The 118,759-nt window shown below is 54.7% G+C and overlaps 2 protein-coding genes across 8 annotated transcripts; one reads left to right on the forward strand and one right to left on the reverse strand.

Moving 5' to 3' along the window:
- Positions 1–30,983: 30,983 nt before the first annotated feature.
- Positions 30,984–101,584, forward strand: IL16 (interleukin 16). Of its 3 annotated transcripts, XM_042987907.1 has the most exons (18): positions 30,984–31,310; positions 59,086–59,191; positions 62,700–62,842; positions 64,259–64,369; positions 66,893–67,007; positions 73,571–73,644; positions 74,375–74,591; positions 74,984–75,101; positions 77,595–77,727; positions 82,628–82,715; positions 84,531–85,009; positions 88,420–88,564; positions 90,840–91,935; positions 93,299–93,467; positions 96,200–96,301; positions 98,483–98,741; positions 98,976–99,098; positions 101,115–101,584. In XM_042987907.1, the coding sequence occupies exons 1-18, from the start codon at positions 30,999–31,001 to the stop codon at positions 101,306–101,308; spliced, it is 3,984 nt and encodes a 1,327-aa protein (XP_042843841.1). In that variant the 5' UTR covers positions 30,984–30,998; the 3' UTR covers positions 101,309–101,584. The 3 variants fall into 3 exon arrangements, with proteins under 3 accessions (XP_042843841.1, XP_042843843.1, XP_042843844.1); XM_042987909.1 differs by lacking the exons at positions 30,984–31,310; positions 59,086–59,191; positions 62,700–62,842; ... (6 more) ...; positions 82,628–82,715; positions 84,531–85,009 and having other exon boundaries at positions 88,542–88,626; XM_042987910.1 differs by lacking the exons at positions 30,984–31,310; positions 59,086–59,191; positions 62,700–62,842; ... (7 more) ...; positions 84,531–85,009; positions 88,420–88,564 and adding an exon at positions 88,859–90,478.
- Positions 101,546–112,788, reverse strand: STARD5 (StAR related lipid transfer domain containing 5). 5 transcript variants are annotated; one of them, XM_042987913.1, is made up of 7 exons: positions 112,595–112,775; positions 111,888–111,937; positions 111,404–111,536; positions 108,965–109,052; positions 107,782–107,899; positions 106,803–106,896; positions 104,982–105,123 (listed from the first exon to the last, which is right to left on the reverse strand). In XM_042987913.1, exons 1-7 carry the CDS (start codon positions 112,691–112,693, stop codon positions 105,082–105,084), a joined length of 624 nt encoding a protein of 207 aa, XP_042843847.1. In that variant the 5' UTR covers positions 112,694–112,775; the 3' UTR covers positions 104,982–105,081. The 5 variants fall into 5 exon arrangements, with proteins under 5 accessions (XP_007078323.2, XP_042843846.1, XP_015391241.2 ...); XM_007078261.2 differs by lacking the exon at positions 108,965–109,052 and having other exon boundaries at positions 101,546–105,123; positions 112,595–112,788; XM_042987912.1 differs by lacking the exon at positions 106,803–106,896 and having other exon boundaries at positions 101,546–105,123.
- Positions 112,789–118,759: the final 5,971 nt, after the last annotated feature.

A 118,759-nucleotide genomic window follows, 5' to 3' on the forward strand; every position in this document is an offset into this window, starting at 1 on the left:
GCTGGTACGTGCTGTGCCCGCCTTGGTGCAGGGGTCTGGTGGGGAAGACCCTGTCACCTTCCACGGACGTGCTGGTGCCAGATATATTGTGACTTTCTTCCCTGTGACCTACGCTTGCTTCTGGGTTGCTCCTGGGGGCTCACACATGGCCAACTTAGTGATGGCCACAGACAGATAATGATAAAATGATTATAATGTGTATCATGCGTGCGCGCACACACACACACACACACACACACACACACACACGGCAAAGCTTTTACATTAAAACAATAGATGTCTTCCAGAATAAAGGGAAGCTTGTATACCTCTGGGCCCGCAGAAAATATTTCAGGATAAATTAAAGACGTAAGAGGTGGGGAGATACTTCGGGATGTGCTTTCAAAAGCACAGAGCGTGTGAAGGCTTGACGAAGCAGGGTCCTGCCTGTCTCCGCGACGTCCCGGGATGTGTCCCTGCGTGGGGAGACCGTGAACAAAGCAGACCGACCGGGGCATCGTTGGGCTTCCCTCTCTGATGTTAGCGCACGGCAGAGTGGTCACCAAGGGTGGTAGAAAGGGATCCTGGGGACAGAGGACTGGTCGGGACGGGTGGTCTTCAGAACCCCGGCCATCGCCGTGATCGTTCGTCTTTGGACGCGTCATTTTCCCTCCCGCCTCGGAGTCCCACGCGTGGATGAGAGGGGCGCTTTAGGACAGAGGTTTGCAGACGTGCTCGGCTGACCTCGGGGTGGGGGGCTGCTGAGGAGTGGTAAGGGGGGGGCTGGGGCCAGAGATGCAGCCTAGCCATCCGGTCCTCAGCCAGACCAACTTCAGGTCCACTGTCGTCGTTTTATCTACTAACGTTCCGTGTAGATGTCTGAGAAACGGGGATCTGGTCCTCCTAGAAGTTAGCAAGCCACACAGCTTAGCTCGTCCCTCGTCCCTCCGGCGTGTTCTCTCGGGCTTAGAGTGGGTTCCCATCTGGGGGCCCAGGAGCAAGTCCTCTGCCCATTCGTTCGTGATTGAGAACCGGACAGGCACTTTTTTGGTCTTTACCGAAGAACGATGGGTGTGTCGCCCCCAACGTGTCCTACCTCTGGGACCCCAGCAGGCCCCCCGCCTGCCTCTCTGAGGCCTTCATTTCCACACCTGTAGAATGGGGAGTCGGCCATCACGTCAGGTGGTTAACAGTGAAGCGGGCTGTGTGGTTTCCGGAGCTGCGGCAGACGACCTGACAGGATTTCGGGACTTGCTCTTGATATTCGGGAGCCCCAAAGCTCCAGGCTGGAGAATCACTGGGTGTTTTGTCCTTCTCTGAACGGTACAGGAGGCTCATTTGGTCCCTAAAATAGATGTCCAAAAACTATAAATGCCCTAAAGTGGTATATTAGCCTGTCTCGAGAATTTTCTGAGTACAAAAGTAAATTTCAAAGCCAGTGAACATTTCGAAATGAACGGGCTGCTTGACAGGGACGTTTCATCCTTGGGCGCAGTTACCGTCCCCGGGGATGAAGGCGTTCAGGTGAATAATTACACATTAGACTGAAAAAAGAGTTTGCTGGCTTTCACCGAGCCAGTCCAGGCTCCCTTGGGGTCACTGTCGTGCAGGCGGTCCCATGTCCCTCTACGCAGTGTGGCCGCACCGTCTGTGAGGAGGTGGGGGAGGGAATGCCGACCTCCTGGGGGGACACAGCAGGCCACGTGCTCTTGGGGGCACTGCTGGAGGGCCAAGAAGCAGAGCCCGGGAGGTCTGTGGTGTCGGGGTGAGGCTGGTAGGCAAGGCTCGGTGCCTTATTTGTGTTTAATTTTGTTTTCATGTTTATTTATTTTTGAGAGAGAGAGAGAGAGACACAGAGAGAGATCATGAGCAGGGGAGGGGCAGAGAGAGAGACACAGAATCCGAAGCAGGCTCCAGGCTCCCAGCGCAGAGCCCGACGCGGGGCTCGAACCCACAAACCTCGAGATCGTGACCCGAATGAAGTCGGACGCTCGACCGACTGAGCCACCCGGGATTTGACACAGTCAGTGGGGGACTTGGAGGGAAGAGGGAAGAAGTGGTCCCAGTTCGCTGGGGACCCGGCTCCAGGGAGCAGTGGGAGCGGACGGTGTCGCGGGGAGCTGAGGAGCTGGTCGTGATGGGGCCATGGCCCCGGAAGGTGCCCGTGCGGAAGCGGGTGGCATGTGGGTTGGAAGAGAGGAGCGGGCAGGCCGCGTGGCCCGGTGTCCGAGTCGGAGGGTGAGAACCCGAGGGAGTGTTCAGGGCAGGTCCCACAGGGAGGGCACAGGCCAGTCTGCGGAAGCAGGAGGCAGGCTTTCTGGACCGGACCGACACCCTCGGGCAGGAGGCCCAGGGCTCCCAGGGGGCAGGGCAGGCCCTGAGTGCGCCCACCGCAGTGAGCGTCGCCGTGGGTTCACCAGCCACTCTCGCTTGGCCGTCTGGGCAGGATTGGCTCAGGACCGGGTAGGGCCCCCTTTATAGTCTGTGTCTACACCTCTGAGGGGCTGGGGCCACAGGACCAGCCAAGGAAGGGGATCCAATCCTCTGAAGCGGGCACACCCCAGGGGGCCTGCAGAGGTGGGAGTGTCACACATTTCCCCGTCCTCTGCTGGCCGGAGCAGAGGCAGAGGCTGAGAGAGGACAGAGGGTCAGAATGCGGGCGGTTGAGGTCACCTCTCCCCCCGGGTGGTTTGACAAGTGAGAGACGGGACCCCCGTTCTTTGTTGCAGACCTTGTCAGGCGCATTGAGGGTGGTACGGCCGTAGACCAGATGTCGTGTGACAAACAGAGACTCCCTCAGTCCCCCCATAGCGGGGAACAGGGCCAAGGAGGCGACTTTGTTCACGGGAGGTGACTACATGGAAAGAACCGAAGACACGGAGAAGGCCCTGCCCCAGATGTGAGACACCCCCCACCCCACCCCTGACATCCCCTCTCCTCTCTCACCATCTGTGGTTCTAACTGAAACTGTGCCTTGTGGCCCCCCTCGTTCTCCTGGCTCGGGTACCTTCTGGCATACGTTGCTGTGTGAGGAAGCCTGGAGGCTTGGGGGCTTCCCGGTGGGGCTGGTGGTGGACGGACCCCCCCCCCCCAGGGACCAGGGTCAGGGCCCCCCCCGTGGGGGTCTTAGCTTCTCCCCTGCCGCACACTTTGGAAATGTTAACCTCAGAGGCCACGGCCCCCGGCTGCTCCCTATGCAGCCTCTCGAGCTTTCCACGGAGCCCCCGGGGACACAGAATAAGATGAAAACTGGTCATCGGGGCAGAAAGCCGGCCCCAAGGTCGTCTTAGAGCCATGAGGACTGGCTGAGGAAGTCACCCAACAAATAGGGCTTCCTGTAAGGATATCGCCCCCTGGTTTTGCTAAGAAATAAAATTGTTCTTTTTAGGGGGGGGAAAGAAAGCAAACTAGGAAATACAGACTGAAAGAAATAAAAAGCGCTCATAATCCCGCTGGCCAGAGATAACTTCTGTTCACATCTTGACATGTAGCTGATAGGCTATTTACAGAAAAAAAAAAGTGACGTATAAACATCCAGCCTTTTCCTGTTTTTCTGTAACTGAATTTACTCGTAACCCCTCACTTCTGCAGGTGATGGAATATTAACTTCGCCAATGCAAAGTGAGCTTAGTCATTCCTGAATCACCCCTGATGCCATTCAGTCCCCTCTGGGACCTACTCCGTGACTTCCGATGTCCCCCACGGGGTTGCTGAGTGACACGAGGTGGGGGTGGGGGCGCCTCTCCACGGATGGAGCCTGCCAGCCTCTCCTTGTGCGGGGCACCGGGTATGTGCTTCTCAAGGCCACGCAGCTCACTCTCTTCCCTCCGCATCCACCTGTCCAGAGCTCCCCAGCTGAGCTGGCACGCTCAGGCCACCCTGGGTACCTTGTCAAGCACCGGGAACTTGCAGCCACCCTCCCTCCATGGGAGGACGTGTCCACTGGGCAGGCATCTCGGGCAGAACGTGTGTCCTCTCTTGTCCCCTGTGCGTCCTGCCCTGGCGTCTTCCTGTCAGCCAGCAAGGAACAGAACGGGGGCTCCTTGCCAGGCCCCCAACACACGGCCCTCGAGCCCCAGACCTCCCCCCACTTGGGCAGAGACTTTCATCTCCCTTCGGATAGGACGACAACCGTTCTTTTATCATCGCACGCTCTTCCCGGACCTGTGAGTTGACGGGATAAATGTTGTGCTTTGATAAATGTTGGGCTTTGCTGCCTGTGGTCGAAGGCAAGCTTTTGGCCTCGAGGAAACACACAAAATAAGAACACACTCAAACGTGTTGGTCTCCTGTTGCCGCTGTAAGAAATCACCACGGAGGTAGTGGCTTAAAACAACACAAGCGTGATCTTGTCCTTCTTGGGGTCAGGTGTTCGAAAGCATCTCACCGGAGCTGAGGCCAAAGTGCGGGCGGGGCTGCGTTTCCATCTGGAGACGGGAGGGGAGGCCCCATCGCCTTCCTTCTCCAGCTTCCGGAGGCCACCCGTGTCCGTGGCTCGTGGCCCCTTCCTCTGTCATCACAGCCGGGGATGCAAGTTCGTGGGCTCGGACCCCCTCTTCCGCCTCCCCTGTGATTTCCTGGCGCCCACCTGGATAATCTGGGACGATCCCTTGATCTTAACGTCCGCTGATTAGCAAGGTCTGTTCTGTCTGCAGCCTTAACTCCCCCCTCATGTCCTAATACGACATACCTGCCCAGAGATTCCCGATACGGGCCTCAGACCTTTTCGTAGCGGCCCAGATCCCGCCTACCACACCAAATAAAAATCCCTTTGTCAAAGGCTGAATTCCTATGATCAAAAGCCATGACTTCCGAAATGATCGTCCTTGCTGTCGACTTAACCAAATCTACTTAGGAGTTCTAAAGCCAGTGACTTAACTGAAAAAAAAAAAAATTCTTTTCGATTAAAATTTTTTTTTTCTATCATCCTCTAGATGGTATGAATGCAAAGCTATTTCCACTGCCTACATTGTGGGGAAATCACCACGGACATTGGCAAGTTCATAGAGGAAAACACCCTCAATTCGACTCCCCGAATTTAATCTTCCTTCAAGTATATAGATCCTACCGATCACTCTGCAATTTGTAACCAATTTGTTCCCTCGGTAACGTGGTGCAGACGTCTTTCCATGACAGCGCGCCGTACTTATCACACCGTTTTGATTTACGCAAAGCGTTCCGTGTTTACGTGGCCCCGTCTCTCATCGTTGTCACAGCGGGTCCCGCTAGGATGAAGGCCAGTGTTCTGGCCCCTATGCTGCTGGCGGCCAAGCTGAGGGTCCTGCGGTTTCGCGGCCCCGGGCGGTCACTCGGTTATTCAGAGCAAGATAGGCCTGGTGGTGGCCGAGTGCCAGTTCTGGATCCCAACCCCCAGCCCAGGATGGGGATGACTCTCAGGGAGCTGTTCCCGCTCTAGGTGCTGATAGCAAAGGTTTTTCTGTCAACTTTGCAGCACGGGCCTGAGAAACGGTTTTTTTCGGGTGTGTGCGGGGCGTGCGTGTCTGCAGAGGGACCGCAGTGACCCGGAGGTGGTTCGAGCAGAGTGATGCTCACTCAGCAGGCTTTGATTCTTCAAGATCCTGAGTGGTGGTGGCACTGACTCCGGTCTAGTGGGGGCTCCTGGCAGGGGTGGGTCACCCCGGGACCTGACCACGGTCTGTGCCACTTGCTTCTTGGTGAGGTTTTCTCTCTATCGGATGGAACAGGGTTGCCTTTCGGTCCTGTCATCCATTGCGGCGTCTCCAAAACGGTCACATTCTCCCCCAGTTTCCAGCTCTGACTCTTTGCCTACTTATTGTATATTCTTTTGGTCTTTTCGGTGGGGGAATCCAAGGATTTATATAACCCAGCAATCAAGTTGGTCACTTAAAATAATAGTACATCTTGTCCAAGTCTAAAAATAAAATCTCCTGGTATGAGAAGACAAGCGGGGGGAATTGGGTACAGTCGGCGGAACAGATTTTACAGCCCGCTCAGCCGGGGCTCGCGCCCACTTTTCTTTTATCCCTGCTTGTCCCGGCATGGGCGGGAGTCAGAGCGCCTTCTGTTTGTCCTGATTAAAGTCAGCCTCCACCTTCCCCGGAGCCCAACTGCCCTTCTGGGGACACAGGCTGCATTCACCAGCAGCCGCTCTGCCCCAGCCCTTTGCAGATTTTATGAAAGGCGTTTTCACTTGGATTAAACAGGCGCTGTGTTTGTGTGTGGTGTGTGTGAAGGAGAAAATGAATCACTTCAACTTTGGGCAGAGATTTTAGGTGTTGTGTTTGTCCCTCGCAATTACATAAACACACCAGAACTCATTAAAAACAACAACAACAAAAAAGTCCGGGGGGAGGGGAGCTTGTAGTGGGGAGCAGTCTAGCCCTTGGGATGATCTAAACAGTTTAGCACATTTTCCATACGTTCGACCTCAGAGAGGGTTGTGTTCAGTCCTCTCCCAGCAGAGTCTGAGTCCAAAGGAAAGTTTGAGGTTTTACATTTCTGTTTGTGGTACAGGAAAAGGCTTATGATCTGAGGGCTCGATCCAGTGAAATAACATCGCCTTCATGCACAGTTGCTTCGCAAGAAGGGCAGGGGTGGGAAGCAACCGTTCTGAGACGCTCAAGATTTGCTGGCAGCTGGAAAGGGCTTCTCTCCCTCCCTCCCTGCCGGGGGGGAGAAACAGCTCTAACGAGGACTTACTTCGTACTTCCAACTCCTGTTCAAATACTCCCCGCCCAGAAGCTGCCGGTGATCCCCGGGGCTTGTCGAGTGAGCTGAGCGGCTGGGGCTCTCGGGCTCCCGGGGACTTTTCCCGGCTCAGCCTCCTCCTTGAAGCCCCGCGGCATGAGTTTGCAGAAGAGAATCTTCCCCCGCAGGGAGACCGGTAAGTGCCGCTTCTTCTCAGGGGGTCGCGGGGAGCTGGATACGGAGGGGTTGACTCTCCTGACATCCTCAGGGAGGGGTCCGCTGAGCATGATTTTGGTTACGCCGTATTGTGTGTGTGTGTGTGTGTGTGTGTGTGCGCGCGCGCGCGTGCACGTGTGTGGAGCAGGACACATCCCCGTCTGTCCGCGTTGTCTTTGCAGAGCCGGCTGGATGCTCAGTAGTCTGCTGGCCAGAGAGGAGAGGGGCGAGGGTATCGCAGCGCCCCCGCCCCCCCAGGAGAGAAGAGGGAGCCCTGACTGGTGCCCTCACTTCCTCTGTGAGCGTTGCTGGCAACCCTCAGGGAGCAGGGGCATCCGAGCAGTCCGGGTCCCCACCCGCTGAGCTCTGGTCCTAGCAGGAAACAGAACAGAAGGGGGAGCTCCTGGGTGTCTCCGGAGAACCGGAGCAGGGGCCCCTCTGAGTCTTGCAGGGCTGGGCGCGGGGACGGGAGAGGTGAGGCTGGGAGGGGCCTGAGCGCCCTGGCCGGACTCCCTGCCTTGCTGCAGGTATAGATCCGATAGATGGTTTCTTTGACCACCTCCGTTGGCTCTGGAAACGTGAATAAACAGGCACCAGGGGAAAGGATTTGAACCCCTCTGCTCAACTTTTAAAGTCAACACTGGCAAAACTTCAGTTCTGTTGTAACTTTGGCATCGGAGAGTAAACACATGGTTTTCTTTAAAAAGGGGAATGAGGCAAGTCAAAGGCACACTCTGACTGTTCCGGCTCCAGGAAGATATGGAAGATACGGCTGGAGCCCTGGGCTCCCTTGGTGAGGTTTCACTCAAGCGTCGCTGGGGTCTGAAGAAAGGCAGTGGCACGTAGGGACCAAGAGCCGGGCTGTGGGGTCCAGCCACCTGGGGTGAGGTCTTGGCGCTGAGGTGAACAGGCTAGTTGACTTGGGGCAGGGTGTGTAACCTCTCCAAGGCTCGGTTTCCTCCCCTGCGAAACGAGGGCTATGGGTTCCTACCTCACAGGACTACAGAAGCAATAAAGGAGATAACGCCTGCAAAATGGCCCGAGCATCATATGCGTGATGCCCGGAACACGGGAGCGTCTGCATGCAGGCTCCTGCCCTGTGGTGACACGGGAGCCCTCACAGAGCACCCAGGGCTTGGGGATAAAGGGAGCGCTCGAGGGCCAGGTCGCCATGCCTTCCCTCTCTTACAGCAAGTGGGCCGAGCCCTCAGAATGTCTCCCTTTGGCTGTGGACCATAAGGATGCACTTACTGGGGAGTCTTCAAGAGCTGGGCTTGACTTGGTATTCAGTAGGTGCTCACAATTTGGTGAAACCATTTTACTTCTGGGGACGTCTTGCCACTTCCTGCATCGCCTTGTTTGGTGGGGTGTCCCGGTAAGAAAACAGAGATTTGTGTAGGAAGGTCATTGGGGAGTGTGCTTGGGGACACCACCTGTGAGGGGTAAGGGAGGCAGAACTGGCCAGAAGGAAAGCTGGGGGGGAAGGCATGGTGATCCACCGGATCCCACGGGTTCTGTACTCCCACGATGACCCATCATTGCCTCCGGGCCGCTCTACGGCCGGGGTACGACCTTGGACGAGGCGGCTGTCTTTAGCAAAGGGTAGTTCTTGGAGAGAGACTCAGCTATGACCATCACGGGGGTGGCCCTTCTTCAGCTGTAGGAAGGAGTGCCTCGGTGCTGGGTCTGGGTGCTTCTCTGGGGCACAGCCTACAACATCACTTCATAGTGATGATTAGGGGCTCCTGGGTGGCTCGGTCGGTTGAGCGTCCAGCTTCAGCTCAGGTCATGGATTCGCAGTTCATGAGTTTGAGCCCCGCCTCGGGCTCTGTGCTGACAGCTCGGAGCCTGGAGCCTGCTTCCGATTCTGTGTCTCCCTCACTCTCTGCCCCTCCCCTGCTCACTCTCTGTCTCTCTTTCTCTCTCTGAAAAAGAAACGTTAAAAAAACAACAAAAAAAAATAGTGATGATTAAGTCCCCTTTTCTCTTGAGTTCCGCTGTGATAACTGGGGATTAAATGCATCAGGCTCTGTCCGGTTAAACCCTTACACTGTAGCGTGACCTGGGAAAGCCCCTTCCCACGGTGGGGTCGCTTGTCCCCGTCTAGACGGTGGAGGGACTGACGGAGCAGCGTCGGCCTCGAGGAAGACTCCCAGCTGTGCCGTTTCACACGTGCACGTCCTGAGCGTGTGACCTCGTGGCCGCTTGGATCCCCAACGGTAGGTCACGTGACGTCCTCCCCAGGCGCCTCGACGACTCCTGCTGGAAATGGAGCCACAATTCCCCGGGGGCCCTCGGGACTCCCCGTGGCCAGCTGTCAGCAGGAGGGCTGGGCCTTCGAGACGCAGAGGGCAGCTCCGCGTAGGGCTGGAGCGTGGGGAGCGGGGGTCTGCGCTCCTTCTCCCCCGCAAGCTGGTGTTTCTCCCGAGGAAACAGTAGACCCACGTGAAGGGGCACCATCCTCCTTTGGTGGTTAAGAGCTGCATGGGGCTGCCCAGGACAACGCGGATGTACTGGGTCTGTTTTATCGCCCGCCTCGCCCCACCACCCGTTTTCTACTTATTTTTCAATCCGCAAAGAATGAAGTCACTTTCTCGAACACTTGGAACTCATTTTCAGCCATTTATTTAGAGCATTCTAGGCACCGGGCTGGGCTCCGGGGACGGAGTGGGACATGCAAGATGGACGGCACAGGTGTGTAAATCTGACACGGGGTGCCGGGCGTCTTGGGTGCTCTGACGGGGAACTGACCTAGTGGGTGGGTCGGGGGGCTCCCCTGAGGCGGGGCTGTTCGAGCCGAGCTCTGAATGGGGGGCGGTTACGTGGGGGCAGGGGGAAGCAAGCTGTAGGTAAAGGGAACAGAACCTCGGAGGGCAGAGATGAGGGAGGAGAACTGTCTCAAATCTCACCAGCTAATGAGCCACTGTAAGCATTAAAAAAAATTTTTTTAGGGGCGCCTGGGTGGCTCAGTCGGTTAAGCGTCCGACTTTGGCTCAGGTCACGATCTCACGGTCCGTGAGTTCGAGCCCCGCGTCGGGCTCTGTGCTGACGGCTCAGAGCCTGGAGCCTGCTTCCGATTCTGTGTCTCCCTCTCTCTCTGACCCTCCCCCGTTCATGCTCTGTCTCTCTCTGTCTCAAAAATAAATGAACATTAAAAAAAAATTTTTTTTTTAAATTTTTCTTTTTTAAATTTTAGAGAGAGGGAGAGAGCGTGCGTGAGTTGGGGAGGGGCAGAAGGAGAGAGAACGAGAATGTCTAGCAGGCTCTACGCTCAGCACGGGGGCGGGGGGCTGACACGGGACTCCACCCATGACCCCGGAGTCATGACCTGAGCTGAAACCAAGAGTCAGACGCTCAGCCGACTGAGCCACCAGGCGCCCCCGTGAGCGTCTTCAGTGTACCTCTGCCCGTCTGTGCTCTTTGCACGGTTTAAGAAAACTGCTCAAGGGGACTTGTTAGCTCAGGAAATAACAAGCTTTTGCTGGAGGGCGAGGCCTCGAGACCCTCCTCTGTGAGCATCAGACAGTCACCACGTTCCCCACACCTGGTGGCCGGCCAGGTGTGCAGCCGGGAACATCTGTGTGACACCAGCCTCTCTCCCGCCCACCCCCCGAGCAGCCCTCAGCACCTGGCACCCACTCCTTTGACCTTGCACAGCCCGGGAGGCAAACACGGTTGTCTTTACTTTGCAGGAGAACAGAAGTGAGGCCCCGGGGGTGGGGGGCTTGTCCCCGCAGTGAGCGGCAAGGCAGAGTTGAACCCGGGCAGGTCTGTTTCATCCAAGAGCCCGAGGTTTTCGACGCTGCACCGTGGCTGAGCAAGACCAAGGGTGACCCTCACACGTGCGCATGATTCCACTTGACCGTGGGGCTCCACCTGAGGGCCTCAGAAACCCACATCAGATGGCTGTGCCACGACGGATTTAACCATCCCCCAAATTACTGATTCTCTAGCCTGCTTTCCACTGTATTTCTTCCAAAGCAGGATGATGAGACCTGTTCAAACGTACAGAAAAGTGGAAAGAATTGTGCTCAATGAGCATACCCCGCTTTTAAATTCCACAAGTGACATTTTACTCTATTTGCCTTAACGCATGTCTGTCCATCCCTCCATCTGTCTGTCCGTCCACACGCCCATCTTACTTTTTGGATGCATTTCCAAATAAGTTTCTTTTATGTTTATTTATTTTTGAGAGAGAGAGAGAGAGAGAGAGAGAGACAGAGCACAAGCGGGGGAGGGGCAGAGAGAGAAGGAGACAGAATCCGAAGCAGGTTCCAGGCTCCGAGCTGTCAGCACAGAGCCCCGCGCGGAGCTTGAACTCACGAACCTTAAGATCGTGACCTGAGCTGAAACCGAGAGTCAGCTGCTTAACCGACTGAGCCACCCAGGTGCCCCTTGAGCAACTTTTTTTTTTTAGTGTTTATTTATTTTTGAGAGACAGAGGGAGACAGAGCACAAGCAGGGGAAGGGCAGAGAGAGGGAGACACAGACTCCGCAGCGGGCTCCAGGCTCCGAGCCGTCGGCACAGAGCCTGACGCGGGGCTTGAACCCATGATCCGTGAGATCGGGACCTGAGCCCAAGTCGGATGCTTAACCCACTGAGCCACCCGGGCGCGCCACTGTTTCCAAATAAGTTTTAGGCGTCACGACCCTTCACTTCTAAACACTTCAGCACGTACGTAAATTAATCTGAACGCAGTATTTGTTTATTCTCCTCTGAGGTAAAACGTACGTACGCTGAAATGTGGGTACAGGAAGTGCACCCTTGAATTAATTTTGAGAAATGGACACACCTGTGCGAGGCCGACTCTCAGCACAACGAGACACATCCACCCCAGAAAGCAGGAAGCTCCTCTCCCCTCCCTCCCCCCCCCGCCACCAAGCCCCTTCTCGGTTGGGTTCCGCTTTTACCAATAATCTATCGTGTGTTGCTAAATTTAACGGTGCCTGCTTCGTCCTGCCCCGGCCCTCGGGTCCTTCCCCTTGTGGATGGCGCTGGGGCACTGAGGTGGCCTGGGGTGGGGGAAGGCGGTGATGCTCTTTGCTGAACCAGCACCCCCCGTCAGGCGGTGAGCACGTTTCTTCTTTAAGTCTTTTTTAAGAAAATATTTATCGTCACCTTAGCTAATGTATGGCGTGTGCCGTGTGCTCTTGGCTTCGGGACTGGGTTCCCGTGACTCATCGCTTACACACGACCCCCAGTGCTCATCCCAACAGGCGCCCTCCTCGGTGCCCATCACCCGTTTCCCCCTCCCCCCCCCCCCACCGACCCCCAGTTTGTTCTCTGTATTCAAGAGTCTCTTATGGTTTGCCTCCCTCTCTGTTCGAAACTATTTTTTCCCCTTCCCTCCCCCCATGAAATGAAAACCCTTTCACTAAGGGGAAGGCTGTAGCTCAGAAGGGGAGTGGCTTACCCAAGTCGCACAGCCGGTTAGCATCAGCCCAGCCTGGTAAGAACCAGCCCCGGACTCCTGGGCCAGTGCTCGTTCAGTGCCCACTCCGGCCTCCCGAGCCTGGAGCGTGCACGCGCGTAGTTGGGCGTGCATCTGGTTCCGTGCTTCTGTCTCTGTCCGAGTTCTATCTGAGCGTCTGCGTCTGCCCACAAAGACCCCTCTCTCCCTCTCTCCTCCCTGCCCTTTTCTTCCTCTGTCTCTCCCTCTCCTCCCCCTTTCTTCTCACAGCTGTTGGGCAGTTGCTTGGGGGACTGTAAGGGCTACAGAGAGGCGTAAGACTCAGTCCACAGCACGGAGAAGCTCACGCTTACTGGATGGGACGTGCAGGAGTGAGTCGGCATGGAGAGCTTTGGGAGAACGGGAGGACAGCTCCCGTTCCGGTGAGCTGGGAGGGGTGTCCGGGAGGGCTTCCTGGAGGAGGTGACTCTGAGCCAAACCTTGAAAACCCTACAAGAGCTGGCCAGGAGGCCGGCGCCTGCGAGTTGGAAAGGGCAGCGTGTGCGTGCGCAGAGGTGCGGAGGTGGGAGAAAGCAGCGGCCTCTGGAGGAACATCAGGCACGGGGGAGAGAGCCAGTGACCTTGGGCAGGGATTTGAAATTTTTGCGTATTGAGTCAGTCGTGTCATGACGATAACAAATTAAGAGAAGAAAGTGGGGATTTCTTCATCTTCACAGACGTTGCTTTCTGGTGCCAGGCAGGACGGGGCGCTCGTCAGATAGCTGTGCGGGCAGAAAGACGAAAGCGGGGAGCGGCCCCCCTTGCTCCACTGGGGGAGGGGACAGCCATCCCGCCTGGGGGACCTCTGGCATCCTGTCAGAGAGGGACAAGACAGGGACTCCGCTGCTCCCACACCCTTGTAAGAGGTGACACCCCGAAGCGGACACAGAACACGCTGGTCCTGCCCAAGCCCTGCTGAGTGGACACGGTTGACCCCGGGGGCCCCGTGTGTCCTTCAGTAATACCTGGCCTTCTTTTGCGGCCAGGTGGAGAGGAGACACGCGGTGCCAACAGTCCTAATCTGGGCCTTGGAAGCGCAGCTCGCCAGCCTGACCACTCCCTCCTGCTCTGGCGTTAACCCTTTCTAAGCCCGTCCCGTCCCGTCCCGTGCCGTCCCGGGCTGACCCGGGGGCAGGGATTTCCAGGTCGCTCAGACACACGCGGCCTGGACTTCGTTGTCAGATACCCTTGGGTTCAGATCCTGGCTCTGAGCCTTGGGAAAGTGGTTTTACCACCGCGCGTCCTCACTGTCCCTGCCCCGGGCGGGAAAACAGGGGCCACCAGCGGCCCCCGCCCTCCGGGCCGACCGCGGAGCCGGATTCCGTGCTGACAGCGCTTGGCACGGCGTGTGCGCGCAGCGAGGGTGCCGCGCACAGGGTCTCGTCGTGCTGGTCAAGGCCGCGTCTCCGCGCGCTCTTTTCTCACGGGCCGTGGCCGTGGCTGGAAGCACGTGCCCCCCGCGGGTCCAACCCAAAGGGTTATCAGAGCTCCGGGAAATGAACTCTCTTCCCTTGGAGGGCCCCACGGGGTCCCGGTCTGTGCCCTTCAAGGAGCTGGGACCGAGAGTGTCACTAGGTTTCTGAAGTTCCCTTTAAATCTGTACCTAATCAGATTCATCTGATTAAGAAAACGTCTGTGCGAGCTCTGCGTAGGCTCTAAAGCACAAACAAATGTGGGAGCTCATTACATGGCATTAGTCACTTATTTATTCGTTCGGTTGTGGGTTGATTCATTCGGTAAATGTTTATTGAGACCTTCTGGGCCAGGCATGTCCCAGAGCCGGAGACCCTGCTGTGAACAAGAGTGACGATTTCTGTTCGGGGCACTTATGCTCTGGAGGGGACACGCTGTGTGCAGTTTTTCTGTTAACTTGAAGCTGCCTTAGGGGCGCCTGGGTGGCTCAGTCGGTTGAGCGTCCGACTTGGGCTCAGGTCATGATCTCTTTGCTCAGAACTTTGTAAGAACTGGCACATCTCCGGCAGCACAGTCGGAGGGGTCCGAGGGCCAAAGCCATCCCGCGGCCGAGTGGGCCAGTCCCCAGGGAGGGGACTCCTCACCCGTCCAGGACCATGTGCCTGGCCAGGGGCAGGAAGCCTGCTTCAGGGCCCACGGTCTCCGCTCCTGGACCCTGGGGTTGAATTTTGGGGTTTGCAAATAACTACCAAAACGTGGAGGCTGGGAGGGAGAGGTCCCATCCGGGGAAGTCAAGAGGACCACTCGTGTGGGGCCTGGGGATCCCCGGTCGGTCCTCAGGTAGCGACCCCAAGCAGGAAGCAGGAGAAGGAGTTCCTAACTGAGAAGCCCCAAGGCTGGCGACGTGGGTCTGGGGGTTTTCGACACGTGGGTGGCCGGCACGCTGGCGGGACTGGCCCTGATCACACAGCGTGTCCGCGGTGCGCGGAGCGAAGGTACCTCCTGGGGGGCTGGGCGGGTAACAGGAAATCCGGTGCTCGCCAGGGTCTACCAGCTGCCTGCAGGTGCCGGCCGGTCTTTCCGTGGCTGGAAACGGGGACGGGTGCGTGTGTGCGCGCGAAAGCGTGTACGCGTGTCAGCGTGTGCGTGTGCAGGTGTCCGGGGGCGATCCCACGGAGGTGAACTTTGGGTCTGGTGCTCAGGGGAGACTGAAACACACATGAGTGATGGGAGGCACACGCGCGGGGTGTCTGAGGGGGGCTTCCTCTCCCGTCGCCCCACCGCTCAGGGACTCTGCGCCCTGAGCCCTCAGTCCCGTGGGGCAGATGGGCGAATGAAAGCCGAGCCGCGACCAAGATCCCGTCGTGAGGCCTCGGAGGCTCCCCGGCCTGCTCCCCTCTCCCTTCCCACGGGCACGCGGTGAGCCGGCCCACGGGGTGTCAGGCCACGGAGGGAAGCCCATCCTTTGCCTGGAGGGGGCCTGGGGGGCACAGGCGACATGCTGTTTCCACCTTGAGGTGCAAAGCACCCTGGGTCAGTAAGGGTCTGGGCGCGATGTCCCCTGTGCTTCGGAACGAATTCGCTTTCTGATAGTCAAGGAAGGTGGGCCATCTGATAGGAGGGGAAGGCAGGAGCTGGATTCAGGCCTGGTGTAGGAAGAAAGCTGTGGGGTCTGCGAAGGGTGAAGCGACCTCCAGAGGCCGGGGGGACTCCATCGGTCCCAGCCTTGCTGCCGGATTGAGACAGTCCCAGAATCTGGACCCTGGAGGCTGGACCCGAGCCCCGGCTGCGCTGTCCCCCCTCCCACCCACCCCTAAGGAAAGGCGAGAGTCTGTGCCTGCTGATCGAGGCCTACATTTTCTGCTCTTGAGAATTTCCTCCGCGGCCCTCCAGACTCAGCCCTGCGACGCAGGACGGTCCCCCACACCCACTGACAAAGACAGCTTTGTCTCCAGTGCGTCTCCTTGTGACCGTGGGCCTGGCTGCCGGGCAGTGGCTGGACCTCTGCAGCCCCACATGGAATTGCAGGGGCCTCCTACGGGTGCCCACAGCCTCGTTAGAGCCCCCAGGAAGCCCCGAAGGGCTTGTTGGTGGGCGCTTGGAGCGCATTCTGTTTTTCAGAAGACAGGGCCCCACAGAAGCCCCAGCCCGGCACATGCCAAGCGTTCACGAGGCTGTGCTTAGGGGACACGTGTGGGAAGCTCTTCAGGGGGCAGATGGGCTGAATGCCACCCTTAGATTAAGCTCTCCAAGGGGACATGCGGGGGCCGGGGGGGAAGCACCCCGGTCACAAGGCAATCATCCTGACAGGGGAAACAGAGGCACCTTGTCCCTGTTTGCTGGGGCCCTTGACGCGCTCCTATAAGTCATGTCCTTGGCTTATACTCCAACTCGAACCACCTGGGGGGCTTGCCGAAACAGAGGGCCAGGCCCCGCCTGCCCAGGTCCTGAGTCAGGAGCCTCAGAAACTGCATTTCTACGGGCACCTGGGTGGCTCAGTTGGTTAAATGTCCAATTTCGGCTCAGGTCGTGATCTCCTGCTTCACGGGTTCGAGCCCCGCGTCGGGCTCTGTGCTGATGCCTCGGAGCCTGGAGCCCGCTTCGGATTCTGTGTCTCCCTCTCTCTCTCTCTGCCCCTACCCCACTCACATTCTGTCTGTCTGTCCGTCTGTCTGTCTCTCTCAAAGGTAAATAAACAGTTAAAAGAAAGGAAACTGCATTTCTAGCAGATGGTGCTAACATCGTTGGCTTGGGGGCCAGACTCTGAGAACCGCTGGGCTGCCTCAGCTCCTGAGGGCCAGTTTTTACTCTAGGGACAGAGAGGCAGTGTGGTGCCGTAGAAAGAGCGTGGGCTTTGGTGCTGGGCGGATCGGGATTAGACTCCAGGCTGGGTGACCGCAGGGAAATTGCCGGACTCTGGCGAGCCAGGGATGGGCTATGACCCAAGGTCACCAGGTCTGCGCATGGCAGGTGCTCAACGAATTTTTGTGCAGTGATTTTTAAGACGGGTATGATAACATCGGCTGGACTGGTGGCAGGTCGTGGGAGCCGACGTTTGCGTAAAGCTAGCAGCGTGTCAGGCCCGAGGAGGCCTGCTGGGGGTCGGGGGTTCTGGGCGGGGCCGCCCCCTCCCGGTGTTCCCCGCAGCCCAGCAGATGGTGGCCTTTGTTCCGGGGCTCAGCTTCCCAGTGTTGGCAGCCTCCCTTTCGGACCAAGGCTTTTCACGGGGAGAAATCAGATGGCTCAGGTCGGGAGTCTCTAAGCAAACCCGCGCCAGGCTGGACGCGTTCGCCCTGAGTCACCTGTCCAGAGCAGGTGGCGAGGGCAGCGTCTGACTCAGAGCATCCCAGCCGGCGGCGGGGCCCGGGATGAGACCCGCAGAGCGGCCTCTGGGTGAGGACGGAGGTCTGTTTCCCATCCTCCGCCGGCTCTGACCCAGGCTGGGGCCCCAGGCTGTCCCGGGGAAATGGTGCCTTCACCTCTGCCGGGGAGCCGGAGAGAAAACTGAGGGAGGTGGCTGCCCTGGGCACCGCGTGCAGGGAGGTAGGTGGGCCCAGGTGAGTGACGGTCCCTCCGCCGGCCGCTCTGACCGGGAGGCTGGCCCCTCTGACGGGCGTGGGGGAGGGTCTTGGTTGCTGGAACTTGACGTCATCTTTGGAAGCTGTGCTGGGGTGGAGACAGGAGCAGAAGCCAGAAGAATCTTAGGGTGGGAGTCGTGAGCCACCACGGGGCGCAGTGAGTGAGGAGGAAGCCGCGTCGGAGCTTGTGGGGAGGGGACGGGCGGGTGACCTCCTGCGTCTGCTGTGCATGTCCCGCGTCCCTGGGGCTTCTGGTTCTGGGACATCCGACCGGCGGCCGAGACCCCACCCTCGGTGCGGGACACGGGGACACCAGGGGAGGCCTCCCGGCTGCCGGCCAGCTTCCTCCTCCCCAGGTGCATGGGAGCCGACAGGTGTCTCTGACCTTGACCGGGGTGGGGAGGGCAGCGTCTCTGCGTGTCAGACACGCCGGTGTTGTGGGCGGGCTCCCACCACTAATTCCCCACCTTGCTTGGGTCCCCGGGTGGGCGACCCTTCGGCTGAGGAACGTGCTTGTCTCTGCCGGAGAATGCAGTCCCCGCAGATGCTCTGGCGCTCTGTGGACACAGGGAGGCGTCCCCCCTCCTTCTCGTTCCCGGCGGAGCCCCTCAAAGGCGGCACCTTTGTCCCTGGAGCCCAGCTCCGGGCCAGCCCGGGGAGCCGCTGTCCGTGGGCTCCTGCCCTTCCTCTTGGCGCCCGGGAAGGAGAGGAGAGGTCCACTCTTCTCCTCCGTTCGCCCTCTCGTCCTGCTTGTCCTGTGGTTCGGTGGCCGTCAGCATTTACGACCGCCGTGGAGGACCCCTCCTACCCTCCGCACCTGACAAGGACAGGAGCTGGCGGGGGTGGGGGAGCAGGTGCCCCCGGCTGTCTGTTGGCTTATTCAGCCCCAGTGGCGCTCATCGGTGATACTCAGTCTGCCGGGCGCTTCCTGCCCCAGGCGCCGCCTTAAAGCCTTTGCACGTGGCATCTTGTATGAGCCTCTCGGCAACCCCCTCCCCCCCCTTCGGTCGTGTGTCCCCACAACAGAGAGGTGAGGCCACTTGCCCAGGATCTCCCGTCTAGAAAGGGGCAGTCCGGATCCTCACCGCAGCCCGACTCCCACATCTACACTCGTCATTGCTACACGGCTCGGCAAACGTCTGCATTTCCTAATCGCCAAGATTTATCTTTCCTGGGTAGACGGTTGGGTTATAATTGCCGAGAGCAGGTGTTTGCTGGCTCTTTCCATGCATGGGAACCTTTCCGGAATGGAAATCTTTCCTGAGAACTCATTACAAACCGTCAAAAGCAGAATTGCTCAGGCGGGGGGCGGGGGGCAGGGGTGTGGGACCCGTCCTTTGCCAGCCTCCCCCATCCCTTTCTGGGGGGCCAGCAGTGGCCCCAGCGTTTGGGGGTGAGGCGGGGAGGGTGCGCTCAGAAAGGAAGTCCACTCACCAGCCGGATGGGGTCCTTGCTCCCAACTGACTCTTCAGTTTCATCAGCCAGAATTGGCAATTCGGTCCCTTCACTCCCAGCTCATGCCCCCAGGCTCCAGGGCCACCAAGAGATCTGCTCTGATGGGAAGACAGGAGGGTCTTTTAAATCTTTCTGCCTCTGTACATGTTGTTCTCTGGACGTGAAGTGCTTTCTCTGGAACCTCCTGCCTTCCTTTCTCCGGGTGGAAAACCCTCATCCGGCTTTCCAGCCTCAGCTCACGGGCTGATTCCTCGGTGAGGCCATTTATCAAGTCACTTCAGACTGTGGCCCTTGATTGAAACCCGTATGATTAAATTCCCCACGCTGGGAATATTCTCCGTTCACACGTCCGTCTTCTCTAACGGGCCGTAAAAGATCGTGTCTTCCCCCTCGACACCCATCAGTGTCTGGCACACGGTGAATCTCCGGGAACTACCTGTGGCCCGAATAAGTGAATACCAACATCACCGCAGCCTTAACTGTAACAACAGTAGCTGGCATTGGCACTGTCCCCGTGGGCCGGTGACAGATTTTCACACGGAAGACGTTTTTTTTTTTTTGGATCCCGAGACCCAGATCGGTGCGGAGAGGACCACGCTCGCGTACACGGGCACAGAAATATCCAGTGAGGGTATGATAGTTCTGAGAGCTTCGAGTGTGGTCAAGAAGGCAGCCAGCAATAGGAATTTATTTCAAGTTCTTCTGTCGGCTTCCAGCTGGAAGAAGGACAACTGTACATCGGTCCCGTACGCTAGGCAAGGTTGCCCACGTGTGGTGGCAACGCTGAGGGGCCCTGCAGCCAAGACTGCGGAGCAGAGAAGGGGCCAAGCAGGACTCGTGGGCTGCCGGGAGCCGCTCTGCCGGCCACCCGTGGAGATGCTGGAGGACAGGGTGCACACGGGTGTGGAGCTCGGGGCTGGGCGCCCCAGGGGCTGGGCCCACCCCGGGCGGGGATCTGCGCAGGAGCTGTCCTCGCTGCGGGGGGACAGCCAGCGCCGGGGCGCGCTCCCTGTGGCCCACCGCAGCAGGCGAGGCGAGGCTAGAACCCCTTCCTCTTTCTTCCCCGTGGAAGACACAGGGGATTTGAGGGTCCGTCCCAGCCCCTGAATCGGAGGAAGGACAGGCAGGTGTGATGACATGGGAGCCTCAGGGGCCCAGAAGAACGGAACTAAGCGAGAAATCAAAGCAAGCACCCCCCGTAGGAAGCGGCTGGGGGAAATCGGGAACACTTCAGACGCCCCATCGTCTTCTGTGTTGTCTCTGTTTGTGCTTTATCGCACCGTAGTAAGGGTGGTGTTTCACGAAACTCTTGCCTTAGATACATGTATTTATGTACATAATATATTTACGTTTATCCACCTTTGCATACAGACACATCTTACGTGTGTTTACGTGGTACGTATCATGAGGTAAAATGTAAACTCTTACGGTGAGAGAAGATTTACAGAGCTTCGAGAAACAGTGGGTGGGATTTGGAAGGGAGATGTTTAGGGAGAGCGTCCTAAGCCGCAAATGTTCCCGATGTTGCCTTCCAACCCGGTGGCCTTGTCCCCCTCGCCCGAGGCGGGGACCCCGGACTAAGTCGGCTACGGGTTCACGTCTTTCTGTTCTTGCCTTTTCTTACATGGGTCAGGAGATCTGGAGCAGCAGAGAGGCTGGGGGGGTGGGCAGGCCCCCGGCCCCCGTGCCTTCGCTCGCTCTCTGAGTGTGCGCGGTAGCCAGTTCCAGCCCCTGGAGCAGGGGGCCCCCCTCCCCAGGCGCGTCCTGGGCTACGCGCCTCGCACCGCCTGTGCAAAGAGGAAACGCAGATAATACGACTGTGTGTGCCCGTGTGCGTGTGCGTGTGTGTGCCCGCTCACGTGTGTGTTGAGAGAAAGAGAAATAATGAAAGGCTCCGTGACCACGTAGAGCTGTGGGCGGTTTTGCATCTCTCTGCGTCTCCTGCCTGGAGATGGCTGGTGTCAATCTCACGCCGTTGCAGTCGGTTCCCCTGGAAGGGGCCTCGGTTGTTCACTCACGGGCGTGTTTTGAGCATCCTTCTTGATCCAGATCTTCTGGCAAGTAGCTCGGACTCTGGGTTCGTTCATTTAAAATGTTTGCGTTGTTCCTGTCTTTTATCTTTCTCCCTTCTTAGATCGAAACTAAGTAAGGTGCACCCATTTATTACTGATTTACCGTATTGCCGCTTTGTGTTTTAGTTTTTTACAAAATTGGGTTTTGATAAAAATGTTATGGTCAGTAAAATGCACGGTGACCGGTTTTCCACCATCCCCCAGCCTGTTCTTCAGAGACCATCCCTGATGACAGTTTGGTGAGGACTCTGAATTTTTCTATTGCCGAGCACACGCATGTACACACACACACACACACACACACACACACACGCTGTGTAGCACAGAAAGATCTACCTCATTCTTCTCCACACCTGCAGAGTACTCTGTGTCTCTTCACACTCACCCACAATAGAACACAAATAGGCACGGACAACCCACCAGACTTGTGCCAGGGCTGGGGTTGCTAAGTGTTTCCCATTAGAGGTTGTCCAGGAGAAGTTACTGCACAGAGTCTATGAGGCTCTATGTGGATATATACATCTCCGAAGTTCCAAAGAGAGACTGCGGATTCTTTGGAAATGTGTGCACCACGTTGAAAACACTGACTCACATCACACATGGGCTCACAAAATAAACCTCAGTAAATTCCAACGAATAAAAAATGTCCAGGACACATCCTGTGGCCAGGATGCAATTAAACTGGAATTTTCTAATCAAAAAATTATAAGAGAAACAAGGCTAAATCTTGGGAATTCGACCATAAGAAATTAACAATGACCACAGCGACCTTCAGAAGAAACTGGAAATCACACCTGCAATTACAGACCATTTAAAAAAATAACAATTAGAGCGCCATATTTCAAAATTCGTGGGGTTGTGGCTTCAGAGGTATTCAGAGGAGAATTTCTAGCTTTAAATAATGATGATGATGCCACTAACGGCAACGACAAATAGTCAATAAATTGTATTAAGGGATTTACATCCAGTATTTTATTATTTTGTTTTATTTACTTTATTTTATTTTATTATTTTGTTTTATTTATTTGATTTGATTTGATTTATTTGATTTGATTTATTTGATTTGATTTTATTATTTTGTCTTATTTATTTGATTTTATTTATTTTATTTGATTTTATTATTTTGTTTTATTTATTTTATTTGATTTTATTTATTTCATTTGATTTTATTTAATTTGATTTTATTTATTTTATCTAATGTATTTTATTTTGTTTTATTTTATTATTTTGTTTTATTTATTTTATTCCATTTTATTTATTTTATTTTTATTTTATTTTGTTTATTTATTTCCTTTTATTTATTTTATTTTATATTATTTTATTTATTTTATTTTTACATGTGAGATCTTGCCAGTTATGAGATAAATATGTAAGATTCATAACTTACATATAAGTAACCATTTTACAAATGGTTCCGTTCAAAAAAAGAAACAAAAGGGCTGGGGAACAAACGTAATCAGAGACATTTAGAACCTATATAAAGAAGAATATAACATTTGTTTGAAGGTTTGAAAAGAAAATCTGAGCAAATATTTAAAAAAAAAAAGACAAAATAATTAAGAACGGTTCTTGGTCCTCCCTAAATTTGTCTGTAAATCCAAGGCAATCTTCATAAAAACTTCAAGCAGACATTTTAGAACCTGAGGGAATCATTGTGAGGTTCCCCAGAACTGCTTGTTGACAAAAATCAGCCATAAATTTCAATTTTGTTCCTCCAAATAGGAACCTTTATTTTTCTGGTTTTAAGTCTGATACATGATGGCTGTAAAAGGAAATAGGCCCTAGGAAATTAGTTAAGTACAAAGGAAAGGCTGTCTGTATATCCCATCCCCCAGCACTTTATGCACCTTCCAAAACAAAAAAGTTATTAACAGTTCAGTGTTCACTAATCCAAGTCCATTTCTATAAATAAACCTAGTCTCGAGGACTATTTTATGGTGTTTCTTTACATCGGAACATATGGCGGACCTCTTTCCACGTCCACATATGGAGATTTGTCGTAGCCATCTTACTGGGTGGGGATGTTCTGGAAAGTGTCTAACACGGTCTCTCACTCATGGACTTTTAGGTTGTTTCCACTGTTTTACTGTTTTTGATTGATTTGGTTTTTTTTTTTTTTTTGTCCATACTCTATGTCAGGCATTAAGCTAGGTAGTACCTCTTGGAGGTATTTTCTTTGGGGCTCTGGGCGGTTAGCATGGTCGTCTCCGCTCAGTGGGCCGTCGGCTAAGCTGCAAAGACGTTGAACACCGGGCTTGAGGCTGCACAGGTGAGCGGCACACTGGGTGTGCAAACTAAGGTGGCCTGCGGGTCCCAGCCCTCAGCTGGTACATTTGTGCTCCTGCCTGTCCCTCTGGCCAATGACAAACACCATCATGTGTGGCTTTGTGCCGCTGGCTACCCGCTTCAGGTGCAACAGCATTTCCTGGGCGTGTCCCTGTTTGAAGCCCTGTTCCAGGCACCTGGATTTGATGGGGAGTAGACCTTAGCCAATCCCATCCAAAGAGTGACCGGTGGATGTGCCTTTCTTGAATGTATCTAGATCCTTCTTGAGATAAATTATATCTTTACCACGTTACAGGGAGTGAACACTGAGAGGGAAAGTCCTGTCTTGCTTTGTCCTTTGTCTTAGAGGCCTGGGTCTTGGGGAGGGCATCTTGATGACCCCACTTGTGCCCACACATGGATGAATGAGATGGCCTTCCAGGCTGCTGGAAGGTGAAGGGCTTCTCTCGGGTCTTACACATGTTCTAGGCTCTTCCAGCAAAGCAGGTTCCAGAATATCTGTGTGGGGGTGGGGGGAGAACCTGCTGTGAACTCCATGTCACTATGATGTTAGTCAGCTACATGGGGTCCTTTATTCTGTGGTCCTAGGTGAGATGTTTTCCATGGTATTAGTCAAGGTTCTCCAGAGCAACAGAACCAATGGGTGGGTGGGTGGATGGATGGATGGATGAATGGATAGATAATGGAAGGAAGGATAGATGGATGGGTGGATGGATGGATGGATGCATGGATAGGTGGATGGATGGATGGACAGACAGAGGGATGGATGGACAGATGGATGGATGGATGATGGAAGGATGGATGGATGAATGGATAGATGATGGAAGGATGGATGGATGAATGGATAGATGATGGAAGGATAGATGGGAGGAATGATGGATGGATGGATGGATGGATAGGTGGATAGATGGATGCATGGATAGGTGGATGGATGGATGAACAGATGGATGGATGGATGGACGGATGGATGGATGGATGGATGATGGAAGGATGGCTGGAAGGAAGGATGGATGGATGCATGCATGCATGGATAGGTGGATGGATGGATGGACAGATGGATGGATGGATGGACGGATAGATGGACGGACAGATGGATGGATGGATAGGTAAAGGGATGGATGGATGGAAGGATGGATGGATGGATGGATGGATGGATGGTTGGATGGATGGAAGAAGGATGGATGGATGGATGGATGGATGGAAGGAAGGATGGATGGAAGGAAGGATGGATGGGTGGATGGAAGGATGGATGGAAGGAAGGAAGGATGGATAGATGGATGGATGGATAGAAAGACAGATGGAAGGAAGGAAGGAAGGGTGGATGGATGGATGGATGGATGGATGGATGGATAGGTGGATGGATGGACGGCTGGAAGGACTGATGGATGGATGGATGGATGGATGGTTGAATGGATGGATGGATGGGTGGAGAGATAGATAGATAGATAGATAGATAGATAGATAGATAGTTGATACAGAGAGATAGATGAGAAAGATAGATTAAGAAAAAGATGTATTCTGAGGGGTTGGCCCACATGATTATGGAGACTGAGAAGTCCCACGATCTGCCACCTACAAGCTGGAGGCCCAGGAGAGCCGGGGGTGTAGTCCAGTCCAAGCCCACAGCCCCTGAGAACCGGGCAGCCAGTGGTGTAAGCCCTGGTCTGAGTCCAAAGGCTCAAGAACCAGAAGTATGGATGTCCCATGTCCGAGGAGAAGAGGGACGTCCGAGGTCCTGTAGAGCAACATTGCCTTCCTCTGCCTTTTGTTCCCTTCAGGCCCCTGAGGAGCTGGATGACGCCCACCTGTTTTACTCTGTCTCTGATTCAAATGCTCATCTCTTCTGGAAACACCCTCACAGACACACCCACAAATAATGTTTTACCAGCTGCAGGGGCGTCCCTAACCCCGCTTGGGCTGACACATAAAGTTCACCAGCATACATTTGGCCTTGGACTGGCGTAGGGAAGCTTCGTTGGAAGGGACCTTCGAGATGCTCACCTACCACTCATTCATTCACCGAACGTGCCGATGCCTCCACCCGGCCAAGCCCCAGCAGGTGACAGTGGCGGGGGTGAACGAGCACAGGTGTAGAACCTGCTCACTGCCACCGGCTGGGAAGCGGGCCCAGAGGTGCCTTGCTGTCTGTCCAGTCCCGTGCCCTCCCCGCGCCCCCCACACCCACAACGGGTCCCAGCCACAGGCCGGAAAGAGAAGGACCATAAATGTCTCCTCCCCGCCCCCCCCCCCCCATCTTATCTCTGAGTCATTCTTCAATTCAAGACAGAAAATACCCCCCGGGCCAGAGTGACCACACTTTAAAAATTGCCTTTGATAGAAGACACTGTCGGGGAATTCAGAAATTCGAAACACATTTAGTCAACTAGTTCCCCTTTCTCCATATGGTGATTTACCCTCACAAAGTCCACCAGTGAATTCAGTGTATTTTATCCAGATGGAGACACTGTGGCCTTTCGTCCAGTAAGTTAGCTGTGCCCAACATAGTGACAGACGCGTCATGCTTTTTCAACAAGTGTTTGCTGAATGGAACAAACGGGAAGGAAGGAAGGAAGGGAGGGAGGGAGGGAGGGAAGGAGGGCTGACCCTGCTCCCCAGCACCGTCTAGAAGTTTTTCAAACTCCTTTAAAGGAGGAACTAGCCATTTCTTTGCACGTTGGCTCTAACCTTTTGGCTTTGCTCTTTTCAAGAAACACATGTTTTAAATATTTATTTTTGAGAGAGAGAGAGAGAGAGACATAGAATCTGAAGCAGGATCCAGGCTCCAAGCTGTCAGCACAGAGCCCGGTGCGGGGCTCGAACTCACAGACCGTGAGATCATGACCTGAGCCGAAGTCGGACGCTCGACAGACTGAGCCATCCAGGCGCCCCTGGCTTTGCACTTTCTGTAGGGATGACGGTGCAGCCGCTGTTGGCCGAAGGGCCGCTGAGAACGTGATGCTGTGTCAGTCCTTACCCTGCCTGGGGGCACCCTGCCTGTGGAGGGGGGGGTTCTGTGGAAGATGTAAGGGAGGAGTGAGTGCCATCACGGTTGAGAGGGAAAGGCCTTCAGGGAGCGGGAGAGCCCTTTCCTGGGGCAAAGCCAGATCCTCTGGGTTCTTCTGCCGGAAGTGAAAGCAGCTGGTCCCATTAGCATAGCCATGCTGGAAACCTCTGCGCTTCCCCAGGAAGCCTCTGGAAGAGACTCCTAACGTCGTCTTACGGAGGACTCACTAGGGGCAGAGAAAACCCCACAAGAGCCCGGCAAGTGCTCCCGGAGCCTGGGGCCAAATCAGAGAGAGCACGTCCGTCCATCCTGGAAGAACTCTGGACGGGCTGCTTGCACCGGGGAAGGCACGGGCTTGTCCCCGAGCTCTGCCGACATTTGGTCCCATTGGGAGCAGTAGCTGGTCCCCGTGTCCTGAGCACAGTTACCGAGGCTAAGAGGAACCATGTGACCACAGCACTGTGTTTCCAATTATTCTCTCTCCCTTCTTTCTCCCTCGGTCCCTCGCTGCCAGGCCTAGGGGGAAGGCAGTCTCCCACAGAAGCCCAATTCTGGCCGCTTCACTACAACCCTTTGCAATGATTCCCTCCGTGTTTTACATTTTCCATAAAAAAAAAGCTCGTTTTGAAAACCGTCTGTGCTCCGGACCAAAGGGCTCCCCCCGCTTGCCCCCAGCACATCGCCAGCCTCCCATCCCACGGCCACGGCCACCTCCCACGAGAGCGAAGGCTGCAGAGGGTCACGGTTCCCTCTGGAAAAGTTTATTTTTAAAAACTGACGGTGCTCATGTGTCACTCCTGCAAATGGTCCGCCGGGCCCAGCACAGTGTCCACCGAGGAGTCTGAGCCGTCTGCTCTCCTCAATCCCACAGGCAGCCAGCTTTTCCACCCGGTGAGTGAAACACACAGCCTTTCACCTGGTCCCGAAGTCCCTAGATGTCTGTCCTTGAAAGTGCCCAGCGGGTGAGCTTATGGCGGGTTGGGGGAGAATGTGGACGGGAAGAGAATTGGGTTTGCAACCTAAGAATCCATGAGGGTGGTGACAAAGCTCGGTGGGAAAAAAGTGCACAGGCTTTTATGCCAGAGCCCGGCGCCGGAGGGGAGAGTTTCGGTTTGACTGCGGATGACTGGCTCCTCTCCTAGGCTTGGGGTGGGATAAAAGACGTTTGGAGAAGCCTCTCGGTCCCTGGATGTCACTGCTTTCCTTTTAGTCTCAGAGAGAAGAACAACCATTCCAGGAGGAGTTTTTTCTTTTAGGCAAAAAGAGAAGTCTATTCGTTTGTGTAAGTAAACAGATAGGATAGCATCAGGCACGGCTGGATCCAGGTGCCCATAGTATATCATTTGAATTCTTCCCTCTTGCTCACTCTTGCTCTTTCTCTCTGTCCTCCTTCCTTCCTCTCTTCTTGTCCCCCAACCTCTGTGAGTTCTGGACTTTCTGTGTTGGCTCAACTCTCGGCCGCTCTACTCACGCAGTGGCCCTCAGTAACTCCGTGTTTATACCCTCCCTGTTTAGTACCAGTGCAAGTCCAGAAGGCCCTTTAACACAAAGCTTTGATTATCTTCCGGCCTTTCAAAAGCCTGATGGACCAGGGCTGCCTATGAGAAACACACATAGACACACACACACACACACAAAACCTCCTCCTCCACGAGGCCCAGGTGGATTGTGGGGAGTCCTAATCAAGCCAAACAAAATGCAAAGGAGTTTGGTCCTAAGGATATAAATACTTACCGCAAGGTTTGCATTGCGAGTTGCTAGTTCTGGGAAGTCGCACTGACAGAATGGAAGGAGCTCCTGTTTCGGGGGCCGGTGGCCGGAAGGAGAGCATCTTCCATTGGGACTCGAAAGGTGCCGTCTGGAAGTAAAGGTGGGTAAAGAGAAGGGGGAAAAAACCCCACTAAGCAGCTTGAATTCTCTGCATCCTTCAGCCAACAGATCTGAGCGCTGAACTTCTGGTTCCAGTAATTCCCTCGCGAAACGAAGCAGGTTCCAGGCCAGCAGACTGTGCCCTCTGGACCCGGGTTCGTGGCTTTGGGCCACATCGGTTGCAGAACGGATACAGCGAGAGTTCCAGCGGTTTCAGGGGAAGGAAGCAGACTGTGGGCTGGGGGCTCGCAGGGAGGTGAGTGTTAGGACAGAAAGTGCATAGAGGGAAACGTCTGTTCAGGAAGATAAGAAGCGATAATATTCCACCGCCACCGTGGTGCCGAGGATAACCGGGGACCCTCACAAATCTGTTAGGTTGGTAGGTCTCGCGTTAAGGGTGCTCACCTGAGCAAAAGGCAGAGGAAGAAAAAGAGAGGCTGTGGGTCGGCAGGCGGTTTTTCAAAGGCAGAAACGACCTGGCTGTGTTCGCACGCTGCTGCTGGAGACCCGGCACGGAGGAGACATCGGGTGACCTGCCCGTGACAGTCCCACTGCCTGGTTTCAGTCCTGCTCCCACCGAGTCCTAGCTGCGTGATCTTGAGAGAGCGACTTAACCTCTCTGTGCGTCAGTTACCCGTGTTATAAAACGAGGCTGTCGATGGAGCCTACGGTAGGTTTTGTGAGGACCAGCAAGTAAAGCGGTCGGGACCGTGCCTGGTAGGTCACCGGCGCTGAACACGTGTTAGCTGTTGTGATTTTCTTGTTTCTGTCCCTCCACCCGCTGCGGGAGGGGGGCCCAGAGAACGGACGGCGGGCCAGCCTCCCGAGGCGGGCGGAGGTCCCGCTGCCGAGGGCGTGTAGGCGGTGGATGGACGGGGGCAGAGGCATTTGTAGGCGGTAGAAAGTCGTGGGCATCGCTCACTGGCAGCTTCTACGTTTCCGTGAAATGGCGACCTTATCTGTTCGTGACAGGGAGTGAGGGACTCTAGTCATTGTTGACGAGGTACCATCAGGCTGACTCTGGAAACGGCCGGAGCCGGGGGTCTGGGGGTTGGCCGCATGTGTCTCACAGCCCCGGGCTGCTCAGGAGAGGGGGTGTCCCCTGCAGGGCTCGAGATGCTGCGGCCAGGGTGGGGGTCAGCAACGGTCTGGCTCTGAGGTGTCTCTATCGCTTAAAATAGAAGGCTCCGTGGGTCGCCTTTGGGGGGGGGGGCTCAGTCAGTTGAGCCTCCGACTTCGGCTCAGGTCACGATCTCGCGGTTCGTGGGTTCGAGCCCCGCGTCGGGCTCTGTGCCGACAGCTGGCAGCCTGGAGCCTGCTTCCGATTCTGGGTCTCCCTCTCTCTCTGACCCTCCCCTGCTCACACTCTCTCTCTCTCCCAAAAATAAATAAAGATTAAAAAAAAAAAGAAATATCTATTGGAGGGGCGCCTGGGGGCTCAGTCGGTTAAGCGTCTGACTTTGGCTCGGGTCATGATCTCCTGGTTCATGGGTTCGAGCCCCGCGTCGGGCTCTGTGCTGACAGCCGGGAGCCTGGAGCCTGCTTCGGATTCTGTGTCTCCCTCTCTCTCTGCCCCTCCCCCGCTCATGCTCTGTCTTTCAATAATAAATAAATGTTGAACAAAAAAGAAAGAAAGAAGGACGCAGAGCGCAGGGCTTTGAGATCCTGGCACGAGGGTGCGAGACGGAATGCGCCCGTGTTGGGTTGACCTATACTCCAGCCTCCAGAGCAATCTTCCCCGGATGCATTCTTCCGTCCGCTTTAATTTGCTTCTGTGGGTTGCTGGAGATGGCTGGTGAATAACTCGGTACAATTAAAAGGCTAATACAGAAAACAGTCCATTTGTGCCAGCCGGGTGTCGGACAACAGCCTTCTTTGAAGAGCGACCCCTCTGCGGGGGCTCTGAAAGGCTTGTATTCAGCGAAAGGTTGCGCGGTCTCCGCTTTTCCTTACTGGATGCTGGCTGTGCGCGAACAGCGGGGGCACAGCATGCTGCCCTGGCGACAGCTCCGCTCTGTGGCTTGGACCCGAGTCGGGACCTGTTCGGATGGATGGACCCCTTTGGCCACCTGCCTCCCGGAAACTGAAGCCCGCGGGAGGCGCCTCCTTGGCCAAGCTGAGCCGGGACGGGCCGAGACAGACGTGTTGACCGATGGCGCAAAAGAAGCCGGTGCCTGGCGCGTCAGGCTGTGAGGTGGGGGGCAGAGGGGGGGCCGCTGACGGAGCTGGAGCCCTGGCGGGGGAAGGGCACGTTGGTTTGCCAGGTGCCCGCTGCCTGCGAGGCCCCGACCCTTCCCTCGCGCCACCTTCTTTGACGCTCACGTCGACCGTGGCGGGTCGGCCCCGGACGGCGCTCCCAACGGGGTCCCGGGCTCTGCGTCCGGGAAGGGGGCGCCCAAGGCAGCAGCGCTCAGCAGACTGGGCTCCTGGATCTGGGCTTTCTCCGGAGGTGCTGCGGGACTCACCGGGGGTAGAGAGAGGGGACGGGCAGCGGCACCCCCACCCCGTCCCGCGGCCCGCTCTGTAGACCCGAGCCCCTGCCGAGTCGTCGGAAGTGCAGATGTCACAACGCACGGGCCTCCGTCATCTCCAAAACCGTCCCGTGGCCCCGCTTCTTCCGCCAGTGGCTTGGGGGCTGCGTTTCCCCTCTGGTGCCTCAGTTTCCCCACCTGCAGAGTGAGGGTGTGGTTGCGAGAAGCCCTGGTCTCCACGGTCCTGGGAATGGAGGGCGTGGTAAGCACGCGGGGTCACGGGGCCCCCACCCGGCCGGCCACGTGGACAGGCCAGAGCCACGGTCTGCCCTGCTTCACGGGCACGGCGCCCACGGCTCCGTACCAGGGCCCTCGTCTGGCTCCGCTTGTCACGGGCAAGTCACACGGCCTCTTTCCGCTTCCTCTTTCCTCCAGGGCGCGACAAAGCGGTGGCCAAGCCCAGCCCGGCCAGCGCCCGCCAGCCGAGGGCCGCGGGCCAGGAGAAAACGAAGGGCAGCGCCGCGGCCTCTCTGAGGATGGACCCGCACGGCCGGGCTGGCAGGAGCAGGAAGTCCACAAAACTGCGGTCTGTCTCCCGCTCCCTGATGCTCTGTCACGCTAAGACCAGCGACGACGGCTCGAGCCCCGACGAGAAGTACCCCGATCCCTTTGAGATGCCCCTGGGCCAGGGCAGGGAGCGGATCTTCCACTCGTCGGTGCAGCTGGCAGACACATCGGAGGCCGGGCCCGGCAGCCTTCCTGATCTAACGCCGGCCTCGGAGGCGGCTCAGCTCCACGCCGCTGGGAGCGATCGAGGCAAGAGCTGTAGGAGGATGTTGTTCCTGAAGGTAGGCCCGGGACCCGCGGGGCCGGAAGGCTCTGTGGTTGGCTTTGGGTGCTCCGAATTAAAGCCTGTGAGCCAGGGCTCACTGGAACGAGAACGATGAGCGTGGCAGCGAATCGGGCTCAGTTAACCTTCTCGCTTGAGCGATGGGGGGAGACACTGTGTCAGGGGGCGGTAACGGAGCCCGGGTCCCTGCTGGAAATCGCAAAGCGCGTGGTCAGTGCACTTGGAAAGGTTCCTCCCTGTCTCCGGCGTGTGCTGGGGGGCTCCCGTCTCCCCCAGTAGAGAACCTGACGGGGACTGACTCCCAGGGCCAGGGCAGAGGAGACCTGGGTCACACAGGGCAGGGAGGAGAGGGTCAGTGCGCTCGCCCCCTGGGTGCGGAGCGTGAGCATTTTCCCACGCGGGCGGCCGAGGGGGAAGCGAGGTGGTGTTCGCAGACCCGCCAAACTTCAGAAGGTCTTCTCTTCTGTTAGACCCTATTTCAAGTCGTGTTATCCCAGCGAGATGGAAACTGCGGGGGACGGAGGCTGCTCGAGGTATTTTACTCTGTCCAGGACTGTGCCTTCAGCCTTCCATCGAAGGTGGCCTTTCCCAAGGGTCCAGGCGGCCCTGAACCTTGGAGCTCGTGCGGCTCACCCAGCCCGGAAGGGTTTCTCCCACGCCTACTGCTGAGTCCCCCCGGGCACGGTCATACGATTGTCCACGGAAACCAGGGAAGGCCTCCCACTCCCCGTGGAGGGGGTCCGGGACCTTTGCACAACTTGCTTCCTTGAGGAGGAAAGTAATAGCTTAACGTGTATACGATAAACAGGATCATGGGACATTATATGGCAGGCTAGCAGGTCTGGCCCCGTGGTGGGGATGTCCAGACGTAAGCTGCTTCCCCAAAGGCCTCACCCGGCCCGGCATGCTCCGTCCTGCTCCGTCACCCACGATGTGACTTCTGTAGGTGTGACCTGAGTAGGGCCGAAGGAGGGACCAGCGTCCCACTGGGGTTGGGGGAGCCTGGCCAGGCTCCTGGTTTGCCACGAATGATGCCAAGTATTTATTTACTTAGTTTTGAGACAGAGACAGAGAGACAGAGAGAGTGGGGGAGGTGCAGAGAGAGAGAGAGAGAGAGAGGAGGAGAGAGAATGCCAAGCAGGCCCCTCGCTGTCAGCTCAGAGCCCGACGTGGGGCTCGAACTCATGAAACTGTGAGATCACGACCTGAGCCGAAAGCAAGAGTCAGACGCTTCACTGACTGAGCCCCCCGGGCGCCCCTAAGAGTCAAGTTTATTAACGATGATACCACGGTAGCCAGGTGAGAGCCCAGATAAGTGAAATTCAGACATCATTTTGAGATTCCAACAGGCTCCTAGAATGAATTACTGCTTGTGCTTCTCCTTAATCGCACAAGTATTTCCTGTGCACCTGTTGCACGCCCGGCCCTGTGGGATCCAGTCGCCGCCCTCAAGGATCGTGTTTAAAGCGGATTAAAAAGGGCTGTAAGGAGGCTCCCAAGGAGGGAGGCGTCCCCGGAGCTGGGATCGCACATTCGGTGTTTGCAGAGCACCCATCTAGGCCAGGCCGTTGCCGGCGGGGGGGCAGGGGAGACAAGCAGGCTCAGTCCCTGGCCGCACACAACTGTATTCTGGCCCCGGGGGGTGGGGAGGGGACAGATGTTAACACCTTTGTGATAGGACGTGACACAGTGAAGGGCTCTGAAGAAATCTTACGCGGGAGCAGGAGACGGTGACGAGGGGAGCTCACTGTCCTTTTCCAGAAGGTGCCCACGAAGGCTTCTGTGAGGAAGTGACATGTGGGCAGGGACCTGGGAGAGGTGGATGAGTGAGTCATATGAACATTTCAGGCAGGGAAGAGCATTTCAGGCAGAGGAACAGCATGCGCAAAGTCACGAAGGAAAGAGTGATTTGCAGCGGTGAGAAGAGTGTCCCTTGGAGGGGGGGCGGGTTGTGGTCGGACGGGGTGGGGGGAGTGAGCCAGAGTTGTAGCTTCTGCGGTGCTCATGGAGGCAGGGACAGCACACATGTGTCCTGCTTAAGGGTGTGGGTGCAGACATGGAGGGGGGGTCACGGGATGTGCGGCTCTGTCTGTAGACGGGCGCCCTGGAGGAGGTGTCTGTGGAAGGCAGGATATCCAAGTAAGGAAGTCGAGATCGCAGGGCGTGGTGTGAGTGAGCAGAGGGGCGTCAGCGGAGGCTGGGAGGTGGGGAAGGGGTGCACCTGTTGCAGGCGGGGATGGGGTGATGTGCACAGTTGAGTCACGTTGGAGACAAGGGTGAACTGGGAAGGCAGAGAGGGCTACGGGCAAGCTTGGAACCCGAGCTTTCTCGGTTTCCTTTCGCAGGAGCACAGGTGATCTCAAACCATCCACCAGGACATTCTAAGCAAGCGAGGGTTTCATATGAAAAGTGCCAGGGCATAAAGGTCAAAGGTGGCAGCTGTCCCAGGGTCCTTCCTGGGGGAAACTCAATACCGAATAACACCCCCGCTCCCCACCTTCTCCCAGGGACACTCTCGTCCCCGCCCCAGCTCCTGCCCTGCCCTGCACCCAGGCGGGGCTCCGTTGGCCCCGACGGACGTCTCAGCTTCCAGCAATGCCATGGTTACACTGATTTCAAAACAACATCTGGAAAGAGTTCCGGTGACATCAGCCTCTGCTCTAGAAACGCCTAATATAAAAATTAAAGAAGAGGAAGTTCGATACACAGCCAAATGAGAAACAAGCCATACTGGCTGCGTTGCGTTTGGCACGAGGAGGACTGAGGAAGTCACTGCCCAGGGTTGTGCCAGAGCCGCGCGGGGTCGCACAGAGAACCTGTGGGTGCCGTACAGGCGCCTGCGGGCCCCCTTCTCCGGGGGGCGCGTCCGGGGCCCCTGGGGATGAATTCACGTGGAAGGATGTTGAAAGCCGGCCTGTCTAACCTAACCACACTCGGGGGGTCAGATAGACCCTGAAAGAGGAGGAAATGCACGCACTCCTTGGCCCCTCCAGACCCACTGTTTTTTGAAGGGAAAGGGGGTTTTAAAGGCCCTTTAGGGAGGGTGTGAGGCCAGAGGCAAGGAAGCTCAGGCAGGTGGGGCTGAGGCCCCGCCCACTCTGGTGGGAGCCCCGTCGCCAGTCTGCATTCCCACCAACAGTGCGAGGGGGTCCCCCTTTCTCCGCATCCTCGTCGATATTTGTTTCTTCGTGTGCCTTTCTGACAGGTATGAGGTGATAGCTCATTGTGGTTTTGACTTGCGTTTCTCAGTCTTCCGATTTTTCTGCTGACTTTATAGTTTCACACGTGTCAGAAACCATAAAGCAAGTCAAGCACGAAAAAAACCAAAGGGCCCAGGTGTCCCAGGGGGTGGGGGCGAGGGGGTCCTTTTGAAGAAATCGTTGTCTGCCGCGAGGTCACAAAGATTTTTCCCCGCGTCTCTCCTGGAAGCTGTGTTGTTTTGCCTTTCGCATTTGGATCCTTAATTCATACGAAGTTGATTTTGTACACGTTGTGAAATATATGTTTCCACCGTATCTCTCTGCTGTCTACGTGTCTGTTACATCTCACGTACCTAGCTGTGTCTTTCTGTTCTCCCATTATGATCCATCAGTCTCTTTTTTCTTTGCACTGATATCACAGAGGGTTCGGTTTTGTTCTAGAGAGAAAAGAGAGAGCATGAGCGGGGGGGGGGAGAGGGGCAGAGGGAGAGGGAGAGAGAATCTCAAGCAGATTCCGTGCTCTGCGCGGAGCCTGATGCGGGGCTCGATCCCATGATCCTGGGATCACGACCTGAGCTGAAATCAAGGGTCAGATGCTCAACTGACTGAGCCCCCCGGGCGCCCCACAGAGTTTTAATTACGATAGTTTCATAATATAATATATTTTTGATCTCTGGTGAGTCTTCCGGCTTTGTTCTTCGAACTAGACTTGGTTATGCTGTTGGGATTTTTATTGCGATTGCCTCGACTCCGTAGAGGTGTATTTGAAAAGGACTGGTACCTTTCCAATATTGAATCCTCTGGTCCACTTGCCCGATAGAGCTCTCCAAAGTTTGACTCCAGTGTCTGGGTTTGTTTTTCTGCAGAGACGACCGTGTCTCCTTCCAGTCTCAAGAGGAAAGTTTCATTATTTTGCCAATAAGTCTGAAGTTTGCTGTCGTTTTGTTCTGTTCAGGTACTCTTTATTGAATTGAGGAAGTTTCTTTCTATTTGCATTTGGAAGAGAGGTTTTATTTTTCCCCACATCAATTGTCAAGTTTTTTCAAAATGACTTTTTTTCTGCATTTACTGAGACCATCATATGGGTTTTTCCTGCTTTCTTCTTTTTTTTTTTATTTTTATAAATTTTTTTTTATTTTAATGTTTTTAATGTTTATTTCTGAGACAGAGAGAGACAGAGCATGAGTGGGGAGGGGCAGAGAGAGAGGGACACAGAATCTGAAGCAGGCTCCAGGCTCTGAGCTATCAGCACAGAGCCCAACGCGGGGCTCGAACTCACAGACTGCGAGATCACGACCTGAGCCGAAGCCGGACGCTCAACCGACTGAGCCACCCAGGCGCCCCTCCTGCTTTCTTCTTAATAATGTGGGTGCATTGCACTGATAGACTTTTTAAAATGTTAAGACAACGTGGCCCTGGAATAAACCCAGTTTAGTGAAGGTCTATTATCCTTTCGATATAACTATGGATTTGGTATGTTAATATTTGGCTTACAACTTTTGCCATTTGTGTTTGTGGGAAAGCTTAGCCTCAACTTTTTTTCTTGTGATGCCCTTGTCTGGTTTTCATATTATGGGTGTGCTGGCCTCACGAAATGATTTGGGAAACATTTCCCCTTTTCCATCTTTTGGAATGGTTGGACTAATCCTAGAGCTATGCTTTTTTGAATGGTTGGGAGAATTCACCTGTAAACCATTTGGACCTGGATATCTCTTCGTGGGGAGGTCTTGAATTATCATTGGATCTATTTAATAGATACAGGAATATTCGAGATTTTTATTTCTTCCTGTATCAGCTCCGGTAACATACATTTTTGTTCTGGAAATTTTTTTTCATCTGCGTTTGCTGAATTTATGAGCACAAAGTTGTTCCTAAAAGCTGATCTAATCTACATTTTGATTGGAGTTTTTATTGAGATAATTATAGATTCACACGATGTCGTAAAGAACAATACAGAGAGATCCTGGGTAAACTCTCCCGGTTTCTCCCGAAGATAGTGTTTTGCCAAACTGCAGTCCAATGTCACAGCCCGCACATGACAGTGACAAGTCAGGTTACTGTGACTTCCCCAGTTTTATTTACACTCGTTTGTGCATGTACATGTCATTTTTGGACATGGCAGGAACTATAGCCATTGCTGTTGTCCTTTTCAGATACTGATAATTTGTTTTCCCTCTTTCTTTTTAATTGATCTGCCATTTCCAGAAAGGGATCAATTCTACGGTGTCTCAAAGGATCAGCTTTTGATTTCGTTGGATTTCTCTGTTCCGTGTTTTCTGTTTAATTAACCTCTGTCCTTATCCTTATTATTCCTTTCTTCTCCATTCTTCACGCCTACTGTCTTGTTCTTTTCTTCTAACTTTTTGAGATGGGAGCTTGGATCACTGATCTACGGCTTTTATTTTTTTCTAATTTGTGGCTATGAACTTCCCTCTAAATTTAGTAGCTGCCTCCAAAATTTCATATTCCGTATCTTCGTTATTTTAAATAGTGTACATGTTCTCTCGTGATTTCTTGTGTGGCCTGTGGTTTATTTGGAAACGTGTTGTTTAACTTTCAGGCAGGTGGGGAATTTCTACTTTCTCTGTCTCTGTATTGGTTCCTAGATGGGTTATTCTACAGTCGGAGAAGAGAATGTATCGTGAATAACTTTAACAGTGGAAATTTGTTGAAATAGAATATATATGTTGTTGCTGGATGCAGTGTTCTATGCATGTCTGTCCTGTTAGATCAAGTTCAATAATCACATTTTCCAGATCTTTTCCTCTTTTCTGGTCCCATTCCTCTGTTAGTTACTGAGAGAAGTGTGTTAAAGTCTCCAAATATGATTGCGGATCTGTTTCTGCTTTTAGTTCTGTCCATTTTTGCTTTCTACATTTTGAAGGCATATATTATTTGCATAGACATTTAGAATTAAAATAAATATTTTCGTGGTGGATTATCACCTTTGTAATTGGGAAATCTCTATCTTTTTGTGTAGTTTTGGCTTAAAATTTTCGCTTAAAAATTATTTGCTATTAGTAAAGCCTAATCTACTGTCTTTTGGTTACTTTTCCCCTCTTCTTTTGATCACCAACCTGCGTTCACATATTTAAGGAGTGTCTCATGTAACTAGCATAGAATTAGGTTGATTTTCTTCCAGCTTACAATCTTTATCTTATAATTATGGGTATTATTAAAACTCGGTTTTCTCTCTTTTCTTGCCCTCTTTTAGGTTAATATATATTTTTTACTATTCCATTTCTCTTTTAGTTGGCTTGTTAGTTATACATTTTTTTTATTGTTCTTTTAATCATTAAAATATACAACCTAACTCTGAAAGTGTTAGAGTCTCATATGAATTAGTACTCTTAGCGGCTCTCAGACAATACTAAGACCTTAACACACAACTCCTTATGCACCTGCCCACTTCTTTGATATTACCGTTGTGCATTTTAATTCTATTTATGTGCAGATCCCAAGAATAGATCATAATTATTGTTCTGTAAAGTCAATATTCATTGACGTTAATTCCCACGTTTACCCTCTCCATTATTCTTGATTCCTTCCTGCACTCCTTTTTTGTAAGTTTATTTATTTTCGAGAGTGAGTGCCTGCGTGTGCACAAGCAGGGGAGGGGCAGAGAGCGAGGGAGGGAGACACGGAATGTGAAACAGGTTCCACACTGTCAGCGCTGAGTCCAATGCGGGACTCGATCCCACCAACCAAACGGCGAGATCAGGACCTGAGCCAAATCAAGGATGCTTAACCGACGACTGAGCCTCTGAGGCGCGCCCCTTCCTGCGTTTCTGTGTCTCTCCCGGCGATCGCTGTCCTTCAAGCCCGCCTCTGGTCCAGGCGGGACGGGCCAGGAGCACAGAGGGAGCTCCACGTGCCCAATGTCTAGATATTTCAGAGTCATGAGTCAAGGTCACATACAGCTCAGAGGTTCTGTCCTCCTACCTGGACAAATGTCCCTCTGTAAGGACTTGGATAGTCAAGTTCAGAAAAGTTCTTGGAGATCTGCACGGGGACACGGTGCCGTGGACAGAGCCATCTGCTGGCTGTTGGCCACTGGCCACAAGTCCCTCTGTCCTGCTCTTGAACACAGGGGACCTGCTCTTGCATGCAGCCTGTGGACACCCCCGGCTCTCTAGTCATTGCCCCCCCCCCAAACAGCCACCCCACCAGCCCTCCAGCCCAGGGCCACGCACACCACTGATGGGATAGACAGAGGGGCCACCTGAGGCTGGGGCCCGAGCGCCCCTGGATGCCCTCTGATTTGTTTCTTACTTTCTCTCCAGCTAAATATTAGCAGGTTGCCACCTAGGCCTCAAGCACTATATTTACTCACTCGGAAGCTGGCACTCCTTTTATGGCACTGTGGTGGGGGGGGGAAGGGATCGGGGACTGGCCCCTAGTAATGGCTCTAGAGATACCCGTGGAGACAACGGTTGCATAAATGAGTATCACGAGGCCACCCTTACGGCAGAGAGCCTATCGACATAGCCTGACCTTGCAGAGGGTTTTTGAGCCAACACGTGCGTTTACACGGGGCGCTGCCTTGGACGTTCCCTCCCGCAGGGGTCTGGGGTATGGCCCTGGGTCTGCGAGGACGTTGGCAGATGAGACCAGACGCGTGGGAGGTCCTCCCCGGGGGGCTGCCCTCCTCAAAGAGTGCAGGATGCTTTGATCCGCATGGGAAAGGCCTCTGGAGTGTGGAAAGTCCTGCTTTTCTTTACAAATTCAAAATATTGGTTAGGCTAAGTCAGCACTCCTGCAGGGTGACTCAGGATAGATGAGGTCAGATCAACCATCTGAATCGCAGGCTTGTGCTGTGCGTGGAGGGAGGGTGGCCGGGGCCTCGGCGAGCAGACGAGCCCCTTCGCTCTGCTGCGGCTTTGAGGCCCAGGCCTCCTCGACGAGCGGGAAACCCAATCCCTTGGCCGCTTGCCTCTTCCTGCCGCACAGAAGAGGAGATTGGGGAGGCCGCCGGGAGGGAGGCTGGGGGACTCCCACGGAGCCCTGGGGTGTAGGGGGCACGGTGGGAGGGAGGCAGGGGGTCCCCGTGGAGGGACTGGGAGGGCAGGCCCGCGGGCGCAATCACATGCCCTTGCTCCGGCCTCCGGACTCCACGTGGGCTCTGGTCCCCGTTTCCATGCTCAGAAGACATTTGCCTGGAAGCTGGTCTTTGGAATCTCGGTTCTGCGAGGACCCCATTTGGTTCGTGAGAAGGGGTTTGGTGGAAAGAAGCCAGAGAATAGGGGAGATCGGGAGGAAGAGGTGAACCACCTGCCTTCGCGGTTCGTACTTGTCAGTACGGCCCTTCGCGTGTCCGTTACAACGCACGGAGGCTTCTCCGTGCTGTTCCCACTCAGCCCTGTCCGGAATACCTTCCTGACGGGTCCAAGAGCCCACATCTCCGTCAGCTTTGGGGGTCATCTGCAGGGTGCTTTTCCTGACCCTGCCCCCCACCCGGAGCCTCAGCCATCCCGGCTCGAAACAGTCTTCTGGGTTTAGGGGCTTTCATCTGGGCTGTGCCTCCCGATTGCTCTGCATTAATTTCTCCCAGCTACGCAAATGTCTAAGTTCCCGCCGCAGAATGAATCGTAAGCACCAGCTACAGGCGGGAAGGATTCACTGTGTCAATTTGCCCTTCCCCCACCGGCTTGGGACAGGGTCTGAAAAAATGACGACGGCTGCGCGAGGATCCACCACAGGGACTTACCGTAATTGTTTTGTTCCCCGATCTTGAAAACATATTTTAGTAAATATTGGGAATATAAAAAGAAATTTATAAAATGTATATGCACTCTAAAAAAAGAGAAACATGCCCTAAATATGTGCATATCAATCATCAAGTTTAAGAAACAAATCTGGCGGGGCACCTGGGTGGCTCAGTCGATTCAGTGTCCGACTTGGGCTCAGGTCCTGATCTCATGGTTTGCGGGTTCGAGCCCTCCGTCGGGCTCTGTGCTGACAGCTGGGAGCCTGGAGCCTGTTTCAGATTCTGTGTCTTCTTCTCTCTCTGCCCCTCCCCTGCTCTCACTCTGTCTCTGTCTCTCTCAAAAGTAAATAAATGTTTATTTATCTTCCACTAAAGAGGAAAATTCTAGGGGTGCCTGGGTGACTCAGTCGGTTCAGCGTCCGACTTGGGCTCAGATCATGATCTCACGGAGCGTGAGTTCAAACCCCGCATCGGGCTCTGTGCTGACAGCTCGGAGCCTGGAGCCTGCTTCGGATTCTGTGTCTCCCTCTCTCTGCCCCTCCCCTGCTCACGTTCTGTCTCTCCGTCTCAAAAGTAAATAAACGTTAAAAAAAAAATTTAAAAAGTGACTGTTAATTGTAACTCGGATATTTTCATTATCATGTTCAGAGTCTCTTGGTCCGACTTAAATCGCGTGTTTCAGCAGGCAATACCTACTTACACGTAGCATGTGGCTCCGGGCTATTTTTCTGGGCTTCTGTTGGAAACAACACTTCAGTTTCCAGAGTCCTTGCAGCGCTATTCTGGTCCCGCTCGATTTTTCTGGCCCTGCTGGTACATATTCCTTCCAGTTCTGCCTCCTGGGGTGGAAAGAGCTTCTCTGGCCTGCCTGGGATCACGGGTGACCATCTGCCACTCAGGGTGGGATGCGCAGAAGCGGCTGGGCCTCCGTCTTTTTGGCCAGTAGGTGGAGGGCAGGAAAATGAAGCGCTCAGCTGATGCCGTCCCTGCAGGTGCACGGACTTCCTGCTCGTGCCCTAGTTCTGGAGTGGGGGCTGGGTCAGCCTGGGGCTGCAGATCGGACCACCTGCTGGTGCCCTGGTGGTGGGGAAGGGGCTGGGGCTTCTGCTGGGTCGTGCCGATCTCCCGCCTTTCCCCGCCTTCTGGCCAGGCAAGAGAGAACGTCGTTTTCTGTTCACTCCTTGTGTTTGCCTGTCTGCAGTTCTGGGTTAGAGGGCTCTCCCGGGTATATAGTGGGTAAAAAGAAAGCCCGGGAACTCACCATATTGCTATTCTGCAAGTCCTGAGTCTCCTACCCACCTAGCCGTCTCTTTTCTGGCTTTCAGAATCCTTTCGTTGCTATCTTGAATAATTTCCGGGGTATTTAGCTGTATTTAGCAGGGAGGAAGAAAGTGAGTCAACGCCATGTCGTCAAGGAACTTTGGAGGCCTCAGCTCTACCTGTTTTCGACGAGAATACGCATGCAATCGCACGGTGATCGCTCTTTTGGTAGGCTTGCTTCTGCTACTCAAATTATGTCCCAGAAATACATTCATGTCATTTCTTTGGCTTTTTAATGTTTATCTATTTTTGAGAGAGAGAGACAGAGAGAGAGAGAGAGAGAGAGAGAGAGAGACTGTAAGTGAGGGAAGGGCAGAGAGAGAGGGAGACACAGAATCCAAGCAAGCTCCAGGCTCTGAGCGGTCAGCACAGCGCCCAACGCGGGGCTCGAACCCACGCACCGCGAGATCATGACCTGAGCCGAAGTCGGACGCTTAACCGACTGGGCCACCCAGGTGCCCTTCTTTTTCTTTAAAGTTTATTTATTTTGAGAGAGAAAGAGAGAGAGGGACAGAGAATCCCAAGCAGGCTCCACACTGTCAGCACGGAGCCCGACGCAGGGCTCGAACCCACGCACCGCGAGATCACGACCTGAGCCGAAGTTGGACACTTAACCGACTGGGCCACCCAGGCGCCTCTCATTTCATTTTGTTGGAATTCAATGATTTTTTTTCCTGCTGTTTTACGGTATTTTATTGTGTGACTACACTATCCATTTTACTACTGACAGACATTTGGGTTACTTGCCTCTACTCCTCTTTAACTTAGAGACTGTACTGCTGTGGACATTTTTGTACTTGTCTCCGTGTGCGTCTGCAGGTTTCGATAGGTATAAAGCTAGATGTGAAATCAGTGAGTCTCAGGTATGACATCATCATTATCTTCATTTGTACGAGATACTGTTGAATTATTTTCTAAAGTGCTTGAGGGGCTCCTGGGTGGCTCAGTCAGTTAAGCGCCTGACCTCGGCTCAGGTCACGATCTCATGGTTCGTGGGTTCAAGTCCCGCGTCCGGCTCTGTGCTGACCGCTCGGAGTCTGGAGCCTGCTTCGGATTCTGTGTGTGTCTCTCTCTCTGCCCCTCCCTGACTTGTGCTCTCTCTCTCTCTCTCTCTCTCTCTCTCAAAAATAAATAAACATTAAGAAAAAAATTTAAAAGTGCTATGCCAACCTACCCTTCCTTCAGCAGGTGTAAATTTCTCGGTTGGTCTGTATCCTCACCAGTTCTTGGTATCATCAAGCTTTTAAACTTTTTTTCCAGTCTGGGGCCTATTAAATTGTTTTTCACAGTAACTTATTTTTGTATTTTCCTAATTGCTAGTAGGTTGCACATATTTCCATATTTATGGAATGTTTGCATTTCCTCTTATGTGATACGCCCAGCCAAACTTTTTCTGTTTTTCTTCTGGGTTGTTGGTCTCTTTCTTTTTCCAGCTCTTAACTTGTCGTTTTACTCTTTTTAATTAACGAGTAGGAGTTCTTTATTTTAGTGGGAGTTTACCAATCAAGTCCTTTACAGTTTGTGCTGTTTTGCATCTGGTTTGAAACTTTTATCCTTTCCTAAACATGCTCTGTTATCATGGCTATCCTCTTCCGTTGTCTTCTGAACATCTTATAGCTTTGACTTTTGTATGTATGTATTTAATCCACCCGGAATTGATATTTGTGAATGTACGGTCCATTACATCGTCTCCACACGGTTGACCTATCGTCCCAACACCTCAATTAGTGTTTGGCCCCGCCCCCCCCATGTACAGTGTTAGCTCTCTCACAAATTGGGTTTCTTCGTATGAACATGAAGCTATTCCAGGCTGTCTGTTCTGTTCTGTTGTCAGTTTGTTATCCTAATGTCAAACTCTACTATCTTAATCATTACATTTAAAAATAATTATTATTCTCTCGTATGGAAGTTTCCCTGTGCTTAGTTAAGTATGTGTCTATTTAATGCCATTTGATTCTTGATAAAAATTTAAGGATCAGTTTGTGATGTTCTAAAAAACACTTGCAATTTTGGTTAGTACCGCCTTAAATTTATAAATGACTTTGGGGAGAACAGACATCCATATGATTTTTTTTGTGTCTCCCATTTTTGTGTATATGATTTCTCTCTCGATTATTCTGGACTTATTTAATGCCCTTCAGTAAGTTTTGTAATTTTCTTCAGAAGGAGCTTACATATCTTTCATGAGCTTTGTGAAGGTAACCTTTTAAAATAATTCCTTCTTCTAACTGCTATTTTGGGGTATTGGTAATGCAATTTTTAAATAGTTTTTAAAATTAAATTCTTTGTTTCAAGATTATCGTAGATTCACATGAAGTTGTAAGAAAATAATACAAAGAGATGCGTACACCTTAGTTTTTCCCAATGGTAACATCTTGGCTAACTCTAGTATGATATCACAATCAGGTTATTGGTATTGATGCAGTCAACGTACGGAATGCAGTAACGCCTTGGTTTGCGAGCATAATTCGTTCCGGAAACATGCTTGTAATCCAAAGCACTTGGATGTCAAAGTGAATTTCAAAGAACCATTGGCTCAGTTGTGATCGTGTGACATTCGGCGTCCCATGCTACTCGTATTGCAAGACGTCGCTCGTTTGTCAAGTTCAAATTTATTGGAAATGTTTGCAGCACACTCGCAGAACAAGTTACTCTCAATCCAAGGTGTTGCTGTATTTCCATTACGGCAAAGACTCCTTCTGTTGCCCCTTTATGCCGCACTCACTTCCCTCCCACCCCCACTCCACCTTCCCCCACGGCCACCATTTCTAAACTTTCACCATTTCAAGAGAGTTGTATAAATGGCATCAGACAGTGTGTAACCTTTGGGGACCGGCTTTGTTCACGCAGCGGAATTCTCTGGAGGTTGACTCAGCCTGTTGTGTGTATCAGTGACTCCTTTTCATTGCTGAGGAGGGTTGCTTTGTATGGATGGCCCACTCGCAACGAAAGGACCTCCGTGTTGTTTTCACTTTTTGGCCATTGTGAATAGAGCTGATACAAACACTCCTGTGCAGCTGAAACATATGATTTCATTTCACCGGGATAAATGCCCAGGAGTCCAGTTCTGGGGTTCTACAACAGCCGTATGTCTTATTTCTAAAGAAATTGCCAAACAATTTTCTGGCGTGGCTGTCCGTTTTACGGTCACGTAAAGTATGAGTGATCCAGTTTGTCTGCAAGCTCGACAATATTCGATGCCGCCATTTTTTACTTGGGCCATTCTGATGCGTATGTAATAATATCTCATTGTGGTTTTAAACTGCGTTTCATTAATGACCGATGACATTGAACATCTTTTCGGGGGTTTATTTGCCTCTTCAGAGAAACGTCTGTTCTTGTGTTTGGCTCATTTTCTGATTAGACTGTTATTTTTCCTGTGGAGTTTCAAGAATTCTTTATATATTCTAGGTACTCGTCTTTTATTGCATACGTGGCTTACAAATCTTTTCTCCAGGACGGTATGTGGTTTGTCTTTACATCCTCTTACAGGGATCTTTCAGAGAACAAAAGTTTTTAATTTGGGTGAAGTCCAATTTATCGATTCTTTTTATGGATTATGTTCTTGGTGTTAAGTTTAAGCACCCTTTCCCTGGCTCTAGATCCTGAACAGTTTCTTCTATTTTTTCTAAAAGTTTTATAACCTTACCTTTTATGTGTCGGTCCTTTTTGAGTTCATTTTTGTAAGAGCTAAGAGATGCGGGCCACGCCTCCTCGTCCCTCACCTCCCTCCCCACCCCCATCGATGTTCACTTGCTGCGACATCATTTGCTGAAAAGGCTCTCTTGCCCCCATTGAGTTGCGTTTGCACCTTTGTTATAAATTAGGTGGGCATGTTTGTGTAGGTCTGTTTCTGCGTTCTCTAGTCCATACGTATATCCGTCCTCCAATACCGCACATTTTTGGTTACTGTAGCTACATAACAGTTCTCAAAATCAGGTTGGCTGATTTCTCCTACTTTATTGTTCTTTTTCCAAAGGTGTTTTAGCTACTCTAGTCTCTTAGCATTTCCGTATAGATTTTAGGATAATTTCGTCTATATAAAAAGTCTTACTGGGATTTTTAGTAGGAATCACATGAACTTTATATATAGATTTGGGGAGAACTAATCTTTACCGAGTTTCCCAATCTATGAATATGGTATATCTATCTACTGAGATCTTTGGCTTCTCTCCTTAGTGTTTCGTAGTTTGCTCTGTACAAGTCCTGACTATGTTTCCCTGGATTTATGCCTAAGGATTTTTCTTTTTTTGAGCGATTGTAAATGGTATTACAATACTAAATTTAGATTTTAGTATCTGTGTGTTCATTGCCAGTAGAAAGAAATCTAATTGATTTTTGTTATATTTATTGCAAATAAACATATACTGCACATATGTTTACTGAAAATCACTGAACTCACTTATTCATTTTATGAATTATTTTCAAAGATGCCTTGGGATGCTCCATGTAGACAATTGTGCCATCTGTAAATAAAGACATGTTTCGTTCTTCCTTTCTCAACTGAACTCCTTCTATTTCCTTGTGTTGCCTTATTGCAGTGGCCAGAATTTTCAGCACCAAGTCCAATGAGTGTTGAGATGAGGCTTTCTTGCTTTGTGTCCAACCTCAGAGGCAAAGCATTCAGTTCTCCTCATCAAGAGAGCTGTTAGCTATGGTTTTTTGCCAATATCCTTTATGAAGTTGAGAATGTTCTTGTTTTAGGCCTAGTGCACTGAGAGTTTACATTATGACTCAGTGTTTAATTTCGTCAGATGCTTTTCTGCACCGATTGATGGGATCATGTAATTTTTCTTTGTTAGCTTGTCAATACAGTAGATTACCATAACTGAGTTTTGAATGAACTCTCCCTGCATCCCTGGAATAATCCCACATGGTCATCATGTATAATTGTTTTTACGAATTGGTGAATTTTATTTGGTGGTATTTTGATAAAGATTTTTTTTTCTCAGAATTTTTTCATTTTATTTCATTGTTCATATTTATTCTATAAAGTTGTTTATTATATTCTCTTACCTTTTAAATCTGTAATCATGTCCCCTCTTAACCTTTCCTGTTATGTGTGTTCTGTCTCTCTCTCTTTTTTCTTCTTGATTAATTTCGCTGGCGATTCACCAATGTTTTCCCAGAACCAAATTTTAATTTTGTCAGTCCCCCTATTACATGTGTCATAAATCTTGTTCTTACCTCTATCATTGTCTCTTTTCTACTTCCTTTGATGATTAGCTCATTAATTAATTTCAGCCTTTATCTTTCTACATAGAAGCACTTAAGATAACTTCTCTAAAGTATTGCTTTATCTGTAGCCGCGTTTCAGAAGATCTGACATCTAAATTCGCATTATCATTCAGCTCGAAACGCTTTAAAATTTCCGGTATCATTATCTTCTTTGACCCACGAGTTATGTAGAAGGTGTGATTCTTGATTTTTCAAACACATGGGTATTTTCCAGTTACTCTTTTAAAAAGCTTTCCTGACTAATTTTTGAAATAATTGTAGATGGGCTCAAAGTTACAAGGACAGCCCCGGTAGCACAGCCTCACTTTCCCCGTGGCTGCACCCTGCGTGGCCACCGTAGGACATCAACCCCAGACGTTTGACCTTGTTACAAGTGTTCAGTTCGGTGCTATGCTGTCCCACCGTGTGGCTCTGTGGAACCACCACCCCAATCGAGATACGGAGCTGCCCCACCTTCCCTCAAGCCCCCCTGCTGCTGTCCCTTTACAGCCACCCCTAACCTCGAGCAACACGAGTTTGTCTCCTCTCTCTCCGGTTATCCTTTTATTGGGCTTTACGGCTAATGGTGCTGTTGTCAGAACCTGTGGTCCTGTTCCAGGCCACTGTGGTTGTTTAGAGTGGTTTGATGGCCCTATTTACGATTGATTCTTCTTGGTAAATAGTTCATGTCTGTTTGAGGAAACACTGTATCCTTCTCCTGCTAATTGCATTCTTTAAAAAGTCTATACACTTTTCTGATGTTCATCTGCTTGATCTGGCAGGGTTCGGGGTGTAGGTTCAAAACCCAGGCTACATGTCCCTTGTTATGTCAGTACAGAGGGCGCTGATTCAAGGTGCCAACAAGCTTGGAATTGTATCCTTTTCATGATTTAAAGCAGGTATCATTCTATAGTGACTTGGGTTCTATTAATTATTTTTGCTTAAATCTACTTTTTCTATAAACTGGTGCCAGATTCATTTTGATTAGCATTCGTCTGATGCATCTGTAAAATAAATCCCTGATAAGCTGGACTTCTTTAAAAGGAAAACAAGGCTGCTCTGGGAAAGACAACGGTCAAGACAATGAGAAGACAAGCCACCGAGTAGGAGGCTGGGTGTGACTACAGCTCTAGGGGGGTGTGGGGGGAGGTGGGGCCGCTCCGTATCTGTTGTCTTTGCAGAAAGCACATCTGATAAAGGACTGTGACCCAAAGTATACAAAGGACTCTTAAAACCCAACGCTGAGAAGACAACCCTAATTAAAAAAGTGGGCAAGGACTGGGGCGCCTGGGTGGCTCTGGCTCAGGTCGTGATCTCGCGGCCTGTGATTTCGAGTCCCCCGCCAGGCTCTGTGCTGACAGCTCAGAGCCCACTTCAGATCCTCTGCGTCCCTCCCTCTCCGTGTCCCTCCCCTGCTTGCACTCTCTCAAAAATAAATCCACATGTAAAAAAGTGGGCAAAGACCTTCGCAGATACCCCCCCCCCCCCCAAAGACCTACACGTGCAAGTAAGCACATGAAAAGATGCTCCTACGTCGTCAGGGACATGCAAAGGGAAACAGGCATGAGGGACTGCCACACACGTATTGGAATGGCCAAAACGGGGAACACGGACAACACCACCTGCTGGCGAGGATGGGGAACAGCACCGGCTCTCAAGCTCCGCGGTGGGGATGCAAAATGGCGCCACCACGTTGGAAGACAAGTTTGGTGGCTTCTCAGAGAACCAACCATACTCTTAACCGTCCTATCAACGCTTGGGCTCCTGGCGTTTACAAAGGAGCCGAACGCTCGTGCCCACACGGAAACCTGCGCACGGATGGGCACAGCAGCTTTGTTCATAATCGCCCCAACTTGGAAGTCACCGAGATGTCCCTCAGGAGGGGAATGGAAACACAAACTGTGGTCCATTCAGACAACCGATGTTATCCGGCCCTGAAGATGTACCAGCCACCGAGCCACGAACACGCATGGAGGAACTTTAAATGTATAATATTAGGCGAAAGAAGCCAGTCTGAAAAGGTTACCTCTATGCGATTCCGCCCACATGGCTTTCTGGAAAAGACAAACTATGGAGACAGTGAACGATCAGTGTTTGCCCGGGGTGGGGCGGGTGGAGGGAGAAATGAGCGGATCAACAGAAGCAGTGACGTACATCCTCTGCATCAGGTTGCAGCGATGGGGGCATGTTATTGCGCATTTGTCCAAACCCACAGAATGTACACCATCAAGAAGGAACCGGAGGTGAACTGTGGGCTCTGCGCGATGATGACGCGTCAGCGCGGGTTCATCCCTGGTAACAAGCATGCCCTCTGGCGGCAGGTGCATACGGTGGGGGCGGCTGTGCACGTGTGGGGGCAGAGAGTGTGTGGGCAATCTCTGTACTTCCCTCTCGAGTTTGGTGTAAACCTAAAACTTCTCCAAAAAATTAAGTTTTTATTTAAAAGTGAATTAAAAAAATTTTTTAAAGGACATCTATCTTGACAATCCTTGTCTTTTTTTAAAAAAAAAATTTAATGCTTATTTATTTTTGAGAGAGAGATAGAGAGCATGAGCAGGGGAGGGGCAGAGAGGGGAGACACAGAATCCGAAACTCCAGGCTCTGAGCCGTCAGCACAGAGCCCGACACGGGGGTCGAACCCGTGACACCTGAGATCATGACCTGAGTCAAAGCCGGATGCTCAACCGACTGAGCCACCCAGGCGCCCCAGACAATCCTCCTCTTTTAGCTGGATCATAGGGCCTCTTAAATTACACACACATATGCGTGTAAAATTATGTCATTTTAAGTATTTTTTCTACTTTGCCTGTTTTTTTTCCTTCTGCTTTCTTGCCTTTTTTGTTGGTTATATTTTCTCGTTCTTCTTCTCCTCTATTGTTTCTGTTTATAACCCTGTTTCTGTAATTTTATGACTATCCCAGAAAATTTGGCACGCACATTCAGGTTTTCGAAGTGCTAAGTTTATCCGTTTTTACCTTCCGAACGGTACAAAAAACCACTGAATATTTTCATCCCAACATCTCGGCTTACATCCTATTATTTTCAGGTAACTTAGCTCTGCTTTCGTTTGTGAAACCACAAGGTATGGTTATTATTCCACGCAGCCATTTTTGTTTGGATTTATCCAAATATCCAGTTTTTCTTTTATTGACATTCTTTGTATCACAGGCCTCCAACGTGGAGTTTCTTCTCCTCCCTGTCTCTCCTCTCCTCCTTCACCTCCTCCTCCCTATGACCCCTTTCCCCTTCCCCCTCCCCCTCTTTCTCCTCCTCCCCCTCCTCCCTCCCCCTTTCCCCTTCCCCTTCCCCCTCACCTCCCTCTCCCCCTTCCCCTCCCCCTTCCCCCTCACCTCCCTCTCCCCCTTCCCCTCCCCCTTCCCCCTCACCTCCCTCTCCCCCTTCCCCTCCCCCTTCCCCCTCACCTCCCTCTCCCCCTTCCCCTCCCCCTTCCCCCTCACCTCCCTCTCCCCCTTCCCCTCCCCCTTCCCCCTCACCTCCCTCTCCCCCTTCCCCTCCCCCTTCCCCCTCACCTCCCTCTCCCCCTTCCCCTCCCCCTTCCCCCTCACCTCCCTCTCCCCCTTCCCCTCCCCCTTCCCCCTCACCTCCCTCTCCCCCTCCCCCGTCTCTGGAATTGCACTGGTGATGATACACTGGTGGCAAAGTCCCTCAGATTTTCTCTTCGGAAGAACTTCATTTCACTCACTCTTAAAGATTTGCTTCCTGGTCTCTGAGTCTACGCCGATGGTCGCTTTCTCTTGCCACGTGGGACTAATTATTTCACAATTGCCCCCCAGACAGGAGCTTCGGGTTTAATCATTGCTCATTTAAAGACCATCTGTCTTCTCTCTGGCTGATTTAAAGAGCCGCTCTATGTTTCCACGTTCGGTGGTTCAGCTAGGAGCTAAGTACGCTTTTTCTTTTACTCCTCTTATTTGGGAATTGTCGGGTTTCACGACTCTGTGGACGGATGATTTCTTCGGGGCGGGAGGAGGCTCGTCCAGGCTCACGTGCAGGGAGGGACTGTCCTCCTGGAACGCGGATTAGATGCTAGGCTCCCCACTCCTCCTCCATGGTCTGAACCCTCCTCGATGCTCCTGGTCCCTTTTGGTGGCCGTCGGGACATCTGTTTCAGGTCTGTGTTTCAGTCCTCTTGCCCCTCTCTGGTGCCATCACATCCACTGTCCAGCCCACCGATTTACTTTCAAATCTCAATAATGTTATTATTTCTTTAAGTTTCTTGGTACTTTTTCAAGTCTGCTGAGAACATTTTCATGGTTTCTCTCTCCTTAAGTTGTTCTATCGTCTCGTCTATTTCTTTGAAAATATAAACGTATTTACTTTGCTTTCTGTGTCTGTTTTTTCCCACACTGTGAAGTCTTTCTAGGTTTGATTTTGTGTGTCTTATTCCTTCTGGCTCTCTCTCAGGGTGCCTATTCCAGTACGCGTTTAAAAAAATTTTTTTTAATGTTTTTACTTATTTTTGAGAGAGACAGAGCATAAGTGGGGGAGGAACAGAGAGAGAGAGAGAGAGAGAGAGAGAGAGACAGAATCCAAAGCAGGCTCCAGGCTCGGAGCTGTCAGCACAGAGCCCGACGTGGGGCTTGAACCTATGAACTGTGAGATCATGACCTGAGTGGAAGTCGGATGCTTAACCGACTGAGCCACCCAGGTGCCCCTATTCTAGTATGTGTTTTATGTATGTATGTATTATTTAGTTAGTTATGCATTCATTCATCCATTTGCCTATATATATATATATATATACACACACATATAGGTATATATATATATATACACACACACATATAGGTATATATGTATATATACCTATATATATATGGGTATATAGGTATATATAGATAGATATATATGTATATATATGTAATTGTATTTTATTTTATTTTATGTTATTTTATGTTATTTTATTTTTATTTTTAACCTTTTTTACCTTTTTCTCTGAGAGCTTATACATCTTGTTCGTGTCTCGGTGGGAATCTTTGTGACTTAAGTTAAAGCTCATTCTTCCAGAGAAGTTTCGATTTCGTTCCTGCCAGGTGGCTGGGGCACCACCAGCCTGGAACCATTTTAAACTAAATTCTGGTCTAGAGGTTTCTTTCAAGACACACATGTGGTACGAGTTCGGGCTGCCAGCTCTTGCCAGGGCCGTCTGGTAATTGTTAATCACCAGCAAATGAGGAAGGCTTCCCCCTCTTCCGTTCACGGCCATTTCCAGACTGGCAGTTTTCATGCAGTTCCCGAGGGGGGCACGGACTTATTTCCAGTTTACATTTTAACTGAGGATGTAAATATGTGTGTGGGGGGGGGAAGCTCCCTCTGCGTCCTATTAAGCTTCACATCTTAAGAAGAAGCCGGGACTTCCCTTCTGCTCCCGATATCCCATAAAGCTCTAGAAGGTGAAGTTCAAGTTCAGCCGGTTCATAACATGATCGCAGGGCCTCAGCCGGCTTCTGGGCTGCTTACCTGCCAGGAAACTTGAGGGGCAGCCTCTGTTCACTGCGTGGCCCCTAGGTGTTTTTACTCCTTTGCTATTTCACCGGTATTTGCTGTTTCCCATCCCCTCCAACCCTTTGACTTGTTTTTAGCAGAAGGATCAAAGTGATCGTTTACTGCCGAAACACCCTCGGTGCCACCTCACCATCGCCTTCTCCCACCGACAGCGAGATGGACATATCTCTACGCGTGTTTGTGCATTTTTTCCAGTTATTTCCCGTAGCGTATTTCCAGTCTCTGAAGAGGAGGATGTGAACGGAGGACTATCTGGGAAACAGATTGGCACTGCTCGGTGACTGTTTGGGACATTGGGGTGCTTGCTGGTCACCGACGCAGGTGCTTTGCTTACATTAGTTCATTTAATTCTTTTGACCATCCCACTAGACCTGATACGACAACACTCTACGGAAGGGCATTTCTATTAAGTGAGAGGAAATATAAACCCTGTTTGGGGAGAAGAATATTCAAATTTTTGGAGGGGAAAAGTTTTTAAATTTAGGAGAGCTCTTACAAAACTAGCAAGAGGCATCACTTGTTAACTAGACAACATAGTGTTATCGTGTGAAACAGGTATGCGATGAAGGGCCGTCCTCCCAGGCGTTAAAACAATGGCCGACAACCACCTCAGTGCCTTCCTGCTTTGAAGACTCCCTTGGGTCTGCTTCGCAGAGAGAGTCCTGGCTTTGCTCAGGAGGCAGCTGCTTTGCACGGAGACGTCACTACGGAGGCATGACGCCTAAACTTACTCTTGAAAAGGGACCAGGAGCAAGGATAAGCAGCAGCAAGATGGGACAGGACGCAGCGGGTCCACGGCAGGGAGTGTGGCTCACTGGGGGCAAGGACGAGGCGCCGGGGAGCTCACATTTGACCTTGACCCCGTCAGAGGCAGACCCACCAGACATTCAGTCAGCCTCATGAATAGCGTTTGCATATTTACAACATCACGCCGGCAGGAGGAGCCGTGGAGGACAGGGATATTACGAATGAATAAATGAACAGTCCTTTGAAAATGGTTTTATTAAGATATAACTCACACACCATACAATTCGCCCAATTAAAATGTACTTTTGGGGCGCCTGGGTGGCTCAGTCGGTTAAGCATCTAGGTTTAGGCTCAGGTCATGATCTCGAGGTTTCGTGAGTTCAAGCCCCATGTCGGGCTCTATGCTGACAGCGTGGAGCCTGTTTGGGGTTCTCTGTCTCTCCCTCTCTCTGCACAGAGGGAGCACAGAGGTGACACCTGCTGAAAAGGGAAAACGGAGAAGAAAAAAAGAAGGAAAAGAAAAGAGAAAAGAGAGAAAGAAGAAGGAAAAATAGTGCCCGCCGGCAGATGGGATGGGAAGAGGGTGCCCACCAGTTCTGTCCCCTGATTGGACTCCCACAGACCCCTGGCCCTCAGACCAACACTTTAAAATAAAAAAATGAGTGTCTTTCGCATAAAGTCTGGGCCTTGGGGTGATGGGCGTGCGCCAGCCTGATGGCAGCTGGTCCTCAGCTCACCACAACCCCAGGGGTCCAGGGGGCACGAACCCCAGGGCTCTTCAAAACCAGGTGTTTTGAAGGCTTATCTCTCAGGAGCCTTAAAAGTTGTGGTGTCCGATGTGGCGGGTATAAGCTCTTCACTCCTCAGTGGGAAGCTCAAAGTTTTGGGCCGCCTCCTGATTGTGGGTCGCCCCCTCATGAGTGGGTTTATGGGACTGTGTTTCAGACTTTCCTACCCCCGCCCCCCCCCCATTTGTCAGATGTAAAGTGGTCTGTCTGCCAGTTTTTAGGTTTTTGTTTTTGGTCCACATGTGGCAGTAGATTTCACGTGTCTGTTGGGGGAAGTGAGTTCAGGATCCTTCTAGTTGCCAGCTTGAATCAGCACCTCCTCACTGTGGTTTTGATTTGCATTTTCTTGATAGGTAATGATGTTGAATATATTTTCAGATGCTTCTTGTGTAACTTCTTTGGGAAGATATCTATTCAGATCCTTTTTCCACTTAAACAATTGAAATTATTTGTCTCTCTATTATTGAGTTGTAGGAGTTCTTTATATATGCTTGATACAAGTCCCTTATCATACGTATGAGTTGCAAATATTTCCTCCAATTCTGTGGGTTGTCTTTTCACTTCTTTGACGGTGTCTTTTGAAGCACAAATTTTGTAATTCCAAGGAAGCCAATTTTCTACATTTTTTTTTGTCACTTTCACTTTTGGTTCATATCTAAGAAGTGTTTTCCTAACCCAGGGTCATAAGGATCTGTGTTTTCTTCTAAGAGGTTTTTTTAGTTGCAGCTCATACATACGTCTATGGTCCATTTGGAGTTAGTTTTGTGTGTGTTTTAAGAAAGGGGTCCAGCTTCATTCTTTTTCATGTAGATATCCAGTTGTCCCAGAGCTATTTGTTAAAAATATTCTTTAAAAAAATTTTTTAAAGTTTTTTTTGAGATGAGATGGATAGATTAGAGAGAGAGAGAGAGAGAGAGAGAAAGCGTTGGAGGGATGGAGGGGGGGAGAGAGAGAGAGGAAGAGAGAGAATCCTAAGTAGACTGTGCCATCAGTGAAGAGCCCACCATGGGGCTCAATCCCACGCACCCAGTAGATCATGACCTGAGCTGAGAGGGAGTCAGATGCTTAACTGACCGAGCCACTCAGATGCCCCCATTTGTTAAAAATATTCTTCAAAAATACCCTTTCTAGTCCCTAGGGCTTTGTATATTCCAATGTAGGGGGTGTATTCTGAACTGGGGCATAGCCAACAAGAATGGGCATGTTGGGGTGTTTGGAAAGGTAGAAATACAGGTGACTGAGGTCACAGGGGCAGGAGGGCTTGAGAAGGACCCCTAGGCTTTTGGCTCCTACCCTTCCTCTCCCTGTCAGGAGGTGTGTGACCTCAGCATCCCACACGACCATCCCAGAACTGCTCTGCCCGGCCTAGTTGCTCATCCTTGTGACTTACAGATCAAAGCGTGTTGCTGAATTGTCATCAGGCCAACCACCGGAAGCAAGCCTCAGATCTGGAGGACAGTAGGGTTATATTTTGCGGTTGCCTTAGACTGGAACCACTATGGTGTTTCAGTTCAAAGAAAAAATGGAAAGGCTCATATTTATGTGGGAGGCAGTCAGAAAACTCCAGAAGCATGAACCTTCTGCCAGCAATCAGGGATCTACAGACAAGATCAGTGACCCTAAGAGAGCAACGGACCCTTCTAGCCCCTGGGGAGGAGTTTCGTCTCCAGAATAATCTCGCTTTATGGGACACAGTGCCCCAGAACTCTGCAAATTCATCCTGGGTTTACTTTCTGGGGGTCGTGGGGTATTTCCATATTTGAGGGTTGGCTGCTTAACTCTTGAAGTTACACGGCTGATCTTCATTGTTGGGAAAAATACCTCAAAGACGGGTAGCTGCCAGTCTACCTCATTCCGCACTCAGGCGCCAGTGGGACTGGTCAACGTAGAGACTGTAGGCCAGCTGACGATGGGCACGCTACCCACAGAGCTGCTGCTCGATGCTGCCGTCTCTGATAGGAACAAGGGGAAATGTGTCTGAGATGTCTCTGCTAGCCCCTGACCTCAGTGACAAGTCCTCAGCTCCAAGGGGAGGCCCACCTTGGGAGCAGGAACAAAAGGGCTCTGTTCTGTGTGTTGGAAGGGCGCCGTACTGAGCAAATGTTCATGGGGATCCCACAGAGACTCCTTTGATGAGAAACCACTCCACCCAGGACATCCTTGCCCAAGAGTGACCAGGCGCCCCTGGGAGCCAAGGAAAGATATTTTGTTCTTGTGAGCGATCTTCTAACATGTGATCACTTCTGAGAGGACAGTAGCCCTTTAGATCTTTAAACATAACCATCAGTTGCGTTCAAAAGCACGGAGCTGAAAGCGATTATGGAGGCTGTTGAGTTGACCTCCTTGGCTTACAAAGGGGGAAACTGAGTCCAAACAATTAGACGACAAGCCCAGAGTAATACGCTCTACCCACTCTCTCCCACAGTGCATTTCTGTTCAAGAAACCACTAAGCTCACAGTTATACAGATGAAAAAAATGAACAAAACCTTGGAATAATCCCAGAGTGTGGATGAGTGCTGGATCCCTGTTGGTATCCAGGAGGTAGAAAGTCCGCAGGACTTATGCACTGCCTCTGCTTGGGGGAATTTTAGGGGCCGTGTCGTTTCTGTTTTTGGTTGTTGGTGGTTTGTTGACACGTCTGATAGAAAATTGTCTCTTGGGCGTCACCTTCTGTTCATGGAAGCACATTTCCATTCTTCCCCACAGTAGCCGTCCAGTGAGTCAGCTACTCCCACAGCTGCGCCAGAGAGAAACACATCAAGTTCACACAACTTCGGGGAGCTTGGCAGGTGCTTGGGTAGATGCAAGTTGTGAGAACCTCCAGCTAGTTCAGAGCCTGGCTCCGTGGCAGAGCCACGGCAAGGGATCGACCGCCTGCCACCTACGTCTGAGACAGCTCTGGTCGGGGGAGGCAGAGCTTCTCCTCTAGGACTCTAGGATTTTGATGGCTTCCTTACGTTTAGGTCTTTCATCCATTTTCGGGTGATTTTTGTGTCTGGTGTAAGAAAGCGGTCCAGGCTCATTTTTCTGCATGCCGCCGTCCAGTTTCCCCAACGCCATTTGTTGAGAAAACTCTTTTTTCCGTTGGATACTCTTTCCCGCTTTGTCAAAGATTAATTGACCATATAGTTGTGGACCCCGTTCTGGGTTTTCTGTTCTGTTTCATTGATCTCTATGTCTGTTTTCATGCCAAGACCACACTGTCTTGATGATTACAGCTTTGTAATACAGCCTGAAGTCTGGGATTGTGAGGTCTCCAGCTTCAGTTTTCTTTTTCAGGATTGCTTTGGCTATTCAGGGTTTTTTCTGGTGCTATACGAATTTTAGGTCTGTTTGTTCTAGATCTGTGAAGAATGCTGTTGGTATTTTGATAAGGATGCATTAAATATGTAGATTGCTTTGGGGAGGATAAGCATTTTAACAATGCTTGTTCTTCCAATCTATATAAACATTATTTTTAAAGACGATTAGGATTCGTGTTTGTATATACCTCACTTACTTACTTATCTCCATTTTATTAGAAATTTGGGGGGGAACCCACATTTCAAAGGTACTTTGCAAATACGGCTTCACTTTGGACAAGGAGACATATCGGCTGTTTTACTAGGCTTCTCTACATTCAGTGAAGCCAAGAGAGCTACTGAAGTCACATTTTATTATTTACTTCCATAGTCTCACTGAGGAGCATGGAGAAGGGGGGATAATGTAGGAAGGGAGTCTTGATATTAGAATTAGGATGAAGCCTCAGGGACTCTTGTAATTAAGAAATATTCTTTAGAACATTCTATCGCATGAAGCAGTTGATTCAAAGAACAGACCATGATGCTAAGTCCTAGAAATATAGCGTCTCAAAACTTCGAATGCACGAGCCACCTCCCATAGAAGCGGTGCTCTGTCTCCTTCGGAAAATTCTCAGGGGAGCCTCATTACAGAAGGCAGTTTTGTTTGGGTTCGTATAGCACCACCTGCTGCTGAAAAAGAAAGCTACGGAGAGGAGGTCTGGCATTAAACACTGATGGGTACAAGAAACAACAGGGAACTGGTAGGCGGTCCCTTACAGGATCCAACTTGGGTGAGAACCGAATTCAATTTTAAACATCAAAAAGGCCGGGAGTGGACTTCTGGCTCCAAAGGGCTGCAGGGTACATTTTATTAACTTCCCCACCTCTTGGAAATTTGTACCCCAATTCAGAGAATATACATACAAACAGGGAGAGATGCATGTCAGAACAGGAAGCCACGGAAAGGGGCCCACCGTGTTCTGGAACCCATGAGAACTTTCTGCATGACGGAGAGCAGGTGGCACTGGATCGGGGAAGGGCTCATTAGCCTGCCGCTGACCACGTGGGAGGAAAACACCTGGAAAGTGAGTGGGGCCGATCCCCAGAGCCCGCCAGCTCACGGTGCCAGGGGCCGGAGGGGAGGCTGGGTCGCCGGGTCCAAAGCGAGAGGCAACAGTAGGTGTTCCTTCCACCCTGGGAAATGCGCCAGGTGCTGGAAGCCCACGCACACACCGGACACGCGACATTAGCCAGGCGCTGACAGGGTCTCCAAATTATTAGCATGAGAAAGGAGCATGGAAACTGTGACCAATATGGCAAGAGCCATAACCGAATTTAACTTGAGAATGTTGATTTTAAAAGCCCTCAGTTAAATCTTCGGAGATGGAAATCAGCAATATAGGAAAATCATAATACTCTCAAGAATGCATGGATGGTTCCATATTTCAAAACCTATTCCTGTAACATTCATTGGACGGGATTCGACAGGATCTGACCTGAGCTCTTCTCTGAAACCACCTTCTAGGCTCCCCATTTGGGTCTCTCTTGAGTTCTCTCTTCTACCACCTTTGCCCTTCTCTGTAACGATCTGTCACTCTCGTTTGTTTATTTCCCATTGTTTTTCCTTCACGAGGACAGCACTGCCCTGGGATCCATGTCCTGTCTGGCTCGTTCACACCTGTTTCCCCACCACTTGACAAAGAAAGGACACGTAATGGCTGACATGGTGTTTAGACATCGGTTGCCTTTGTCCAGTACCTATGCGGTATATCTATCATTCAATTTTTATTAAGTGATGGGTGAAGCTATGGATGAATGGGTGGCAATGAGTCTGTACGTCTGCCATCATAGACCCTATAATTTACCGGGGGAGACAGACAACCCCACAAGTCCGTCCATATGGTCAGTGTCAAAACCTCGGTGTTCTGTGCACCTTTTTCTGTTCCTGGCGAACTCGCTGAATAAACAATGGGAACTGTTTTGCAGGAAGCTTCCACAACTTCTCGAGAAAAGTCTGGGAGAGTAGAACCGCAGAGTAGTAACTGCCAGCTTCCCAAAGCCTGTCACCAAAGGACACGCAGCAACTCGACCAGTAAGTGCGTCATCGAACTGTCCTCAGGAGCGGAGCCTCGCTGTCGCTGAGGACCAGGAATATGAGTGACGTGGGGAGATCTGGAGAAGGGCAGGTGTCTGCTAGTCCGGTTGGGGTAAACCCGGCTGCGGTCGGCTTGCCTCTCTGTGACCACCTGTCACTGCGCGTGCACATCCTGGCCAGCCAGAGGTGGTGGTGGGGCGGGGGTGGGGGGAGCTCTCTATGGTTTCGACACTTCCGACTCTAGTTGGACTCCAGCGCCGTGTTGGGGAGACCCATTATAGGGGATAAAACACAAAGGGTTTCCTCCCACTCTGTCTTCTGATGGGCTCCTCGATTTCAGGAAGGCTCCTTGCTCTCCCGGGGCCTCCATCACCTCATCTGTCACAAGAGGGGAGTTGAGGCTGGTGGCCGCCATGATTCTTGGTTGCTATAAATGGAATAGCCGTAATCCAAAGTGAGGACGTTTGAAGAACGCAGAAGGGCATGAAGAAACGAAAGCCACACCAAACGCCGCCATTAGAGATAATCGATGTTAACATTTTCGTTATTTCCCTTTGGTGCCCGCGTATGCCTATAGACTACGCACACGCGTGCTCACGCACAGCACGACGTGACTTCGAGTCCCTGGAAATTCTTTCCTACGCACCATGTTCAGTGGGTGCCTCGTATTTCATTGTACGGATGTACCCGATCTAGGTAACTAACTCCCTACCGTTAGACAGCTAAGTTATTCTCAGTTTTCCACCAAGATTATCAGCATCGCTGAGTCTGTACTTCAAATTTTGTTTGCATCTGTGATGATTTTCTGAGGGAAACACAGAGGGCAGTGGACGCGCGTAGGGTTTGGAGCTCACACTTGCTCCCAGAGCTCATTATCTATGTGACCTTGGGCAAGTGCCTTAAACTCTCTCTCATATAATTCTGCCGCAGGATGCACCATCTAAAACGTTGTTCCCCAAGCTCATTTCCTATTTTTGGACTGCTACTTACACTGTTTTTAATCATACATTTTTGCTTATTGCCTCCTTTAGAATAATTTCTTTTTTTTTAATTTTTTTTATTTTTTTAAAACTTTTTAAAAATTTATTTCTGAGAGGGAGAGACAGAGCATGAACAGGGGAGGGTCAGAGAGAGGGAGACACAGAATCTGAAACAGGCTCCAGGCTCTGAGCTGTCAGCACAGAGCCCAACGCGGGGCTCGAATTCAGAGACCGCGAGATCATGACCTGAGGCGAAGTCGGCCGCCTAACCGAATGAGCCACCCAGGCGCCCCCTAGAATAATTTCTTAGAAACGGAGTTTCGAAAGGAAAACGCACCTTAGATTTTGATCTGTGCTGCCAGCTTTAAGTAGCCGATACTCCAGTCATGTGTACGAGCACCTGTTTCTTCAATCACAGCCCACACTGTGTTAAAATTTAAAAATGTATATTTCTCTGCAGATTTTTCCTGCTTCCTCTGCTTTTTTTCTAGCCCACTTCTCACCCAGGAAGGGCCACCCAATTTGTGGGGATCGGTGCAAAATGGAAGCGTGGGGCCCCTGTTCAAATATTAAGAATTTCAAAATGGATGCGTTAGAAATCAAGCCAAGGCTCCCTCTACGTTTGGGGGTCTGCGTGGCTGACTTCACAGGCCGCATGCCCACGAGCCCAGCCCTGCTTGCTCCCTGCCCCTGGCCCTGAGGTTGCTGGGGGAGCCCAGTCCTCGAGGAGCGCCACCAGGGGACTGGAGGCGGAGGAGACGCTCCCGAGTGTTTCTTCCCCCTCCCTCCGCCTCAGCTGGCGCCTGACCTGCCCGGTGCTCTGGCCCCGAGAGCAGGTGGAAGGAGTCCCTCCACACAGCCGACTCTAAGCGTCTCTTGGTTCATTCCTTTGCTTTTGGGGAGTTTACCTGGTTTTTTTTTTTATTGGTGTGATCAGTAATATCATTAGTTTATAAGGAGCCTCTGGGGGACCCCTGGGAGGCTCAGTCAGTTAAGCGTCCGACTTTGGCTCAGGTCGTGAACTCGCGGTCCGTGAGTTCGAGCCCCCACGTCGGGCTCTGTGCTGACAGCTCAGAGCCTGGGGCCTGCTTCTGATTCTGTGTCTCCCTCTCTCTCTGTTCCTCCCCTGCTCATGCTCCCTCCCTCTCTCTCTCAAAAATGAATAAATGTTAAAAAATTTAAAAAAAGATAAGGACACCTTTATATAATCACATCTATATATTTCTTTCCTTCCTAATCATGTAAAAGTTTCTTCCACGTCCAGAGAACTATTAAAATCACTACTAAATATTGGGCCGTATTTCCTTCTCATTTTTAAACGATATGCTTTTTTTTTTTTTTTAAAGCCTACTATACCCATCAGTAATGTTTGTTGTTTGACGTGAAGCAAGAATCTAGATGAAAGCTTTTTTCTCTTTTTTCTTTTGAGAGAGAGGGCATGTGCCAGAGGGGGAGGGACAGAGAGAGGGAGGGAGAGAGAAAACCCCAAGCAGGTGCCACGCTGTGAGCACAGGCAGAGCCCGACATGGGGCTCGATCCCACAGACCCTGGGATCATGACCTGAGCTGAAATCAAGAGTCAGACGCTTAACCCGCTGAGCCCCCGAGGGGCCCCGAGACAAATGCTATTTGAAGTGGCTGCTTGGTTCCAGCACCGCTTATGGGTGACCAGTCTCTGCCTGCCTTTCATTTCACTGTTCGTTTGTTTTATGTCCTGCAAAGAATACGCGGTAAGATCTCGAAAGCAAACGGGGGCAACGTTTTTGGAGAGAGATGCCCCGCCATCGGTGCTGGTTTCACGGATAACGTTTGCGTTCGCTCACCTGCTTTCTACGCTTTGTTATTTGGTCACTCGTCACTTCCTTGTTCCCTGCCTCTTGCTGGGGGTGTGTGTTCGAGTTTTGCAGTGATTTGGGAGATGTGTTCAATTTCCAGCTCCACTTCTGGTTTCCTTAACACAAGATCAATTAGCTAATCATTTGGGTGTCATTAATTGATGAATATTTGAGACGGCATTTTCCAAGTCGCCCCCCTCCCCGACCTCCCCCGGAAAAGTGGAATTACTTACCCTTAGTCTGCCTCCCCGCTGATTTTTCCATTCCATATTTCAACTTCACCGTTAATTACAAACTCATGTTATCAAAAGTTATTTTGGCTTTTGCATTGGCTCTCGTCACCGCATTGTCAACGAACTCAATCGATGGCTGTATGTCTGACTGCGTTCAGCACCCCCCACCTCCCCATCGACTTGAGATGCTGACCTTCGTCGATGTCCTTGTGGCTGGAGCACGCCCACTCGTCATTTTCAGACCAGCCCGTGCTTCCGGGAACCCGCTCTGTCCCGACCTCGGGGCCTGCGTCCATGCTGATCTGAACTCACAGGGGGATCGAGAAGGGCCTTGGGGCCGCCCTGCCGGTGGGGCTGGGGAGGCCAAGGCTTTGGGGTGGACCCAAGGGTGTTCTCCGCTGACCTTTGTGCTTCGAGAGCACAGACATCTTCTTCCTTTCCTCCTCCCCGGGGTTTAGGTGTTAATCCCTATTGCACAGGGGAGATCGACTTTCGCATGATAAAGAGCTCTGCGGCCTGCACGGACAGGCAGCCTTATCCCCTGTGTGGCAGCCGGAAGTCCCTCTCTCAGCAGCTGGACTGCCCGGCGGGAAAGTCTTCGGTAAGAACCAGGGGAGGGAGCCGGGGAAGGGGACGCGGGAGGGGCCCGGGCTTGGCCGTGGCTGCGGAGGCCAGCCGGTGGGGTCCTGTCCCTGTCCCGGCACTACCGAGGAGAGGGGCTGGCTGGTGGGAGCGGGCAGCTCCGGGCACAGAAAGACCCTCACCGGGAACGGTGACCGCGGAGCGCCCCGCGAGCCGGCCCTTGGGGCCACTGCCCGTCTGTGCTGCTGGGAGCTGACGATCCACGTGAGCGGAAGCTGAGGCCTTCTGTGGACCCTTTACTCCCTCCGCACCGGGGCTCCAGGGGGTGGGTGAGGAGCCATCCCGGGACAGGTTAGGGCACGCGTGCCAGGGGGCATCGACCAGGGCAGGCAGCCCGGGGGCTCAGGGTCAGACCTCCAGGACGCCAACACCCGCGCTCTTAGCCCCGTGGTGTCGGGACCTGCCTTGCACCCTGTGCCTCTAATTCATAAGACAGGCTTAGAAACCAAGGTAGCGTCGGCCCCGTTTTACGCTGACGAAACTTGGCGGCTGGCCAAGGCGAGGGGCTGCCTGAGTTCACACGTCTCAGAAGCTAAGGGACCAGGTGGAATTCGAGCCAAGCCCCGTGGGCCCCACACCGCGCGTCCTTCCCACGTCGGGCGCGGGGTGCGGGCCGGGAGCCCAGCAGTGTCCGTCCCCTCCTGCTGTGTCCCCGAGCCCCGGGCCCTGCACGGCAGGGACTCAGGCTGCCCCCAGGACCACCCGGCGCCTCTGTCCGCAGCACCTTGACGGCTCAGGTGATTTTACAGAAGAGGCAACAGGCACAGAGTGGTTGAGTCACTTCCTCAAGGTCACCAGCCAGGAAAGGAACCCAGGCGGCGGGGCCCCAGAGTCTGATGGATGGTCCGGGCTGTATATCCTCCCTACCGTGGGGGGCGGGGGAGACTTCCCGAGGCACGCGGGGTGCACGTCTCCTTGGCACACTCAGCTTCTCTTATGCAAGTTGCTTGTCTGCCTCCCCGGGGATTTATGCCCCGCATTTTAAAATCTTCAGGTTCCTTGCCCACCACCCCATGCTGAGCACCAAGGGGGGTGCTCTGTACGTGTGTCTTGAATTGGACACAGTCTGGGGAGGGCATTCTTGGAGACCCTGGTTCTAGGACGCGTCGTTCTCGGCCGCTGTGGTCTGTTGTGTGGTCTGCACCTGCTGTGTGGACAAGCCTTCCATAGCTTCCAGCTGCAGGGAGAAGGCTGAAAGCCCCGGACCACTGAAGGCAGCCCCCCGCCCCCCCAGACTCCCACCGTGCCTCGTCGACCAAGTTCGGGGCTGGTGCCGTGGGCCCCCCGGAGAGAGGGTTGGGGTCCTCCCTGCCCCCTGAGGTGAGTGCTGCTGTTCCCCCCGGCTCACGCCTCCCCACCCCCTTCCTTCCCACAGGGCAGCTCGAGACCCACCCGGTCGCTCAGCACAGCTCAGCTGGCACAGCCCTCGGGGGGCCTCCAGGCTTCCGTCATCTCCAACATCGTGCTGATGAAGGGCCAGGCCAAGGTGAGCGAGGGCCATTGCCAACAGAAGCTGCCGGATGGACACCGGCTCCTGACGAGCCGTCCCGTCCAGGGAAGGAGGCAGATAGGGATGGGGGTTCTGGCTGCGGGTGTGAGAGTCGAGATGAACCCGTGGGGGTTTGGGGGGGGACCCCGTGTGGGCCACCGCAGGGCAACTGCTCGCCAACTTGGTTTTGGGGTGATGTTTTTAGAAGTTAGTTCTAGGGTGGCTCAGTCGGTCGAGCGTCGGACCTCGGCTCAGGTCATGATCCCATTGTTCAGGGGTTCGAGCCCCGTGTCGGGCTCTGTGCTGACAGCTCGGAGCCTGGAGCCTGCTTCCGATTCTGCGTCTCCTTGTCTCTGCCCCTGCCCACTTGTGATCACTCTCTCTCTCTCTCAAAAATAAGTAAACACCAAAAACAATTTAGAAGTTCGTTTTACCTGACGGTTAAATTCAAATCATTGACGTCATGTTTTTGTCGGTTCAGGCCTCTGTCATAAAAACCCAGATGAGGTGGCTTAAGTAGCACATTCTCGTGGTTACGGAGGCTGGAGAGTCCAAGATGCAGGTGCCCGCAGATTTGCTGTGTGTGGGGGACCGGCTTCCTGGTTCGTGGACGGGGTCTTCTCTCTGTGTCTGCACAGGGCACATGGCGGGGGGCCGAGGGAGCCCTCTGGGTCTCCTTTATAAGGGCCCCTCATCCATCCCGAGGGCACCACCAGTCCGACTTGCTCACCTCCCGACGTCTGCCGTCTTTGAAGTTTGGGGAGGACACGTCCAGGCCACGTGTGTCCCCCAGGTGGATATATTCATGCCGATTTCTGCCCCACAACTGAGAAATCCTGAAGGGAGGGACGAGGCAGAGGTGGGGGGGGTGGTGGGGGCATCCCGAATGTCTTTTGCGTTGCTTCCAGAACATTCCGGAATAGACGCGGGCAGTTGCTGCAGAGTTCCCAGACGAGCCCAAGTAAATCAGATGGTTCGTTTTTGATTTTGTTTTTGTTTTGTTTTCAAACCCACCTAACGTAACTTTGGCACGTGGCCTGGGGGGAAAGGGCTGTTGCTACTTCCGCTCTGGTCAGAGGAGGGGGGTCTCCTCACGCTGGGTCTTTCCTCCCTGGCTCTCACCCCCTCCCGCTCCCGGGAGCACAGCAGACCGGTGAGTAAGACAGAAGCACAAGATGCTGACCCGACCGGTCCTCTCCCTACAAAGGAGAAATCCTCTCCGGTGCTGACTTCTCTCCTAACGGCCCGACTTTCTGGCTAGTAAATCACAGTGCTTTCCACCCCGCACCCCTGCCCGGATTTCGGTGGCTTTTCAATTGTCGGCCCTGCCCGGAAGAGCGCAAAGAGCACCGAAGACGGTTTAACGTATCTCGGTGTCTGTAAGAGGCACATTCACTAAATCCACGTTCCGTGTCTCTGGGCGGACTGAGCCGGGCCGCGGGGGCCCGGACACCGAGCGAGGCGGGCCACTCGGTGCGGGAGGCCCGCGTGCAGGGCGGGGCGGTGGGTTTTCAGAGGCCGGGCGGGCCTCCCACCGTCCACCCGCACGACCCAGCCACCGAAGGAAGGCCGCGTGTCCCGGGTGGCAACCTGGAGTGGGGTCAGGGTGGGGGAGTTCAGGAGGAGGACGAGGCAGAGCCAGAAGGATCCCTAAGTGCTTGGGGAAGAGTCAAAATCGAATCAGGCAAGAAGGCAGCTACCACAAGGCCAGGCCTGGGCCGAGGGCTTTGCAAGCAATGTCTCCTCTGATGCTCACGAAAGCCCTGTTAGCATCTCCGTTTTCTGGCTGAGGACACTGAGGGCTTGGGAAGCCCCAGGACTTCCCCGGGGGCGCCTGGTTCTTTGGCCGTGGAACTCGGACAGTGACCCAACACTTCTTGACCCCCCAGGCCTCCTCCTCCTCCTCCTTTTTTTTTTTTTTAGATTTTTAAAGTGTCTGTTTACTTTTGAGAAAGAGAGAGACAGAACGCAAGCGGGGGCGGGGCAGAGAGAGAGGGAGACACAGAATGGGAAGCAGGCCCCAGGCTCCGAGCCGTCGGCACAGAGCCCAATGCGGGGCTCGAACCCACGCGCCGCGAGATCGTGACCCGAGCCGGAGTCGGACGCTCAACCGACGGAGCCCCCCAGGCGCCCCTCACTGGATTTTCTAACACAATCCTGTGAGTGAGGTTATGAGCATTATCTTACAAGGGGCTAAGCGAGGGCTCGGAGACGGGAGGTGATGTGCCCCGAGCTGCCAGCCAGACGGGCAGACCCAGGGCTCGGCCCCGTCTGGGATTCTCCGGCCACGGCACAAGTTCTGTGTCGGGACACGACTCTGTGTGAGAGCCCAGGCCCCACACGGTCCGGTCCGGCCTGGAGGTCATGGCTTTCCCCATTCCCCTGTGAGGTCCCGAGGCGTCTGACACCAAGGGCACCTTTCTCCTCCCCGGGTCCTGCGTTGAGGGTTGGGGGTTGGGGGTTGGGGCAGGCGCTCGGCCTGGAACGTTCCTAATGCCAGTCTCCTCTTCTTCCCCCCAGGGCCTGGGCTTCAGCATCGTCGGGGGAAGGGACAGCATTTACGGCCCCATCGGAATTTACGTCAAAACCATCTTTGCGGGGGGAGCGGCGGCAGCGGACGGACGGCTGCAAGAAGGTAGGTTTCTCGTCTCTCGCCGGGTGACGTCGGAGGGGTCACTGGCCCACAGAAGACAGCACAGGGCAGCCTGTGTCTTCAGCCTGCGGAATTCGGCCGGCGTGGATTCTGGGGTCCGCGGCACACGTCCCCGACGGCTCCGTCGTGACCGGCACGGTGCTGGGTGTGTCTGCCCGTGGCCCAGGTCCCGTAGCCAGCCTGGGACAGAAGGCCGAGGTGTCCGCCTCCCCTCCCTTTCTGTCCAAGCCCCCCCCCTCTATTGCTGGTGTCCCCGCCACCCTCTCCCTTCTTTCCTGCCCTCCCGACTCACAGTCACGGGGCGACAGGCCCTGTGCTTCTAATGCGTCTGATGAATGTCCTCTGTAAGCCCGCTGTGTTCTCGGCTCCAGAAACAGGCTGATCAGATATGATCCCTCCTCTGAGGAGCTCATGGCCCGCCCGCTCTCCCGTCTGGGACAGGCCCCTGGCCATCCCCGGGGGTCAGAGCTGCCTCCTGAGGGCCCCTCCATCATGCTGGGAGTATTGGCCAACAGGCTTGGCCCGAGGACACTCCCAAACTTCAACTAGGGGTCAAAATTCAGGGGCGGGCGAGGCCAGACACTGGGGGGGCCCGCGGGATGCTTAAGAGAGGTGACCTCGGTGTCCCCACCCTCCCTGTCAGGACAGTTTCTGTGAGTCGCGCTGGGAGCCTAGCCACGGTTAAGGACCCACCTTGGTTAGGGCAGGGATAGCAAACTCTGGGGACGTCAGGCCCGCAGCCCATTTTCATCCTGCTCACAAATAGAGACTGGTTCTCGTATGTCTTTTCTTTCTTTAAAGTTAAATTCTACTGAGTTAACGTGCAGTATCGTGCTGGCTTCAGCAGTAGACCCCAGTGATTCGTCGCTTACACACGACACCCGGTGCTCATCCCAACGGGTGCCCTCCTCGATGCCCATCCCCTGTCTGTCCCGTCCCCCCCTCACCCCCCTCCAGCAGCCCTGTTTGTTCTCTGTCTTCAGGAGTCTCTTACGGTTTGTTGCCCTCTCTTCTCCTTCCCCCCTTCCCGTATTTTCATCTGTTTTGTTACTGAAATTCCACGCATGAGCGAGATCAATTGGCATTGGTCTTTCTCTGAGCGATTGATTTCACTTAGCGTAATGCTCCTCTCTGGCTCCATCCACATCGTGGCAAGTGGCAAGGTTTCATTCTTTTTGACGGCCGAGTAATATTCCGTTGTGTAAACAGACCACAGCTTCTTTATCCGTTCATCAGTTGGTGGACACTTGGGGTCTCTCCATAATTTGGCTGTTGTTGATAGCGCTGCTGTAAACACTGGCGTGCGTGTGCCCCTTCGGTTCTGTAGTTTTGTATCTTTTGGGTGGATCCCTAAAAGCATACAAAATATGGATCCCATATTTCTAAGTGGCTGAGCAAAGTCAGAGGAATCTGCAAGTCTTTGTGGTGAGAGAGAACCGAATGAGATGCAAATTTCAGGGTCCAGAGACGAGCTCTACGAGGACCCAGCCATGCTCGCGGCTCATTCTGTTGTCTGAAGCTGCTTTTGTGTTCACGACAGCCGTGTTGCGTAGTTGTGCGACGTTGCCTAGTTGAGCAGAGGGCGCGCGGCCGGCCGAGCTTACGGTATTTACTACCTGGCCCTTCATAGAAAAAGTTTGCCGACCCCAACCTCATGCACGCTTACGCTTCCGGATTTTATCGGGGAGGCAGTGGGGAACCTTTGAAGGTTTTTATAATTTGGGAGGGACCAGCTATGACCAGGGTTCTCAGGTGATTCGGGAAGCAGAAGGCAGGATGAGACGGGCCAGCAAGAGCCCAGAGGCTGTGAAGCCCTTTGAGAGGCTGTCCTAAGGGCCAGATTCCAGCTCTTAAGGGTCTTGCCTGAGCCTGTCTTCCTGGGAGGAGGCAGGTGCAGATGAGATAGCCTCCCTGGGTCTGAAAAAGTGTTCGTGGTCTTAGTGAACTTAACCTGGAGCAGGACATACGGAGGAGGAAAAAGGCCAAGGCAGAGGCTTGGCTCTGGGCGGCCACCAGGTGGCACTGTCCAGCAGGCGGTGTCACCGTCTCCAGCCCAGGGAGGGAGGAGGGCTGGGTGTAGACTGGGGGTTGTGGACGCTTGGAAAACACTTGAGTTATAGGGCCGATGAAGGAGGGAGGGAAGAGAGGAGGGCGGAGTCAGGCTCTAGGGGGGAGTAGCTAAGTCAAGAGGCGGGGAAAGAAAAGGGATCAATGAGACAAAGGGAGAAATGGGGCATCAGAATCTTGAGAATATACTGTATTTTGTTTGGTTATGTTTTGGACTTCTCGTTACTTAAACAAAAAGTGAGGGAGTTGAGTGGAGGTGGCAGGAAACAGTGTGTTGTGTCTTGTTTTCTTTCCAGAATGCAAACCTGCCCTGTCAAGCTTCTTTTCCTCCCCTCCCCTTTTCATTAATACCAATCATAAGAATTCGGTGGGAAGGACGTTCAGCTAATCTACCGCAGTCCTTGATTCTAGCCTCTCATGATTAACAAAATCACCGTTTGTAACTCCTTCAAAGTAAAGTTCTAGAATCTGCCATTGGATGGGGGGTACATCCAGCTGCAACAAAAGTTTGGAGCACAGATCAAGGCTAATGATGTTTTATTTGTATTCTGCTTGCGAAAGAAACGATTGTGTAAGATTTAGTTTAATCACTTCCCACCAGATGTGGCCCAACAAGGACCAGGACTGTCCAAAGAGTAGTTCTGTTGGGGCTCACGAGGGAAGTTCAGCCCTTCATGTCACCGAGAATGGTCGTTTCTTTTTTTTTTTCTTTTTTTAAATTTTTTTCTTTTTTTATTTTTTTTAACGTTTATTTATTTTTGAGACAGAGAGAGACAGAGCATGAACGGGGGAGGGTCAGAGAGAGGGAGACACAGAATCTGAAACAGGCTCCAGGCTCTGAGCTGTCAGCACAGAGCCCGACGCGGGGCTCAAACTCACGGACCGTGAGATCATGACCTGAGCCGAAGTCGGCCGCTTAACCGACTGAGCCACCCAGGCTCCCCGAGAATGGTCGTTTCTCAAGAAACAAGTGTTGGTGAGGATGTGGAGAGAAAGGAACCCTCGTGCACCGTGGTTGCGGATGCAACCTGGTGCAGCTGCTGTGGGAAACAGTGCGGAGGTTCCTCAAAAAACTAAAAATAGAAGTGCCCTGTGATCCAGCGGTTCTACTTCTGAGTAGTTACGCAAAGAAAATGAAAACACGGATTCAAAGAGATATAAGCACCCTGTGTGTTGCAGCATTACTTACAACGGCCAAGTTATGGGAGCAACTCAAGCGTCCATCGATAGACGAACGGATAACAAAGGTGTGGTGTACGTCTACAGTGGGCTATTACTCAGCCACAAAAAGAATGAAATCTGGCCATTCGTGACAGCATGGATGCATCCAGAGGGTGTTATGCTAAGTGAAAGAAGCCAGACAAAATGCCACGTGATTCACAATAACAACAAAAATAGAAACTGGTTCGTAAGCACAGAGAGAACAAAGTGGTGGCCGTCAGAGGGGCGGGATTAGGTCAGACGGATGGATCAGGTGATGGGGAAGACGACACGCTTCCAGTTACAAAAGAAAGAAGTCGTGGGATGAAAGTACAGCTTAGGGAATGTAGTTGATGATATCGTAATAACCTTGGGTGATGACAGAGGGTGAGTCCACTCACCCTGCGGAACATTTCGTAATGTATGTCATTGTCAAATCATTACATTGCACACCTAGCCTGTGACCGATGGCACACCCAGCGATCACTTAGGCTCCACCCTCCGTAACCAATCACTCAATCTCTTGCCCATGAGGAGGAGAGGAAGGATGACCACTTCTGAAATACGTCCTCTGTGTATTCTTCCTTCCGACATAATAGTTATATTTTAGTTATTTTTAAAACTTGTCCGTTTCCACTCAACTTGGACTGTCGTAAGTGCGAGGACGGATTCTTTCATTTTTGGTCTGATTCTGGCAACCTCACAGGTGACGCTGATTTGAATCCTGTCCCCAGCCCACTCCTGCCCTTGATTTTTGACACGTGGACATGCTGGGTAACGTGGCACATGTAAACTTTAAATCTACGGCAGTCTTAGGAGTTGAGGGTGTGATGGCCCGTGGAACTGGTGCCCACAGGGCTGAAGGGCCAGGGACCCGGACTTAGTTGCCCACATGGGACATGGCCGTGGGTCCATGTGAAGCCTCACGAGCTGCCCTCTTGGAAGGCCATCGGGCCCCAGGGAAGCAGTGAGCAAACCTACCTTTGCCTGTGGCTCTTGGGTGTGAGGAAAAGACGTCTCCCACAGGAAAAGAAGGACCCGTGTCGCGTGGGAGTGTTCCGGCCACATTTATAGTCTCTCCTGAGTGCAGGACGCTCCAAGCCGAGAACCTAATGTTAACACTTGTCCCGAAGCAGTGAAAGCTCTGGACTGCCTCTTGGGGTTCTCTGGGAAACCCCAGAGAAACACTGGCCCCCGGAAAAGGGAGTTCGACACAAAGAGCACACAGGACATTAGGAAATATCCCTTGTTGATGAGCGTTGGCAGGAATAACCGACCCGAGTACTAGCCCTCAAAACCCTGAGATCACAGAACAGTCTAAAAGACACTGTAGAATTACTATGGTTTTGTATTATGCAATTTTTAATTAAGTTTTCATTTTAATTTCAGTGCATTTAACATACAGTGTTATATTAGTTTCAGGTGTGCAATACCGTGATTCAGCACTTCTATACGTCACCCTGTGCTCGTCACGACAAGTGTCCTCTTTGGTCCCCGTCTCCCGTTTCTCCCGCCCCCACCCCCCTCCCTTCTGGTGACCGGCAGTGTGTTCTCTATGGTTACGAGTCTGTTTCTTGGCCTGTCTCTTTTTTTCTTTCTTTCTTTGTTTTGTTTCTTAAATTCCGCACATGAGCGAAATCATATGCTTCTCTATCTGTCTTTCTCCGATTGATTTATGTCGCTTAGCATGATACACTCCAGCTCCATCCAGGTCGTTGCAAATGGCAAGATTTCGTGTTTTTTTTTTTTTATGGCTGAATAATATTCCATCGTATATACACCACATCTTCTTTATCCATTCATCTATCAGTGGACACTTGGGCCATTTCCACAATCTGGCTCTTGTAGATAATGCCGTAAATACACCCACCCCTTTGCATTAGAATTTTTGTATTTGTTTAGAATCACGGTGTTTATTAAAGAGAGCTTTGAAAAGGCAAAAGAGGGCATATGAACAACAAGGAAAGAACGGAACGTGGTGAAAAAAGCAACTTGTACAAAAGGCACGTGATTGAAATTGTCAACTCGGTGGACGTGTCGACAGCAGACACAGCACAGCCGCAAGGGGAGTCGGGAGCTGGAACTGGTCTGGCGGGCTGCACGGAGCCGTGGAGAAGAATAGGAGTGTTAGAGAAACAGGGAGGGTGGGCGAGAAGGCCCACAGGGGAGACTCGTTCTAGAAAGAAAGAACAGCGTGAAAGAGGGGAGCGAAAGGGCAATGAGACAGTGGCTAAGAATTTTCCGGAATCATTTTAAGGCACGACATTTCAGGGTGAGGAAGCACCCGGGGGCATCGCAGTGGAGCCTCCGACTCTCAGAGGCAAAGGCAGAACCACCTTTTGAACAACCGGGGAAGAGGGTTGGATTGTCTGCGAGGGCACCATAGTGAGGTGACCACAGACGCACCTGCTAACGACCAGACCGCACGGCTGCGTGACGAGCAGGGCGTCCGACGCGCCCAGCGCGGCCCTGAACGCAGAACAAACGCTCCCCGTTTGTTGAGCACATTCAGTAAAGGGGAGACATTGGTTTTCCGTCCCCATAAAGATGGACTTCAGGATACAGAAAAAAATGGGTCTATTAGGCATATTTGTGAGGGAGCGGCTCGTGGTGAAAGGGCCGGCTTCCTAATTCTCTTCACCGGGTGGCTTGGGACAGCTCTGGGTTCACTTTCCTCTTCTGCAAAACGGGGCTATGTTGCATTCTGGAAGCATCACCTCCTTCTCACGTTTCCCGAGCACCGGGCAGGTCCCCCCTCCCCAGAACTGGCCCTGGGGACACACCGTCTGATCAGACAAATCCCCTGGCCGGGGAGCGACCTGCCCGGAGGGGAGAGTCTTCCCCGGGTCACTGGTCACCACCCACCCACGGGGCCGAGCTGTGATGGTTAGTGGTGGACACAGGTGCCGTGAGGACACATGGGAAATTAAGCCGGCAGGACCGCAAGACTGAGCGAGGCAGGTGAACAAGGTGGGAGAAGGGCCCTGAAGGCAGACAACATCCTGAGAAAGGCAGGCGGTGTTGCATCAGGAAATGAGCCGTGGGAACACCTGGCGGGAGGGTCAGGGAGGCAGGGGGGAGGCGGGCAAAGCCAGCGGGCAGGCCGGACGGGGTCAGGCCAGGCCTGTGTGCCAGCCGAGGACCCTGGAGGGGCCTCAGAGAGCTGGGGCCCGCCTGCCTTCGGGGGGAGAGTCCCGGGCGAGGAAGGCTTCCCCAGGGCTCTGCCCGCCCCCATGGGCCATACACGTCTCTACTGTGATTTCTCCCTCTCCCAACAGGGGATGAAATTCTGGAGCTCAACGGAGAATCGATGGCCGGACTAACACACCAGGATGCTCTGCGCAAGTTCAAGGTGACCGCTCCTTGTCGGTACACGGCCAGACCCCGGGGTTTCGGGCCCCCTCCTCCATTCGAACCCGCAGACTCAAACTGTGGGGTCTTTCTCATGGGGCGCCCCGCTGGTGCTCATCTGGGCACAGGGTTGAGAAAAAAGACCCAGCTCCGGAAATAAGAGTGTTATCAGAATTGCTGCGGGCGTGTCTCAATCGCTGAAGATTTATAGAACTGTTTGAAGACACTCAGCGTAGTTATGCCGATATATTTGCAAATCTGTTTTGAGTTTAAAAAAAAATTTTTTTTTTACATTTATTTATTTTTGAGAAACAGAGTGAGACAAAGCGTGAGTGGGGGAGGGGCAGAGAGAGAGGGAGACACGGAATCCGAAGCAGGCTCCGGGCTCCGAGCCGTCGGCACAGAGCCCGACGCGGGGCTCGAACCCACGGACCGTGAGATCGTGACCCGAGCCGAGGTCAGACGGTCAACCGACCGAGCCCCCCAGGCGCCCCAAATCTGTTTTAAGTTTTAAGGCAGTCACTAAAAGATGCTTTAAGTCTCTGGGTAATCAGTTCAGTTCAATCCCATCCGGCACAGGTATGCACGTGTGTATGTTCCGTATACGATGTTTCGTATCTGTATATACGTGTAGATATAGACTGTACACGTATGCACACACGCTTCCACGCCACGCACACGCACGCTCACACAGCTGCTGAGTGCTGCGGCACATGGTCCCTTCCTTTCAGCAAGCCAAAAAGGGGCTCCTGACCCTCACCGTGAGAACGCGCCTGACGGCACCCCACTCGCCGAGCAGCCACCTGTCGCCCCCGCTGTGCCGCTCCCTGAGCTCCAGCACCTGTGCCACCAAGGACAGCGGGCCCTTCGGCTTGGGGAGCCCCGCCGCCCCCCCCAGCACGGCCAAGCCCAACTACAGAGTCATGGTGGAGGTCTCTCTGCAGAAAGGTGGGATTGCGCCCCTGCCCTCCTGCCTGGGTCTCCCGCCACCGGGCCCCCCCCCCCCCGAGACTTTCCGAGACAGGACAGGGTGTCTGTCGCCTACAAGCAGATTCTGCAGCCACCGCCGAGCAGCGAGGCCTGCGGCTCTGTTTGCAGGAGCCCAGGACGCACCGTCCACGCTCAGCCTGGGGTTGTGGGGCGAGGGGCAGAACATACCCCAACAAGGCGACACCGCACATGGGAACCGGGGCCAGGGCTGCGGGCACAGCGAAATACGCCGTGAGGTCTGGGGCGGGGACCCCTCCTTGAGCACCGTCGTTCTTAACCGTGGCAGGGGAGCCGAGGTCCTTCGCGCTCCGTTCCGAGCCCCCCGCCCTCCCTCCTGCTCTGCCTTCCAGAGGCTGGCGTCGGTCTGGGCATCGGCCTGTGCAGTGTGCCCTATTTCCAGTGCATCTCCGGCATTTTCGTTCACACGCTCTCTCCGGGGTCTGTGGCACACTTGGATGGACGGCTCTGGTATGTCCTCATTTCTGTGTTTGAAAACAACAACAACAAACAGCCCTGATTTCCATCAGGGGGAAGGAATTCCTTAGAAGGCAGCAGGTTAATTTTTGGAGACGAGATATTTAGAATGACCCAAGCGTGGCTCAGAGCCTCGTTCTTCCAGCTGTGGTCCCCGGACCAGTGGCAGCGAGATCCCTCGGAAGTTTGCTAGCAATGTAGCATCTCGGGCCCCTCTCCAGACCTGCCACGGCGGAACCCGCCTTTTCACAAGACCCTCAGGGATCTGTGTGCACGTTGCAGTTCAAGAGGCATTGTCGCGGCTCCTGGGGGGCTCGGCTGGTGAAGCGTGCGACGCTTGACTTCAGCTCAGGTCACGGTTGGTGAGATCGAGCCCCACGTGGGGCTCTGTGCTGACGGCACGGAGCCCGCTTGGGAGCCTCTCTCCCTCTTTCTCTGGCTCTCCTCCTTGCCCTGTCCTTAAAGAAAGAAGAAAAAAGAAAAGAAGAGGCATTATCTCAGGGAATGCCGGTCCAAAATGGGAAACAGGAAGTGAACACACCTTGATTCAGATCTAAATAGCACAGGATTTACGGTGACGTAAATAGGAGCCCCGAGGAGGTTTGCCTGTGCACCCTGTATGGAGAAAGACGCTCACTTACGAAGCAAATCAGTAGTGTTAACTCAGTTTCTTGATGGTATAAACCAGATCCTTGCGGACGCTCCAGACCTACGTCCCTGCAGGTAACTTCTAAGAGATGCCCGAGCCTGAATCTCCTTTCCAGTAAGCGAGTTGGGTTTCGGTGCCATTGACCCCGTTTAACCTGTCACGATATTTCCGGTTCACGCATCTTCGCGCGTCCCTTCTCTCACTGGGTTCGGGGCTTGCTAACTCCGGAGAGTTTGGTCATAGTTTTGAAGGTTTTCCCACCACTGCAGTCTGTGTAAGGGCAAGGCCTGCTCGGGATGCCGTCTCGATGGTGCTTTAGCTTCGAGACGGATTTGCTGTTGTCACGCACAGGACGGCGACAGCCGTTTGCTGAGCTGCCATGTCACCTGGGACATGACTGCACAGTCACCACAACGGCCTTAGCCCTAATCCCTTCAGACAGAGAGTCCTCCCCCCTAGACCTGCAGCTGGGTAGGGATTGTTCTGGAAGCTTCTGCGGTGGTCTTCAGTTACATCAATGAAAATGTGCACTTTCTTTTTTTTTTTTTAATTTTTTAAAATGTTTATTTATTTTTGAGAGAGAGACAGAGCACAAGCAGGGGAGGGGCAGAGAGAGAGGGAGACTCAGAATCCGAAGCAGGCTCCAGGCTCCGAGCCGTCAGCGCAGAGCCCGACGCGGGGCTCGAACCCATGAACCGTGAGGTCATGACCGGAGCCGAAGTCGGATGCTCAACCGACTGAGCCACCCAGGCGCCCCCAAAATGCGTGCTTTCTTAGCAAAGGGGAAGGGGGACCGGCTGAGCGGAACTGTGACGGGAGACAGCAGACCACAGCGGGAGGGACGGCGAACTCAGCCCTGGAGACCTGCGTTCCGATCCCCGCTGGGCTGATCACCCGCCAGACCAGTGGTCAGCAACCTGGGGCCCGTCACCTGCTTGGTTTTTTTAAAGAAAGTTTTATCGGAACACAGCCACGCTCATTTGTTGACACATCGTCTACACCTGCTGTTTCCACGCCACAACATCAGAGTTTAGTCATTGCAACAGAGTGTGAACTGCAAAGCCTAAGACATTTACTACATGGCTGTTTCTAGAAAAAGCCTTTTTTTTTTTTTAAACTCTAAGCTAGGTCTTATTGAGAATATTTCACCCTCTGTGCCTCAGTTTCCCCAGCTCCGAGACAAGGGGGTTGGATTGCCCAAATCCTCCAAGTACGGATACGTCCCTATCTTTTCTACCTCCCTTGTGTTTTTTCTTTTTTTCTGGGTAGGTAACAGGACCCATCTAAATTTTCCATAACTCGATCCCCATCTTCCAACGAGAATGAACTCCATGCTTTCTCTCCTTCCTTCTTTTTCCAAGGGCTTCCACTGCTCCCAGCCCAGTTATATCTTCTTTACCGGTTAGCGCAAAGCATCCGTCTTTCCTCCTAACCATTCTACAGCTGGGAACAGCGAGGCCCGAGGAGAGGATGTGATTGCTTATATCACAGTTCGTTGGTTAATCGCTTAAATCGGGTTAACCTACACCCCCCATCTCGGTTAGACAGACTTTAATGGGGAAGACGAAGAGGAAAGTTCAGACCAACTTTTCTTCGCGTTGACCCACAAAATGGGTATGAAACATCCCCCACGCTGTGGTCGCGCAGCGAGGAGTGAGCGTGCACTGCCCTGGTCCGTCCTGCTCTGAATGTCAGTCGGGTGGCTAAGGAGCTCTATTTATTGGTGTAAGTTTTAGGTCCCGTCAGAGAGCGAAGTCCCTGAGCGGGGCGTCAGGGAAGGGAGCGTCCGAACGCCACGAGGGTTAGCTCGCTGACGGCTTCCGTGTATGCTCTCCCAGGTGTGGGGACGAGATCGTGGAAATCAATGACTCCCCTGTGCACTGCCTGACGCTCAATGAAGTCTACGCGATCCTGAGTCACTGCAGTCCTGGGCCCGTCCCCATCATCGTCAGCCGGCATCCAGACCCACAGGTAACACCCCACCGGGATGTCGTCTTCCTCCCAGGCTCACTCTTGCCGTACCTGGGACAAGAAATGGATGAACGCGGGTGATGCCCTCTGGGTTTGGACCCGAATTCCCGAGAACCTGTTCCAAGTGTAATAACGAGTGAACGCAGCGGGGGTCCACTGGCCGACTCCTAGGCGCCAGAGGCAACTGGCATTGGCTTAGGGAAGCTCTTACAGCTGGTTACAAGCTCTCGGGCAGGAAAATACAGACCCAGGATCCCTGCAAGTGGAGGCCAGGGACCAATTCATCCGTGCATCGAGTAGGGACCCGCTCACTATGCGACTGTCGGGAGCTGTGCACCCCAGCATACAGGGATGAACAAGTTCGTAGTACACGGTCTTGCCCTCTGGGGCTCAGCGTCTGGCTGGAGACGATGACCTACACATAATTACAATACAGGGTGGGAAGTGTTCTGGGAACAGAGGGAGACAGAAAGGAAGGTTGCATGAAGGCAGGTAGGTAATTCATGAAGCAAGAATTACCGAAAGTTAGTTGTCTCCAGGCAGAGGATTTGAGGAAGGTCGTTCCATGGAGCTACAGGGTCAGGAAGGGACCTGCCATGGAAGGAAGGAGCGTGGGGCTGGGGTGCGGGCGCAGGTGGAGAGGCTAAGGGTACAGGTTGGCATGGCATGGGAGTCACACGGGATGCTTAGGGGCGTGCGTGGCATTCTGGGGGGGGGTGAGGAGCGAGGGGAGGGTGTGTGGCTGTTCGTGTAATGATGTTCAGATTTTATTTTATTATTTTTTAAATTTCTTAACGTTTATTTACTTTTGAGAGAGAGAGAGACAGAGCGTGAGTCGGGGAGGGGCAGAGAGCGAGGGAGACACAGAATCGGAAGCAGGCGAGATTTTATTTTTTTAACTGTTGGTTGTGCCCTGGAGGACGGGGTGGGGGGTGGGTATATCCTGGAGTTTGGAAGAGAAAGGAACCAGATGGTGAGGGCCTGAACTTCACAGTAGATGTGGGCAGAGGGATGGAGGCAGTTGGGGAAGAATTGGTCGTACTGTTGGCTGATTAGCCTGGGGCACAGGGGTCTAGGATGACTGGGGCGTTTGGGGATCGGAAGACCGAGTGATGGCGACAGCACTCCCCAGTGGCGACAAGGGAAGGAGGGGGGGGGTCTGGGAGGGAGGAAGTGGTCTCATGTGGGCGTAAGCAGATTGAGGTACCCATGGGGTGTCCAGTAGGCGGTGAGATTCAGGGCTGATAATGGCTGAGAAGTGGAGCCCAGGTCGGAGGGACCCTTGGGAGTGGCATTGCTGGGGTTCCTTTGGGGACGCGGTGGTAGTCACTGTCACTGTCTATGGAATCCTTGAGTGTATCAGGCATATTTGCTGAAAGACGTGACAAGCGCAATAGCGTTTAGTTGTCGAAGAACCCTCTGAAGTCAGTATGATGCTCCCTGCTCGTTCACAGAGGAGGGCACCGAGGCTCAGAAAGGAAAAAGGAACTCGCCCCGTGGTGGATCTTCTACAGGAAGACGCCAGGCTTCAAAGCCTGCGCTTGTAGCTAACAGACTCCCAACTCCCCGCGGAAACAGGACAGAGGTAGATTGACAGGCGATCTACACGCAGCTGGTGTAGGGGGGCTCGAGCCCAGCTCTGTTCCGTGGTGGCACTAGACAAAGGAGGAGCACCCGAGAGAGAAGCAAGCTTCGTGCGCAGGTGAACAAGGACTTCGTCTACAGCTCTGGGCGACAGAAGGAAAGGAGGCGGGCTCAGCGACTCTTGCCGCTCTGGGGTCCCGTGTGGAGAGGGCAGTGGAGTTGGAGTCAGGGTGTGGGGCCAAGGCCGGAGCCCTGGCCTTGAGGAGCTTGGTGCCGGCTGGAGGGGCGGGGTGGGGCGGGGCGCACACAGACAGGCCACGGAGGCTGAGGGAGTCAGGGTGCCGGCGACCCAGAAAACGGAGCCAGGTCTGGAAGCCTGGAAGGTGTTGCGGGTGGGGACGACCGGCGCGCACACAGAGGGATGCCGGGCTCCTGTCTCACTCGCAGTGACCTCTTGGACATTCATCTGATCTCCCAGCACCCCTGGTGTCTCGGCTCTGAAACTGGGGAGCGGTCTTTGCCCTTGCAGAACTGCCGGCGATATTAACTCTCCTGTACTGAGAGTTTGCCGCTTGACGGGCGACGTGCCCAGCGCTGTCGGCGATTCACGTATCGTTATTACCCGGTCCTTGTGGTAAAATACATCTAACGTGAGACTGACCATCCTCCCCATTCGCAAGCGTATAGTTCGATGGCATGAGGGGGGTGGACACCAGCACCACCGGCCGCCTTCAGATCGCTTTTCCTCTTGTAAAGCTGGGATTCTGTATCCATTAAACAGCTCACCATTCGCCCTCTCACCAGCCCCTGGAAACCAGCATTCTACCTTCTGTCTCTACAGTGTTGACGCCTCTATGTACTTCCTGTAAGTGGGATCGTACAGGACTTGTCTTTCTGTGACCGAGTTATTTCACTCAGCAAAATGTCTTCAAGGTCCTTCCACGTTGTAGCGCACGTTGGCATATCCTTAAGGCTGAATGGCACTCGGTTGTATGTACGTGCCATATTTTGTTTACCCACTCGTGTGTCAGTGACCACTTGGGTTGCGTCACCTTTGGCTATTGTGAATAATGCTGTTCTGGACAGGGGTGTACACGTACCTACTCGAGTCCCTGCTCTCCATTGTCCTTGGGCATGTATCTAGAAGTGAAATTGCTGGGCCAAGTGATAATTATATTTGTAATTTTTTGAGGGACCGCCACACCGTTTCCGCAGCAGCTGAACCATTTTACGTTCCCACCAGCAGCACACAAGGCTTCCAATTTCTCACATCCTTATCAACACATATTGTTTCCTGGTTTTTTTGATAGCACTTATGGGTGTGAGGCAGTATCTCATTGTGGTTTTGATTTGCACTTCCCCAGTGATTAGTGATGTTGAGTATCTTTTCAGGTGCTCGCCGGCCATCTGTATACATTCTTTTGAGAAAAGACTATTCAAGTTCTTTTCCCATTTTTTAGTTGGGCTGTTTGGTTTTGGTTGTTGATTTGTAGGGGTTCTTTATATATACTGTGGCTCCAAAAGTCATACTCTTAACTGTTAGTGACCTGTTAAAGCAAAATGGTGATGGTGATGGTGATGATGATGATGGTGATGCTGGTGGTGATGATGATGATCATGATGGTGGTGATGATGAAGATGGTGATGATGATGGTGATGATGATGGTGATGATGATGGTGGTGGTGATGATGATGATGGTGGTGATGATGATGGTGGTGATGAAGATGATGATGATGATGGTGGTGGTGATGATGATGATGGGTGATGATGGTGGTGATGATGACGGTGATGAAGATCATGATGATGATGATGGGGATGATGATGATGGTGATGAAGATGATGGTGATGATGATGGTGATGAAGATGATGATGGTGATGAAAATGATGATGGTGATGATGATGGTGATGATGATGATGGTGATGAAGATGATGATGGTGATGATGATGGTGGTGGTAATGATGATGGTGGTGGTGATGATGATGATGATGATGGTGATGATGGTGGTGATGATGGTGGTGGTGATGGTGATGATGACGGTGATGAAGATGATGATGGTGATGATGATGATGGTGATGAAGATGATGATGGTGATGATGGTGGTGATGGTGGTGGTGATGGTGATGATGACGGTGATGAAGATGATGATGATGGTGATGATGATGATGGTGATGAAGATGATGATGGTGATGATGGTGGTGGTGATGATGGTGATGGTGATGATGGTGGTGGTGATGATGATGGTGGTGGTGATGATGATGATGATGATGATGGGTGATGATGGTGATGATGATGGTGATGAAGATGATGGTGATGATGGTGATGATGGTGGTGGTGATGGTGATGATGATGATGGTGATGAAGATGATGATGGTGATGATGATGGTGGTGGTGATGATGATGGTGGTGGTGATGATGATGATGATGATGATGGGTGATGATGGTGGTGATGGTGATGATGATGGTGGTGGTGATGATGATGGTGGTGGTGATGATGATGATGATGATGATGGGTGATGATGGTGGTGATGATGATGGTGATGAAGATGATGGTGATGATGGTGGTGATGATGGTGGTGATGATGATGGTGATGATGGTGGTGATGATGGTGGTGATGATGGTGGTGGTGATGAAGATGATGGTGATGATGATGGTGGTGGTGATGATGATGGTGATGATGGTGGTGGTGGTGATGATGATGATGGTGGTGGTGATGATGATGGTGATGATGGTGGTGATGATGGTGGTGGTGATGGTGATGGTGATGATGGTGATGAAGATGATGGTGATGATGATGGTGGTGATGATGATGGTGATGATGGTGGTGATGATGGTGGTGGTGATGGTGATGATGATGGTGATGAAGATGATGATGATGATGGTGGTGGTGATGATGATGGTGATGGTGGTGATGATGATCGTGATTATGATGGCGATGATGGTGATGAAGATAGTGATGATGATGTCATGGCAGCATTGCCGAGAGTGGAATGCTCCAAAAGGTAAACTGTCAAGTGGTAACTTTGCCTGGAGGTTTTCAGCAAGCCATGGAGAGAAGGTTGGAGAGTCGAGAGTGGCCACCTCAGGAACCCCTTTATTGACAGACTTTGGACTTTACTGACAATATACTAGAGAACCACTGATGCCCTGGAATCAACAGGGTGTTTCTAGAAGTGGACGTTGTCAGCTATTTGCAGAGTGGGTTGGAAGGACAGATCCTGGCATCCAGGGGCCACGCTTGGGAGCTGCTATAGGACTCAGAGCCTGATGCAGACGTTGCTGCCGTTTACTTGAGGAGGTGACCGGTATTTTCTAGGTGTCTGAAATGCAACTCAAAGAAGCTGTGGCCCAGGCTGTGGAGAACGTCAAGTTTGGAAAGGAGAGGCATCAGTGGAGCCTGGAAGGTAAGAGAAACAGTGAACTTTGACTTGAACATCTTTGCCTTCTTAGACAGCTCAGGGTTGAGCCATTGACTTGCCTTCTACCTCAGCGATGTGACTGTCACATCACCGACGAGCCTGCAACGTGGACAAAGGCTGAAAGCTAGCAGCCTACCAGCTGAGCTCGGCTCACGCGTTTGCTCTGTTGGGGAGGCACACGATGTTCGAAGCATCTGAATTTGTATGTTTCTTCACTGGGCCGGCACTCCTCTGGCCTCTGTTGTTCCCGCCATCCCCTGTCATCTTATACCAGGCTGTCATTGGCAGTTGCCCCTATACACAGTTGAGTTTTCAATCACAAGTTCATAATAATAGACTCTTTAGAAAAAATATCTAATAACATAATATCTAATCTTTCTTAAGGCCTTGTCATGTCAGACACTGGAACTAATTCATGCATTATTTTACTGGATCCTTACATATAATTTTTATGCACGTTTCTAAGGAAAAAGCGGGCCGCTGAGAGGCTCTCTTACCCAAAATCACATTGTGTGGTGCACAGAGCATCTGGACGGGAACCAGGTCGACTGGCTTCAGTCCCTGGGTGCTAGCGGCCTCTGTGCTCGGCTGAGGGGCATCGGCCAAGCCATCGTGGAGTGTGTGATAGAACAACATGCAAATATTGACAAGGAGGCTACACAGGCTGAAAGCGTTCAGAGAAAAGGTTCTACCCTCTCCACCCACTCAACATTCATGCTCGGGAAAATATCACTGAGAAACTCACCCATATTTGGACAGTGGTTCTCTCCAGTGGATCAGACGGCAGGTGGATCTTCACTTTCATTTCTTTCTTTTTGGGGCCGAGTTCCTTCTAATGAGGCTGCATTATTTTATGACCAGGAAAAAGCAAAAGAAATCTTGTTCTTCATCGGGGATTCACACCGTGAGCTTGGCTGACTTTGGTTTTCTCCTAAGGTCTAGGATTCTCTTCCACGGGGCTCTCCTCGCTCTCCTGGCCTTCCAGAATGAGCTGGAATCTGAGCAAGAGGCTGGGTCTCAGTCTGCTCCCACTCCTTTGAGCTCTGATTGTAGAAAGAAACACACGGGGGGCGGTTTGCCGCTACAGAAAAGGGCCTCTCAGGATTGTGTGGACGGACGCGGTGCTGAGAGTGGGTGTGTGTGCGGGGATGACCCAGGAAGAAAGGCTGGATGGGAGGGAAGAGAAAGGGTACTATGGCTAAGAAAGTGTGGTCCTGAAGCTGTCGATTCGTCCTCAGCTGGAGGAAACGGTATCCTCTTGCTACAAGGCTCAACGCACACTGGCCGGTGTCCTCTCTCTCTTCGATGCTGAGCCCCCAAAACAAGCTCGGTGACCCTATAACTATTATCCCCATTTTACAGGTGAAAAGATAGAGTTTTGCTGGTTGGGTTTCCCAGGAGGCCAGCTTGGCATGCAGGGTGCTATCTCGGAAGGGTCCAAGGGGTCGGAGCCCGTGGAGGGGAGGAGAGAAGAGGGCTGGGCAGAGGGAGGGGGTGAGCTGAGATGCCAGCTTCAGCCCTGGAACTGTGGAGCTAAAAGACACGTTAGAATTGTCTGGTTTGGTGGCAGACGCTCCCGCCCACCGCCCCTTTACAGCCCATCTCCGTCGGTCATCAGCTGGAGTCATACGGCTTTTCTGGGACAAACCCGAGACGGCCGGGCTCCAAATCCCCAGTGACCTCAGATGGGAAGCAGACAGCCCGGGGTGCAGCGTGCAGCCCGGGGCGGTCGGGAGCGCGGCCAAGGGTGCGTTTGCCTCCCAAGCCCAGCTGTGGGGGTTCCTCGTGCTTCCCCTGCAGGTGTCCCGAGGCTGGAGAGCAGCTGGCATGGGCGGCCGACCTTGGAGAAGGAGAGAGAGAGGAACTCAGCAGGCCCTAATCGCAGGGCTCAGAAGGTCATGATCCGTTCCAGCAGCGACAGCAGCTACGTGTCCGGGTCCCCCGGGGGGAGCCCCGTCAGCGGCAGCGAGCAGCAGCCTTCCGACCCGGAAGTCCACACGCCCAGCCCGAGCCTGTCCCCGGTGCAGGAGCCGGGGACGCTTCCCGTGGCTCCGTCCCGGCCGCCCCAGGAGAGCCCGCCCCGCCCTGGGTTCCCGCACAGCCACCCACCGCTGAGACTGAAGAAATCCTTCGAGATTTTGGTGAGAAAACCCACGACCTCCAAGCCCAAGCCTCCGCCCAGAAAATACTTTAAAAGTGACAGCGACCCTCAGAAGAGTCTGGAAGAGAGAGAGAACTCCCCATGCCCTTCAGGGCCCACTTTGCCGGCGTGTGGCCAGGTGAGAGAGGGGCCGGACGGGTCGAATGTTCTCTCGAGCGCCAGAGCCGGGAGGAGCGGTTGGTTTTGTGGTTGTCGTTGGTTGTTTTCATTTCGCTTTTTTGCACGGTGGTTCCCGAGCGAGCACCAAGCAGCAGTGGTGGCCCCGGGGAGGGAAGGTTTCTCCTGCTCCGTCACACAGAAGGGGCCCAGCTCAAGCCTAGGGCTGCCTGTGCAAGGACTCGAGGCTTGCCAGGCCCAGAACGGAAGCCCCGGTCCTGCTGCTGGCCTCCGGGCTCCCTTCCAAAATATACTGGAATTTACGATGGAGTCCAGCAGCGCCCCCAGAAGGCCGCTCCGTGCCGGGCGGGCAGGGGGTGTTTCGCACACGCTTCTTCAGGCGTGGTGCTTTTGCTGGGAGATTGGCCTACCGTGAGGCTCGAAGTCGCCAAGAGCTAGCTGGCGTCTGTCATTAGCGAGTCGACCCATGTGACGGCGAGAAACTGTTTCGGGCTTCTTTCCCAATCAGCTCTGCCCACCTACTTCCTCGTAGGTGCGGCTTGGGGGGGGATCCCAAGCTCTCGGAGCCTCAGTTTCCTTAGCTGTTCACTGGGGCTGTATAGCGGCTCCCGGCGAGGGCTGTGGTGCCCATTAAACGGAGCCACCTAGCAAACCTCAGGTGCACGAGCGTCATCGCTGTGATTGTCCCTCCATCACGTCTGTTCAGGACCTCAGTTTCCTTCCTCTGCCCCTCGCCGCCCCGTAGGGGAAGGCGGACTGACGGCCGGGAGCACCGTCGAGCACCGGGAGACCAATTCTCTCCTATCTAATGAGCTCAAACCATCACTGAAATCCCTGCCCCCCGTCTCCCCTGTAAGCCCACGCTTTTCTCCTCCCTTGAGCACTGCGGGTGCCTCGCCCCAGTTCAGCCCTACGCCACCCAGAGGCGAGGGTCCCAACCACGAAAAGAGTGGACTGAGCGCAAGCTCCCACTGCCAGTGGGTCGACCCCCAGCTACGCCGCCTGTCACATCCCCGCCTTGGCCGGGCAGGTGGGCGTGGGGCCCCAGGACACTCCTCCGCCCGTCTGTGACTGGGGCTGATGACAGACTCCGGGAACGGAAGCCCCCCCCCCCCGGAGCGGTGGGGTGGGCAGGTGGGGGAGGAAGGTTCTGAGAGGGAGGGTGACAGGGACGGAAGGAGGAAGCACGGTCCTGCGGAGAGCTGCAGGATGTGGCTGCCCTAGCCACACCTGGTGGGCTTGTCCAGGTGGGTCCGGTCCCCCCCCTGCCCCGCCCCCCGTAGGCAAATGTCGCATTTCCCTGTGGGTCCAGAAGGGCGGATGAGGGACAGACAGGCTGAGGAGCCAGGCTCTTTGCTTTGTTCCTGGAGAAAAGGGGGGGCGGCTTTGCCAGGACAGGGGCAGGGCGCAGAGAAATGGCAAAACCAGGACGCAAAGCTGGATGTCACTCTTCAAGTTCCCTCGACAGTTTCTGGGGACTTCTCACTGGATGTGTCCCTCCGTGGCCCCAGTGTACAATATCTGTCTGTCCTTTTCTCCCCCCCCCGACCCCCTGCAGTCCTTCCTCCCCAGGACGACCCCCAAGCCTCACCCGTCCTGTAACTCACGGGGACTTAACTTCCACAACCAAAATGACCTCAGGGAGACCAGTTCTCTCCTATCTAATGAGCTCAAATCATCACTGAAATCCCCGCCCCCCGTCTCCCCTGTAAGCCCACGCTTTTCTCCTCCCTTCCCCTCTCTCTCCGTCGCCTGCCGAGCACCGTGCTAGGGAAGACCCCTTGGAGGAAAACGTGAGTAAAACTGAGCTGAATTCAGGGGCCATTTAAGAAAAAATAAATAGGGGCGCCTGGGTGGCTCAGTCGGTTAAGCGTCCGACTTCAGCTCAGGTCACGATCTCGCGGTCCGCGAGTTCGAGCCCCGCGTCGGGCTCTGGGCTGACGGCTCAGAGCCTGGAGCCTGCTTCCGATTCTGTGTCTCCCTCTCTCTCTGCCCCTCCCCCGTTCATGCTCTGTCTCTCTCTGTCTCAAAAATAAACGTTAAAAAAAAATTAAAAAAAAAAAAAAGAAATAAAAAAGCACCTCCCTCACAGAAGGGACAATGAAAACAACAGACGAGGTCTGTGTCTGCTCTGAGTACTGGGCTCGGTACCTGAGTGTCAGCCTGTAACACTGTTAGCAGCTCGTGGACGGGGATAAGTGTCACCTTGAGGAGCCCCCAGAGGAGCGAAGCTAAGTTCTAGCCCCCCGCCTAGTACGTAAAGCTTTGAACGCCATGGCCAAGCCTTGCTCCTTCAAAGGTCTAGTTCAAGGAGCGCCCTGACTCCGGGGTTGCTTGGTCTCTCCCCGAGCTCCGTTCTCCGACCGGGACCTTGGGCGGGGGCGATGCTTTGCGAACACGCTTCTCACTCTGGTAGCCCTCACGTTCTCGAAGACCGTTCATTGCCAACGTAGGTGTTAGTCTCGGGCCCCGGACGTTTGCCGTTTCTGTTTTAGTCTCAAGCGATGCGTTTGTACCCCCTTCCGTCCTTCGTCCCGGGAGGAAGCCTGTGGCCTCGTCCAATAGCCAGCTGGCCATCCGCCTGACTCGGGACCGAAAGGACACAGAGGCGGCCACGGCGTCGCCCTGGTGACCCCCCTCTTGTCCTTCTTCTTGTCGCGGCCGGCATCTTGCTGCTTCTCTGCCCGCGGGTGTCCGGCTCTCTGGAGCGCTCTTGTTCTGCTTCTCTGCCTGGAAAATTCTCACTCTTTGTTCGAGAACCAGACAGAAAGCAGTTCTCTGGGGAGCCTCCTTCAGCTCTCTGCTTCCTCCGGGCCCCAGGAGCATCTCGTTGGTGCCGCGCGGACGGGCCAACTCCGGGCAGGTGGTAGACGGGCGCGTGGGGCCCCGTCCGCCTCGTCCCGAGGCTGTTTCATGAGGGAGCCCGGGACCGCGTGGGGCTCAGTGGGGACAACACGTCTGCCTGGGCGGACGCGGGGCCAGGGCAGGTGCTGCAGGGGCAGGCGATGGCTCGGGTCCCCAGGCTCCGTCGTCCTCCCAACGCGCTTACGAAACATCACTGCGCGTAACGGTGCAGAAGGCGATCGACTCCCGTTTTGTCCTAAGACTGGCGGCCCCCCGCGCCCTCCCCCACCGGGGCGGTGGCCCAGCTGGCTGCAGGGGCAAATGCGGCGGGGCCAGGCTCCTTCCACACCCCTGCTTCTTGTCCCTGTCCCGGGGGCGGGGGGGCTTTCACGGTCCGTAAGGAGGGGTGTGCCCTGGAGGTGGGCCTCCGACGACGCGGGTGGCCCAGGGCGCCGGGGAACCTGTGGTGGGAGCACCTCAGGGGGCTCTCCAGCCCGGGTGCACCTTGCATTCTGACGGCTGGAGGCCACCGCCTGCACGTGGCCTCACTTCCTGTTTACACTACAGGAAGCCAGCGGGCTGCCGCCAGCGCCTCGGCCGCCAGGGCAGGAAGACACGGCGGGGAGAGCCCCCCGCGCCCTCGCCTGCTGCCCGGGGCCCGCGGCGGGCCCGTCCTCGGAGGCCGAGCCGGGGAGGAGAGGAGCCAGCCCAGGTAGGCTTTCGTTTCGGTCTTCTGGAAGGAAGGACCTCTCGGGTAAAGGTCCGGGGAATGAGGTAAGATTGTGGGTTTGGCCTGAGGTTGGAGGTTCTGACCCCAGGGACAGGGGGTTCTGACCCTGGGGAGGGGGGTTCTGACCCTGGGGATGTAGGGTTCTGACCCCAGGGAGGGGAGGGTTCTTACCCCAGGGATGTAGGGTTCTGGCCCTGGGGAGGGGGGGTTTTGACCCCAGGGATGTAGGGTTCTGACCCCGGGGAGGGGTGGTTCTGACCCTGGGAAGGGGGGGGTTCTGATCCTGGGGATGTAGGGTTCTGATCCCAGGGAGGGAGGGTTCTGACCCTGGGGAGGGGCTTCCGACCCCAAGGATGAGGGTTCTGACCCCGGGGATGTAGGGTTCTGACCCCGAGGAGGGGCGTTTCTGACCCCGAGGATAGGGGTTCTGACCCCGGGGAAGGGTGGTTTTGACCCTGGGAAGGGGTTCTGACCCCGGAAACGTAGGGTTCTGACCCCGAGCATGGACACAGCAGCTGCACTCAGGCTGACGAGCAGGCAGGAGCCCTGGGGCGCCCGGACGGCAGGACAGGGGGTCACTGCCGGTCTGGGGAGCTCGTGGTCAGGCTGACGATGCGGTGGGCAGTCAGCTGGGGGACAGATGGTGACCGGCTGTCGCACACAGCGTCCAGCCCGTCCCGGCTGCGGGCAGCTTGGCTCGTGCTGGTGGGCGCTGTGCCCGTGGGGGTGGCTGTGCTCGCGTGGCGGCCCTGCCATTGCTGAGACGTGGGCTGCATGTGTGGTGGCAGCCTGTGGCCTGCTAGAACGGGCACAGGACCTGGGGTCAGGAAGACCCCCGTGGGACACCCGGCTCTGCCCCTCCGGACAGCCCTCTTTGCTTTTCTGAGCTGCAACCACTCATCAGCAAGACGTGCATTGCACGCCGGCTTCGTGCGGCTCAGTGCCAGGTGCTGGACGGAGGCAGGGGCGGGGGGACAGAGAGAGGGGGCTGACCGGCTCCTGCCACCAAGGAGCCCCCGCTAGTGGCAGAGAAACAAATCTGTAGGCTACAAGCCACACAGATGGCTTCTCTGAGAAACGCTACATGAAAAGTACACGAATGGGCTCCTGGAGGGTCGGGGGGCGTTATGGGTGGAAACGTCTGGCCCGTCTCGCCCGGAGCAGGTGCCCCACGGCTGCCGGCTCCCCCCGCACTCTGCCTTCCCTTAGTCACCCCGGTAGAGGAACACGGTAGGGAACGCCTCAGTGCTCTGCCTGCAAGAGAGCCTCACCCCAGCGTGCAGAGGGCTTGCGGGCGGATGCTCTGACCACGGAGCCTCTGACAGCCCTTTGCAGCAGAGCGACTTTTAAATGCAGAACCAGAACCGGGCGAGGAGGGCCGGGCCCCCTCGGCAGAGCCCTGGAGTCGGCAGTAACCACGCACGTCTTCCCGACTGTGTGGGGTGCCTCTGGTATCTTTGGGGCTCAACTAAGGCTCTCACGGTCTATTTTCGTTGAAGCCGGGCACTGGGACGAGGGGAGAGCAAGGGTCAGTCCTCCTCACCCTGGGCCGTGTCACCCCTCACCCCCCCCGCCCAGAGCGCAAATCCAGAGTCACAGCCTCTTAACCAGGGAAAGGGCGGGCCTGGGGGCCACGGAAGGGTCACCCGTCCACTTGGCCTTGTTGCTGTGTGGGGCTCGGAGGCCGGCCTCCCTCTGTCCCTGGGTAAGAGAGCGTCCCCAGCCTTCCAGAAGGGATGCGCAAATATGTAAGATGCTGACCGGCGAGGGGGGCGGAGAACCAAGGTGGCCGGGTGCGCCCCCTCTGAAGGCCCGTCCTCGCTGCTTCTTACAAGGCGGGCGGTCCAAACCGGATACGGCCACCAATCCGTGAGCTGGGGCTGAAAAGCTGGGAAGGTAGGCAAATTGCTTTGGCTTTTCCATTTGTGACGGCTTGCTGGCGGGCTGCTTGGAGCCACGGAAAGGGCACAAGGAACCAGCGGTTGGGGTCTCGCCCTGGCTGGGCCAGCAGGCGGTCCCTTACCCTCCCGAATGCTGGATTCCTCAGTTGTGAGATGCCAGACAGAGGCCCAGAGGCGCCCTGCAAACGCGTCCGGCCCTGAAATGCTGAGAAGCTAACTGTGGTTCTGAAGGGGTTGCTAGTGGGGGCTTATCCCCCAGGGCCCAGCGTGGGTACTCACCGCCCCCCCAGCCCCCGAGGCCTCCTTGGCGTCTCGCTCTGAGACTAGAACTCAGGGGCAATGTTTCTGCGCTGCAGGGGTCCCAACGTCCCCGGTGAAACACCCGCTCCTTAAGAGGCAGGCCCGGATGGACTATAGCCTCGACATCGCGGCCGAAGAGCCCTGGGTGAGAATTTCCGACTGCATCAAGAACCTGTTCAGCCCCATCATGAGTGACGGCCACGGCCACAGGCCGCTGCAGCCCGGTGCCAGTCTGGGCGAAGAAGACAGGGTGCAGGGCCGCCCGGACGGGACCCCGCCGGAGCTGGGCGCCACCGGTGCTGCCCCCAAGGTCTGCAAGTCGGTGGACAGCGGCACCGTGAAGAAGGGTCCTCCCGTGGCCCCCAAGCCGGCCTGGTTCCGCCACAGCTTGAAAAGTCTGAGGACGCGTGCTGCAGACCCGAGGCGGCCGCCCGACCCGGCCTCCCCCGCCCAGCCGGCACCTGCTTCCAGGGAGCGCCCCCCGGGGCCGCCCACGCGGGCCTTCGCCTCCATCAAGCAGAGAATCAGCTCTTTTGAGACCTTCGGCTCCTGTCAGCTGCCCAGCAGAGGAGCCCAGAGAGCGAGCCTCGAGGCCTCCGTCGGGGAGGCAGCACGGCCCCCGGGGGAGCAAGAGGGAGGTCGGCTTTCTGGCCTCTCGGGGCGAGGGGCCGCCCCCACCTCCGAGCAGCAGCAGCAGCCAGAGCGAGAGCAGGTGCCGCAGGGCCCCCCCACCCACCCCGAGCCCGGGGACCCGGGTGCGTCGGGGTCCCCTCTCCCGGGACGGCAGTCCAGCCAGAAAGCCCCCCTCCCTGACCCCGACCCTCTCCTGAGGCTGCTGTCGACACACGCGGAGGAACCTCGAGGCCCGGTGGTCAAGGTGCCCGGCCAGCGGGCACGAAGCTTCCCGCTGTCCAGGACCCAGTCCTGCGAGGTGAAGCCGCCGGGCGAGAAGACCAGTCAGCTCTACTCCATCAGTAGCCGGGTGTCGTCGGCTGTCATGAAGTCCTTGCTGTGCCTCCCGTCCTCTGTCTCCTGGGGCCAGGCTGCCTGCACCCCCAAGGACGGGGGCTGTCCCGCGTCGTCGGCCAGCGACGCCCCGGCCGCGAGCAATGCTGCAGAACCGCCTGCCTCGGACATGGGGTTCTCCCTCAAGTGAGTACGGCCGGTGCCCGCCTCCCCCTCCCGTCTTCTCTGCTTCCCCATCGTCCTTTCTCTCGCATCTGCGCGTGTCCTTGAAACTTGGTCTCGGGGGTACCGAAGGGCCGTTCTGCCTGCTCTTTTCTGTGCGTGTGCGTGAGCGTTACACGTTCCCTGCGAAGGAGGAGTCTCACGGCACCTGTTCTGGAAGGGATGGGGTCGGGGGAGGCGCCGGTGGCCCACGGAGGTTTGGAAAGCGAATGCTCCTGCTCGGGAAGGCCAGACTGGAGCCGGGAGGTGACGGCCGCCCCCCTCCCCCCCCCGGAAGGAATCCAGGCCCACCCTGCACGGGGGTTCAGGCCCCCGGCACCGGGTACCGGGGGGTCCGGCTCCGGCGCTGACTCCCTGACCCCCTCAGTTCGCTCTTCAGTTGAGATTAGGAGGGGGTCTCCCCACGGTCCCGTCCCGGATCAGAACGAGTCTGCATTTGCCCGGCTTTACTTCTTATTCTGATACTGCCCGCAAGCGCTTGGGACCCGCTGACCCTGACGTCTCGTGTGGCAGCCGCTGCAGACAGCCTGGGAAGGAGCAGGGGTGACCCTGGAAACACTGAGAGCAGGGTCTAGACGGCCAGACCGACGCACGGGTCGCTAGCCAGAGCGGGCAGCTGTGGAGGTACCCCGTAACGTTGAGGGTGCCCGGCCGGGAGCTCTCGCCGAGGCTCCCCGTTAGAATTTACTGCCGCGGGACGTCTCCCCCTGCTGGCGGTAAAGATCTGCCAGCCAGAGGGAGCCGTAGTTTCCTGTCAGTGAAACCACGGTTTCCTGCAAAATATGAGGTGTAGCTGGAAAAACCCGGCTACAAATATCAAAACGAGTTCCGAAGAAAACGGAAGGCCAGATGCTGGCTGCGTGGGCGCTGTCTGTGGTCGTTCGGTGCCGACGGGGGTCACGCAGGTGCCGATGGGGGATGCGCAGGTGCCGGGGCCAGCTGTCACGGAGGGCGGGGAGTGTGTTTCTAGGCCCCGGGGCTGCCAGCGTTGGGGCAGATTGTCCAAAGCGTCCCCTACGCTCCGGGGGGAGGTGCCGAGGTTTGGAGACACCGACTCTGGAGTCAGACGCACCACGGTCTGCGATTATGAGTCCCAGATCTGGGCATTCCGTAGCCATGTGACCACAGACGAGGCGTCGACCCTCGGGGAGCCCCAGTTTCCTCACGGCTGTCGTGGAGGGGTGCCGGCACCTGCTCGGATTTCTTGCGCCAAATAATAGCGTGCACATTGGTGCTCAGCCCCGTATCTGCCGCCGAGCGGTCATGCGCTAAATGTGAGCTCCCATCAATATTCTGATCCGTCCCACACGCTGTGTCTGTACGAAAGCCTTTCAGAGCTGAGAGAGTACACGGAGGGGCTCGGGGAGCCCACGGAAGCCGACAGCCGGGACCACTGCTCCCCTCAGTCTGGCCAATCGGTTATCTCCCTGCTGAGCGCCGAGGAGTTAAAGAAGCTCATCGAGGAAGTGAAGGTTCTGGATGAAGCGACCTTAAAGGTAGGCTTCCTTTGCAAGCGCCCGCAGTGACCAAGGCCGTACTCCGAGCCGTGGCCGGAGCGGGGTCGGAGCCCGCGGGGGCGGGACAGGGCCTCACTGCACCCCCGAGACTCGACCCGCCGCTCGAACGGAGCTTCGTGGCTTCTCAAGTGCTTGCGATCACTGGCTCCTTGCATCTTTGTAGCCATTTTGTAAAGGAGCCAGGTGAGCTCAGCTCAAGGTCACAGAGGTTTTCTGCCCCCAAGTTCTGTGCCTCGTGCACATCCCACGGCCTGCCGGCCTGGCGTTCACGTCCGGGAGATGCTTCAGGGCACCGTGCTGTTGTAAGCCGCGGGAATTTCCGAGCTCTGACCCCGGAGGCCTCCCCTGCCCACCGAGAGAGGGGGCTCCTTCCAGGGCTTGTGAGGCCCCGCCCCCGAAGTCACTCAAGCCATTGCGAAAGTGCCACTTCCCATAGGCTTCTGAGCACGACCGCAAGATGTGTGGAGAGGAAGTGGCCGGGCAGAGCTGAGGTCCGCTCAGCTCAGGCGCTCAAGGGCTTGCCCCCTCCTGCGTTGCCCCAGATCTGCAAAGGCTTTCCGCACCAGAATCGTCCAAGATTCTGCAAGAATTAGGGAGGCATCCTAGTTGGAATTGTCCAGGCCAAGGGTGTGGCTTAGCCTGAGCCGCACAAGACGCCCTGGGCTACGACTCACCCATCACCCGTAGCACCCTGGCACCATCGTCCCCCGGGGCCTCATTCACATGAAATAGCGCAGGCAAAAGTGTGTAGAACACAGAGAGCTGTCTCATGTAGGGTGTCACCGGGAGACCATTTGCTTTTCTGCCGGACGAGGGCCCCTTACAGGGCAAGTAACCGGATACTTGGGTCAAAGTGGGGAGATGCGGGCCAGTGCTGGGGTAGAGCTGGGTGGTGAGATCCCTTCGTCCCTCTGGGTCGTGGGGGCTCCAAGCCCAAGGGTCACAGAGTCAGCTGCGCGACAGGTGCCCCGGTGGTGCCAGAACGAGTGAATTGTTCAGGTGAGGTCGTTCCCTCCCAGCGAGGGCCAACTCGTGGGCCGAGAGCCACGTGGAAGCGCAGGTGTATTTTCGTGGATCCGCGTGGGGATGTGATAAATCATCATAGTCTGAATGTTCCGAAACCTGAACTGACGCCCGGTTGTCCGGCTTCTCTCTTTGCTTAAAGGGAACGGTCGGGTAGCGCTGGGTCTACGCGGCCACGTAGCAGGTTCCTTTGGGCGGGGGGACGTGCTGCCTGGTCCCCGGCAGTTCCCGTCACCCCTAAATCTCGCACGTCTGCACAGTCCGCTCCTGTAAGCCGTCTGCCTGGCCCCCCGGATGCGTTTCAGCTTGGGGCCTCGGGTCAAGACCAGAAGGAGCCTCTCTGATTCCAGACAGCGCAGAAGGATTGTTTTGGCTCCTGTGAGCCCACGTGCAGGCCGGAAGCATGTGTGTGTGTGTGTGCGTGGGCTCTTGGCACGTGTGCGTGCATGGGCGTGTGTGTGTGTGGGCTCTTGGGGGCACGCGTGTGTGCGTGGGCACGTGTGTGCGTGGGCACGTGTGTGCGTGGGTTCTTGTGGGCGCGCGTGTGTACGTGGGCGCGCGTGTGTATGGGCTCTTGTGGGCGCGCGTGTGTGCGTGGGCGTGCGTGTGTGCGTGGGTTCTTGTGGGGGCACACGTGTGTGTGGGCGCGCGTGTGTGTGGGCTCTTGTGGGTGCGCGTGTGTGCGTGGGCGCGCCTGTGTATGGGCTCTTGTGGGCGCGCGTGTGTGCGTGGGTTCTTGTGGGGGCACACGTGTGTGTGGGCGCGCGTGTGTGTGGGCTCTTGTGGGTGCGCGTGTGTGCGTGGGCGCGTCTGTGTATGGGCTCTTGTGGGCGCGCGTGTGTGCATGGGTTCTTGTGGGGGCACACGTGTGTGTGGGCGCGCGTGTGTGCGTGGGCGCGTGTGTGTGTGGGCTCTTGTGGGCGCGCGTGTGTGCATGTGTGCGTGGGTTCTTGTGGGGGCACACGTGTGTGTGGGCGCGCGTGTGTGTGGGCTCTTGTGGGTGCGCGTGTGTGCGTGGGCGCGCCTGTGTATGGGCTCTTGTGGGCGCGCGTGTGTGTGTGGGCGTGCGTGTGTGCGTGGGCTCTTGTGGGGGCACACGTGTGTGTGGGCGCGCGTGTGTGCATGGGCTCTTAGGGGCGCGTGTGTGTGCGTGGGCGTGCGTGTGCGTGGGCGCACGCGTGTGCGTGGGTGTGCGCGTGCGCGCGTGTGCTGCAGCCGGGAGTCCGCTGGGTTCCTTCCCGTGCTGCTCTACCCCCAGGGGGAGCAGGAAGAGAGAAGGAGCAGGCACTCCCTGCAGAACAGCCGTGACCCCTGGGGTTGCCGGTGTCCCAGGGGCGGGCCTTGCCCTACGCTGCAATGGTGGAGCTGCGTCACCCCACACGCTGGGTTTCCCCCACCCAGTAGCGCCCGGCCGGGTTGGGACAGGTGTGGGTGAGGGCGGGGCGGCCAGGGGAGGAGACGGGAACCGCACCTGACATAACACGCTTTTTCTCTTCTAAGCTTCCTAGGACTCCAGAAAGCACAGTCCTCTCTGTCCAGATGACGGAACAGGTTCGAGGAGGTGACCTCACTTGGCACGTGGCCAAGCCCCATGGGGCTCGAGATCAAATCAGCCCGAGGTCCCACGTGCGTTAAACTGCTCAGGCTGGCGCGGTGGACGTCTTAAACGTATGCGTTTCCTCCCACAGCAACTGGACAGCATCCACGTCACCGTGTTGCACAAAGAGGAAGGGGCCGGCCTTGGGTTCAGCCTGGCAGGAGGAGCGGATCTAGAAAACAAGGTGATCACGGTGAGTGGCCCGACGCTGGGGGTGCGTGAGAGCCAGAGGCAGTGGCCCCCGGAGCGAGAACACGTGCCAGCCACACAGGGGGCCGGAGGAGTGCCTGGCACCAGGCCACCGTGCGGGGTTCCGAAGGGGGGCTGTCGAGACCCACCCTTCCCAGGAAGCATAGTAACGGTCGCCTGTGTGGCCCCATAGCCTACCTTCGTCTCGATCCTTAATTTAACGAAGAAGGGCTCCGTCTACCCCAGGCAACGTGAACATGCCAAAAGGATTCGGAATCACCTTAAGAAAATCACAGGGGTCCGGGCCCCACCAGGACTGCCGGCTCAGAATCTCGCAAGGTTTAACTCCTGCATTGTTGCAGGTCCTGTCTGGAGGAACGTTTCCCAAAAAACCCTCCAACCCCGCTAAATGTTACTGGATAGGACGCTTCAAAATGGTTCGTTGCCCGTTACGGGAATTTCAGGCCAACAACAGCAGAAATTCGAAGCAAGTCTTATCCGACGTCTCTTGTGTGGGGCGAGTAGACCAGCAAGGTGCCAACTACTAAACGTCGAGACGAGAATGATTTATGACCCCGGGCCTTTTTGGAAGGCCGCACCGCCAGGGCTCGAGGTTGACGACCTGGCCGTGATACCTAGCCCAGGCCACGAGGCAGGGGGGCCTCACCCGGATGGAAAGGCGCCTTGGGAAGAAGGCGCGTTCTGTCGAGGAGGCTGCTTCCCCGGTTGTGCCCACTTGGAGAGTTGGGGGCTGTTGGCTTGGACACCAGAGAGGCCGATGATGGTTGGCTGGGGCATTGGGGCCATGCTGGACAGAAGAAGGAGCGGTTCCTGTGCAAGATCCGCAGAGCACAGCCCCGGCTGCATCCCGAGGCTTCGGGTCCTGGGGGCTCGCCCCTGTTCGGGGAGAGCCAGAGACGGCAGCCGGTATCACCTGCGCCCCTTCCCGCCGACCCCGTTATTCTGGCTGCTCCGTGGCCCCAAAGCCGAGCGCCCTCCTGCCCGATGGCCGTGTCGTCTCAGCGTGGTCTTTATGCGGACTGGCACGCACTTCCTCACCCGGCTGGAAACGACCCCCCCAGCTCAGCATCAGCCAGCATTAAACACGGCACGCCTCCCGGCGGGTGACTCGGCCGGTTCCTGCTGGTCATCTCGGAGTCGCCCGGGTGCGAACGGTGACTTCCTTCTTGGCCAGCAGGCCCTCTACCGCACACAAAAGCACACAGGACCACCGAGGCCCGATTTCTGTCACCGAGCACACAGCAGAGAACCGTAATCCCTGGTTGTGCAGTCCACTTTCTGTTGGAAGGGACGAGAGAGCCGGCCCGCGGGAATAGCACTGGGGATCTTTGTCTGCCGAGTCACGACGTCTCCCCGCCCCGTTTGGCCGGCGAGCCTGAGACGCTGCGGTCACTCAAACCCCAGGAGGAAGCGGTGCACGCGGGCCAGGCGTGGACACTTCTGTACCTTTCCCGAGTCATTGAAAGAACTAACCGTGAGCACCGTCCACGGCCAAGGCCATGCTGGGCGCTCACTGGCTTGTCCCTTTTAACTGGATCAACATTTCTGCGGGAGGAGCTCTGAGAATGTCCAGACCTCCCAGGTGAGCGTTTCTCCAAAAAGCGTATTCTGCGGAAGGTGGAGGCCCGAGGATTTCCGCCCGGAAGAAAAGGATTCTGTACCGAAACACTGTCGGGGGTCGCTGCCTCCCGCTGCCCGTTCTTACGGAGGTGTCACGGTCTCCAATACCTTCTTAAGCTGTGTAGACATTTTTCAGAACTTTTGTTTTCTCCAGGGTTCTTCACTTTGTCAGACCTTGGAAACCTTTTTTGTTTCTTCGGATACAATGCCTATGAACGTGGCACAGAATCGGGGCTTCAGGGAAACGACTCGGGGCGATGCTGCAGGGAAGGAGAGGTGGAAATAGGATTGTGGTGATGTGGTCTAGGACGCGGTGTTAGGAGGGGTTCTGAGGACCAGGCTGGCCATCACTGAGTGATCTCTGCTCGGGGTGGCCGCCGAAGGAGGTCCTGAGCCGGCAGCCCTGGTTTGAGACACGGTTATTTTAATTTTCTTTCCCCTAAGCAGCCTCTAGGCCTTGACTGACGGGTTGGGACCTTCCTGCCGGAAGGGTCTGGATCTGACGCCGGTGACCTCTGGGTCTTGACTTCCTGTGGCTTTTCAGGTGCACAGGGTGTTCCCCAACGGGCTGGCCTCCCAGGAAGGCACTATTCAGAAGGGCAACGAGGTTCTCTCCATCAACGGCAAGTCCCTCAAAGGGGCCACGCACAACGACGCCCTGGCCATCCTCCGCCAAGCTCGGGACCCCAGGCAAGCTGTGATCGTCACACGGAAGCCGGCTCTGGAGGCCGCGCCCGACCTGAACTCATCCACAGATTCTACAAACTCGGCTTCTGTGGCCAGCGACGTTTCTGGGGATTCCAGTAAGTGCCCCCCAGCTCGGGGGAGGAAGCCCCCTGGCCGCGTGGGGCCAGTCCTGCCGTGGCTGCTCAGTGACGCGCGGCCCTAGGAACGCGTGGGCGGCAGGAGACGCGTCTGTGTCTACCCGTGCACGTGCGAGGGCGGCCGGCAGCCTTCGCGGGGCTCGCGTGACGCCCAGGCGTGCGCGGCCTGGAGGGGAGGGCGTCCCTAACACGGTCCCCGTGCTTCCCCTGCAGCGGAGGCCACGGTGCACACGGTGACGCTAGAGAAGACGTCCGCGGGGCTGGGCTTCAGCCTGGAAGGCGGCAAGGGCTCCCTGCTCGGGGACAAGCCTCTCACCGTGAACAGGATTTTCAAAGGTGAGCTGTGCGTCTGGCTCTCGGGGGTTCCCTCCGGCTGCGAGTGGCGGGCCAGGCCCCCAAAGGCCTCTGAGCACCTTCTGGGCCATGGCTGTTTGCAAGTCCACGCCCTCTAGGAGGCAGGCAGGCCACTTAGGGACTCGATTCTGCGGTTGCTGCCTGTTCTCCTTGGTTCGGACGTCCCCTCACTACTTCTGTTTCCCTGGGTCCTCGCCAGTGACTGAGCCCTGGGCCTGGCTCAGCTGGGCAGGCCTGGGCCAAGGTGAGGCCCCGAAACCCGCAGTAATCGATGTGATGGTTGTTTTTAATTTTTAAAAATTTATTTATTTTGGGGAGAGAGACAGAGACAGAGAGCAGGCAGGGGAGGGGCAGAGAGAGAGGGAGACACGGAATCCGAAGCAGGTTCCGGGCTCCGAGCTGTCAGCACAGAGCCCGACCCGGGGCTCGAACTCACGAACCGTGAGATCGTGACCTGAGCCGAAGTCGGACGCTTAGCTGACTGAGCCACCCAGGCGCCCCCAATGTGATGGTTTTAAAAAATTAAAATTAATTTTAATTTTTTAAAAATCCATAATGAACAAAGCACCAGAGCTTAAAATGAGGACACAGTCTTGACTTTCTACTTGCACACACTCGGCCTCCCTGGGCTCCCTTCAGTCCTGGTCCCGTCAGCTTCTGCCTTTATTAAAAATTTTGACATTTCGTTCGTCACGGGGTTGAGGTGCACTAGAGTGGGGGTCGCTCGGGTTTCCCTGTGAAAAGCGTGAATGGCCCGCAGCTACCACAGAACCCCCTCCCCCACCCCCGGGTCTTCACCGCTTTTCTAGCTGGAGTCCCTGCGTTGTGGGGCCCTGGGCAGGAGTCTGGAGACCTGGGTTCTAGTCCCGGCTCTGCCTCTCACCTGCTGAGTGACCGCTGCCCCCCGGGGCCCGAGGCTCCTCGTCCGCACGGAGGTGTGGGGTGTGTCTGGGCTTGTCAGACGGAGCCTCGCAGTGGCGGCTGGGCCCCGGGGGGGACCGAGGGTCACTGCGGCGGGGCTCCCCCAGGAACCCGTGTTTACTCCAACTCTGGGAAAGACCCTTTGGAGGTCGACTTGGGCTGAGCATGTGGCTCAAAGTCAAGAGACCCGGCTCCTAGTGGGAGCCGTGCTTCCGAGGGAGACCACTCTCCACCCTCGTCCCGTCTGCGTCCGCGGGGCCGGGCCGGCCAGCTGCCGGGAGATGCGGACGCTGGGGCCAGAAAGTCTGGGCTCAAACCCAGACCCCGCTACCTAGCGGCTCTGACGCTCGGCTGGGCTGCGGAACTCTTGGTTTCCTCGCGTGCGCAACGGGGCTACTGACACGCTCGCGGGGCGTCCGCGCAGAACCTGATGTGCACAACGGCCCAGCACATCTCACCAACTTCTTATCATTGCCATTACTATTATCTTTTATTCGGTATTTCTGAATACCGTAGAATAGCGTTCAATATGAACGATAACGCTCCTCCCGGACACAGCTTTGAGAGTGGGAGCCACATAGGATTACGTCCCTCTTCACGCGGACGCAGGGGTCTTCTCCAGGCCGTTCAGGGGCAGCGTGCCTAGGGGGTTCACCGGCCCCCTCCCCACGCCACCCAATGCCTGGCGAGCTCGTCGGAAGGGAGAGACCACATGCGGACGGAGGTTGCTGGGCTGGTGTGCGTGGAGGTTGGAGGGGATCGGCCCCCCAGAGGGCTCCGTGACTCACGGAAGTCTCCTCGGCCGGGCTCTGGGCTCGGAGCTGCCCGCGGCCGCCCTCCTCTGGGGATACAACGGGCCACACCTTTCCCAAGGGCCACAGAGCAGGAGCCTGGCATGCCAACCTCAAAGCCACCATTTGATGAGCTGCCCCATTCCAGATCCAGCACCGAGCCCCTGAGGGATGGGCCCCCCGTTCCCTTCTGAGCCGTCCTGGCTCCCCAGAGACCGAGGCTAGGAGGTAACCTTCCTTGTTCCCCTGTCACCCAAGCAACCTGTTATCTTTTTCTTCCTCTCAGGGGCAGCCTCGGAACAGAGCGAGACGATCCAGCCGGGAGATGAAATCTTACACTTGGCCGGCACTGCCGTGCAGGGGCTCACGCGGTTTGAAGCCTGGAACGTTATCAAGACGTTGCCTGACGGCCCCGTCACGATCGTCATCAGGAGGAGAAGCGTCCAGTCCTCGGGGACCACAGCGGCTGGGGAGCCCTAGGCAGGCCCGCGCCGACACCAAAGCCGGGGACAGACAGCCCCTCACAACTGCTAATTCTCAGGGTCACTGCTCACCCCTGCCTGGAGGGGGGAGGCAGCAGAGTCGCGCTTCCTGGTCGCTGCTGCCCTGGTCCAGACCTTCTGGGACACGCCCAGCCAGGGGAAGGGCCCGGTCACGCCGGGGAGGCCGCCAGTGCCTACAGACTATGTCCAGAGAGCGTAACGGTAATACTATGGTGCAGTAAATAAAACGGACACGTTACAGTTTGATATGAAACCCGTGTCCCGCTTCGCAGATTTCCCACGTCCTAGAACGGCAGAATGGCCGACTCCCCAAATAGCATTTGGGTTTCTTGTGAGCCTGCCTCGAGGGCACACTGGGAGAGGACAGGCCATCCTGTCCTACTGGGCACGAGCCAGGGCAACTCAAAGGCTGGGGGCCACAACCCCCCCCAAGGGTCGTTGTCTCACACAGCTGGCCGTTGGTGCTGGCTGGTGGCTGGGCACCGAGTGGGGGCCGTGAGCCCGGACGCTCACGGGCGGCCTCGCCCCGTGGCCTGGACCTCCTCGCAACATGGCGGCCGGGTGCCAGGGTGAGCGTCCCCGGAGAGTGAGGGGCAGGTGGCAGTCGTGTCCTTCCTGTGACACGCTCCGCTGGCTGTGGAGCCACACAGGTGTCTTCCTCAGTCCCTGACCCGTGGGGGCCGGCCCGGGTGCGAGGGGAGGGGAGATGCTTCTGGGCTCTTTTGGGAAAACACAATCTACCACTCGCAGCATTTGCAAAACTGGTTTGGGTTGGGCCGGAGACTCATCCTCGCAAGGGTGCTGCCTGGTGGGGGGGGCAAGGTAGCAGAGGACAGGTGAAACTCCGGGCACGGGCAGGTGTACCAAGAGCACGGGCCAGCGCGAGCAAGAGAGAGTGAAAGAAGCTGCTACCACTTACCCAGCACGCGCCCAGCACTGGGTTGGTGTTCAGTGGACCCTGTCTCCCTAATGACAGTAATGTCTCCAGAGCATGGTTTGTGCCATCGTATTCACGGGGGGGTGGGGGGGGGCACCAGGACGCGGAGACGGCAGGTAACTTGTCCACGCTGGTAAACGATGAGGTCAATAACCAGAGGGATATGTGGTTCAGTCACCTCTCCACGCCCGATTGCCAAGCTCAGGACAAAGAAATGTCTAGAAGCAGCCAGCGCGCTCTTTGATGCGACCCTGGGCGGCGTTCCAGCCCCGTCCCGGCCCCACGTCTATCGCAAAAACCACAGACAACAGGAACACGAGTTATTCCCGGGGCCAGGAGCGCCGGGCCATGCCGGCGGGAACTGGTGGCTTCTCCGGGGCAGTGAACTCTTAGAAAAGGCCCCCGGGGCCTCGTCTTTACACGAGTGCCACAGTGACCTCACGGCAGTGGCCGTCCCCTCGCCGTCCCGTTCACCCCGGGAAGCCGTTGGGCTCGGCGTGGTCGTGTCCTGCCTGCTGCCCCCCTGCGTCCCCTTGTGAATCCCGTGAAGCCCCGGGCGGAGGCAGGAGCTGAGCCGCCTCGTGGACCAGTTCTTCAGGTTTCATAGAAACCCTGAAGACGCAGCCCCGGAAGGCGTGACTCAGTCCTGCAGCCATCCGCAGGGTCCCACCTGCGTGACGAGGCCACGGGGACCCGGAGGCACACCCCCGCCCCCACCACCTCGCGCAGAGACGATTCCGATCATCGGGCCGTTGTCAGGCAAGCGGCCAGGTCAGGCACGTGGACCAGCGCAGGGAAGGAGGACGCGGCCTTCTGTCGGGACTGGGAGGAGGGGACACGCATGACCATGGTGCCGGCCGGGGCCAGGGACACACAGAAAGCCTCCCGCCGGGCCGGACAAGCCAAGTGAGCGACAGGGGCAGGCTGGTCTCGGGGCTGGGGCGCGGCTGTGGGTGTCGGAAGGGCCCCCGGCTCGTTAGGAACGGCCACGAGGCCAGGCCCAGAACAGCCTCTGCAGACGGTGTTTCCAGCCACCCACAGGGACCCCAGCGTCACGGTTCCCAACCTCGTCAACACGGCACGGAAACGAGCCTCCCCGAGGGCCTCTCCCGGCTGCCCCGGTCCTCTGCTTTGGGCAGTGACCTCGCCCGTCCCTCCATCCGCACGGACTCCCGAGCAGCGGGCTGGGGCTGGCATTCGTGTCCCCGTGTTGTCCTAGAGAGACAGGAAGTCGACGCGCAGGGATGCGAGGGGTCTGAGTGGCAGGCACGGGACCAGACGCATGCTTTCGGACTCCTAGTCCAGTGCTCAGTTTACCCCGACGCCGGCAGGTGGGCGGGGTGCCCGGGGGGCCCCGTGAGACGTGCGCCGGGCAGCACGGCTCTCCACGTCGCTGGACGGCCCGGCACAGGCAGCCCCGTCTCGCTAAGACCACCGCCTCCCGGGGACTCCTGAGCCGGTGCGCCCAGACCTGGCTGCACCTGCGGAGGCGACTCAGGAGGCGCTGACACAGGACAGTGCCGGGCAGTTCTTCACGAAGGAAGGGAATCGAAATAAAGTCAAGAGTCTGATGACGACTTCCCGAGAAGCTAGCGGGGTGATCCCGACGGCACGACCGTGGGATCTGTGGTCGCATCACCACCCAGGGAGAAGGGGGCTTTCTCAGCCCCGGACACAGAGCCTCCCGTTTTAAAGGCTCCTCGGGCTTCGGCACATTCAGGGGACGGGCGGGCCAGGCAGATGTGAGGACACGATGCACAGGACTCTGGAAACTTCCTGCAGGCACTTCCGGCTGCCACACAAGGGGACTCTGCTCAGACACGCAGGGATCTTCCGCACCAGCAAGGCGGGGGACCGCAGGGGAGGGGGTGCCGGAGAACTCCACACGACTGGGTGGTCCTGACCGGGGAGAGGCAAGGGACCTCGTGGGGCTGCTGAGGCCCCTCCCAGGTGGCAAGGCCGGGCTCCCCGGGTCCGACGGCCCACCGCGGTGGGCAGGGCCCGTGCAGGCCCGTGCGGGGACTCTGGCCGGCGCTGCTGGAGGGGACCTGCTCTCCCAGCCTTCCTGCTGACCCCGGCACGGCCCGACCCAGGCCTCTAGCACGGAGGGCAAGAGAAGTTAACTCAGGGGAAAGAGACAAAACAACCCGTTCAAATAGAAGATACAACAAACGAAATATTGGACGTATTTTTCCTTAACGCTCATCTCATCTGTTAAAGCAGTATTTTCTAAGCTTTTTTTTCAGGGACATCTTTTTAAAGGGGAGACCCTGGTGCGGTGTCATCAGGAAAACAGATGTCAGGTCTGCGGCAACAGGTCGGACAGAGTCCCGGACGCTGAAGGGGCAGGAGAGCCTGGTTTCCGGTATTGACAGGGGTTCCCTCTGACCAACAGGGACAGGAAATCTCAGACAGTGACTGGCACGGAAATCTGGACCGTGGAGTATCACCCTGTGGGCGGCGGCGGCTGGAGGGCTGGGTGTGCCGGCTGGAGGAGGTGTGCAGACAGCCGGCAGACAGGGCACCGGGGCGGGTCCCCCAAGGGGGCCCCGAGTGGGAGGAGAAGGAGCGGGACAGGGGGGCCTCTCTGGCCGGCCTCTGGGGAGACGAGCGGTCCCCAAGCGGCTTCCACAGAGGGAAAAGCGGTACCCCAGCACCTGGAGCTCTGTGACGAGCGACGCAAGTTCTGGGCCAGCGGGCGAGCATGTCAGCTGTAGAATTTCTTCACGGCTTTCTCCAGGTTGGCGTAGAAGCCAGCCATGCTGCGGGGGAAGAAGGAGTCCACCACACTCCGTGGGAGGTACCCGCTGAGGTCAGTCTGGAAGAATGTGACCAGGTGGGTCCGGCCGGGCTCCCTGGAGAAACCAGATCAGAGTCACGTCACGTGTCCGTGGCAGGGCACTGGGGCCGCACAGCAGGGCCGGTGAGGAGGGCCCGCCCCCCACCCCGGAGAACCAGCCGGGACGTGGAGATTCGTCCTCAGGAACCCCACACAGCTCTGCGCCTGCCCATCAGACTTGCTCCAACGTCATGTAGGTCAAGGGCCTGGAGGAGGAGACCCTTTAGAACCCTGCCCTCCTCCCAGATGTACAGAAAGGGAAGTGAGGCCCAGAGACAGACGGGCTGAGCAGACAAGCAGTGTCGGCCAGCACGTGCTGCTCTGGGCCGTGGCTTTTCCGGTCTGCGCGGACCATCCAGTCTGGGGCCACGACTCCCTCCGTCTCAAAGCTTCACATCCTCCGCCCCCCCGCCCGCTGAGCCCGGGTGGCACCCCCCTCCTCTGTCTGCTCCTTCTCCCGGGGCTCGCCTGAGCCCTAGCATCCCTCCGCATGAACTCTTTGCCTGGAAACATGAGCAGGTAAAGGAGACACCTCTGGGGGGGCACTGGGCGTGGAGGGAGGTAAACGCACGCCAGGCTGGGAGGGAAGAGGCAGCCCCCAGAGGCTACGGACAAGAAAACAAGGACAAGAGGGGGCGCCTGGGTGGCTCAGTCGGTTAAGCCTCCGACTTCAGCTCAGGTCACGATCTCGCGGTCCGTGAGTTCGAGCCCCTCATCGGGCTCTGGGCTGATGGCTCAGAGCCTGGAGCCTGCTTCCGGTTCTGTGTCTCCCTCTCTCTCTGCCCCTCCCCCGTTCATGCTCTGTCTCTCTGTCTCAAAACTAAATAAACGTTAAAAAAAAAAAATTAAAAAAAAAAAAAAGAAAACAAGGACAAGAAAACAAGGCAGAAGTTCATGGTCTCGGTCAGGGCACCTGTGCATGCGGGGGACCAAAACCGCATGCAGCTGTGTGTCGCGGGGCGTGTGACAGCGATTTTCAAACTCCCGGAAGGAGTTTTAGCAAAACCCTGTGGCAAGGCCCTTCGAGGACTGTGTGGTTGAAGGCGCCCCCCCCCCCCCCCCAGTCCTGCCGCCCGTCCCCGACAGAAGCGTTACTCTGGGTCACAATCTCGGGTGCAATTTCTTTCACTGTCAACTGACCTTCGGTTATTATTTACCCAGAAAGTTCTAGTAAAAACCTGCCCCGAGCTATGAGAAAATGGGACAGAACTGCCCCTGAGTGCAGGGTCAGGGCTGGCTCACGTGTGCTCTCAGAATCGCCCGTCAGCCCCTAGCACTGCCAGCCTCTTCCGTGTTGGGGGGACCCAAGCCCTGTGTGGGACACGGGGTGGGGACGGCCAGCCGCTCAGCCACTCCGGGTCCTCCAACTCTGCACCGCCAGCCTCTGAAACCTTTCACCCGACATAGATAACTTGACCTCCTCTGGCCTCAGTTTCCTCATCTGCTAAATGGGACCATGACGTTCGCCCAGCCTGTCTTATGGGGCGGGAGGGAGCAGTCCACATTGAACAGTCCCTTCCCCTGGGCCTGGTGCTCTGGGACATTGCATCACTGACGAGTAATGTCAGAGCCTACAGAGCCATAAGGCATTTTTATGACTGCAAATTGTAACTAACGTGCCCCATGAACGAAAGGTCCACAGTTAAGCTACGCGTGGGTCTGGGCACGTAATTCCACGCAGGAGATCAATCTCACCCGGGCAGAGGTTCGCAGAAGCAACCACAAGGGTGGTTGAACCCTCTCACGTACCCCGGCCTCGGGGGGCATGACCGATGTTCCACGTTCACAGCTGGAAGACAGCACAAAGTGGCCAGTGAGCTGCGACCTCAGACAGTCGGGGCACCGTGGCCCCTCCTGCCCGCAGACCCCGCCATCTGGGGCCCGAGGAGTCAGCACGGGCGCCCCGTGACCTGCCCCTGAGCGTCCCCCCCCACCCGTGTCCCTCACACCCACACACACACACGTGTGCACACGCTCATGGGCGTCCACACACGTGCACAGCCTCCCCAAGCCTGCCAGCTTCTTAGAGAAAAGAACACTGCACGGGCCGAGGCACGGCGGTAGGAGAGGCGCCCCCCCTGCCGGGATCCGGAGGAACAGCAGGGGCTGCGGGTTCCCCGGGTGAAATACGCCTTGGCAGGACTCTGTTCCCCGCTGGGAAGGAGGGGACGGCCCACAGCCCCTCGGGGACGCGCCCCCACGGGCCCAGCGACTCGTCGCACACGGAGGCTCCGTGCAGTCAAACCAGGCGACACGTGTCGGGCGTGGACGATGAGCCTTGGCGGCCAGCGGGGCGCTGGCCACATCTGAGACTTAGACGTAAAATTACGGGGCGCCTGGGGGGCTCAGCCGGTTAAGTGTCCGCCTTCGGCTCAGGTCGTGATCTCGCGGTTCGTGGGTTCCAGCCCCGCGTCGGGCCCTGTGCCGATGGCTCAGAGCCTGGAGCTGCTTCGGATTCTGTGTCTCCCCCTCTCTCTGCCCCTCCCCTGCTTGCACTGTCTCTCTCTCTTGAATAAACATTTATTAAAGGAAAACATACATATATATGAAATTACTAGCATGTGGGCCCTCCCCCTCGGCCCTCCGTGGCACACGATCCCACCCAAGCCGACGAGGAGAGGCCCACGCACAAGGGACGCAGGACGTGATCCCGGGGCGGCCGGCCGGCACTCACCGTTGGAGCTGAGAGTCCCATCCTCGTACTTCTTGACCAACACCAAGTCCACGAAATCTCTGGGGGAAATGAGCTTCATGGCGGCCGAGGGGGTGGCGGTTCTGCTGATACACAGCGTCTGTCAAAGCCAAGGGGAGTCCAGCTGCCGGCCGGAGGTCTCCCTGCTCCCACCCCACACCCCGGGGTCTGGGAAACCGGGGAGGGGGCAGCGCTGACCGTGGACTGCAGGCTCTAGATCGGGGCCACTCTGAGCTTACGTCTCAGGGTCCCCAGAGTTGCCACTGACTGTGCGTCCAGGGAGAGCCTGGCTGGGCAAAGCTCTCGGGCACCTCCCCCCGCCACTGAGCTCTGAGACCTGGGTGTCATGAACCCATTTGACAGGTGAGGACACGGGGGCTGGGAGAGGTGAAGCAGCTCACCGCTAAGCTCAGGCGGGGAGGTGTGAACCGCCTGAGAGGCAGGAGGGGTGCTGGTTTTTGGCTAACCCTGCACCTGCCTGACCCTGAGAGGCTGAGCCAGGCAGCTTTCTGCTTCCCCACGTCCCAGGCCTGGAGGACGTGCCCCAGGAACCCCACCCCGTCCCAGAGCACCCCACCAGTCCTCTCTCCCACCCTGTAAGCCAAGGTCACCCTAAACCCACCCGGGCTCTAGTCCACTTTCCCCTGGTGCAGCGGGGCCCCGTCCTCTCAGGCTCACAAAGGAGAACAGGTGGAGGACGGGGTGGGCCGCCTGGGGGCGAGGGACAGCACGACTGGCAGGTGTTTTCTCAGCCACCTCTGTCCCCAGGGTTTGAGTCTGCAGCCAGGCAGGCAATCCCTGGGGGGAACCGGGAATCCTTTTCCAGATGACCCGGCCTCCCCCGTGTGCCTGCTAAAACCACCTGCCCGAGAACGGGCTCACCTGGACGCAGGCCCTCCCTCCCCACTGGAGACACGGGCACAGCACGCTCGACCCGTCTGGAATCCTGTCACGCGCGCCCGAGTCCCCGTGCCCAAGTTCCCCAGGGCGCCAAAGGGACACGTCAGGATGCTGATTCCAACAGCAAAGGAGGGCATGCAGGAGTGAGAATGTCCTGCCCTCCCCTCTCTTGAGCAGATTCTTTTTTTTTTTAAAGCATATTCTTTCTAAAGGCCAAAGCTTCTGTTAGAAACAAGGCAGTCCGGCCTTGTCTGAGTCCTCGTACTGTGCAGCAGGACCAGCAGAAGCGATTTGTTCTTAGTAACAACACGGCCGGCTTCTACTCCCGATTCCTGCCGCAGGATGCCTCGTTCCTGAAGGAGGGTGTTTGGGGACGGAGATAAAGAGGACACGGGTAAGAGACCCTGAAGGTGTCAGCGCGTGTCCTCAATGCCACAAGCTTGCGGCGTGGCCCTGTGTCTCATCCATCCGTCTGTCCATCCATCATCTACCTATCAACTCGGAGATTCGTCACAATCTGGCTGATACACACCGCCCTGCAGGGGAGGGCTCCTTCCCCCCATTCTCACTGCTTCACGGAGAGGTCAGGTGCCGTGGTCAGCCGCTTCCCCCGCTGAGCTCACCAGCAGCCCGTGTGTTCCCCTCTTTTATAGCTATTGTCCACTAAAGGCTCTTTCTTCCTTGTTTGTTTTTTTTTTGAAGATTTTATTGTTAAGTAATCTCTACACCCAACGTGGGGTTTGAACCTGCAACCCCAAGATCAAGACTCACACGTGCCATCAACTGAGCCAGAGAGGTGTCCCCTCTAACTTTCTAAGTGGAAAGTCTTATCTTTTCACAGACACGTGAATTAATTCAAGGAGAAAAGACCCCCTGTTCCTCTCATGAGAGATGTAAAATAGTTTACTTTTATAGCTTATAGTCCTTCATCAACATTGGTAATCTAATCATGTTATTTTACTAAATTATAATCCTATCCTCAGTCCAGATTTGAAAAATTTTTAATGTACTTTTTAATTTTTTTTAACGTTCATTTATTTTTGAAGCAGGGGAGGGGCAGAGAGAGTGGGAGACACAGAATCCGAAGCAGGCCCCAGGCTCTGAGCTGTCCGCACAGAGCCCAACACGGGGCTCAAACTCACAGACTGTGAGATCATGACCTGAGCCGATGCTTAACCAACTGCGCCCCCCAGGCACCCTGGGTAAATTTATTTTAAAATGAAGCTATTTAGGGGTGCCTGGGTGGCTCGGTCGGTTGAGCGTCCGACTTCGGCTCAGGTCATGATCTCACGGTTCGTGGGTTCGAGCCCCGCATCGGGCTCTGTGCTGACAGCTCGGAGCCCGGGGCCTGCTTCGGATTCTGTGTCTCCCTCTCTCTCTGCCCCTCCCCCACACGCGTTCTGTCTGTCTCTCTCAAAAATAAATAAACATTAAAAAAAATTTAAAAAAGATAAAATGAAGCTATTTAACTATCCCAAGATGGGGGACGGGGGGTGGAAATATCACTTGGCATAAAGGCCACCACAAAATATACAGGCAAAGGATTGTTGGATTGTAATTCTAAGCGGACTAGCAGATGTCAAACGGGGGTCAAAGGCACATTAGTCCCCGAGACCCCCCTCTTCAGACTGTCAGAGAGTAAACTGAGATGGGGCGATCTCACCATGTGGGATTCCATTTCAGCTCTGGCCTGACGTCTTTTGTATCCCAGGGGTGTGTGCCCCACCTCTCAGGAAACGGGGACATACGCTATGACAAGGGACTGCAATGTGACTTTTGGCGGAGGCAGAGAACACCTGGGTCCTATCGACTGGCCAACACACAGCACTATGTCTTGAAGGTTTCACAGCGTCGTCTGTGTAAACAGCCGAGAGGCGGTCACGTCCACAGATGGCAAAATCAAACCGGGTGGCAACATTTCCCCCCAAGGCAACTGGCTTATTAGTTTTGTCTACGACTTTGTTTTGTTTCCTTAACTTCCGTAATCAGAATGAGGTGGGTTCTTCCTGCTTACAAGCTCCTGAGGCTTAATGTTCTGAAGACACAACCATCTAGAAATATGTCCCTATGGTGGCTGATATCTCCGTGTGGCTGTTTAAACTGACATCGGGAGTAACGACAAACAAATAAAATTAGCAATTCACATCCTCAAACAATTCATTTCCTTCACTTTCTTGACACGTTTCAAGGGCTCTGTGGCCAACCGGGGCTAGTGGCTACTGTAGTAGGCGTGGTTACAGCACAATTCCATTATGGTGGAAAGTTCTACTGGGCGGGGCTAGCTTAGACGACGCACGTCTTACCAATGGAGAAACTGTAATCCAGAGCCGCCACCTGGCATAGCCCCGCAGCTGGCAGAGAACCCCGACGCTGGGGCCAGGACTCTGGATTCATGATCACGGCCCCATCAGAGGGCGATATTTCAAACCAGAGCTGGGAGGTCAAGGTCAAATCCAGGCACTGGCCCGGCAGCTGCAGGGCCCACATTCACACCCCCCTTTTCGTCAGCTGCTGCGTTCTCTGCACTCTGCTCAGGGTTCCTCCGCCTCGCCAGTCACGCCGTCTCCTACCTGGACCTGGCCAGCGGGCAGCCTGTGTTTGCTGGGTACCAGGGGTTTGCAGGGTCCTCCCCTTGCCAAGAGCTGCCGCTGACCAGCTCCAGAGGGAGGTGACCGCCAAGGTAAGAGCGCTCGCAAAGACTTACATCCGTGATGCTTTCGATAATTTCAAAGCTGCTCACATTCTCATCCCACTGGTCTCTCAGGGTCCCAGCAAGTGGCTTAACGCAGCCCCACACCTTCTCTGGCGTCCCATTCACGATGCCTTCTCCCCGGTACCTGGAGCACAAGGAGGAAGGTGATGCCAGGCATCAACCAAACGCTTTTTATCCTGGGATCGTACACAAGGACTCGGTGCCACATCTGTCACCGCTCTTTGAGACAGCCTCGCGGATTGGGGGCTGAGGTTTACCAGCCCGCCTCCCCTCAGGCCTGCAGGAATGGACAGTGAGCTTTCGCAAGAGACAGTTTGCTGGAAATGGTTGAGATAAAAACAGGAAGGTTTTCTGGACGACAACTGGCCAGCTGATTCCAGGGTGCTAGGGGAGACTGGAATTATTTTAGGAAGCAAACCCACAGAGACATCCAGAGCGGTGTGGCACTTCTGATGAACTTGGACAAGGCACTTACAGGTTCCCTGGAAACTCCATAGATGGCCTCCAGGAAACCGAGACTCCATTCTGTCAAAAGGCACAGAATCGCAGAATTTAGAGCTAGAAGGGCTCTGGGAGATCACCTGGCCCCTTCCCCTGGTCTGGAAGTCTGGAGCCTCGAGAGGTGGGATTCTCCAAGGTGCGTGACCCCACTCGTGTGCCAGGGCGGGGGTCCTGGACCAAGCTGAACGTGATGAAGCAACGGCTCTTAACTGGATTCCAAGGGCTCAGGGCGGTTTTCCAGCCTCTCCAAATCACCACGCATTTTGTTTCCTCCAGCAATGTCAGTCTGCTCGTTAAAAGTCATGAGCTGCGCAGGCAAAAACCATTCCCATGCCGCCCTCCCGGGAACACAGAGAGAGGTGCAGGCTTTGGAACCTGGTGTTTTGGCTCGACTCCAAACCACCGTGTGCTAGCCAGGCGGCCTTGGACAAGTCACACAAGGAAAGGGACAGACACTTATCTCCCGGGGTCACAGTGCGCACAACGGGCCTAGGATTTTTTTTTTTTTTTTTTTTTTTTTTTTAAGGAAACAACCCTCAAGGGAATCTCCTCCCAATCCAGCTCCAGGGTATTGGAATGCAGAAAGGAGCGGGAAGAGGAGGAGCCTGGGGTCTACGGAGGAGACCCCGGCCCCAGGGAGCAAAGGCCCCACGACCCCTTCCTGCCCAGCTCCTCACTCACGGCTTCCCGGCAAATTTTCCATCCTGACTTGTCTTGCCGGTACTGGAGCATCTTCTCCGCCACCGCCTCGCCCATCTGCGCGGCCAGCGCCGGGTCCATAGCGCCAAGGGCCGCGCGTGGCTGCGGGGTCGCGGCCCGGCTGAGCGGCGGCGGGCGCCGGGTCCGGGAGGCCACAGCTCGCGGGCCCGGGCGGAACCTGGGCCTCGGCCCCGCCCCGCACTCGGGATTGGCCCAGGCAGGCAGACGGGCCCCGCCCCGCGCTCGGGATTGGCCCAGGCCGGCAGACGGGCCCCGCCCCGCGCTCGGGATTGGCCCAGGCAGGCAGACCGGCGGCCTGAGACTGGCACCGCCCGCGAGCGCCAGACCCGGCTGGGCGGGTCCGGGGATCACGGCGCAGACCTGCCGGGTCCGCCTCCCGCCCGCCGGGTCCCGGGAGCCGCCTTGCACCCCGAGCTCGGGGCGGCCCCGCGGAGGCCCAGGCGGGCCGGGAGCGCGCACCGGTGCTCGGAGCGCCCGCAGGCCTGCAGCCGGGCCGGGCGACCGTGCAGTTCGCGTCGGAGATGAGCTTCTGGGGTGGCTGCTGCGGGGGCGCAGGGGGGGGTGCGCGGGGACGCGGGGTAGGGGCCGCAGCCGCGGAGGGGAGACGGCGGGGCCGGGGAGGAGAGGGCTCCGTCGCCGGTGCCCAGACGGGGGAGGCTGGAGGTCTGTGCCAGTGACGTGGGGGCTGCAGAACGGCGGCCGCCCCTGCGGCCTGAGCCCCTGGGGACCGTGGTGCCCTCAGTTCTGGGCACTTGGGGTCGGAGGGCTGAACGACCTAAGTGGAGGGGCCCAGGAGGCGTGGGATGTGGGGGGCATCTGGGGCAGAGTGAGGCTCCGGGTAAGAGGTACAGGCTTCTGCGCATCCGGGTGGCCTCGGTCTTGGGGAGCGAGTGGGGCCACATCCCCCTGGTGCGAATGGCAAGGGCAGCCTCGGTCTCTCCTCTTCTGGAACCAACCAAATGTGTGAAGAGGTCAGCACTGAGGTCTGTGTGTGCGTGTGTCCCTGTGCCTGTTGTTTCTTGTAAAGGTGTGAAAAATGGTCGTAAACCAAAAGACGACTTGAAAATCCTTTTCGGAGATTGTGATGGGCTGCCGGGCTGTAAGGAAGCCCTGGACGGGGACTTGGGGACTTAGGGACTCCCGGGTTCCCGACCCGGCTTCACCCCGTAGTGGCTGTGTGATTTGGGGCAAGTCACTTAACCTCTCTGAGCCTCAGTTTGTTCCAAGATGAAGCGAGACACTAATCAATGTCTCCGTGCCAAGTGAAGTCACACGTGGGTATTCCTAGGAGGCAGCAAAGGAAAGACCAATGAGGTAACCACATTAAAAAGAATTAAGCACAGGGGCGCTTGGATGGTTCAGTCGGTTGACCTTGGGACTCTGGATTTTGGCTCTGGTCATGATCCCAGGGCTTGGGATCCAGCCCCGCTTTGGGCTCTGCGCAGAGCATGCAGCCTGCTTAAGAGTCTGTCTCTCCCTCTGCCCCTCTGCCCCTCTCCCCCACTCTCTCGCTCTGTCTCTAAAAATAAAATAATTTTTTATTAAATTTTTTTTTAACATTTATTTATTTTTGAGACAGAGGGAGACAGAGCATGAACGGGGGAGGGGCAGAGAGAGAGGGAGACACAGAATCCGAAGCAGGCTCCAGGCTCTGAGCCATCAGCCCAGAGCCTGACGCGGGGCTCGAACTCACGGACCACGAGATCGTGACCTGAGCTGAAGTCAGGCGCTCAACCGACTGAGCCACCCAGGCGCCCCTAAAATAATTTTTAAACATAGGGAAAAAAGATGTTTTAAAAAAATTAAGCACATCAAAAATGCCACAAAAATATCTGAAGGAAAAATCGGAGCACTGTTTATCTAAAAGTAAGTTTTTGTCATGTACAAAGTGCTCTTACGAATTATTAGGATATATGCAAACAACCGAACAGACAAAACGAATGCATCAGATGGGAACAGATACTCTGCAGAAAAATTAACAGGGCTAAGAAGGCAGTGAAAAGTTGCAGGACCTCCCTCATAGGGAATCCGTCACTAAAACATTAAAACAAGCGTCCACTTTCACACCTATCAGCCGGGCAGATAAAGAGGTCTGTTAATTCCGGGTAGGAGGGTGTATGTTTTAATACGCTGCGGGCAGGAGTCTAAACTTATGTAACCTTCTGGGAGGAGAACAGCCTATCAAAATGTGAGTTTACTTGTGCTTTGACCAAGAAACTCCTGCACAAAGCCAAAGATTGATCATGCAACCGGAAAGAAATCTGTTTGTTGGCGGAGTAAAGAAAGTTACAGGGTATTCATTCAGTGGACTATTAGGTAGCCATTAAAACAGTGAGACACAGGAAGGGGAGGGAGCCCAGCTGGGACAGGAAATATTCTCTGGAGCACAGGCAGCAGGCTGGACACGGTTGATGGGAAGTCGGCTGTTCTAGCCAAGAGCAATTTATTCTCTATGAAGGAAAAAAATGGTGTTGAAAACTCAGTTTATGAGGGCTGATGGGGGGTGGGAGGGAGGGGAGGGTGGGTGATGGGTATTGAAGAGGGCGTCTTTTGGGAGGAGCACTGGGTGTTGTATGGAAACCAATTTGACAATAAATTTCATATATTTAAAAAAAACCTCAGTTTAAGAATTGGCTTAGTATTATTTAAATTCTTAACTCTCCCCTATGAATGTTTTATATGTGCAATGTGCACTGACAGGGAATATATATATATATATATATATATATTTTTTAATTTATTATTTTTTTGCCAAAAATATATATTAAAAGACAAGGGTATTGTAGGTAGGAGAGTCAGTGCGCAGCTCAGATTGCCTGGATTCAGATCCCAGCATCGCCACGTAACTAGCTGTGACCCTGGCAAGTCACTGACCCTTGCAGACTTTAGCGTCCTCATTTGGAAAATGAGAAAAATCATAGCGCTAACTCCTGGGGTTGACGTATGAGCCGAAGGTTTTAACGGATGGGTTGGCAATCGGAATGGTGGCTGGCGTACCATGAATGTTCATATGTAACATATCATATGTGTCTTGAGTGAGAAAAAAAACTAGAGATGTTTGTGTATGTTTATACATCGATGTGTTTAGAAGATTGGCTTCTAGCAAGATACAAACTGTGAGCAGGAGGGAGTGATGCCAAAGGCTGTTACTTTTTTTATTTTGTATCCTCATACACTGTGTTTAATTATTCTAATTCCTAACATGTAAGACTTTTTAAATTAATAAAAGCCTCCTTGACAAATTCAGTGTAGGCTTTCTGTAAAGCTGCAGCTCAAGACCTCGTCAGCTGGGACCTGTCAGAGATTTTTTGTTTGGGGATAAAACACAGTGAAAGCATAGCTCAGGGAAAGTCAGTCTTTCTGTAGAAAGTGATTTTCTTTTCTTTTTTTTTTTTTTTTAGTGTTTATTTACTTTTGAGAAACAGAGCATGAGTGGGGGAGGGGCAGAGAGAGGAGGAGACACAGAATCCGAAGCAGGTTCCAGGCTCTGAGCCATCAGCACAGAGCCTGATGCGGGGCTGAAACCCACGAGCTGTGAGATCGTGACCTGAGTCAAAATCAAGAGTCAGACGCTCAACCAACGGAGCCACCAAGGTGCCCCATAAGGTTACAGATTCTTTTTTTTTTTTTAATTTCTTTTAATGTTACTTTATTTTTGAGACAGAGCATGAGTGGGGGAGGGCAGAGAGAGAGGGAGACAGAATCAGAAGCGGGCTCCAGGCTCCAAGCTGCCAGCCCAGAGCCCGACGCGGGGCTGGAACCCACGAACCATGAGATCACGACCTGAGCCGAAGTCAGATGCTTAGCCGACTGAGCCACCCAGGCGCCTGGAAAGTGACTTTAAAGTAGACATCAAACACTTAAGAGACTTATTCTTATATAAATGGAACATGTTTTTTTTTTACAAAAAAGAGTTAACACTGTAAGAGTGTTTAATGTTTGCTCCCAGAAAACAAGAAGCCCGGAGACCTGTGGAGGTTGTGGGGGCCGGGCAGGGGCGGGGGTCGGCCCACAGGACTAGCCGCTCACAGGGCCTGGGGCTGACGTTCAGAGCTGATGGGAAGGAGGATGGAGCCACTCTGCCGTCCCCACTGATCAGAGCCCCTGCCACCACGTCCTCAGGCCTCTGAGTAACCCAGCTGTGAGAGCAGATCGCGCTGGAATCCTAGTTGAATATTAAATCAGTGTAGATGGCGGGAGGGTGGGGTGGGGGCGGTGGGGGGAGCCCGGCGGCCTCCACCCCACCCCAGCTCCAGACCGCGGAGGGGTGGGCTCCTGTGTGCACACCCTCCAGCCCTAAGAGCTCCTGAATGGGGTATTTGCGTTCTACTTGGACGATGGCGAGGGATCGGGTGTGCATTTCCGACGTTCATTCCGGCAGGTGCTGTCTCCACAGGCGAGTTTTCACCTGTAAGCACGCATATGCTTGTTCTTAGCCGCAGCTGGTTGTTTTCGGCGGGTCCTACTTGCCACTGTCCCGAGCACCTGCTCTGCGTGGTGCCTTTGAGCCCTCACGGCATTAGGAGATGCTATCATCCCATTGCACAGGTTGAGAAACTGAGAATCCCCTAGGGTGTCCATGGCCCCGGAGCTAGTAAGGGGCAGAGCTGTGGCACACGCCCAGGCTCTGTTTACTTAACAAGCTTTACCGCCTCCGGCTTCCTGTGAGGAAACGCAGTGTTTACCACGAAACGGGCAAAGAACAAAATCCAAACCGAGGCAATCCTGAAGAGGGAAAACACGCAAACACGTCCACGGAGTCGCCGGAAAACAGGAGGGCCACCCGAGCCTACAGAAGTCAGTCTTTTCGAGATGCACAGAAACTGCTCTCTGAATACTCTGGCCTTCGCGAATTTGGAGACAGGAGCAGTGACCGAGGGAGGCGCCTTTAGGGGCCTAAGGCATTTGCCAGACTGTTCCCATCAAGAGGAATTCACGCACCTCGATTTAGTGGATACCGTTGTCCCGATCTCTGAGACCTGAGAGGAGGTTGTTGCATAGACATGGTTAGGAGAGATTTTTAATAACGGTGTGGACCATGTCCTCAGTGATAGTTTTACTGGAGGGCGGATGGGAATCGCCCCCTGCCCCCCACCGCCCGCAGGGACCGTCCCCGGAAGCCCAAGCCGTGCTGTGAAGGGTCAGTTACGAGAAGGTGTTTTGGTAGCGCGGACTGGGGCTTTCTGCTGGCTGCGGCTCAGGTAAGGGCCAGAGCTGGTGGCCACTGACAACAGAAGACCGAGCAAAAGGCGGACAGGCTGTCCGTTCGCAGGTGAGAAAATGCGAGCAACCAGTCAACACGGGGAAAGAGGCTAACGACCAGAGAAATGCGGATTAATTCAAATAACTTGGAATTTGGGGCTCCCGGGCGGCTCGGTCGGTTAAGCATTCGACTTCCGCTCGGGTCACGATCTCGCGGTTTGTGAGTCTGACCCCCCGCGTCGGGTTCTGTGCGGACGGCTCGGAGCCTGGAGCCTGCTTCGGATTCGGTGTCTCCCTCTCTCCCCGCCCCTCCCCGCTTGTCCTCTCTCTCTCAAAAATATGTAACCACTGGGGCGCCTGGGCGGCTCAGTCGGTTAAGCGTCCGACTTTGGCTCAGGTCACAATCTCGCGGTCCGTGAGTTCGAGCCCCGAGTCGGGCTCTGTGCTGATGGCTCAGAGCCTGGAGCCTGTTTCAGATTCTGTGTCTCCCTCTCTCTCTCTGACCCTCCCCTGTTCATCCTCTGTCTCTCTCTGTCTCAAAAGTAAATAAACGTTAAAAAAAATTTTTTTTAATTAAAAAAAAATAAAATTAAAAATATGTAACCACTAAAAAAAAAATTTTTTTTTAATTAACCTGGAATTTTTTTTTTTCCAGCAGGTGGCAAAAATTGCCTCGTGGTGATGATACCAAGTTCTGGTGACTCAGTAAGTAAAATGGCCCTCATCATCCGCAGAGGGGGCTGTGAAGGTCGGGGCGCACAGGGATTCACAGAGGAGCAGCCGGTGAAAGTGAACACACGCCTGCCCTGTGCACCAGGGACCTGCCCTTCGGGAGAACCAGCACCCCCGTCGCTCAGCATCAGCACGGGGGGCAGCCGAGACCGTGTAGAAGATGTTGATTGCCGCATGATCTTTAGCTGACGC

This window comes from Panthera tigris, chromosome B3 (assembly GCF_018350195.1).
Source record: "Panthera tigris isolate Pti1 chromosome B3, P.tigris_Pti1_mat1.1, whole genome shotgun sequence".
NCBI lineage: Eukaryota > Metazoa > Chordata > Mammalia > Carnivora > Felidae > Panthera > Panthera tigris.

Coding starts and splice junctions, on each gene's coding strand:
- IL16 (XM_042987907.1), top strand. CDS start 30,999: ATGGACCCGCACGGCCGGGCTGGCAGGAGCAGGAAGTCCACAAAACTG. Junction 85,010..88,419: donor CTTTGCCGGCGTGTGGCCAG/GTGAGAGAGGGG, acceptor TTTACACTACAG/GAAGCCAGCGGGCTGCCGCC. Junction 98,742..98,975: donor CGACGTTTCTGGGGATTCCA/GTAAGTGCCCCC, acceptor CTTCCCCTGCAG/CGGAGGCCACGGTGCACACG.
- STARD5 (XM_007078261.2), bottom strand. CDS start 112,693: ATGGACCCGGCGCTGGCCGCGCAGATGGGCGAGGCGGTGGCGGAGAAG. Junction 107,900..111,403: donor TTATCGAAAGCATCACGGAT/GTAAGTCTTTGC, acceptor TGGCTTTGACAG/ACGCTGTGTATCAGCAGAAC. Junction 105,124..106,802: donor TTCTGCGAACCTCTGCCCGG/GTGAGATTGATC, acceptor TGGTTTCTCCAG/GGAGCCCGGCCGGACCCACC.